This window comes from Aedes aegypti, chromosome 3 (genome assembly GCF_002204515.2).
Source record: "Aedes aegypti strain LVP_AGWG chromosome 3, AaegL5.0 Primary Assembly, whole genome shotgun sequence".
Lineage (NCBI taxonomy): Eukaryota > Metazoa > Arthropoda > Insecta > Diptera > Culicidae > Aedes > Aedes aegypti.
The window spans coordinates 160,778,858-160,923,036 of record NC_035109.1 but is presented as its reverse complement, the minus strand read 5'-3'; the positions used below and the strand labels follow the sequence as shown (position 1 = coordinate 160,923,036).

At 36.5% G+C, this 144,179-nt stretch overlaps 5 protein-coding genes across 12 annotated transcripts; 1 reads left to right on the top strand and 4 right to left on the bottom strand.

The window, feature by feature from the left end:
- Positions 1 to 4,971: 4,971 nt before the first annotated feature.
- Positions 4,972 to 22,221, bottom strand: LOC110679216 (flocculation protein FLO11-like). Its single transcript, XM_021853357.1, has 2 exons — positions 22,153 to 22,221; positions 4,972 to 6,916 (listed from the first exon to the last, which is right to left on the bottom strand). The coding sequence occupies exon 2, from the start codon at positions 6,913 to 6,915 to the stop codon at positions 5,032 to 5,034; it is 1,884 nt and encodes a 627-aa protein (XP_021709049.1). The 5' UTR covers position 6,916; positions 22,153 to 22,221; the 3' UTR covers positions 4,972 to 5,031.
- Positions 22,222 to 27,029: 4,808 nt separating this feature from the next.
- On the bottom strand, positions 27,030 to 31,203 carry LOC5578481 (glutathione peroxidase). The gene is made up of 4 exons (XM_001656954.3): positions 31,103 to 31,203; positions 27,992 to 28,194; positions 27,797 to 27,918; positions 27,030 to 27,540 (listed from the first exon to the last, which is right to left on the bottom strand). Exons 2-4 carry the CDS (start codon positions 28,182 to 28,184, stop codon positions 27,352 to 27,354), a joined length of 504 nt encoding a protein of 167 aa, XP_001657004.2. The 5' UTR covers positions 28,185 to 28,194; positions 31,103 to 31,203; the 3' UTR covers positions 27,030 to 27,351.
- A 6,544-nt stretch (positions 31,204 to 37,747) lies between these two features.
- Positions 37,748 to 77,792, top strand: LOC5578482. 3 transcript variants are annotated; one of them, XM_001656955.2, is made up of 4 exons: positions 37,748 to 38,085; positions 38,142 to 38,332; positions 41,789 to 41,936; positions 42,004 to 42,425. In XM_001656955.2, the coding sequence occupies exons 1-4, from the start codon at positions 38,030 to 38,032 to the stop codon at positions 42,284 to 42,286; spliced, it is 678 nt and encodes a 225-aa protein (XP_001657005.1). In that variant the 5' UTR covers positions 37,748 to 38,029; the 3' UTR covers positions 42,287 to 42,425. The 3 variants fall into 3 exon arrangements, with proteins under 3 accessions (XP_001657005.1, XP_021707124.1, XP_021707123.1); XM_021851432.1 differs by lacking the exon at positions 42,004 to 42,425 and adding an exon at positions 76,697 to 77,528 and having other exon boundaries at positions 37,767 to 38,085; XM_021851431.1 differs by lacking the exons at positions 37,748 to 38,085; positions 38,142 to 38,332; positions 41,789 to 41,936; positions 42,004 to 42,425 and adding exons at positions 44,117 to 44,470; positions 76,697 to 77,792.
- On the bottom strand, positions 54,169 to 93,920 carry LOC110678483. Of its 4 annotated transcripts, XM_021851434.1 has the most exons (9): positions 93,706 to 93,919; positions 93,461 to 93,651; positions 60,471 to 60,676; positions 60,243 to 60,310; positions 60,103 to 60,190; positions 59,743 to 59,826; positions 59,552 to 59,672; positions 55,248 to 55,745; positions 54,169 to 54,641 (listed from the first exon to the last, which is right to left on the bottom strand). In XM_021851434.1, exons 3-8 carry the CDS (start codon positions 60,661 to 60,663, stop codon positions 55,277 to 55,279), a joined length of 1,023 nt encoding a protein of 340 aa, XP_021707126.1. In that variant the 5' UTR covers positions 60,664 to 60,676; positions 93,461 to 93,651; positions 93,706 to 93,919; the 3' UTR covers positions 54,169 to 54,641; positions 55,248 to 55,276. The 4 variants fall into 4 exon arrangements, with proteins under 4 accessions (XP_021707126.1, XP_021707127.1, XP_021707125.1 ...); XM_021851435.1 differs by having other exon boundaries at positions 60,103 to 60,181; positions 93,461 to 93,920; XM_021851433.1 differs by having other exon boundaries at positions 93,461 to 93,919.
- Positions 93,921 to 104,350: 10,430 nt separating this feature from the next.
- LOC5575813 (probable phospholipid hydroperoxide glutathione peroxidase) lies at positions 104,351 to 122,046 on the bottom strand. 3 transcript variants are annotated; one of them, XM_001662189.3, is made up of 4 exons: positions 121,989 to 122,046; positions 119,589 to 119,820; positions 119,394 to 119,515; positions 104,351 to 104,879 (listed from the first exon to the last, which is right to left on the bottom strand). In XM_001662189.3, exons 2-4 carry the CDS (start codon positions 119,788 to 119,790, stop codon positions 104,688 to 104,690), a joined length of 516 nt encoding a protein of 171 aa, XP_001662239.2. In that variant the 5' UTR covers positions 119,791 to 119,820; positions 121,989 to 122,046; the 3' UTR covers positions 104,351 to 104,687. The 3 variants fall into 3 exon arrangements, with proteins under 3 accessions (XP_001662239.2, XP_021705458.1, XP_021705457.1); XM_021849766.1 differs by lacking the exon at positions 121,989 to 122,046 and adding an exon at positions 120,654 to 120,907; XM_021849765.1 differs by lacking the exon at positions 121,989 to 122,046 and adding an exon at positions 120,547 to 120,673.
- Positions 122,047 to 144,179: the final 22,133 nt, after the last annotated feature.

The window sequence follows — 144,179 nt, the reverse complement described above, 5'->3', positions numbered from 1 at the left end:
TTCTCTGTGAAACATTGTTGAATGGACTAGAAATGATGAATTTCATGGGAAATAATCTCCACAATAAAACAGTTTTACTCAAAACAACATCAAAATCTAAAATTTTCAAGGAATTGGGGCAAAACGGGCACCATAGCTTATCCCAGAGTGGCCCCACATTCATGAAACCATCACCAATCGAATCCTGAGAAAATTTCCTTTCGAATGAGCTATAAAACTTATTTTTTATCTTTCTATTGTGAAAGTTATCAATTTTTTCCATCTTTGGGTTCGGATTTCCCCAATGTGGCATTGTGACGGCCATCTTTTGATTCTGAGATGTTTCACCTTAAAGCACTGCATATTTAAATTTGTTTTACCATATGGACTTATCCACGGTCTTCTTTTATCCTCGACTTTCTTTTTCTTTTCTGCTCTAAATGCGGGCAATGTTTACATAAAATGACATCCGGACGACGAATGTTCACCAGATGAACATGAAGTGGATGAATGCACAACGAAATCGTTCATTTTTTGTAAACACGGCCCGCAGTAAAAGGTGTTCTTCCCGATGGAAGAAGCAGCGTGACGTCATTGTAAATTAGTTCATTAGGATGATAGTGTTGTCCAACACAGAACACCTAGATATAAGAAATTAATGTAATGTTTGGAATGATAGTAATAAAGAAATAAAAAACAAACAAAAAAAGCACTGCGTATTTAACATAGTAAAACATAGCAAGAACATTTAGTGAGAGCGAAAAGTAAAACAAAGGAATTATGGAAAAGTTTGATTTTTTTATCGATAAGTTTATAATATTGCTGGGGAACGTTAATCAAACGTTGAATATCTGAATTCACAAATTCTTTTCAAAAAGAGTGGGTTTTAAAACTGTCACTAAACGTGGCAAAAATGGAAGACAGGACTTTTTTCCGCAATGCGCGCTTTTTTCCATGATTAATGTTGATATTTGCATTGAAATGAGTTCGATTCTTTATACAAATTTTCTGGACATCAAATCGAAGCCCAGGCTCTTTGATTGAAGTGAGGAATCCAAGAGTTCAGTCTATCGTGGTCAGTTGTTCCGAGTTTGGAGGATTTAGGTATAAGATCTTGAACTCCATATGAGGAATCGAGGTTTCTTTCAACAAATTAGTTCAACAAATTAAGATGAAAGTGTTTCCGAACATAGAACCCCTAGGTGTAAGAAACAAATGTTATGTTTGAAATAATACTAATGAAGGAATGGAAAAACACGCTTGAGAGCTGTGAATTAAGATTTTGGAACTGAGATTCTTATTGTCCACCCTATTAGGCCATCTTCAGCGGAGTTATAAATAGTATTTTTAGTTGCATAGAGTATTTCAGTTCAGAAACGGCTCAATCAGTTTGCAGCAGTTGATTGAATTTGGAGAAAAATATCTATGGTCAGTATGGAAGTATTTGAATAGGAATTTTTCTAAATGACCCTGAAACTAAGTGCACGATGGTCGGGCTCCATATGAAAAAGCGACCAAAACTACCAAACAAAATATTGATATTTTAAGTTTTTATCACTTAAAATATATTTAATGTATTCTATTATTACAATCCAAAATGAAAATTGAACAAACATATAAATTTATTTGACTTTTATGCCGTCATATTAGCTGAAGTCAAAAAATTGAAAGATGTGATAAAAAAATTATGTACAAAATTCATATTTTAGGAACGCAATATTTCCCTAATGTTATTTATTACCGTCAACTTGCAACAAGGGTGAAACATGCAACACAACGACATGTAACTGAATTGACGTTTTTAAAGCATTCAGTAAAATTATTCTAATTTGTTACATCGGTTAATGACCTTAAGTATAAAACGATAGGTTTTGATGGGGATTTGGGTAGTATTTCTAATTGGAATAGGTTGCTGGAGGAGAAAATCATATCACACGTTTAACCGTATAAAACAAGACTGAAAATCGTTCCTAGTATCACACAAACGGGATATTAACGTTATTCTAGACATTTGTTACAGTTTTCAATAGTATACAAAAAAACTATGTAAAAGTTTTGTTAATTTCACGTTTAAACACTGAAAATAATTTAAAACGTTTTTGACTACCCTCATGGGGTAACTTGCAACAGCAATTTCAATCTCAATGGCAAGATGTTTTCTGCCGCTTGTCATCAAATACACATGAAAAAGCAAGAATGACCATTCATTTGTAGAATTACATTATAATTGTTGTACCTTAAACAACTTATTACACGTTTGGTATAAAATAATATAGAAGTTACATTAATTGCATTATTATTGGAATTTATTATTTCTTCTTTGTGAAAACTATGATTAAATGAAACAAAATTGTTTCAAATATAATTTGCAGTTCTGTCATTGTGAACTTTTTGCATGAAATATAAAGATAGCTATTTTCAATGACCAACTGAGGCTATTTTAAGACATGCTATTAATATATTATACGTTGCTTTGGTTAAAATATTAATTAAAAATAAGTTATGTGAATCAAAAGCTAAAAACCATTGCATTTGGATAAAAAAAAAAGTTGTACTGAAACTTTTGAACGGCTCTCCACCAGACGTCAAGAATTGTGATAAGCTAGAATTTTTACTTGTTGAAATATAAAATACAAAATCAATTGATTTATTTGTCAATACTCATAATTCAATCAATAATAATAATTTTTCAAAAAGTATGGTACCGTAAAATCGGGTGTAATTGATCAGAAGGGTGAAATTGATCATCGTATCACACGATGTTATTTAATCATAATGGAGCACAAATATCAATGTAAGCTGCAGTAAATGAACGTTGTTTGTCGTAACTATTGTCAAATTGTGCGTTGTGAAGTTTTTTGCGTTAACAAATGCTTATTACTATGAAAATAATGAAAAATTTCAAAATCATGCACGGTGCAGTATTGACAAACACCTATGAACTTCTATTTGTAAGCAAGGATTCGAACATGGTATAAACCTGAAAGTTTGTGAGGATGCTTGAGATATATCCCCAAACCAGATTTCATCACGAAAACTCGTACCAATTAGCTCATATGGCTGAAATAATTGAATTTCCGTTAGATATCATTGATTTCCTTAGGACATTGCATACATTTAGGCGTTTTCAGCGTAATTCTTGAAATTTAACTATTCGTTATTTATATAAATATTGCATTGTTATGAATTTGACAAGTATATTCGGATTCAGGGAGCTCAAATTTATCATGTACAGTTGTTTTGAAAACTAACAATAATGGCATTGACAAGTGATCAATTTCACCCCGAAATGAGATCCTCTGATTTTTTATTTTAGAGATATTTGTTAACACTAAAATGACATTTGTTAGAAAATTTCGGCACATAAGTGGATGAGGCTCACCTTCGTACTTGTTTTCCTGCATTTTGTTGTTTGGCATTGTTAACATTATAGAAAATAGACTAGAGAAACCGTGAAAAATGATCAATTTCACCCGAAATTACGGTACTTAGTTTTTGTTTATTGTCATGCTTTTACTGCAGTTAATTATTTAATGATAAAAACACGGTATTGATACATTTTTTGATAGTAAACTCTAGTCAGCATTGTGTGTTGCATGTTACCCCACATCAGGGGTAGCATGAAAAATACATATTTTGGGCCTCTCCTGATTCCAGGAAACCAAATTATATTAAAATAAATACCACATGGTATTCTTTACGTGGCGATTAGGATACCAGATTGTATTTAGTTGAGTCCTTAAAATTTTCATCCAAATAGATTTGAAGTTGAAAAGTGTTGCAACTTACCCCGTTTGCGGTACCTGAAAGTTTAAGATTCAACACTTCTATCGACCATGAGGATGGAAAAGAATATTTGGTTGATGTGTAAGGGAACACGGGAGACCGTGTTATTTTCCCTATCTTTCGTCTCACTCTAACAATAATCATCAAAACTTTGTGGAAGCAAATCTCGAGTTTTAGTGAACCGATGAAGCTGAAAATTTATCGGGTTGTGCACTACATATATAGAATCATAGTGATACATTTTCGCATCGATATATGGAGTGGTTCTTGGGATTTCTTCTTGAAATGGATACGGTGATTATGATGACGTCCCGTGCGGCCGTAAGTGCTATTCAAAATTACACTAATGTCATTTTAATGATTTTTAACATGAAAACCAACATCGCCACCAATTCGAATAGTGCATCCTTAGATCTTACAAAAAACGTTTTTTTTTTGCAGAAATTTGCTGATTTTGAAGTTAGAACTTTTTGAATAGTTCAATAGTTTACACATATTTTGAAGATATTTTTCATACTAAGTTCATTTTAAATATATTTATCCAATCTTCATACACATTCTGATCAAACTTGATCAAATACAAACAAAATATGTACAATGAACCAAATTGAATTGCAAATCTAATGAAAACGCTTTAAAAAAAAAGTTACGTCATCTGTGAGGAATCTCTTCTGAAACAATAAAAATACCAAATAACATATTCTGATTAGATAGTTCTTCGATTAGAGCGATTAAATAAGTGTTGACCGAACTTTATTTATTTCCGACTATTGTGGAGTAGTGAAAAATTAGTTATTTTAAGAAGCAATTTAAGAAGCCATATAAAATGCTATGATATTTGGGGTACAAAAGTTACGTTGAGCTCAGGATGTAATATCAATGACACATAAAGGGGCTCGAAGTAATCCTAGATCAACTTCATGAACAGGAAGTTACATCACAATAGCCGCATATTAGTCATCAAGTGTATCTAAACATACAACTATTGAAACCGAAAGGTCTAGGACGGGGATTTATTTGGCGTTGGTGCACATCACCATCAAAAATTAATTTATGCGTGGACTTCCAGCGCGCGTGACTTTACGATAAAACGACAAATTGAATTGAATTGATCGCAACACTTGAACATTTCGGCAGGTCGTGCGTTCTGGCGCATTGAAATTTGAATTTCTAAATGGATTCGGTAAAAGTGAAACTGTAGATGGGTGTCGGTAACAATGGACGTTTATTTCTGTTTATGGCGAGTAAATGCAGTTTAGAAATGTCTTATTTGGCATCATCGTTGGCAAATGCTGGTGGTTTGATCGTCGTGTAGACGGGAACCTGATCACTGCTGGATGTGACTTGATGTGTGGTGGAATGCGCAGGATATGTGTGCTCTCTTACTTCGACCTCTTGTTCAGTTTCGATCGGTCGGGATACAATTATTCTTCGGATATTGACGGTTCTGCTAGATCCTTTTGCGTCATGTGGGGCAGGTGTTGCCGATAAAACGCGACTCCGGACATAGGTGTTGATTAAACTGCTTGAGGTGTCAGTATTTGGTCCATAAGCTACTTCCGAGATAGAATCTCTTTCTGACAGTAGTCGAATGAATTGATCTTGGTTGGAACGTGCTTGGTCTGCAGAGAGGCTATTAGCAATAATGACTCTTGGGGAAGTTGCCGTGATTTCATTAATCTTTCCACTGCGAGTTTGAGATTGCTGTCTCTCCCTTACTGTCGATTGTGATTGATTTTGTTCTTCGACATCGATGCGAGAGCTAACCTGAACGTTTTTATATGTTGCTGATACGGATAAGTTTGGATTTGCTGTTGATTCCGATTCAGTTGAACGATTCGCATCGGAAAGGCTCTGATGCGTTGCCTCAGTGGAGGCATATGTGATTGCAATATCACCCCGTTTTGGCTGATCGTCAGACGAAACTTCGTCGCAAATTCTGTATTTTGCGGTAGCATCTAAGGTCGAGTGATCCAATGGTGCCTCGGTGGTGGACACCACATGATACGTCGAACCGCTTCCACGTGGTTCAACTACCACGGAGTCATCGTAGTCGAAGCTTGTGGATGAAGAAGAATCTGTAGTTGGCGCAGGTGTCGTTACAATTGGTGTAGTTACATGATGAACTGGTTTGAATGTTGTGACAGTAGTACTAACTGGAATTGGTGTTACTGGAACATAAACTGGTTGGACATGATTAACATATACAGGTACAGGCGGCTGCACATGATGGAAGGCAGGTTGAGGAACAACATGGCCTGCATTGCTGGCATGAATAATCACAGGATGTGGAGCAACTACTGGAGTGTGTTGGACTGGAGTCTGCTGATAAACAGTATGTATTATTTGCGGCTTTTGAGTCACGGTTGTCGTTCCAGTAATAATTGCTCGTCCTGGTCCGCTGTTACCTCTATTTGTTTGTGTCTGAATAGTGTGTGAAGTGACTTTTGTTTCTGTTCTAGATGCTGGTTGTTCCAGTTCGACAAGAGCACTTCCAACAGGCCGAATGATAACCCTTTCTTCGATGTCATAGAACTGGTTCTGGATTGCTGGCCTTCTGACTTTGTATCTGCGTGATTTTATTACCGGAAGAGGATTCTCTGTGCTAGAAGAAAATGTTTCTTCTTCTCTAGTAACAGTTTTGGTAACGGTGGTTGTAACGGGTGTAACTGAGGCTACTTTCGTTACTGTGGTAACTGGCTTTACAGGTGCTATAGGCACGTGAACAGGAACGACGGGTGCCGCCGGAATATGAACTGGATGAACCGCAGGAACCTGATGAGGAGTTACGACTGGGTAGACAGGTTGTGGAGCATAAGCTACAACGGACGGTCGTTGAACACCGCCGTACACTACTGGTCCAGCATGACCGTAGGTTTGAAACGGATGCGGTGCATATGATACCGCAGGAGATGGTAGATTGTACGGATAGTAAGAAGGGTACGTTTGGTACGATGGGTTTCCAATCAGTTGGACAGCTTGCACTTGATTCGGATATCTTGCTGCGTTTGTCAAATAACCGGAATGGTATTGAGTGTGACCACCGACGTAGTTCACTCCAGCTGTATGCGCATATTGCGGTTGAACGGAAACGTAGGCTGAATTACTGGACCTAAAGCATAGGTACAGAACTAGAATTTGCGGGAGCATGCTGAAATAAAAAAAGATAAAAATGTTTTAGGTATGTTTATAACATGGGGCCATCCATTAACCATGTCGTATTTTTTTCATGGATTCCAGACCCTCCTCCCCCCGCTTGGTCATCTGTGCATATAGATTTTTTTAAACTTGTATACTGCTCCTATTCACTTAAGGCGGCATCCACAAATTACATAACGCTCTAGAAGGAGTGTGGGAATAAGGTTCAAGCGTTACGGCTCATACAAAAATTTGAAATGTTTTACACAAAAAGCGTTACGGAGGGGTGGGGGGAGGGGATCGAAAATTTCCAAATTTAGCGTTACGTAATAAATGGACGCATGCAAATATGGGCAGTATAGACCGTGTTCATTTGCCAGGCTCCTTCTCCCCCATAAAATTTATGGAAGAGAAGGAGTCTGGCAAATGAACACGGTCTATGACCATGTGGTTTATGTACGACCCTAGTGTCCACAGCACATGTAATCGACCATTAACGATTTCAACCAAATTTGTAAAATGCCAAATTTTTATGCTAATCAGACCACCCCTCCTTCTTTGATAGAAACTTCGACAAAAGCTCATGATTTTGCTTATATTCTTTAATTTATTGTAAATTCAATCAATGATAGAAAATGCAATTCACCGAAGCTGTTTTTTTTTTGCGAAATCCGGAAGTAGGGCGCATTTGAGCGCATCCAGATGCGAATCGAATGCATTACTTTCGAAGATAGGTATGTCGCATAGATTCGGAGAAAAATCCAACTTCGGCGAGGAACCATTTCTAACTTAAATTAATTAACTCATTACGCGTGGTAAAGATGGACAAATTATGGGTGAAATTATGAAAAAAATCCACGTGCTCGGCTGGGATTTGAACCCAGGACTCTTGTATGCTAGACGAGAGCTATACCAACTAAACTACCGAGCCACTTGGTGACACAATACCTGAGTTGGTTACAAGTTTAGAATTCAAATCCCTACAGACCACGCGGACCCCTTTCATAACCCATATCCATCCATCTCATGTTACTACACACGCGGAAAGAGCGAGTGCGATGTATTTAGTGTTGAAACTGAAAGAGGTCCGCGTGGTCTGTAGGGATTTGAATTCTAAACTTGTAACCAACTTGTAACGAGTCCTGGGTTCGAATCCCAGCCGAGCACGTGGACTTTTTTCAAAATTTCACCCATAATTTGTCCATCTTTACCACGCGTAATGAGTTAATTAATTTAATAACCATGCGGATTGGATTACCGAACAGCTCAATATAAGCGTCAATTCATTTCTAACTTTTCACCGTGTCGACAATATAACGTTAAAGCTATTAGATATGCCTATAATTTATGTATAAAAACAAACCTTCAGGATTTTAGATCGAAAACGTTTAAGGAGTTTAGAAAAAACACTACTGTTGGATACAGTAGTGTTGCTAAACTTACTACTTTTCAATTTTGAAAATTTATATAGATTTTTTTTGTAATTATTTTTCTTCATTCAAAGAGTTTTCCAATGAGCACCCCACTCCCGAAGGGGAGTTGTTCAGTTGTCAATACCTTATATTGGTATTGTAATGGTAATTGAAAAAAATGTTTAAAACAATTAAAAATACTTCATTTTGGTATTCAATAGCTATTGAACTATTATTGAAAAAATTTACTTTTTTATGTAAATCCATCAAGTATTATTTAGGCATTACAATACCTGATCCAGTTATTTGTCCAGCTTGGTATTTGTAGAATATGCAGAAGGTATTATTTGATGTATTTTACCTCTTATGCGGGGCTCATTCATACCTCATTCAGGTTGTAAGTATTGTAAATTATCTGGTATGGAATACCTCAATTTGGTATTCAGTAGTTATTTTCTTCTGCTCGGGTAGACAACAGACTAGTATGCAACATCTAGTCGAACAGTCAAAAAACATTCCTCACGAAAAGTTTTCCGGCCTGAAGCGGGAATCGAACCCACACTTCTTAGCACGATGCGGCTAAATACCTTGTGACACTAACCGCAAGGCTGCGAAACCCACTAAACTAAATTTGAATATGTAATTCAACTATTGGACAAAAATATAAAACGCTTGTTGACTAGAATTTTAATTTTGGTTAAGTAGATGTAGAAATGCGCACATTCATCAACCATCATCATCACGAAAATTGATGACGATAATTGAAAAGGTAAACTTTATTCCCATTAGGCCTCCTGTCATTTGAACAGCTTCGTAAAATGGCTTTTAGGCATGATAAAGTGGGCCATACTGATAATTACCATATACATATACGATTGCCATAACAATGATTTGCCAAATTGAACGATAATCATAATGTACGAATGTCATAACAGACGTTAGCTATGTTAACATTTTTATTAGGTATTACAATAAAGGAGTATATATAAAGATCATTTTGATTCTAGTGTTTAAATAGGTTGTGCTAATTTTCCCCCCAGACAGTTCCCCGGCATACTCCGTTTCCCGAATAGCCCATTTCCCCGAAAAAGTTTTTGGTAGGGGAACCTGGTCCAATTCGGACCCTGTTCTGATTCGTACCATCAAGCATTTCTCAATACTAGCGCTACTGTAAAGATCGTGTATACCGTTTTTCTACTCACTTTAAGGCTTGGATCTTACACGAGAGCAAATTTTGTTGTATAATTTACCGAATTCATGGTAGAATTAAGAACTGCACCAACGATCTTCAACCGACTACAAAAATCTGTTAAGTTTACAATAATCTGGGAAAAATTAATGAGCAGTGCAGTAATTGTGACCATATCCATAGTAGCATCCACCACAAAGCATTGTATTTCAATCCGTGACATCCACCGGACAACATAGTGTGGTCAAAAGTATAATGCCAATCTTGTTAAATCAAGAATGTTTCTAGTCATAAATACTGCAACTATGGTTAAATTAACTAAATATATTTTGTTGTGTAGTGATGTTCACTATGTTTTGGTAGAGTTAACAGATTGATGTAGTCGGTAGAAAATCGTTGGTGCAGTTCTTAATTTTACCATGTAGTACAATAAAATTTATTTCAGTGTACACATCAAATTTTCCTTTCAGATATTTCGTTTGAATTTTATATTAGTTTGTTGTTTTGAAGTGCTCTAGTGTACTGTAAGACTGTATTTTCAAGCTTCTGTAAGTGGATACTTCTTCAACTTGATGTTCCGAGTCTCGAGCTGTCTGTTTCAGTTTCGCATAAAATCCGATGTTTTCATGCAAAGCTTCAATGTATTGATATTTTACTATACTTATATAAGTTAAATGACTTTTTGGAATGTATTCGTGGGCTTCGTGGCGGTGCGGTTAGTGTCGTCAGGCATTTAATCGCATCGTGTCATGGGGTGCGGGTTCGATTCCCGCTTCAGCCATTGAAACTTTTCGTCGGGAATGTTCCATGGCTGTGCCACTGGAGCATGCTTGTCCGTTGTCTAGTGTTAAATTGCAGTCTTTGCAGCTAAATGGCTGAAGACGGTGTCCGTGTCTATTTATTTTGTCAAAATAACAAAAAGTTCATTCAAAGAGTTTTCCAATGAGCACCCCACTCCCGAAGGGGAGTTGTTCAGTTGTCAATACCTTATATTGGTATTGTAATGGTAATTGAAAAAAATGTTTAAAACAATTAAAAATACTTCATTTTGGTATTCAATAGCTATTGAACTATTATTGAAAAAATTTACTTTTTTATGTAAATCCATCAAGTATTATTTAGGCATTACAATACCTGATCCAGTTATTTGTCCAGCTTGGTATTTGTAGAATATGCAGAAGGTATTATTTGATGTATTTTACCTCTTATGCGGGGCTCATTCATACCTCATTCAGGTTGTAAGTATTGTAAATTATCTGGTATGGAATACCTCAATTTGGTATTCAGTAGTTATTTTCTTCTGCTCGGGTAGACAACAGACTAGTATGCAACATCTAGTCGAACAGTCAAAAAACATTCCTCACGAAAAGTTTTCCGGCCTGAAGCGGGAATCGAACCCACACTTCTTAGCACGATGCGGCTAAATACCTTGTGACACTAACCGCAAGGCTGCGAAACCCACTAAACTAAATTTGAATATGTAATTCAACTATTGGACAAAAATATAAAACGCTTGTTGACTAGAATTTTAATTTTGGTTAAGTAGATGTAGAAATGCGCACATTCATCAACCATCATCATCACGAAAATTGATGACGATAATTGAAAAGGTAAACTTTATTCCCATTAGGCCTCCTGTCATTTGAACAGCTTCGTAAAATGGCTTTTAGGCATGATAAAGTGGGCCATACTGATAATTACCATATACATATACGATTGCCATAACAATGATTTGCCAAATTGAACGATAATCATAATGTACGAATGTCATAACAGACGTTAGCTATGTTAACATTTTTATTAGGTATTACAATAAAGGAGTATATATAAAGATCATTTTGATTCTAGTGTTTAAATAGGTTGTGCTAATTTTCCCCCCAGACAGTTCCCCGGCATACTCCGTTTCCCGAATAGCCCATTTCCCCGAAAAAGTTTTTGGTAGGGGAACCTGGTCCAATTCGGACCCTGTTCTGATTCGTACCATCAAGCATTTCTCAATACTAGCGCTACTGTAAAGATCGTGTATACCGTTTTTCTACTCACTTTAAGGCTTGGATCTTACACGAGAGCAAATTTTGTTGTATAATTTACCGAATTCATGGTAGAATTAAGAACTGCACCAACGATCTTCAACCGACTACAAAAATCTGTTAAGTTTACAATAATCTGGGAAAAATTAATGAGCAGTGCAGTAATTGTGACCATATCCATAGTAGCATCCACCACAAAGCATTGTATTTCAATCCGTGACATCCACCGGACAACATAGTGTGGTCAAAAGTATAATGCCAATCTTGTTAAATCAAGAATGTTTCTAGTCATAAATACTGCAACTATGGTTAAATTAACTAAATATATTTTGTTGTGTAGTGATGTTCACTATGTTTTGGTAGAGTTAACAGATTGATGTAGTCGGTAGAAAATCGTTGGTGCAGTTCTTAATTTTACCATGTAGTACAATAAAATTTATTTCAGTGTACACATCAAATTTTCCTTTCAGATATTTCGTTTGAATTTTATATTAGTTTGTTGTTTTGAAGTGCTCTAGTGTACTGTAAGACTGTATTTTCAAGCTTCTGTAAGTGGATACTTCTTCAACTTGATGTTCCGAGTCTCGAGCTGTCTGTTTCAGTTTCGCATAAAATCCGATGTTTTCATGCAAAGCTTCAATGTATTGATATTTTACTATACTTATATAAGTTAAATGACTTTTTGGAATGTATTCGTGGGCTTCGTGGCGGTGCGGTTAGTGTCGTCAGGCATTTAATCGCATCGTGTCATGGGGTGCGGGTTCGATTCCCGCTTCAGCCATTGAAACTTTTCGTCGGGAATGTTCCATGGCTGTGCCACTGGAGCATGCTTGTCCGTTGTCTAGTGTTAAATTGCAGTCTTTGCAGCTAAATGGCTGAAGACGGTGTCCGTGTCTATTTATTTTGTCAAAATAACAAAAAGTTCATTCAAAGAGTTTTCCAATGAGCACCCCACTCCCGAAGGGGAGTTGTTCAGTTGTCAATACCTTATATTGGTATTGTAATGGTAATTGAAAAAAATGTTTAAAACAATTAAAAATACTTCATTTTGGTATTCAATAGCTATTGAACTATTATTGAAAAAATTTACTTTTTTATGTAAATCCATCAAGTATTATTTAGGCATTACAATACCTGATCCAGTTATTTGTCCAGCTTGGTATTTGTAGAATATGCAGAAGGTATTATTTGATGTATTTTACCTCTTATGCGGGGCTCATTCATACCTCATTCAGGTTGTAAGTATTGTAAATTATCTGGTATGGAATACCTCAATTTGGTATTCAGTAGTTATTTTCTTCTGCTCGGGTAGACAACAGACTAGTATGCAACATCTAGTCGAACAGTCAAAAAACATTCCTCACGAAAAGTTTTCCGGCCTGAAGCGGGAATCGAACCCACACTTCTTAGCACGATGCGGCTAAATACCTTGTGACACTAACCGCAAGGCTGCGAAACCCACTAAACTAAATTTGAATATGTAATTCAACTATTGGACAAAAATATAAAACGCTTGTTGACTAGAATTTTAATTTTGGTTAAGTAGATGTAGAAATGCGCACATTCATCAACCATCATCATCACGAAAATTGATGACGATAATTGAAAAGGTAAACTTTATTCCCATTAGGCCTCCTGTCATTTGAACAGCTTCGTAAAATGGCTTTTAGGCATGATAAAGTGGGCCATACTGATAATTACCATATACATATACGATTGCCATAACAATGATTTGCCAAATTGAACGATAATCATAATGTACGAATGTCATAACAGACGTTAGCTATGTTAACATTTTTATTAGGTATTACAATAAAGGAGTATATATAAAGATCATTTTGATTCTAGTGTTTAAATAGGTTGTGCTAATTTTCCCCCCAGACAGTTCCCCGGCATACTCCGTTTCCCGAATAGCCCATTTCCCCGAAAAAGTTTTTGGTAGGGGAACCTGGTCCAATTCGGACCCTGTTCTGATTCGTACCATCAAGCATTTCTCAATACTAGCGCTACTGTAAAGATCGTGTATACCGTTTTTCTACTCACTTTAAGGCTTGGATCTTACACGAGAGCAAATTTTGTTGTATAATTTACCGAATTCATGGTAGAATTAAGAACTGCACCAACGATCTTCAACCGACTACAAAAATCTGTTAAGTTTACAATAATCTGGGAAAAATTAATGAGCAGTGCAGTAATTGTGACCATATCCATAGTAGCATCCACCACAAAGCATTGTATTTCAATCCGTGACATCCACCGGACAACATAGTGTGGTCAAAAGTATAATGCCAATCTTGTTAAATCAAGAATGTTTCTAGTCATAAATACTGCAACTATGGTTAAATTAACTAAATATATTTTGTTGTGTAGTGATGTTCACTATGTTTTGGTAGAGTTAACAGATTGATGTAGTCGGTAGAAAATCGTTGGTGCAGTTCTTAATTTTACCATGTAGTACAATAAAATTTATTTCAGTGTACACATCAAATTTTCCTTTCAGATATTTCGTTTGAATTTTATATTAGTTTGTTGTTTTGAAGTGCTCTAGTGTACTGTAAGACTGTATTTTCAAGCTTCTGTAAGTGGATACTTCTTCAACTTGATGTTCCGAGTCTCGAGCTGTCTGTTTCAGTTTCGCATAAAATCCGATGTTTTCATGCAAAGCTTCAATGTATTGATATTTTACTATACTTATATAAGTTAAATGACTTTTTGGAATGTATTCGTGGGCTTCGTGGCGGTGCGGTTAGTGTCGTCAGGCATTTAATCGCATCGTGTCATGGGGTGCGGGTTCGATTCCCGCTTCAGCCATTGAAACTTTTCGTCGGGAATGTTCCATGGCTGTGCCACTGGAGCATGCTTGTCCGTTGTCTAGTGTTAAATTGCAGTCTTTGCAGCTAAATGGCTGAAGACGGTGTCCGTGTCTATTTATTTTGTCAAAATAACAAAAAGTTCATTCAAAGAGTTTTCCAATGAGCACCCCACTCCCGAAGGGGAGTTGTTCAGTTGTCAATACCTTATATTGGTATTGTAATGGTAATTGAAAAAAATGTTTAAAACAATTAAAAATACTTCATTTTGGTATTCAATAGCTATTGAACTATTATTGAAAAAATTTACTTTTTTATGTAAATCCATCAAGTATTATTTAGGCATTACAATACCTGATCCAGTTATTTGTCCAGCTTGGTATTTGTAGAATATGCAGAAGGTATTATTTGATGTATTTTACCTCTTATGCGGGGCTCATTCATACCTCATTCAGGTTGTAAGTATTGTAAATTATCTGGTATGGAATACCTCAATTTGGTATTCAGTAGTTATTTTCTTCTGCTCGGGTAGACAACAGACTAGTATGCAACATCTAGTCGAACAGTCAAAAAACATTCCTCACGAAAAGTTTTCCGGCCTGAAGCGGGAATCGAACCCACACTTCTTAGCACGATGCGGCTAAATACCTTGTGACACTAACCGCAAGGCTGCGAAACCCACTAAACTAAATTTGAATATGTAATTCAACTATTGGACAAAAATATAAAACGCTTGTTGACTAGAATTTTAATTTTGGTTAAGTAGATGTAGAAATGCGCACATTCATCAACCATCATCATCACGAAAATTGATGACGATAATTGAAAAGGTAAACTTTATTCCCATTAGGCCTCCTGTCATTTGAACAGCTTCGTAAAATGGCTTTTAGGCATGATAAAGTGGGCCATACTGATAATTACCATATACATATACGATTGCCATAACAATGATTTGCCAAATTGAACGATAATCATAATGTACGAATGTCATAACAGACGTTAGCTATGTTAACATTTTTATTAGGTATTACAATAAAGGAGTATATATAAAGATCATTTTGATTCTAGTGTTTAAATAGGTTGTGCTAATTTTCCCCCCAGACAGTTCCCCGGCATACTCCGTTTCCCGAATAGCCCATTTCCCCGAAAAAGTTTTTGGTAGGGGAACCTGGTCCAATTCGGACCCTGTTCTGATTCGTACCATCAAGCATTTCTCAATACTAGCGCTACTGTAAAGATCGTGTATACCGTTTTTCTACTCACTTTAAGGCTTGGATCTTACACGAGAGCAAATTTTGTTGTATAATTTACCGAATTCATGGTAGAATTAAGAACTGCACCAACGATCTTCAACCGACTACAAAAATCTGTTAAGTTTACAATAATCTGGGAAAAATTAATGAGCAGTGCAGTAATTGTGACCATATCCATAGTAGCATCCACCACAAAGCATTGTATTTCAATCCGTGACATCCACCGGACAACATAGTGTGGTCAAAAGTATAATGCCAATCTTGTTAAATCAAGAATGTTTCTAGTCATAAATACTGCAACTATGGTTAAATTAACTAAATATATTTTGTTGTGTAGTGATGTTCACTATGTTTTGGTAGAGTTAACAGATTGATGTAGTCGGTAGAAAATCGTTGGTGCAGTTCTTAATTTTACCATGTAGTACAATAAAATTTATTTCAGTGTACACATCAAATTTTCCTTTCAGATATTTCGTTTGAATTTTATATTAGTTTGTTGTTTTGAAGTGCTCTAGTGTACTGTAAGACTGTATTTTCAAGCTTCTGTAAGTGGATACTTCTTCAACTTGATGTTCCGAGTCTCGAGCTGTCTGTTTCAGTTTCGCATAAAATCCGATGTTTTCATGCAAAGCTTCAATGTATTGATATTTTACTATACTTATATAAGTTAAATGACTTTTTGGAATGTATTCGTGGGCTTCGTGGCGGTGCGGTTAGTGTCGTCAGGCATTTAATCGCATCGTGTCATGGGGTGCGGGTTCGATTCCCGCTTCAGCCATTGAAACTTTTCGTCGGGAATGTTCCATGGCTGTGCCACTGGAGCATGCTTGTCCGTTGTCTAGTGTTAAATTGCAGTCTTTGCAGCTAAATGGCTGAAGACGGTGTCCGTGTCTATTTATTTTGTCAAAATAACAAAAAGTTCCAAAATTGAAAAAACATGTGCTCTTCATCTTATTACTTCCCATACACGATGGCCTCTTCAAAATCAAGTGGGGGAGAGTTGGATGTGCCCAATTTCGAAGCTATTTCGGATTTTACTCAAATTTTTAAATGAATTCACATTTTACTTGAACTAGTTCTGACTTAAATTAAACTGAAGTTTGACACGCAATGAGTTTTATGCTTGCGTTCAAATTTCAAAAAGGTTGATACCGCAATCCGGGGTAACATTGATCATTTGAGTAACATTGATCGGAATAACTATCTCGTATAAAGTTTAAATTAACATTTATTGATGAAAAATGTTCAAATCATGAATGGTGCTTATCTTTCTCTTATTCATGAGCTAGAAAAAAAATTAAGGTTTTTTCGAAAATTGCGTTTAGTTCATGCGTAACTTCGTCAACTTTTTTGAAGCAATGACTTCTATCATTATTACTGACACTACTGAAAATTCATGTCTCACATGAGTTTTGCAAACAATAAGATCAAGGAAAGTGCGGTTGTTACTATTTATGGCATCGCCGAAAACGATTCCATTGTCAAATATTAGTTATTTTCAATTAAGCACCATTAACTAATTACTATTAAGAATATAGAATTTCTTTAGGAACTTGTCTTCCTTTAGGCATATACTACGATTTATGGTGTTTTTAATTTTAAAAGTAATTGACTTGTAAGATTTTGGTCTATATATTTGGCTTCAGGGGCCATGATTTAAGTATTTAACCACATTTTCTATATTACCGAACGTTGTTTACATGGATGATCAATGTTTCCCCATATCAGCTGAATCAAAAAATTGCCTAAAACATTCAACTGAACACGCTTAATCTTTTGAAAATCAAAATTAAGTATATAGTCACGAGAGGTTGATACCAGTACCTACTTATTTTAAAAATATAAAACTTGTATCATGTGTGAAATATCCAAAAAATGATCTTTGTTACAGCGGATTACGGTACCAAACAAATCGTTATCGTTATAATCGTTTATTTTATCTCCACTATAAGCCATTTTACGAAGCTGGTCATATGACAAGAGACCTGGGATTGAAGCTTACCTTTTCAATCATTGTCATCAGTTTTTGCGAAGATGATGGTTGATGACTGTGCGCATTTCTAGCGCATTTCAGGCGAAAACTCAAATGGGAAATATTTATTAAAATATTTCTGATTACAAAATTGCCTTTTAATGTGAAATATGGGTAACAAAGAGGCAGCTGATACAATAATTAGGTGTAATGTTGCAGTAACGAACATTTTTGAATCTCTTTTTTGTTATTTTCACCATGTCCCTGTTTGGTAATCAGATTACCAATGACAGATATCGACATAGATTCTTAAACTAGAAGAGTTTTTTGAGAACTTTTGAAAAAATGGTGCAAAAATATCGATAAATAAAAAAGTTTTCAAGGTTTGAATATTTTTATTGCTGTAAAAAATGAAGCTGTCGGTAGTGGGGCTTAAATCATCATATCATAGCTATTTAGCAAGACCAAGCTGAGGGTCGTGAGTGCGAATCCCAACGGTCGAGGATCTTTTCGGGTTGGAAATTTTCTCGACTTCCCAGGGCATAGAGTATCTTCGTACCTGCCACACGATATACGCATGCAAAAATGGTCATCGGCATAGTAAGCTCTCAGTTAATAACTGTGGAAGTGCTCATAAGAGCACTAAACTGAGAAGCAGGCTCTGTCCCAGTAAGGACGTAACGCCAGAAAGAAGAAGAATTTTAACGTTTCAAGGTGATCATTGTATATCAAAATAAGAAGGGTAATTTGAATGGCGATTCTAGGTTCACCCTCCTCAAAAAATTTCACAATATTTGTCAGTCATATTTTGTCGAGAAATATGTCCCTCTTTCGTTTGCTTATCGTTTTTTTCTAGTTGGTCACCTTGTCACATAATGCTATTATCACACCATTTTCAAATGCACTCGGGGAAATCGGTTATTTGGGAAAATCGCATTTGGGGTATGGCATTAGGGAGAATGCCATTCGGCAAAAAGTAGCACGATTGTTCAAAAACCTTTCTGCAAATGAATCCCGGTTTTTACGCGTTACAAATTGTTTCTTGAAATGAGTAAATACAGTATTCGAATTCTTCCAGAAACAACATGTGGGATTACACGCTTAGTATAAATTAGACACAAAAACACTAGCTGAATATCAGTTAATAATTTTTTCCCAAAATTCAAAAAGGATATGCGGACATTTTATTGAATATTGTTCAGCTATTTGTTGTGTGGGCAAGCACCATATTTCTGAATGCTCTCTGATGAAAAGTAACTATTACTTACTTAGGCAAATCGTCGGTAAAATATGATTCATATCGTATTCTACACGCAGTGCCGGATTTGGGCTTCGGTGGGCCCGGGTCTGAACTCTTGAGGGGGGCCCTTGGTACAAAATGAGTGGAAAATGCTAAGTAATATAGAAATGAAATATTCGAAAAAATTTAAAAAAAAATTGTAATACTAAACGAATTATACTATAACAACATCACTTCGTGAATGTTACGTAAAATAAATCATATGTATCAATTAATTGAAAAGTCTTACACAATAGATGTTAAGATTGAATTTCAACTGAATCATTCTCAATCAAATTAAAAATATTCCTTTCCCAATCAAGACAATATGATTATCGAGATTTGGATAACAATAATAAAAATGAACTAATATTTTTCCAATTTAATTTAATGAACTTGAATGTAATTTGTTATTGAAGAAATAAGCGAAACGGTTAGCTTTGGTATTATATCGTGAGGTAATTTCTGATTCCCTACCTTTATTGTTAGAAAAAAAAGATCATATCGTGACTCGATTAAACTATAATCTTTGAAATACTCAATTTGTTTTGCGTAACGCTAAAACAACAAACAATTATCAAGCTTTGTTTCAATCAGAAATTAAACTAGTCTTTGAGTACAAGGAGCAATTGCTTTCAGGAAAACTCATGAGCATCACTCACGGTGTAATAACAACTTCCAGAACTAGCTACACAAGCTCCTTACTTTATAATTACTGTCAGAGATATTAGAGATATATTTATTCCTTACTTTATAATTACTGTTAGAGATATTGACAACAGTTTGGAAAAACTATGCTCGCTTAGACAACCTGCAGATGGTGCTATAGTTTCTGCAAATAGCTCTCGAGCAGAAATTTTGCAAAGACCATAGTAAAATAACCTTGATATTTTATCCACTGGGGCTAGTAATTTAGGGATCGTTTCAAATATACTTGTATTTAAATTCTGTAGATTTCAGTCAAAACATAGGTCAATTTTAAACTGTATGTAAAAATTGCAATATTTAAACAAAACCATGAAAATAATAACGCAAAATTAAAAAAAAAACAGACACAATTGGAAAAGAGTGACAGTAAAATATGGAAACATCAAATTTCTGGTAGAATTTCGATGTGTTTGATAAGTTGGTAGTTTCAGTACTCTGACAGTAAAATCAAGAAAATGTGTGAATTACCGAGTATCTTCGATTTTACAGGATCATTCCAGAACATAGAGCACTGTAATTTAATCCAAAAGGCTGTTACTTGCTTTATATTAATCCGAAAAGATTTTCAAAGTTTTTGAAAGTTTTCATTGGATCAAGATTTTTTTCCCAGCCTTGTTTCTGAAAGCAGTCTCGATGAGATTATCAAACAAAACATTAATGTTGCTAGTATTCAATGTACGAAGTATACCGTATCTACGCTAACGCTAACCTGGATGGTATTTATTGCCGAATAGAAAGATTTTCATTACAACTGAAAAATACAGATGAAAATCGTATGAAATTTAATGCTAACCATAAAACGATATCTCCGATGCATTTTAAATTAAAGATCATTAATGTAAAGAATAATTCATCTTTCACTTTTTTTCAATTCTCGGGGGCCCCCTCAATCGGGGGGCCCGGGGCATTTGCCCCCTCGGCACCCCCCCCCCCCCCCCCCAAATCCGGGCCTGTGTACACGTGTTGATTGGAACCTAAGAGCATTTAATAATGAACTGTCGTCTATAGAGCTTCAAAATTGAAAAAAAAGATGCAAGGGCTAAAAAATTTTTCTTTGATTCTAGACATTCCGATATGTAAGTGAAACTAGTAATTTGAACAGGTTCACTCGGAAATATCAGTGCAAATATGGTGAATATGATATATATGTAGAATATTACGTTGTTTTTTTTCAAAAGTTAAAAGCTACCAATACAAAATTAGATCTCCAGGACAAGTACACTGTTTACACTATTACGGGTCACCTAGTCAAGATTATTAGTCCCTCTGTTTCTCCTCAATTTCAAAACGAAATGATCCAATATAGTTCGACCACTGTAGTTTTTTTGAAATCGATGAAATCATCTGTGAAACAACCTTTTAAATTGCCCATTTTATCACAGAACATTACTCTTAGAATGATTAATACTGTTTTAAAATCTTCATATAATAATATTCATCATATTAATTGTTATTGGTAAGAAGTATCAAACTTCAATAGATGACGATTCTTCTGCGTTATTCATAATGCGGATCAATTCCAGTGTTTTTGTCCCAAACATCACCCTCTCGGTAGGGTGATAATGGATCATTTATAAATTAATGAAGAATTACCAAATTTCAAATATTTTTTCAACATTTAGAGATGCAATACTCAGTTCTGCAGAGCATGATTTTTTTTAAAAAGTTGTACCTATGAAATTATGAGATTTTCTTTATTTCACAATACCTCGTATTTTAAGGATATCATATTTAATATACACGGAAAAAATCTATTCATGGAATCATGAATATCCATATTCATGGTCCTATTTTATTTAGAAGAGAGTGCCATGAATATTGGTATTCATTATTTTATGAATATTTTCCGTAGTTTCAGGAACACATTTTCACCCGTGTCGAATCACTCATAAAACAAAGTCAAGTCTCGTACACGACCTTACAGTTTAGGTCAAAATACGCGTATCTGTCAAAGGATACAAACTCTAGTGGAATTAAGGTGAAGATGTATCGAAGCCAAATCTCAAATTTTCAAAAGCACAAATCTGGAGAACCAAACATCCGTTTAAGCTGAAAACTTAATCGATTGGTCCCTAGGTGGTGGTGACCAATCGATTAAGTTTTCAGCTTAAACGGATGTTTGGTTCTCTAGATTTGTGCTCTTGAAAATTTGAGATTTAGGTTCGATTCATCTGCACCTTAAATGGTAAATTGGTTTTATTTTCATCTTCTTATAGGTATTCCACTAAACAGCTCGAAGATTTATTATCAAATTCAAGCTTTTATATCAAAATTATTCCATATAAAACTAAATTTCAAATCGTTGTTGTTGAATGCAACACCACAATCTGGCCGTTAAAAATGTTCTTTGTTTTTTTTTTCAACTAACACTCTCGCGGTTTACACCATCGAACTTGAACTTTATCAGCGTTTAAAGGTCCAGCTACGTTAAGCTCTTGATTTGCACTGATTTGTTCCGGCATTCCTATTTAAACGCTGTTGACATAATCGCTCAATCCGATTTTGGGTAGCAGCTATGCGAACAATTTCACTGTCAACCACTTCGATGCTTAGTCTCGCAGGCACGATCTAACGATATAGTTGTCGCAGAACTTACTTGATGCCAGCGGATGGGCACAACGCCTCGATTGACCCAAAGGTAGGGTGCGTTTTTAACTCGAACAGAGAAACCGAACTGATTATTGGAGGATAATTTGCGCCACATTTTATAGACTTTCCGCAGACTGCGCATTAAAGATCGCGTGAAGCTTTATGATGGGTGGGATGGATACGCATCATTCAGAGGATAACGAATGAGCTCAGATGAAATAATTTTAAAAGTTCCAATAGATCGTCCTTAATAAAATATATTGTTGGAACATGGGCCCATTGTACACTCTCGAGGAAAAGGTTGAGCTCACCTCCTAAAACCATACACAGTGGCAAATGGATATTCAAAATAGCGGGGTGTAGCACGCCACCCCAGTTCTAAACGGATTTTTGTGGTAAAACCTAAATTTCATTTTTTTGTATACAGCAGATAGGTACTATGCAGTTCCATGTCTCGTTTGAGTCTGGTATGCGGCATAATTTTAATTACACCGAATTTTAAACATTTTAATTACATCCATCCTGATATCTCTCCCTATGTCGATGATTTAATTTAATTCCTTCATCCTGCATACATTTTTACTCTTCATATCTCAATGTGATTATTATTCCCGCCGTTTTAGTCTCGATTTCTAGGATTCAAAATAATTTGTGAAAACGAAATGACGTCTGTTAGTTTATAATTTTCCTGGTAAAAGAATGATTTTCAATCTAGTAATCATTAACAATTTGTTCTATTTATCTTCGGTAAGTAGGCCTTGACCGGGTTACAAGTTTTTTTTTCTGCGCTTGTATTTTTTTTTCTTTTTCATGTGAATTTTTATTCCGAAGTAGGGTAGATGTACCAATAGTGGAGGTACTAAGCACGATTGAACTTCATTTAAATGCCCAAATTCAAGATGCGCTATTAATGTACATGTTAATGTTGTAACGGGAAGTAACGACCATTGACTTAATGAGAAGAATGATTTCATCGCAGTAATCCACGGCATATCAGTGAAAAATAATACCTCCACTATTGGTACACTGTTCCTTTAGTTGCGGTATATTTTTAATTTGTGTTCCTATAGTTGCGGTATCCGTGGTTTTCTTATGGGATCCTCCACTATTGGAACACTTTATCGCAACTATTGGTACAAGCAAGTAAAGTTTTAGCAATTTTAGTTATATTTCATCAGTTTTAAAGCAATATGAACGCTCTTTTCAGCTATTCCGTGTATCAACAAGCCAATACGTCGATTGGCAGTGTCGGTTCTGTGGCTAAAGCAATAAAATCAGTGAAAACGGCACTACCGCAACTATAGGAACACCCACAACTAAGGGAACACCTACCCTATTGTAATTTGAAGGCGATTGCTACTACGATTTTGTGATTTGAAGAAAAGGAGAAACAAGTGGGTTGCGACGTCGAAGATTCAAATTCCAAGACTCTTCACAAGTGTTCCCAGCCTTTGACGTTTTTGTGATTGCTGGTGTCGCTGAGTTTGTACGGTGTTTGTTAAGTAATAATTTTATTTTTAATAGTTTATTATTGATTTTACTATTTCCTGGTGTTGATTTGGTTTTTGTTCATCCTGTCTTTTTTTTATTATGGTAAGTGACGGGGATGTAGTTTTTGTAGTAGATAGGGATTTGAAAGAGTTTTCATCTACAATCAAACCCATTCGAATAAAAACATATTCTTCTACATTTATGGGACCTTTTGTAGTTTTTTTTCAGAAAAAAAAGAAAAACCTATCAATGTCCTTTAAATATCATCAGAAATTTACAAAATTTACAAATCTTTTAAGGAAATCAAAAAGATTTCCTTAGACAAATTGCGAGTCAGTTTTGGATCTCGAGTAGACGGTAATGCGCTATTGAAGTCCAAATTATTTTTGAATTCATATCGAGTTTACGCTTAATGCGACTCGTGTGCAATCAATGGTGTCATCTATGATGAATCATTGGAATGCGATGAGATTTTTTTTGGATTTAAGGAAGTTTTTAAGAAAAGTTTAGATTATTTCAGGCGTGACCTAATTTTGCCAGTAAGGAACTTGTGTTCCGAAGGGTGCAGTCAAGTTATTGGCAACAAGCTTTGAATAATGGGCCATTTGGTCACTTTAATAGTGGAGTAGTGATTAGAGGAGAAGATTGGTGATCTTGTGCTCGGAAGTTCGATGCTGGTTCATATTTTTGTTTTCATTTCTTTTATTTCAAGTATTTTGCAACAAATAAGCAATTTCGATATAACTTAAATATGTTGCAAAGTGAAATTGTAAGTCATATTTTAAAACAATTGACAACTCTGATAAATTTCAAGAGATAATTTTATTCATGAATTGAAACAAACTTTGCTGCTTGGGCAAGGTCGATATTGATATTCCATTTATCCGAAAGTTAAAGTATTTTCCTGGTTCTGACATCTTCCTGTTGGATGTAATATTATTTGCTCTTTTTCCAGATTGATGTCTATTCGTTATATTTGTAGCAGTCATTTGTACTGCATGAATATCACAGATTCAAATATTTGTGAATGTAATAAATCGTATGAAGACATAGATCATTTTATTTTTGAATGTTGTCGTTTTGATGCACCTAGAGAAAAATTACCGGAAAGTTTAATTACTTTGGGTCTTGATATTCCTGTGTCGGTTCGAGATATTTTGGGATATCATTCATTTGCTATCGTGAAAATTGTATACATATTTTTAAATGAAATTTCTTATCGTGTACGACACTGCTCGTTTGTTTTTTTTCTCTTTGATTTTACTTTCAGAGACAAAAAGTTTGGCACTCATCCTATCTATTCGATTGGCTCTTTGGATACGTGCTTGTGAACATTCATACTGAATGAACATGGAAGATTTTGGCTCCTCTATGGATCGATTCCGGGAGAGCCTTTATTTAATAAATATTATATTTTAACGATATTCGAAAAGATAAAGATGTTTTGTGCCTTTTTGAGAAAGATTTCATTAGAATATCACTCAAAGAGACTTTTCCCTCTGTTAAAATTCATAAATTAAAAATAAATAAATAAATTTGTTCTATGGCTCGATCTCTCCCTATCTCGATGGTTACTTCAATATCGAGATGTAGTTTGTCGATTGTAGTTAATATATGTGAAAAATGAGAGGGCACAGTTTTTATTTTAGGACAATGTTGTCGGTTTTACACCTAGCACATTGAGAAGTGAACCTTTGAACAGCTGGTCTGGCGTGAATAGCAAGTCAGTTCCATCTGTAAAAAGTAAGCATTGAGAAAATGGGTTTTAAAGTTCACAAACTCGTTTTCCATACAAAAAAAACATAAAAATCCAGGAGATTTGAACATGTTCCAATCTCAATGAAACTTTCAGAAATTGTTTTTTACTCTGATATCTTCCTGTTAAAAATATGAAGATGAACTGAACTTGGCTCATTTTTGTGTTACACGGTGTGCAAATCTGTAGAGGGACTGATATCCCGAGCAGGAACAAAGAACTCCCTCATAGCTTATGCATACCATATTTTGGTATCATATCAAAATTAGGTATTGTTCAGTTATCAATACCTCATTTTGGTATTACAATGGTATTTGAAAAGAATGTTTAAAACAATAAAAAATACTTCATTTTGGTATTCGACAGGTATTGAGGACTGCTGGAGGTATTGAACTAGTATTGAAAAAGTTCATTTTTATATGAAAATCCATGAAGTATTATTTAGGTATTACAATACCTGATCTAGTTATCAGCTTGGTATTTGTAGAATATGCAGAAGGTATTATTTGAGGTATTTTACCTCTTATGCAGGGCTCATTCATACCTCATTCAGGTTGTAAGTATTGGAAATTATCTGGTATGGAATACCTCAATTTGGTATTCAGTAGTTATTTTCTTCTGCTCGGGATGCGGTTACTTTTCGTTATGGGACAAATCGACTTGGTGTTTTTTTTCTATTTTTTCTGTACAAATAATGTTGTCTCATTAACCCTTTCACACAGCTTCATTTTTTACCGCGAAAAAAAAATTCGAATCGATATAACTTTTTTGTTTCTCGATATTTTTGCACCATTTTTTTTCACAAATTCTCAAAAACCTCTCCTAGTTTTAGAATCTGTTTTCAAATTGATCATTGGTCATCTGGATCCGGAGGTATTCCAAAACTCCTTGGGGGACCGACGCATAGCCATAACCTATTTAAATGTCTCAGGCTACAGAGTTTTTATCGTACTCGGATGTTTATCGTATTTCGGAATAATACATTAATGATAGTATGTTATGAAAAAATGAAGCAATTTGGTACAGCCATCTTTGAGTAATGATCATTTTGGTGTCTGGTACCACGCTGGTCAAATTAAGATCTTGAAAATTTCAAAAAACATCATATCGTATTTTTTGATATATCCAAGAATACTCAACCGAAAAAAATACTTAACCGATATGATTTTTTCAGAGAGACTCCTTATTACCAGTCGTTGTATAGTCTACATTTTAGTTTATTTTTGATAAATTGATCAAAAACAAAATGGTCGTTAAAGATATGTTGTATGAAGGATGTCGGTCCCCCAAGGAACATAGGAACATAAATTCAAAACCAGATCACCAATGATTAATATCGACAAGAATTCTTAAACTAGAAGAGTTTTTTGAGAACTTGTGAAAAAATGGTGCAAAAATATTGAAAAGCAAAAAACTTTTCGCGATTTGAATATTTTTTTGGTGGTAAAAAATGAAGCTGCCGGTAGAGGGGTTAATGCAGTTGAAAGATCATTGGAAGATATGTTGATAACTGAACTCAACTGAATGTTGACGAAAATGCAGATGGAACTGACTTGCGATTCACGGCAGTGGTGGAGTAGTAAGGAGCTGCTCACGTGACTTTCGGAAACAAATATGAGCGACTGCTAAAAACAAAATAGTCATTACAACGGTTTTTATTATCTAGAATCTGTTTTAGTGTGTCTTTGTCACATATTTCACTTTGTAAAACTTAATAACAATCATGTGGTTTTGACCAATGAAAAGCTCCATTGACTTAATCTAACCGACAGGTAATAAACTTAATGAGACAATTTTAAAATGTACAGTTAAAAGCTTTGCAGTAAATGTAGTTTTATGCTGGCTAAATTCTTATCAAAGAACATTTACTATTGTTGCTTCTATCTACACAAGACACGCTCAATCTCGCAAACTTTTATCTTCATTCTCTGAGAACTTTCAATGATAAATCAAACAAAACTACCCAGAATGTTGTTCAATCAGCTCCTCTAATAAATATGGATGTACATTCGATGCAAAGCGTTCCACAGGAACACCATTCCTATCAGTCAGGAACATCGTAAAGTTTCCATTGATGAATCCTCCACAATTTCCCGGTTTTTTCATCTTCATAAATTTGTACAACTCAACGCTCTTCGAACCATTGACCTGCAAACGAGACAAGCATAGTTGATTATCAATAATAACTAATAAGGAGTTTACTAGATCAAGATGACATCAGCGAACATTGATTTGTGTTATGGGAAATGCGCTGCAGTTAATGTTTGAAGCCGTGAAAAATTTCATGCGGTACGTTTCCCGCCTTGCCAAATCGAGTACGCTTTTCAATAACGCAACATCCTTTTTAGTCGATCTACACACACATTGCGCGATGCTGAGCTTGATAATCACTCTTTTTACTTACATCAATCTCAGCAAATACATCTCCAACCGGGCGGTCGTATTTGTGCTCGAAATAGTCGAGAATATCGTTCGTCGATTCCTTGGAACCGAACTGTGAGCACGGAAATAGAAGAATGTTCAAATCTGTTGGGGTGGAAATCATATCGTGTGATTATCGGAATTGAGCAATTAGGGCGCAATGAAAATAAAGCCATACCTTTTCTGGTGCTGTTTTGAAACTTGCTGTAAAGCGAGCTCAGCATCGAGAAAACTTTCTCACACGCGGAGTCCTTGATGGAAAAATTAGTAACGATGCACACGGTTCCCTTGTACTTGCTCAGGTCAACGTCATTACCGTTGATGTCCGTGGCGGTGAAGTCGAAAATGGACTTTGCTGATTTGGCATCCATGGTTCCGAACCTGAATGTTTAGAAAGAGATGTTATACTTATTGATAATATGGCAAAAGACAATATTGAGGACGGTAAGTGCTTTGTAACTGCATCGTGAGATTTCAATAAAATACTCGAGATCCCGGGAATTTTCCAAAAACCAATTTTCCTGAAGCAATTTTGACGCAATTGGTTTGAGAATATAGCTCCGAATTCTATTTAAGTTATGGTTTGTTCCAATGAATTTGTATAGTTCTTTGTTTTTTGTTTTGTAAGTTTAGTAGCTATCTATTATCATTTTTGTTTCCCTCGTAAATTAGCTTCATTTTTGAAACTGAGACTGCCAAATACTGACTTGCTTAAGATAGATGATATGATTTTTCATTATTTCTATAAATTGAAATTTATCCATGAGCTATGTGCAAACAGAGTTTAAAAGCCACATCAATCATAATTTATAAAATAAGCAAAAATCCTTATAGAGCAATTCTCGCTGAAACCAGGCCGCCATCGGCACCCATCGTTAGAATTCCAATTTTATGTCACTGATCGCTAGTTTTCGATGAAACTTAAGGGTGGTCTTTCCGGTTTTCTAAAATTGGTGAACCCCTCGTACGCCAGCTGGTTAAACAGTTTGCGAAAAAGCCCAATTTTTGATAAATCTTGGGTAATTCTTCACGTGATATGTCCCATATATCCCTTGGAACACATAGCAGACTCAGTGGCATCGTACAGAGGAAGGATATGGCTTTCATTTGAAGTTAAAAAAATGTTGGCGACCATTTTGAATTTGGCCGCCATCTTGAATTTTGTTAGAAAAATCGATTTTTCAATAATAGTGTTTTTTTTTTCTAAATTTCAGCCGGATACAATTAATATTAATTGAATTATTAATATTAAATAATTGAAATTAATATGCAGCTGAAAATATTCCCGTGTTGTGAATATTTTTCAAAATTTCTTCATAGTAATTTCCATATAAACCTAAAATATCTTTAGGCTACCTTTAAATGACCACCAAAAAGGCTGAACATCTCACAGAGCTCTATTTTGATGATAAGAATGGTAAGAAAGATATGGAAGATTGGATTTCCAAACATTTTTATATTTTAAATCGCGTTAATGCTTACTAGCGCCACTAGGCGGCAAATTTTCGAATCAATTGGCTTGATTAATGAAACCCCTAAGCCTTATGAACAATTTGCCCGAATACTCCTTCTTTATAAGTAGTCACACAGTGTTCGCTAAATTGTTTTAAGATGATACGGAAACATTCTTGGAAATCGCAAAACTTGCTCAGAAAATAATAGAATGCTTTCGTTTAATGTATTGAAAGTAACCCAAGGTCTTTTGATTTATGTATAAACAATTTTTTTCCTCAGGGTGGCCAAAACTGGTACACCTCCCCTATCTGCGAAAAAAATAATTTTCATGCTCACAAGTGCCGCCTGGTGGCACAATGCACAGTGGTCCAGGAATCAGTTTTACGCGGAAAGATGCATTTTGAGCTTTAGGATGAAACATTACACGAAAACGGTCTTCTACAAAGTTGTTTGTATTAGTTAAGCCCTTTGTTTGATGTTATTGAAAATTAGGGTGGAACACATTTTCATAGAAATTGTGTAACTAACTTTCTTATTTGTGGAAATTATATTATACATGCTTCATCAAAGTTGTAGACCATTCAATTTTAAGTAACTTTGCTAAGAAAGGTTTTTTGTATCTCTTAAATTGAGCGATTTAGATCTTTTTCTCCTACGGTGACATAGAGTCGTCCGAACAAAACTTATTTTCTGGCTCTAGCGATTTTTAGAACTTAAGAAAACGCAAAATTACATGCAAAAAGATTGTTGATACCTATTTTAGTTTAAAAGTTATTAAAGTTCTTGTGATAAAAATCATTGTTTTTCACGGCATTTCATAAGAGTTACAAGAAATAACACATCTTTAATATTTTGATATTATATACAAGTTAATTTTGTCTTTTGAATTCCGTCAAAAGATATTTTGTATGTTGGCCCCAATCAGGGATATTCACAATCAAAATATGCATGTGTTTGTGATAAAAACAGCAATAATTCCCAAACGGTGGAGATAGCGAATTTTTCAAAGCTCTAAAAGTGTTTCATAGACTACTTTGATGAGATATTTGAATTAAAAACGTTAGAGCCAGAAAACCAAAATGCTCTAAATCGGTCAATTTAAGAGAAACAAAAAAAACTTTTTTGGCAAAGTTGCTTGAAATTGAATGGTCTACAGCTTTGCTGAAGCATGTATAATATAATTTCTACAAATAAGAAAGTTAGTTACACAATTTCTATGAAAATGTGGAAGGGTTAGGGTGGATTAAAAATTAGGGTGGACTAATTTTTAATAACACCAAATAAAGGGCTCAAATAATACAAACAACTTTGTAGAAGACCGTTTTCGTGTAATGTTTCATTCTAAAGCTCAAAATGCATCTTTCCGCGTAAAACTGCTTTCTGGACCATAGTGCAATGTCGAATCAATTTGTTTGAATTTCAGTTTGCAGGTTCATGGTAGCAAAGCCATGTTTATAAGAAGTCTGGTTATGATCACGTTCTTAGGGTAAGCTTTCGCACTTCATAACACACATATAATAATACATGAAAGTTGCTTCGTAAGTTATGAACCGATCGGCATTTCAACAAAGTCAACTTGAATTCGGTACTTTTCCATGACTACACTGCACAATCACACCTTTAATGAAATAAGAACGATGCTGTTCAATACAATAATACTGATATGCCAGTAACGATACACGTTGATCAAACGCTATTTCCAACAGGTCATTTCTAACATTCAACATAAACACTCATTATATCGCCAAATCACTTAGTGAAGCAATAATCATGTTCTGCTCAAGACAACCATTTGTATCACTTTCCGTTGGCCAACGTCTTCCCGAAAACTTACTGGCAATGTTCTAGCTTTATAACACTATTCCCTGTGGTCTACGCCTAAATACTAAACATGTGGTTCTACCGGAAAGGTATAAATACAAAGCGAAACCAGAGACAAGAGCACTCCCCTTTTGCATATTCATAGATCTGCCGATGGCATACAACAAAACGAAACCAATTCGATGCTCGGGTCATTCGTTACTGAAGTGGTTTGGCTCGTGTCAGCAGAAACAACCGAAATGCAGCAGTGTAAAAATTAAGCAATTATTTGCTCACAATTTTGAAATAGATGCAATTTCGGTGGGTCTATTATACACTCAAAATACTCACCAAATCAAAGGATGATGTCTTCTCTTTAGATAACGCAAAATAGTCTGTAACTTTTAAAATTGATTAATAAAGTATCGTTTTAATTGCAGCAGTAGTTCAGAGCTTTTACATACAAATTCAGCAAATATGATTTGTCTGTAAAAATAAAATTGAAATGAAAGACAAATCATGTCCTTAAACTATAGATATACAGGGGATACACAGTTAAAAAAAATCACCGACGTCGAAAGATCGTTTACCGAAATCTCAACAGCTGAACGGTCGGTAATCCGTTCGGTAAACGGAAAAATTACCGAAAGGACTGTAATTTGAACCGGATGGATTAGCTGTCAAAACTACCGATAGATCGGTATTGGTTACCGAAGTTCTGCTTCTACTCTGTAATGGTATTTACCGAATCGTCGGTTATTTTAGATTGAGGAAGCGAAATTGCAGATATTTTGGCAATGTAATAAATCAAAAATTTATTTTCATTTATTTATTTTCATATACAAACATTTATTTTCATGGCACACACAATCTCCTATATGGCACGAAATGCTGCTGACTCCAGGCACATCATTGAAGGGTTCATATTCTTCGTGATCCTTTACATCCTATAACAACAAGTTTATATGCACATATCCCTTACAGATCATGCTCAGATGCGAGCAATAAATAAATAACTAACCTGTAACGTCACCTCCCAATCACTTCATCCAAGTAGAGGTTAGAGAATATTTCTCAACAACAAACGGAATGGAACGGGTCCACATATTAGATCGCAGTTTATGTAAGATCCAATTGTAAATACCACAATGGTGGATTTGACGTTTCTCGTTCCAAGTTACCGAATACGGTATTCAGTACCGACAGTTTAGCAGAATATTTCAACGAAGTCAGTACTTGAGCTTGTTTAACGATTTAACGGTAAATATTTTCACCGATATCCTTGATCTTGAATCAATTCACCGGAATTCTGTAATTTTTTTTCGTAGATTCCAGATTCGGAATATACCGAAACGTCTGTAATTTTATTGATCACCGATCTTTTTCGGTAATTCAATTTACCGAACTCAGAGAGTCTGTTTAAGTGTGTAGGCAAAATGATTGAGATAGGCAAAATTTTGCCTAAATTCAAATGCTTGTAACCTTATGAGCAATGGATGACATTGTATGCATCTTTAAGCAATTGGGCTGTTATAATCTTGATTTCTGATACCCATATTGATGTAATTCTAGACATGTTTTGAATTGGCCACATCCCCGGGGAACCTAGAACCTATTATAGAGTGGCCATGGTGATGGTGCTGAAAATGCTTCTAGAAGCAAAAAATATTGAAATTTGACGCATATAATTTATTTATTTAGTTGGTGTTACATCAATTAATTTGATAAAACCACGTTAACGTTACGCCAATTTACTCGGTCCATGGCTGGGTCTCTCCAACTTCGATTTTGGCCCACGTTCTCCAGATCTTGTTGCACCTGATCAAGCCACCTCACTCGCTGTGCTCCCCGCCTTCTTGCGCCAACCGGATTCGACGTGAACACCATTTTTGCAGGATTGTTGTCCGGTAGTCTTGCAACATGCCCTGCCCAGCGCACCCTTCCGGCTTTCGCAACCTTCTGGATACTGGGTTCGCCGTAAAGCCTAGCGAGCTCGTGGTTCATTCTCCGCCGCCACACATCGTTCTCCTGCACTCTGCCAAAGATCGTCCTAAGCACCCTTCGTTCGAAAACTCCAAGTGCTTGCAGCATGGTCCATGCTTCATGTCCATAGAGGACCACCGGCCTTATTAGCGTTTTGTACATGGTACATTTGGTGCGGGGGTGAATCTTTCTCGACCGCAGCTTCTTCTGGAGCCCATAGTAGGCGCGACTTCACTGATGATGCGTCTCTGTATTTCACGACTAACGTTGTTATCAGCCGTTAACAAGGATCCGAGGTAGACGAACTCGTCAACCACCTCAAAAATATCCCCGTCTATCGTAACACTGCTTCCCAGGCGGGCTCTGTCGCGCTCGGTTCCGCCTATCAGCATGTACTTTGTTTTTGACGCATTCACCATCAGGCCGACTTTTGTCGCTTCACGTTTCAGGCGGGTGTACAGGTCTGCCACCGTTCCAAAAGTTCGGCCGACAATATCCATATCATCCACGAAGCAAACAAATTGGCTGGATCTTGTGAAAATCGTAACTCGGTTATTGAACCCGGCTCTCCGCATAACACCTTCTAGCGCGATGCTGAACAGCAGGCAAAGCCCAAATCCGGCACTGCATTAACATCAGGCAAGTTGTTCATATTGACCCGGGCTATTCTAACCCACTCCCGTATGCCGATCAAAGTTTTGGATCTTAATTTTTAAGGTGACAAAAAGACAATTTTATTTATTTATTTACACCGTCTTCGAAATATCGTACAGACTGAATTTAGTATATAAAAAAAAATTAAAATCAGTTTCTTATTCTATTTAAAAATATGTTCTTCGTCACGTCAAAATCAAATTTGTCTCCAACATCGTTGAATGCTCGCAAGCAAGAACTCAAGGAGCTATTATAACCATAGTTAGTCCGATGATTTGGTATACACAGAAGAACAGCGTTCCGAAATCTTCTAGAAGGAGCATTGAACCTCAGCAGCTCCAGCAGTGCAGGGCAATCTATTCCCCCTTTGATCAGGTCGAATATGAACAGACGTTGCTGATTGGTACGTCTGGCTGACAAAGATTCCAATCTTATCAGCTGGCATCGTTCAAAGTAGCTCGGCAAATTCCTTGCATCGTTCCACGGTAGCCTACTCAACGCAAACCTCAGGAATTGTTTTTGCACTCGTTCTATTGAAAGTATCTGCGTAACCTGAGATGGACACCAGACAGGAGAGGCATATTCTAAGATGCTCCGCACCAAAGAACAGTACAGCGTTTTTAAGGCGCTTTCAGCTGGTATAAACTTAACAAACCATTTTACACCTATCAAAGTGGAGACTATCTAAGCACATCGCACGACTTTGCTACACTTTAACAAACAGAAATACAATGCCACAAAAATTTGATGAAAATAAAAAAAAAAATTTCCCCTGGTCTCGAACACATGACCTTTGGATTAAGAAGTCAACACCTTATCACTAGGGTAAAAGCACCGGTTTTGGCCAGCCTAAGAGAAAATGTCAATAAAAATTAAATGGGAAGCCGTATTTATGCTACATATATGTCAAATGCAAGCTTTCAATCCATATTATGTTTGTAAAATATCAAAACTGAGCTAAAACCATTTTTTCGCTTTAAAAATCCCGTTGGTCAATATAGGCCAACGGAACCAGTTTCGGCCAGAGCTTTAACTTCGGTTCCTAAATTGGCCAATCGCATTGATTTCTCATAAGAGTGACCAAATTAGGAGTACCCTGGCTAAATTAGGTGTGTGGGAGTTAAAATTATAAGGAAAATGAATTGTTTTTCTTATGTTTTGAAACAATTTGGACGAGTAAATGAATGTAGCTCTATCATGTGAATGTGATCTACTGAACACAAAAGGTTTCATGCTGAGTGGCTATGTAAAACGGTGGATAATCCACTATGGCTACAACTGGAGTATGGCCAAAACCGGTGCTTCTACCCTACACCATCAAGTAATGCATAGTGATGCCGAGATTGTTCACCAATATAAAAGCAAGCATTTTATACAGTAGCACATGCTCTGCTATTCTTTGAAGTCCAGCGTCATCACAGCGATTGCTTTCGATGCTATCCGAGATTGACATAGGGTAAATGATGGCTTCGGCACCCTGAGGGTATTTTCGGCAACACTAACTTATCGTCCTTGTTTAAATTTATCTACGGAACAAGGGTTACCTTCAATGTACTCAACATGTTCCTTGAACTATAATCTTCCATATAAATCACATTCTTGACGAAAATATTATATAACATGGATTTCATTATTAAATGAAATAAATGCTTACGAAATCATCGTCATTCGTGAGCTGCCGAACAGAACAACACAAGAACAGCTTAGGAAAAACTCACCACTTCGAAAGGTCCAATTCTCCGCTCCAATGCCAATTTTTTCACAAAATCTACGCACCGATCACTTATGCACAATTAAACTTTTGATTGGTCTATAAAGCACTCGAAAATACTTAATTTTTATGCTTCAAATCACAAGTAAAAATTAATGAACTTTGTTTTCCTCGGCAATCACTTTTTATTACTGCACCAGGTTGCCAGAAAACGATATTCAATTGCGGTGTAATTATTATTCACGATTTAAATTCACAGAAAAGATAGAACACAACTAATTAATTTATTGGAATTATGCAACAAAGCATGCATGGGTAATAATTGAGTCTTTCAATGCCTTTCTTATTTGAAGATTGTAGCGCATAAACTTCAAAATACTGAGAAACATATAAAATATACGTCTTTTAATAGGTTAACTATTTTGGCAACACTCCTGTTGTTCTACAGGCAATCAGTGGATGATGTAATTGTGTCAAATCAAAAGTGAGTAGATTTGAAAAGGGTCTATTCTGATTTTCTCATACACTGAGAAGAATATGAACCTTAAAAATTACTGGCAAGGATTGGATTTTGATCCGAATTAGCTGATCGAACCATATTCGGAGAGTGATATTCAAAAACAAAACAAAAATTAAATTCTGGGACTTTGCAATCGGATTTTTTTTAATACACCCCAACCTCTTTTTACGACCGTTATCGGGGGGTCGTAAAAAAAATCTGGGTAATAATTATGTTTTTGAAAAATGCAACGTCTATATGCGGAAATACTGAATCGGGATATTCGGCAAAGTTGAAGCATGGGTTGAGAACTTTCCAAAATGGCCGTTCAAGTTTTCATATTTTGGTAATAGATGGCAACACTGCTCGATTGTTATCAAAAGAGCCAATTTTATGGGGGTGTGATATGCAAATACCAAAAAATTTCAAAGATGACGGTACCGAATGTTGACCAAAGTTGAAGGAAGTGTTGCGTGCTATACAGTCGGCCGAATCACAAATGTTCATGTGGCTGGCAGCACTGTTCAAGAAGAATAAAGTAAAGATCAAAACCATAAAACTTGAGTGGAACAGAAAAATAGAATGCTTAGCAACATAGCAATACTCTTCAACTGTAATCCAGTTTTTCATGAAGGGTTCAAAATTTGGTCGTAGCTGGCAACACTGCTTAAGTGAAATTGCGTCACCGGCAGTACAAGTGTGCATGCAACTTTTGTTTTGCGGATATCTCAGGATCCTGACCACTTAGAAAGATGGCGTCTTTGGCAAAGTTGTTCATTAACTCAAGCGCTATCATTATTAAAGCTATCCCGGATAAACTGAAACCATACAGCCACTGTTTCCAAAACTATCCACAACAACTTACGACAATATCTTAACAGTTCCCTATAACATCCAAAGTAACAATAAACCAACACTATCACAAACGGTTCTGACAGTTCGGGAAATGGTAATTGAACAAATAACAATGTGGGGAATAGGCGGTTAAGTTATGTAACCATTTTGAAACGCTGATTTTCTCGAACAAAATTTTTCGTTTATGGTTTGTCAAATAGTAGACATACTATCCATTTCACGGTAAGGCAAACAGTAGAGGAATTGTTCAACTATAAAAATTGTATGGAAATGGAGAACGTATGCGGTATAATTGATTTATTGTTTTTTATGATTGATTATTCCTTTTTATCTCATATACATGTTGGAAGCAAAAGAAAAACAATGGACAAAATACACTCTTTTGTAAGCGGTTTTATTCGAGATCCTTCTAGAAAAAAAATCTTGTGCTAAACTGATATGCGACTACGATTCCTTCTTGTCTTGTATATAAACCTAGAAGTTTTAAAGCTCAATCACTTAGATATTACTATACAATATTTAGCGCTTACCAAACATTTCGGGTATACGATCGTCCACTCGCCCATCACCGCCTCTTTAATCCAATGGCCTATAGTTGTTCAGATGCATCTGAAAGCACCAAACGTTAATCCAACAATCTTACGAATCCAGCAACCGGCGGCATCCGCTATCGACCGTTCCGAAACTGGATGTCCTGGTGGAATTTATTTCTGGAAAAAAACGCGCCACTATGTAACGTCTATATCTGCATCTGCAAAATTAACACTAACAGCACAATAATCTCAGCATATTTCAATGGATTATTGGCTTCGGCAAAAAATGCAACAGATGGCGTTAGTGAGCAGAAGTTTTGAGCATTTTAAATGTATGGAGAAATTTATTAAAATTAGATTTTATGCTCAACAAACGAATTATCATGGAAAATATTTGGTACAGGTTGTAGATAATAATGTTGGCTAACTCCGGGACCAAATATTTTTCGCGGAAACTACGACATTTTTGATATATTTGAAAATATATTGAAATCTCCATACATTTTCAATGACCGAAAACTCCTGGTTTGACTTTTCATGCTCTTGCATTTCTATATACATGGGATCCATTTCCTGATGAATATACATGGATTTTTGTTAGCTTAAGTGTCAGAACACGCGTTTGTTTGTTTTTATTTTTCGACTGGCTTAGGAACGTTGGTTTTTTTTTATTCTGAACACTAAGCTCCTCCGCAAAGCAGGTTTTTTTTTCGACGTGCCTGAAAAATGCAAGCAACCGGATTGACCGGCAGTGAAGGCCCGCAGGACGGCGATTGGGAAAGGTTTGTATAATATATTATTCAGGGAGTGCGTTTTGTTAACAAAAAATGTATTACAGATGCCATCCGGAAGCCTCTTCGCCGCTGCAAGTAGAGGCGGTGTACGTGTCGGAATCAGATTGGTACCTGCCGGACCCGCCGGAGCCAGAGTGCGGAACTAGCAGAGGAAAAACTCCCATGGTTTTGGTGCAGAGGCTGCCATCCTCTGTAGTCCGGAGGTACATCAATGAGAGCAACGCGCATATATTCGGTAAGTTTTTCCGTTCTAATGAGGAATATGTACCTGAAAAGAAAAGTAATCGCCTACCGGTTTTTCGCAGCCCTGTAGGTGGTGTAGTGGCAAGCGTGATTGCCTCCCACCCCAGTCGGTCGGTTATTTATTCCCCCCCGACGCCGTAGGGATTTTCTGGGAAAAAATCTATGATCATGTCTGCCTTCGGAAGGGAAGTGATGCCGTTGGTCCTGGCCCATGTTTTGATGGGTTCAATATGTAGAGTTCCATGTGCCCCAGATTTGTGGTATGTGTGGAGGTCTCTGGGCATACATATTTACTCTCAAACCCACAATGTCTCACTTTTCATTAAAAATCATAACTTGGCCAATTATTAACCGATTTTGGATCTTTTGATCTCGAACAGATTTATTATGTTCCAGAAAAAAGGGGATTGCCAATTGGTTCCGGAGTTATTACGAATTCAAATGGGGTATATTCGTTCCGGAAGTGATGGTTCACGTAGATTTTTCAAGATAAGCGGTAAGAAAATTATTCATTGTGTACTTTCTATAAGTAAATAGCTGTAAGAAGGTCGAATGATATTGGTTCTCATTAATTCTGGCCATTTCGGATACCCGGTCACCTGTACCCTGAGAGGACATTTTATGAAACTTACAGAATAGTACCGTGCGACGGCTTAAAATTCGTGATTTTAAAAAAAAATCGTTGTTTGAGAAGGACTTAAACCCGAGGGGCTTAAAATTCGTGGTTTTTTTTATCCTGAACACTATAGATATAATGCCAAGGTTCAATATGTGGTTCTGGCAACTTCCGGATACCCCGGAATTGGTTCCGGCAGGGCCTCAGTGAGACGCTTTTGTAATCCTACTAACTTATATCGTGCGACGCCTCAAAATTCGTGATTCTTTATCCTGAACATCATATATATATAAGGGACCCAGATAGCCGTAGCGGTAAACGCGCAGCTATTCAGCAAGACCGAGCTGAGGGTCGTGGGTTCGAATCCCACCGGTCGAGGATCTTTGCGTAATGGAAATTTTCTCGACTTCCCAGGGCATAGAGTATCTTCGTACCTGCCACACGATATACGCATGCAAAAATGGTCATTGGCATAGTAAGCTCTCAGTTAACTGTGGAAGTGCTCATAAGAACACTAAGCTGAGAAGCAGGCTCTGTCCCAGTGGGGACGTAACGCCAGAAAGAAGAAGATCACTTTTGTACATCCTAATAACTCCTGAACATTATAGTACAGTGCGACGGCTTAAAATTCGTGATTTTTTATCCTGAACACCATAGATATAATGCCAAGGACCAATATGAGGTTCTGGCCACTTCCGGATACCCCGGAACCGGTTCCGGCAGGGACACTTATAATCCTACTAACTTATATCGTGCGACGGCTCAAAGTTCGTGATTTTTTATAGATATAATGCCATGGACCAATATGAGGTTCTGGCCACTTTCGGATGCCGGAATCGGTTCCGGCAGGGAGCCAGTGGGACACTTTTGTAATCCTACTAACTTATATCGTGCGACGTCATTATACGTTTTGAATATGTCAGAAAAAATTTGAATAAAGGATTTTAGGATAAAAAATCACGAATTTTGAGCCGTCGCACGATATAAGTTAGTAGGATTACAAAAGTGTCCCACTGAGTCCCAGCCGGAACCTATTCCGGGGTTTTCGGATGTAACCAAAACCTCATATTGGTCCATGGCATTATAGTTATGGTTCTTCTTCTTTCTGGCGTTACGTCCCAACTGGGACAGAGCCTGCTTCTCAGATTAGTGTTCTTATGAGCACTTCCACAGTTATAAACTGAGAGCTTTCTTTGCCGATTGACCATTTTTGCATGTGTATATCGTGTGGCAGATACGAAGATATTCTATGCCCTGGGAATCGAGAAAATTTCCTTTACGAAAAGATCCTCGACCAGCGGGATTCGAACCCACGACCCTCAGAATGGTCTTGCTGAATAGCTGCGCGTTTACCACTACGGCTATCTGGGCCCCACTATAGTTATGGTGTCCAGGATAGAAAAAAATCATGGATTACAAAAGTGTCCCAAAGTGGCCCTGCCAGAACCGACTACGGGGAATCCGAAAGTGGCCAGAACCTCCAATGGACCAAGGCATTATAGCTATGATGTTCAGGATAAAAAATCACGAATTTTGAGCCGTCGCACGATAGAAGTTAGAAGGATAACAAAAGTGTGAGATATGCATCGTCAAAGTTGGACTTTGATCTTTTTCTGGACCCTGTTCTAGTAAGCGTAAGTTGTCTCCCCCTTTATAGTAAGAGTTGAATAAAAGCATATGAGTGTGAATATGGGGGTTTTTAGAGCCAGTTCGCGAACGCCGCAACCCCTTCTTGTATCGATGTTCTTCGATCAGGCTGAAATTTTCAGGGATTGTTCTTCTATATAAAAGAAGATGTTTTGCAATGTTTTAGATTTTAATATTAGGGGGAAGTGGGACAAAATGACCCCCAATGATTTCATGTCACTTAACATGCGAAATCACAAAAACTGATATAACTATAGTAAAAGTGCACGGATTATGTTAAAATTTGGCATGATTACTCTACGTTATATAAACTTTAAGATTGGCATGGTATATGGATTTTGAAAGTACTTCAAATCGAGAAAAATGAGTTTTTCATAAAAAAAATTAGTGATTTTCAAATCGATTTTTTTTTGCCAACCGAACTAGGTCAAAAATCTAAATATGACGTTTTGTAGGGCAACTCATGGGCTTTCATTTGAGATGTAATCCAGATATGCCATTTCAAAAATACATAATTTTCGTGAGAAAATGCAACTTCCAACAATCTTTCTCTCTCTCTTTCACTTTTTAGTGAAAATTGCAAGCATCAAGGCCAGGAAAAATCAAAATTCTATTCAAGATATAAACTTACTATAGTTATATCAGTTTTTGTGATTTTGCATGTTAAGTGACATGAAACCTTTGGGGGTCATTTTGTCCCACTTCCCCCTAATATAAAAATCTAAAACTTTGCAAAACATCTTCTTTTATATAGAAGAACAATCCCTGAAAATTTCAGCCTGATCGGACAATATCAATACAACTTCCCTTGGAAAGGGGGTTGCGGTTCTCGCGAACTGGCTCTTAATGAAACTATTAAAAAAAATTGATCACATTGGTAAAATGTGTAGAAATAGGAATTTCCAGAGAAAAATGAAAAAGGATAGGAATAAACATTAAAAAGATCAAATTTATAAATTCGCGATTTAAAATAAATTATTGCCCAAAACGTGCACAGACCAATTTTAAATAGCAAAAACTGATATTTAGAGCGAAAATAAAAAAAATTAAGTATTAGAGATAAAGTAAATATTGCTTTTTGCGCGATCGTTTAACCGCTAAAAATGCGTTTTTTCTTCTGGATAGTAAAATAGAAGGTAACTTCAAACTATTTTAATGAATTTCGTCTTTTTTATCTTATTTTAGCATCTACAGCTTTTGGTTCAGCTCCTGCGTCATATGATGAACAAACGATACAAACAGCAAACGGAAAGAAGACGTTGAAGCGATTACAAGAGGAGGCGACACAGCTGAAGTTACCTACAAAAGGAACAAAGGCCCAACTAGAAAAACGGTGAGCTATTCACTCAATTAAACAAAATGACCAATGTACAATAACTCGTTCTTTTTGTCTGTTGTAGATTAAAAATATACAGAGAAAATGATCTGAACCGAAGCCTTGTCGAAACTGCTATGACTGTCTTGCCTCTGGATGCTACAGAGTTTCGCGATGTGCCACCTTACTGGGCCTTGCGTGACATTTCGGTTGCTAATATCACCTGGCTGTCTGCAGTTGCCGTTTTCAACTACTTTCAAGATAGAAATGCTATGAATAGTTACAAAAACGGAAGAACGCTATTAAAGGATTGCTTCCTAAAACATGTATCGTATGGACGGGTAATGATTTTAATGAAGCTTTACTAAGCTATATTTATTTGTAATTAGTAGAATTGATATTTACAGTAAATGTTATTTAGTAGTAATATGGTATATGTAGATTTGGTGTTGTTAAGTTTGTAAACTGGTCGACAGACGCACTCTCGTCGACCACTATTTTAATCATTGATTCAAACATGTGATAGGTAGCCAATCGGTCATACAGAGCGCTCGCTTTATATTTGTCCGGGTTTGATAACTATACACTGCTGCCACTTGGTTTTGTATTGGCCAAACACAGTGATTTTAGCATTAGACGTACATGCTCTCGCAACGTTGATTTTTATTGGGATTTGTTCTAACTGTTACGTGAGACAAGTGGAATAGAGTAAAAAGTAGGTAACGCGAAAAATATTTGTATGGCGAAATGCATCTAACGAATGACTTCTCAAAATTGGAAACCATTTTCGAAAAAAAAAAAACTTGGCATCGGTTGAGCATGGTAATGCTGGTTATCACTTCTACCGTAAGGACGCCATTTACCGCTCATTTAACTGCTTTTCAACATGTTAAATTCAGTCAAAAATCGGCTGTTCGATATTTTTCACAACTTTTTGCAATAGACGCAAGATAAACCATTTGTTTTTGTAAAAAAAAGATGAATTGTGAAAAATGTATGGTAGACATGTATGCAAATGATACAGATTTAGGGCGCCATTCATCGCTCATCCTGAGTATGAGGCCCTATATACAGCACTAGTGCAAATTAATTTACTTTCATTAGCTGATTGTATTATTTGTACTATACTGCCGTGAATCGCAATTCAGTCCCATCTGCATTTTCGTCAAAATTGAGTTGAGTTCAATTTTCAACATATCTTCCAATGCTCTTTCAGCTGCAGTAATAAGGTTATATGATTTGTTCGGAAAAATTAAGAGCAAACAGCAGGTCTAATTGTCCCATAATGAAAAGTAACCGCATATTAGTCCCACTACAGATTTCCTCACTGTGTAAAATAAAAATGAGTCGTGTTTTGATCATCTTTATATTTTTCTCGTACGATATCTAGTGAAAAGCAAATTATGAAAATTGTGTTTCCTTAAGATTTGAACATGTTCCAATCCTCTGGAATTGTTTGAATATTCGTATGGAAAACGAGTTTGGCAACTTTACAGCCCATTTTTACAGATGGGACTGACTTGCGATTCACGGCAGTATAGTACAACAACATATTAAATCGTGACAGCTAAGATTTTTCGATCTGCTATAATAAAATCATTGTTAAACTCATGTTTATCGCATAAAACAGCCTAAAATTATTTTTTATAAATAAATATAAAATTAATTAATATAAATTAATATAAAATCTCACGAATTTTATTCTGATACTTTCCACGTAGAAAATTCCATCATCGCCAGGGGCTTTCATATTTTTGAATTCGGTCATAATAGTTCACATTTCTTCCAAATCAGTCTATCATGAATTTTCGAAAAAACGTTTTCTTGATTGAGAATGTTTTCGAAATCGTGAGTAACTTAATTTTGTATTGGACTAGTATGTCCTAAATTGAAGTTGTGTGCGCTTTCAGGTGAATTTTATTGTCGCGTTTTTATATATAAACAAATAAAAGTGATAATCATGATATTTTAGCCTATTGTATCAAAATAAGAAAACAATAAATTTGTAAAACATCCACAGAACACGTCTAAGTTTTCAAGGTGAGTTTTGAAGTATGTCCAAAAGTGATTTTATATTATTAATGCTAATCTGGATTTCAAGTCAAATTTGGTAGGGTGATCATGGTAACTTGCTGAAAATAATGTTGTTTGAAACTAATATTCGTATTGTGTTGCATATTAACAAACTTAACAAATCATTTTGTTTCTTTGCATGATATTTTATTAGATGTTTGTAATAATGGTGTAAATTGTTTTTGCTCTATGTTATTGCGTATTATTTGTTATGTGTTATATTACATTAGTTTGCTGTGTTAATTTAACGTTGGTTATGTTTTAACAATTATAGGTTTCTGAAAACGTTCTACAATTCAGAGGATATTGTGGAGCTACAATGAAGAAACAGGTGTTGTACAAGGTCCAATTTGAAATCTGCTGCCAAAATCAGAGAATTACAAAATCACGTTGTGAATGCGTAGCAGGTGCCGGTAACTCATCCGCCTGTAAGCATTGTGCTGCTCTGATGTGTTGCGTTGAAGATTTCGTGACAACTGGTAAGTATTATTTTTAGTTTGTTTATTTTCCATAAATTATGCCCAAAAACAATAGTTTTCAATAACTATTTCCTTGGATTACCTGGGATCTCTGGAAATATTGATTGCTTATTTTTATGTTTTAATAATTCCCTTTTGTTGAAATTCCTTAAAATGGATGCCCAACGAAATTCCATAGAAATAAAAGCATACCCAGATAAATTACTTGATAGCACAATGCAATCTTAGAACAATATTTTAATTTGAAATTACTGGAGACGTTCGCCTCCTTGAGGTCAATAGGGTAAGGATGAGTAAGATGTGTCACCTAATGAAACGATCTCCATAACTTTCCAGGGCTGGTCTGCCCATGTTCGCAAGCATCACTGAAGTTTTCGTTATATGAACGACAAACAACACATATTTTAATAAAATAACAATCAACAAATGATTTGAAGTACCGTAATCCGGGGTATCATTGATCAGCGGGGTAACATTGATCGGAATGACTCATCTCATAAAAAGTTCGTATCATCATTTATTGATGGAACATTTCCAAATAATGAATGGTGCTTCTCTTTCTCATATTCATAAGCTAATGAAAGTGAAGATTTTTGCGAAAATTGCGTTTACCTAATGCGTAAATTTGTCCACTTTTCGAAACAATGATTTCAATGGGTAAGGATGACACTACCGAAGATTCATGTCTCACATAAGTTCTGTAAACGATATGAGCAAGGAAAATGCGGTTCTTACTAAAAATGGCATCGCTGAAAACGATACCGTTGTCAAAACTTTCATAAGCATGCTCAATTAGGTAACATAAACGAATTATTGTGAAGAACATAGAATTCCCTTAGGAAATTGCCTACCTTTAGGCGTATTCCGTGGTTCGAGGTGTTTTTAATTTTAAAATAACTCAAAAAGTAAATGACTTGTAAGCGTTTGGCCTTCATATTCGGCTTCAGGGGTCATGATTTAAGTAAGTAACGACATTTTCAATATAACCGAACGTTGTTTACATAGGTGATCAATGTTACCCCATATCAGCTAAATGAAAAAATCGCTTAAAACATTTATTTAAACATGCTTAAATTTTTCAAAAAAGAAAATGCAGTTTATAGTCACGAGCTATGGGTGGCAGTACTTGTTTTAAAAATATAAAAAGTAGAACATTTGCATTTTCAAACGAAATATTTAAGAAATATTCAAAAAAATGATCAATGTTACCCCGGATTACGGTACCGTGAAGGCCCCATACTCTGCTCACTTTCAAACAGCTGTAATTGAATGAAAACAAAACACAATACTCTGAAATATTGGGATCAAATACTTATTGATCTTATGTATGAGGAAAAAATATAAAAGCTTCACTAAGTGATGACTTTTATTGCAAATTTTTATTTTTTTTTTTTTTAGGGTTTCCGTGTTCCTAACTCTGCGCACTCTTTTTTGCAATGCTCCTTATTCTGTGCATTTAGGTTCCTAGCTCTACGCACTTGATAAATTCTTTATAACAGTTTAGGTATTTTACTAAAAGCATTACTAGCATTTAAACTCTGAATTAATCTTCATTTGCTTGCTTTATACGGTTTTACGTCCCCAGTGGAGCGTGAAATGTCTCTAACATAGAACAGGGTGTCTACTCGTTGAGCGAAATGAAATTCCCTGATATTTCCAGGTTTTATAAAACTAATTCCAGGTTCAAGAAATACACTAATTTTATACGTCTAAAACAAATTAATGACAAATTTTAAAGTGTTTTCGATTTGATAGCTATTTATACACTTCTAAACATTATGTAAAGCATGCTGAAACTGTTCCAATATCCAATATTACAATATGAAGATTATAACAATACCAAAGCTAAGTTTTATTCAAAGGAATCGTATTTTCCAATGATGATGTTTTTTATTTCGTTTGTAAGAGCTCTGTGAACTGAACGGAACTTTCAAGTGCATCAGTACTTTTGTTTGATAATAGAATCACGGATTATCAAGCCCCTTGGTAATCGCGTTCGACCGTATAACATTCAACTGTGGTAATATGAATAAATTATAAATGTTTGCGTTTTGTTCGAAAAAGTTCTAAATTAATCAAGACTGTTATGAAATTTCGAATTTAAAGTTGTTCAAATTCCAGTTTACTTTTCGAAAAAAAATTTCTCTGAAATTAAATATTTTCCATAATTTTGAAAATTGTGCATGAAGTCTTTCACAATCGAATGAATTTCTTGAAAATATTAAATTTAGAAACCTTTTCAGGAAAAAAAGATTAAAAAATAATTGAGAAGAGACCGAAAAGAGACAAAACAGTAATCAAAATACGAAGCCTAACAGGAACCAGGACAAAATAGTTTAATCAGACCAGACATTTCTCTAAAAATATTTTTAAAACTTTTTTTTCTCAATTTTTTTTTTCGCGACATTACGACGACATACCAGCGCATCTGGTATATGCCAGTAAAGGACAAACATTCATTGATGTATTACGACGACATTACGAGAGGGATGAATTGATATCTATATTTGAGATATTCACTCTCCAAAATTTTTCCTAAGGAATTCCTCCAAAAAATGGGTTTTGGATATCTCAAAATAGAACCAGGATTTTTCAAACAATATCACAAAAAATACCTCAAGGCTTTCATCAGAAATTCCTTTACATATTATTTCAGATAATTTAAAAAAAGCCCTTTCTAGAACATCCTCCAAGACTCCCGTTTAATACATTTTTACATACCGGTATTAAGGTACAGTACGATCTAAGTTTAAAATACGTTAAACTATTAAGGGATGTTTTTAAGTAAAATGAAAGACATCTGATTTGGTCAACAGCTAGACGTTGAAAGAGAACGAGTAGCTGCTCGCATCGTTTATTATCATTTCAAATACAATATACATTATTCACGCTGTCGTGGTGTATCGGTGTATGTTTAAGGGCGACATACATGTTGTAATATTCAACCAGAAACTTCTTCAGATGCCTCCAAGGATTTCTTATGTTTTTCTACAAAATTGTTCTTTAGATTTTTTATAAGATTTTGAGTACAAGTTTCTCTGAGGATACCTTCAGCAATTACTCCAGAGATTGCTCCTAGGATTTCTTCGGAAATTCCTCTATTAATTCTAAGAGATTTCTCAAGGAAGTTTTCAAAACTTTTTTCTCAAGCATTTTTTAGGAGTTTTCACCAAGTAAATTTGAATGTAATTTCCCAGAAAGCTGAGAAATTGTTGAGAAAATTCGTGACGTATTCCTGAAGCAAATTTACGGGTATCTTCTGTTACAGTTACTTATGTAATCTCTTAGGTCACCCTCCAGTCCAAGAGCATTTTCAGGAAGACTTACTCTTTAAGAACTTTTAGAAGATTTCCAAGATTATTGCTACAATAAAAAAAATCATAATATCTCGCATGATATTGCGCAGGATCTCCTGGAACACAGGACGAAATTACTAGAAAATTGTGTAGGAATAATCATTCCTACAATCGAAGGATTTCATAGAAAAAATTTGCTGTGGTGTTAAATTGTGTGGAACCTTAAAAGAACTTGTCAATATTCCATGGGGATTTTTTTAGAAATTCATTGAAAAATGTTTGGATGAACGTCAGTAATCCATGGATGAAATGCTGGAGAAATTCCTAGAATTTTTTTTTTTAAAGGAACTTAATAACGAAACACAGGTCGAATTGAGGGAATTATTTGAAATGTTCTTATATATTCACTCGAATAACCCCTCGAGGAGCTTTTGGATCTATTCTTTGGAATAACTGTAGATGAAATGGCGTTGAAATTCTTGTCCAGTTTTGTTGGGAGAAATTCTGTGGAAAACTTTGGATATCTCTTAGATTAACGACTGTAGAATTGGATAGTTAGTGAAAAAATATCTGGAGGAAGTACTTTATGGGACACCCTATAGAAGTGGTAACGTTGAAATGTTCAAGGATTTCCTGAAGCAAATTATGGAGGAACTCCTGTACTGCCCATAACTGCATAAACAGTCACATTCGACATTTTTGACAAATTAGAGTTAATGCCATGGAGAGTCATCAAATGATAAATACTTTCGATCAACTCACTGAAATCTGTGAGTTTGTTCTAGAAAGTTAAAAAAATAGCAAGTTGTTTTGTCACATTGGTGATTATAACCGCATAACAGCCACATTGAGATTATAGGTGAGCCTCGAAATGTAATAGCAATGAAATTTCTATTAGAATTATTTTCTGGCTATTCACCTAGTATGTGATATGAGTTGTACAAAATATCAGCCTCAAATAAGCACTTTTGAGTTCCTGGTAATTTTTAGAAATTTTGGTTTCCTCCCATGCTGCCATAAAATGCACACTTGGTATTCCATTTACTCAATGCCTACTTTTGTCGAATGTTACAAATTAGCAGTTATGGGCAGTGTAAGCATCCTATGCAAAAATTCTGAAGGAATTTCTTGAAAAATTCCTGATCAAATCTCTGGAGAAACCTCAAGGATATTTCCTTAGACTGTTTTCCTGATAAAATCTCTGGAGAAACCTCAAGGATATTTCCTGAGACTGTTCTCGAAAAATTTTGCAGAAATTGTGAAAGAAAGAAGAAATTTTGCATCTCAGTTATCAGCAAGCAAGATAAGGAAAAAAAGAGACTTTAGAGACTATTTTGGTTAAAATAGAGAGTTCAGACACCTTTTATCAAAAATAGAGATTTTTTAGAGACTTGCATAAAAATGGTATCTAAAAAGAAACCTGCTACCAGCCCTAGATATGTTAATCCTTTACCGAAGAAATTGAGATACATTAAAAACATCAATCATGTTTTGATAAGCTAATAGAATTTCATACTCGAATGGATCCTCACTGAACAGCTCATATAGTGTTTGGAGAGCGGCGCAGCCGAATTTTTTTCAAATGGAGATAGTTTTCTGGCAATTAATGATAGCTCTTGGACATAAAGCAAAAATCCTCGGTCGTGAACATATTCTATCATGAATTACTGCCTCAAAATAATTTCCCTGATTGTGATCAAAATTCCCTGATTATTCCAGGTTTTTCCAGGTAGTAGACACCCTGTAGAAGTTTACTACGTTTTATCTATAATTCAATCCATGATATTACTGTTACTGAATGCCATTAAGTGCAACTCTCAAAATTATCGAAATCATCATATTGATGGGATTGAAGGGACGGAGTGTAGAAATTTTTGAAATATGATGGACGTCATTTTTAAATCTTCTTTTACTAATATGGTCCCCTCAAACAATTTTCCAAAGCATTTCTATTCCATATCTCGATGGTGTCGACAAGTCGTTGGTTCTCTTCAATATCGACCTCTGGAGGGTTGATTGTATGTTGAAAAAAACGTTTTATAACAGCTGCGCATAGTAAGAAACATAGTTTAAAAATGGTTCCTTACTATGCGCACTTAAGAAGAATAAGAAAATAAAGAGAAAATAAGTTGCACTTTACCAGTGATGATTGCTCAATAAATAAACTAGTGCCTACGTACTAAAAATCTGAATATATTCTCTTTGATATGCTTCAAATGACTTAAGTGATGAGGTACTCCCTTAGCATTTTTGCTGGCGGGCAGTTTTTTTAATATTTTCAAAGCTATTTTATTTTTTATTAAATTAATAAACGTAAATTTGTCAAGAAAATTCTTTGCGTACTTTTTTATTACTATTGTAGCAATATATGAAAAAAAATTAAACAAAGATTTAGGTATTTTACCAGATATTGATGGATTTTGTAGATAGTGCGCAGAGTTAGGAGCTGCGCAGAGGTAATTATTGACAAAATTCCTTAAATAATCGAAACAAAACAACTCATAGAGTAATCCAATGTAGAACTCCTAGGGACATGTAAAGCTATTACCGTAATCCGGGGGCAAATTGATCACTATTTCACAACTTTTTAACATGTTTTCCTTTGGAATTCAAAAATTGTCAAATTTATTTCGGTAAAATCAGTACTTCATTGATCTCTATCAGTTTATGTAATCGATTTTCTATGAAATAAAATTTAACATTTTATAAAATTAGTTTTTATATCGAAAGTCGAAAATGACACATTGGGGCGAAATTGATCACTATACAACAAAGCTTATTTTTGAATGCAAAATTTCCCTATCTACTAAATTTGGGTCTCCTGAATCTGAAAATGATTACCGAAAAGCTAAACATTACATATAATTTGCAATTGGATTAGATTATATGTAATGTTTAGCTTTTCGGTAGTTGTTAAACTTCCACTCGGCTGGTTGGCCGTAAACCACGATTCATAATTAAAACAAGTACTGAAAATGATGTCAAAATTCTTACAACTCGTGTATATCATCATTTTATTGCAAAATAAAACTTTGTAAATCTTCACAATACGCCTAAATGTATGCAATTTCCCTTGAAATAAGCGCGTTATTCAACAATAAACGGTTTTGTGGAAAAAAACTATTCTTGTAATGTTTTACGATTTCAAAAATGAGTTCAGCAATTCAAACTGAAGCTTACACAACTTTTTGAACACTGTAGTTTACATTCAGGCTTAGTACCAGCGGATTGTTTAGTACCGACATTTCCAGCAGAATTGCTAACACCTTCAAAACTGTGAATATTTCTATGCAAAACTGTCTTTAATAAACATGAAATGGTTTAAAATCATCATTAGACATCTATAAACTAGAAAACATGGAATGACTGTGAGGCAACGAAGTTTTAAGCATCCTTGAAAGGAAATGCTATTTGGTACCGACGTGATCAAATTCACCCCAGTGATCAATATGTAATATGTAATCAATACGCAAGAGGTTAATAAATATGTCGGGAGAGTAGCGTCTATCAAATTAAATAACAAAATTGTACTAACCGCATATAGATTGTTGGTAAAATGGCTGATACTTTTTTTTAATTATCCAATCACTCGGTGTTTAAGCGACAAAATCCTAATTTCGGCGATAATCGGACTTAACGTAAAACTTCAAATTGTACATACTATTAAGATTGGACCACATATACTTTCCACGAAATGCCGGTTCAACAAAATGTTGCAGTTAAACCTTTTCGACCAAATATCCATTCGACGAAATGTCCATTCGGCCAAATGTACTTTCGACCAAACGTCATTCGACCAAATGTCATATATTCGGGTGTTTCGACTATGCAAGTATCTTACGATTCGCCTGAAGTTCATCACTGGATTTGGTGCATTCCTAATAAGAGATTTCTCAAGGTTAGTGATTGATGTCAGGATACCGAGGACCTCAAAATATCAATTTAGATATCAAAAGAATTCCTGCAACAATCTCGTCTGGAATTTACCGATGATTTTGAAAGAAATCTGCTTAGTGCAGGGCTTCCTAACGTGCGGCTCGCTATGTTGTTTTGTGCAGCCCTCGAAGAGTGTCAAGATTCTTCTCATATCTAGCCCGTTGAATATTCTATTTATTTTAAGATAGAATATACTAAGGATCATAACTAAACTATCGATTTTCAAGCTACTGAAATTCTAAATTTACTTGATTTCATAAATGAAAGTAAAAGAGATTAGAAAAATGAAACTTGCAGCTCTTGAAAATTTTGGAAACTGGAAAATTCATAGCATTTTTTTTAAGTGAAAAGGCGACAAAATTATTCCACACATATGTCTAGCTTGCAAACAATAATTTGACTTTCATTATGAGAATCCATAAATTTTACCAATAACATAGAATCATTCTAATTATACATATTAAGATCACTTGGGCAAAATTCTCACAAGACGTTTAGCAGCATATCTCAGAATTCTTAAAATTAAATTATCCAGATATTCTGAGCCAGGTTTCCAAATAATTCTAAGTGGTTTTTTGACGGAATTCTGAACAGGATTCAACAGGGCAATTAATGATAGCTCTTGGACATAAAGCAAAAATCCTCGGTCGTGAACATATTCTATCATGAATTACTGCCTCAAAATAATTTCCCTGATTGTGATCAAAATTCCCTGATTATTCCAGGTTTTTCCAGGTAGTAGACACCCTGTAGAAGTTTACTACGTTTTATCTATAATTCAATCCATGATATTACTGTTACTGAATGCCATTAAGTGCAACTCTCAAAATTATCGAAATCATCATATTGATGGGATTGAAGGGACGGATAGGGATAAATTTTACCAATAACATAGAATCATTCTAATTATACATATTAAGATCACTTGGGCAAAATTCTCACAAGACGTTTAGCAGCATATCTCAGAATTCTTAAAATTAAATTATCCAGATATTCTGAGCCAGGTTTCCAAATAATTCTAAGTGGTTTTTTGACGGAATTCTGAACAGGATTCATATGCAATTTTGGAAAGATATTTAACAGATTTTAGAATGACGATTCCGAGGATATCCTAGAAACATTTCTTGCAGAAACCTGCGTTGGATTTTCGTCAAATGTCAACCAGTATTCTCAGGACAATTCTAACCAGAATTTCCAAATAATGGAGGAAGAGACTGAGATAAAATTCTGAGTAGTATTCATATTAAATCTTTGACATGATTTTAAAATAAAATAAAATTTAGAGCAGAATTTTAAATTATTCTCCAACTAAATTCTGACGCAATATTGGACACAACTCTTTCGACAGATCAATAGAGAATACTGAGAGGGATTCTTACTGATCCTTACTGAATTTTTACACAATAAATGTTGGATTTTCTTTTTCGTTTCAACAAAAAAAAGTTGAAAATGCTCCGACCCGCCGCGCAATATTATTTCTGAGAATTGGCCCGCGGTTTAAGAAGGTTGGGCAGGTCTGGCTTAGCGTCTGATCAAGATCTCGATAGAAAATTATTATTAATATCAGAAAACTACTTCATAGGATCTAAAAAACTTATTCAAAATCCACTAAAAAAATTTTCACAGATTTATTGAAGATGCGCTATGATTCCTCAAATCATGGTTTTACAAACAATCTGCTAAAAATCTTATTAAAAATTTCACAAAGAAGCTTCCGTTATGTTTCCATTCAGATGTTGTTAGAATCCGCTAAGGATCTCGCCAAAATATGACTAAGGTTCCTTCTAATAATCAAAGTTTTTGACAGAGATCTTATTATTCTGAGAAGCATTCGTTTATAATCTTTCCAAATTCTCATGCTTTTGTAAGTTATTATGTGGAGTACGAGATGTTAGGCGGTCGTGAATCCCCTGTAAGTAGTAGTAGTGATAGTAAGTAGTTACGGTCATGGTTTCTATTAATATTATCTCAACTGAAATGTGCTTTTTGAAAGCATCTTCAATTCGATACTATTTTGAGTTCCAAAAAGATGACATTCACATGAGGGAATGCCTTCTTGCAATTCATAAAACATTAAGCGGCGGAGTGAAACATTCTTATGTTCCCATGATTGCTACCATTTGTAAAAAAAAAATGATCAGAGTTTCGAAGATTCTGACAGCGATAGAATGATAGCTGTTCTTAATTAGATTTATCTGTCAAATTTCAAGGTGTTCGGCAAGCAGAAAAAAGCACTTGAAAACTTGAAAGATGGAAAATAAATCAGGACACCTCAATCAAAATTCAAAATCAGGACATGTCCTGCTAAATCAAGACGGGTAGTAACCCTAGATATTCCCGGCATTTTTGGAGGATTCTGGTCCGTCACCCGCCTAATAACTTCCCACGAACTCATTTGCTCATTTGCTGTCAAAACTATCAGTTTGTTGTGATGTAATCGAAGAACATTATCAAAAATCAAATTAATAATTGTTATTTGCTTTATTTATTTTTTGTTCTATTTCATGAAAAACACTACTTACATCAACAATCGACTTTCACAGGTTTACATATTGAGGCCTTGATGTTTACTAATGCAAAAATAACATAAAAAATTGTATCCATATGCTTAAACATGCTATGGTCAACTTTTTGCGATAATATGCGACTATTTTTAGCATGACCAATTATTCTTTCGACGTTAATGCGTCGAGATGCTACTAACCGTGTAGTTGCGACCTCAGTTTCACTCATTTGTAAACCTTTTTTCTTCGGAGGTTTGTTTAAAATAATCCCTTTTTCCGACAGCGCATCCGTTGCTTCAAATCCTCTGTCAGCTAGTATAAAATCTCCAGCAGAAAGTAGCTCTAGTATTCCAGAATTTTTAACAATAGTGTTATCGGTAGCTGCTCCTCCAAATAGTTTGGACACAAAAATAACGGTTCCTGCTTCGTCAATTCCTAAATAAATAAAAAAAATATATTGGTGACCATGTGTTTTTTTAGTTTACATTTCTTATATAATTAAATGAGAACTGAAGCAGTCATTTTCTTTAAGGTTCATCCTAAAAATCCAAAGTAGTGACGTGTATCGTAAAATGCCGTAGTTCAGAATATATCTATACACAAGTATATTTGTTTTGTAGAAAAGCAAACTAAGGTACCGTGGGGCAAGTGGGTAAATGGGGTAAGTGAAAATAATTGGTATATTTTACTGAATATGTGAATTAACATTTTAAACTCATGCGTAAAACTTTGAGGCCGTTCAGAACATTACGATACGTAAGAGATTTCTGAGATTTTCAGCAATTTTTGCATAATAGATCAAAATATTGTTAACTTGCCACATACAACTTTATTTTTCTCCCATACTGAGCTGGGCCAGTCTAATCCATTACCCACTTGTCCCACGGTACCTTATAATAATTATATACAAAAATCCGCAAAGATAAATAATTTTTACTTATTTATTTTCTTAATTTGAATTAAATGCGCGGAATTTGGTAATGCGATTGGTTAGGGCCCTTTGCGATACACAGGAAATTACTTTATGAAACATAAACTTACCTATCAATCCTTTGAACGTATTGCAGTTCTTATACGATGGTCCTCGTTATTTGCTGTTCTTCGGCAGAAATGGGTTTCTCGATTGGGATCTCAGTACAGTCTAGAATAACTGTGTACAAGCTTTCCGATTTGGCACGCAAGCTCCAAAAGTCTATAATACTTAGTTTATCGTACATCAAGTTAGTCCAATAAGAAAATATTTTGGAAACTGTTCTGCAACCAATTTTGAACATTATACTCAGCAGCAAATAGTCTAAATTAAGCCTGTATTTTATTAATGTTAGCAGTAGTTGTTCCGATAGCCTCAATTTTTCCGTTGGCCATTTTGAATCAGGCTGATTTGCTGTCATGTACTGCAGAATGAAATTGAATTCAACTTTGCTATGGCCAGTTAGATACTTCATTTGTTCATCATATAATGTTTCCACCGATAGAATTCCAGCTGATGTGGTCACCGCTTTAATTTGGCTTTGATTTATGTTTTCGTTGCAGCTTGAACTAGAAAGAACTTTTGATTATTGAACAGCATGGAATAATATAAAACAATAAAAACTAAAACTATCTTATTTCTCCATTGTAATAAACTATACATCTAACATTTTTTACAGTATACTGTATTTTTTTGCCGAATTAACTGCTGTTGAAATTACAGCAACCGAAGTTCAACAGTTCGATGTAACTATAAGGCCTAATTTGACGTCTACTAGCAGGATAAAATTTTTAAAACAGAAATATAATTAAGATCGCTATAACTTTTCTGTTTTTTTTTTACATTTTTTTTCACCAAAAAAAAACAAAAGTTGACTAAACAAAATGGCGCCCAAAGATATTTTATATGGAGAATGTCAGCCCCCCAAAGAACATCGGATTATCTTTAAAACCAGATGACCAATGATCAAAATCGAAGCAGATTCTGAAAATAGAAGAGTTTCTGAAAACTTCGTGCTAAAATATTTGTTTATTTTATTTGTAAACAAATAAACAAATATTAAAAAACATAAAAGTTATAGTGATTTAAATGTTTTTTTTTTATGGTAAAAATTTGAAGCTGCTGATAGAGAGGCTAAAAGCGATGTTGTTCTTTTAGATTTTTCAATGAACCATTTATATATGTTTGTCCATATGGTCGGCGTTCAGACAAACTGGATTAAGTGTTTTTAAGGTGAAAATGAGTCGAAGCCATCGGTTCTCCAGATTTGTGCTCTTGAAAATTTCAGTTATGGCTTCGATTCATATTCACCTTAATGGGTTCAGGAAAACCTACCCCAAGCATCCAGAATATCGAAAATACTTTTATGTTGAAATACATAATAGAGAATAAATGTTTGATGGTACATCGGTACATCTGTATCAAAATAGCATCGGAAAATCAGAATTAATGGAGTCCTTAATGTATCTTTAAAACGCCAAAATATCTTCTAGTCCGGTCTGTCTGAACACCGACCATATCTCTTTCAAATTCAAACCCACAGTTTACAATTTCATCTATTTTTTTATTAAGTCTTTAAATTTGATTATTTTATATTATCGAAGAAGTTGCAAATGTTTTCATCAAATCGATTGTTTCTGTATTACTTTATTACTCGAAAAATAACATAATTATTGACAAAAATGATTTACGTGCGGCTCAGGTGAACCCAAACTTTTGACGATATATACTAAGGAGTGATTCCAAACTTTTGCACGATGACTGAATGACTGTTTCATTAATTTTGAATAGTTTTCAGATTTTTCCGCCACATTTTTGCAAGTGCTTTTTAAAGAATACAAGATTACGGTTGTAATGATGCATCAATTTTCCATTTTGGTCGATCCAATGCTGAATATATTAGCCATAAATTTCCAGTGTGTTTTAAAAAAAAAACTTCAAGTAAAAATTTAGTAAACAAATTTCAAAAAATGTTTTTGAGAAAAAACCTACGATACCTGATAATTTCCTATGCTAACAACCTGAATGAGGTACGAATGAGCCCTGCATAAGAGGTAACCCAGACAACCAGAAATCGCATCAAAGTTCACGTAATTACTCGTTTATTCATACAAATTACATCAAACCCGCAAAACACGTCAAATCGTCAGATAGATAAATTTCCTCGCATAAAACGCCTTTTATCTGAGTTCATTTGTAAATTTTAGTTCGTCTCGTACACTCGTACAAAGTAAGTCGGATCAATCCGTAGCAGCTGTCAAATCAACATTTGTTATCATAAATTAAGTCGCATAATATTACAGGTTAGTTCGGTGGAAAATTATACACTCGCATTGTATGGTACTTTTCATTACATGATATATGTGTTGAATGTTACTTTCCGTGTATGTTCAATCGACACCTCTCGCGCTCGAGACAACTTATATGTTTTATGGACACACCATGATTATGTTGTGTGTTGTCGAGTTGTTATTGTTTATATTATGATGTGAATAAATATTCGTTCGAGTGTCGTTAAAGAGAACACAAGTGTTTTGCTCTTTCTCCGGTCCGTAAAGTTCCTTTCTCGTCCCGCTGTTGTGTTTCCACTGTGGTGAAGTTTTCAACAATATGCACGTATATTGCCTCCACTTTTGTACGTAGAAGGCTTTTTCGCGACATCTTATAAGTGAAATGTTGCACGTGCAAAGCCTCCAGATGATTTAGTTATACGTACATTTTGGTTGTCTGGGAAAATACCTCAAATAATATCTCATGCATGCTCTACTAACACCAAACTGATAACTAGATCAGGTATTGTAATACCTAAATAATACGTGATGGATTTTCTTATAAAATTTAAATTTTTGAATAATAGTTCTCAGTCCTCAATAGCTGTCGAATGCCTCGATGAAGTATTTTTGATTTTTTTTAACAGTTTTTGCAATACCATTATAATACCAAATTGAGGTATTAATAACTGAACAATTCCTAATTACGGTATGATACCAAAATAAGGTATTCATATGTTATTGCGAGTTATTTCTTCCTCATCGAGCTGTGTCTTCCAGGAATCGATCGAAGATTTCCCAAGAATGACATCAAGAACTATACAAAACTAAACGACGTTGCTATTTATTCACCAATAAAATTTATCGCCATGGGATCTCAAATAAAATACGATAGAATGGTTGTATGTATCACAATGATGGTTTTCTATAAGATTTCAGTTGAATCTGAACGATATTCTCAGCCAGAATTTCACCAAATGTGAGAAAAATCTGCCAAACATGTTTTCTGGAAAACAAAATACAGTTGTCAAAGGTGTCGTAAATCCTCTGGCAAAGTTTGCTTGTTTCGCTTATAGTATTTTTTCCTGGTGTTTTCTACAATTTCCTGTATTTTTCCCATACATTCCCGCTTTTCCCGGTTAATGAGCAACCTGCAAACAATAGAAAATTTTCATCAAATCTTGAAAGTTCGTAAAAATGTCAAGTGTGTAAAAAATTGAGACAAAAGTAAACTACAGAATAAGAATTTCAACAGCTGAGTTTATTTTTATCTTGATTAATGATTAATTTAGTTATTATTTTGTGATCAATATCTAAACAATAACTATATTTAATTCTTTTTGTTTAATGTTTTGATATTATAAATAAGATATTCTTGAGTTTTCATGCCATTCCAACTGAGTTATTATTTTTGTCATTTTAACTTTTATTAAAAAAAAAAAAAAAAAAACAAATTTTGGCATTTAAACATTGTGTTTCAATGGACCAATTTGATACACCATTGCCATTCTTCTCTGCAAGGAAGATACGTGAAATACACACAGCTTGATTATGTACTGATTTATGCTGATTTTGTTCTGATTTGTACTGATAAATTTAACGACTCATCAACGAGATGCTTATTATTGCGAAGCATCTTCATGTGTCATACTCTGTACGAAAAAGCAGAAGAAACCAACAAAGGAGCAGTATTTCAGAATAATGTTGAAATTAGAATCATGATGTGTTAGTCCAGAATTGCTTGCTTTTGTGCTAATCGTACTCAATTCTATGTAATATCGTTTGAGATTGCATGATATTTAGAGATTTATTTGGAGATTCTGTTAGCTCCAGGGCGCCATTGTTTTTCGACGAACTTCAGACAAACCGAATCAGGTTAATAGTTTATAATAGTTTCTAGAATATGATTCCGTACTCATATAATCTATCCAGCAGACAACTAATTGTTTCAATAGTAAAATTGCTTATAAACCACCAATTTACTATTGAAAAACAAATAAAATGTTTCGAACTGATTTCGTAAAATTTAGCCCAAAGTCGTTGGAAAAAGAGAGTTAAGTCACAAAAAATGCCAATCCCATTATATTTAACTGAATTTGTCATACCTATCGCTACCATCGACTGCATTAGATACACCCTCAAAACTTAATTCTTTTTCCTCTGCAGTTTCCAGTTCTACATATGAAGCTACATCACTTCCAAAATTATCGGAGCAAGAGGGAACATCTATAAAGAACACAAATATATTAAACTAAGTAAAAAAAAACCTGATGAGACAATCATAAAATATACGTACATTCTAAAACTTGTTCAGATGATTGTACTATCCTTTTGCGTGAACTGGGTAGATACGTTCTAAATGGTTGATCGAAACGGTTACCTGTAGTGAAAAGCAAACTTTTTTTGTATTGACTTGCACAAACAATATTAAATTAAATTTTTGCAATAACGGTTATTTGAGGGTTTAAAATACGTAGCATTTTAAGGGGGAGCGGTAGTCACTAATTTTGAGACTTACAATAGTTACAGATATGATATGATATGATAGTCTGAATTAATAAATCAATAAATAACTAATTTATTATAAGGCACTTCTGGAAATGTTGCCTGACATTAAAAAAACACGTACATAAACTATGCTAAATTTTTAATTTACCTTTCTTCGTAGGTGAATGATTATCCATGTCAATGTTTACCACAGAGTCGGAAATGCACTCCATCACTTCGAGCGGCACCTGAGCTACCTAAAAAAAATTAAACACTTATGTTGAAGCAACACGTATCTATTTTTTTTACCTCCGATTTTTGCGAAAATTCATATATATTCTGATCTGGAACTGCACGAGGTCGAAGTATGTAAGAAACTGTTGAATAAATAATCGAAATTATAGTAAATTTTGAAATGCATCGTAAGGTTAGAATGTACATTGGATTGATCGTTACGGATTGAAGAACGTGATTTAAAAAAATAGTATCCAAGACACCCACGAAATGGAAGCTTCGACAAAAAATTCTTATACTCACCAGAATTAAGGAATTGATTGCGGGAGAAATGAAGCGAGCATATTTTTGCTGTTCGGTGATTTAGAGTTCCTCCAATTTTTAGTATTTGCAACCACTTCTTCAATCTATGCTTTCCGGTAGGCAATCTATAAAATTTTATATGATTTTTGCGTAAAATGCTTTTACACCCAAATGCGAAACACTTCGTTGGCATGATGATGATTTCCCTGCAAAAGATTATGATTCAAGTGCTTTTTATTGCAAAGTTTCAGACAATTTGGCCGATAAAATACCCCGATGTAAACATTTGTTAAAGAAGTAAATTAAGTGATTATAGAATAAAGAACTACTTGGTTTCCTTCAAGATTTACTTAAAAAACCCTGGCGAAATAAATCAAAAGGATCCCTACATTTCTCGCATAACCTGTGATCTCGCCCTAAAAGCCATTGCACATAACTAGGAAGACAAAAATCATTGTGTCTCAACCGTCAATTTTAGATATATGGTGTCTTCGGCAAAGTTTCTCCATACTTTTCAGACAGTTTTTTCGGTGATGTGAAATTAGGGTGACCCACATGGTTTACGAGATCAGAATATAAACTTTTTTCCTGGCGCATTTACTGCCCATAAACGCATAATTGTCCCATGTTAATAGGAAATCCAGCAAACATGGGACTGATATGCATTTATGGGCAGTAGACCTGTTCATAAGACCGGTTTAGTTATCCTTCGCCAAACCACCCTTCGGGGAATTACATACATTTAGGCGTATTCTCCAAATCAACTTCAACAAACATTAATAACAAATAAATCATTTTGGAATTTAGGGTAAACATACCAATTTAGGGTAATAAGCCCTTTATTTGGACAATATCGAATAATATTCAATTTCATGGGCACAGTACTCTGTTTCCGAATACAATGAAGAGAACGGTTGTACATATATATGTATAATCCTGCAAATGACTTCAAATAATTTTGAAAACATATTTACAAAGATGAAAAGGTCCAGCTAACATTAAACACTTTTATTATATATAACTTAAGAAGACCACTCTTGTGGAGTGAATTTAGCGAAAAAATGATTTATTCTAGAAAATCAACTTTTCGTCCACATAAACCCAAAGGGTGATGCGGTCAGGATATGTAGGATCCTGTGGATGTCCATGGGCGACTTCTAAGGATATATTTGATCAATCCTGAGCATCGGACATGGAACAATTTTATTTTTACAAATCTTGTGGAACGAATTTAGCGAAAAAATGATTTATTTTAGAAAATCAATTTTTCCTCCACATAAATCCAAAGGGTGATGGGGTCAGGATATGTAGGATCCTGTGGATGTCCTTAGGCGACTTCTAAGGATATATTTGATCAATCCTGAGCATCGGACATGGAACAATTTTATTTTTACAAATCTTGTGGAGCGAATTTAGCGAAAACATGATTTATTCTAGAAAATCAACTTTTCGTCCACATAAATCCAAAGGGTGATGGGGTCAGGATATGTAGGATCCTGTGGATGTCCTTGGGCGACTTCTAAGGATATATTTAACCAATCCTGAGCATCGGACATGGAACAATTTTATTTTTACAAATCTTGTGGAGCGAATTTAGCGAAAAAATGATTTATTCTAGAAAATCAACTTTTCGTCCACATAAACCCAAAGGGTGATGCGGTCAGGATATGTAGGATCCTGTGGATGTCCATGGGCGACTTCTAAGGATATATTTAACGAATCCTGAGCATCGGACATGGATCCATTTTATTTTTACAACTCTTTTGGAGCGAATTTAGCGAAAAAATGATTTATTCTAGGAAATCAACTTTTCGTCCACATAAATCCAAAGGGTGATGGGGTCAGGATATGTAGGATCCTGTGGATGTCCTTAGGCGACTTCTAAGGATATATTTGATCAATCCTGAGCATCGGACATGGAACAATTTTATTTTTACAAATCTTGTGGAGCGAATTTAGCGAAAAAATGATTTATTTTAGAAAATCAATTTTTCCTCCACATAAATCCAAAGGGTGATGGGGTCAGGATATGTAGGATCCTGTGGATGTCCTTAGGCGACTTCTAAGGATATATTTGATCAATCCTGAGCATCGGACATGGAACAATTTTATTTTTACAAATCTTGTGGAGCGAATTTAGCGAAAACATGATTTATTCTAGAAAATCAACTTTTCGTCCACATAAATCCAAAGGGTGATGGGGTCAGGATATGTAGGATCCTGTGGATGTCCTTGGGCGACTTCTAAGGATATATTTAACCAATCCTGAGCATCGGACATGGAACAATTTTATTTTTACAAATCTTGTGGAGCGAATTTAGCGAAAAAATGATTTATTCTAGAAAATCAACTTTTCGTCCACATAAACCCAAAGGGTGATGCGGTCAGGATATGTAGGATCCTGTGGATGTCCATGGGCGACTTCTAAGGATATATTTAACGAATCCTGAGCATCGGACATGGATCCATTTTATTTTTACAACTCTTTTGGAGCGAATTTAGCGAAAAAATGATTTATTCTAGGAAATCAACTTTTCGTCCACATAAATCCAAAGGGTGATGGGGTCAGGATATGTAGGATCCTGTGGATGTCCTTGGGCGACTTCTAAGGATATATTTAACAAATCCTGAGCATCGGACACGGACCCATTTTATTTTTACAACTCTGGTGGAGCGAATTTAGCGAAAAAATGATTTATTCTAGAAAATCAACTTTTCGTCCACATAAACCCAAAGGGTGATGGGGTCAGGATATGTAGGATCCTGTGGATGTCCTTAGGCGACTTCTAAGGATATATTTGATCAATCCTGAGCATCGGACATGGAACAATTTTATTTTTACAAATCTTGTGGAGCGAATTTAGCGAAAAAATGATTTATTTTAGAAAATCAATTTTTCCTCCACATAAATCCAAAGGGTGATGGGGTCAGGATATGTAGGATCCTGTGGATGTCCTTAGGCGACTTCTAAGGATATATTTGATCAATCCTGAGCATCGGACATGGATCCATTTTATTTTTACAACTCTTTTGGAGCGAATTTAGCGAAAAAATGATTTATTCTAGGAAATCAACTTTTCGTCCACATAAATCCAAAGGGTGATGGGGTCAGGATATGTAGGATCCTGTGGATGTCCTTAGGCGACTTCTAAGGATATATTTGATCAATCCTGAGCATCGGACATGGAACAATTTTATTTTTACAAATCTTGTGGAGCGAATTTAGCGAAAAAATGATTTATTTTAGAAAATCAATTTTTCCTCCACATAAATCCAAAGGGTGATGGGGTCAGGATATGTAGGATCCTGTGGATGTCCTTAGGCGACTTCTAAGGATATATTTGATCAATCCTGAGCATCGGACATGGAACAATTTTATTTTTACAAATCTTGTGGAGCGAATTTAGCGAAAACATGATTTATTCTAGAAAATCAACTTTTCGTCCACATAAATCCAAAGGGTGATGGGGTCAGGATATGTAGGATCCTGTGGATGTCCTTGGGCGACTTCTAAGGATATATTTAACCAATCCTGAGCATCGGACATGGAACAATTTTATTTTTACAAATCTTGTGGAGCGAATTTAGCGAAAAAATGATTTATTCTAGAAAATCAACTTTTCGTCCACATAAACCCAAAGGGTGATGCGGTCAGGATATGTAGGATCCTGTGGATGTCCATGGGCGACTTCTAAGGATATATTTAACGAATCCTGAGCATCGGACATGGATCCATTTTATTTTTACAACTCTTTTGGAGCGAATTTAGCGAAAAAATGATTTATTCTAGGAAATCAACTTTTCGTCCACATAAATCCAAAGGGTGATGGGGTCAGGATATGTAGGATCCTGTGGATGTCCTTAGGCGACTTCTAAGGATATATTTGATCAATCCTGAGCATCGGACATGGAACAATTTTATTTTTACAAATCTTGTGGAGCGAATTTAGCGAAAAAATGATTTATTTTAGAAAATCAATTTTTCCTCCACATAAATCCAAAGGGTGATGGGGTCAGGATATGTAGGATCCTGTGGATGTCCTTAGGCGACTTCTAAGGATATATTTGATCAATCCTGAGCATCGGACATGGAACAATTTTATTTTTACAAATCTTGTGGAGCGAATTTAGCGAAAAAATGATTTATTTTAGAAAATCAATTTTTCCTCCACATAAATCCAAAGGGTGATGGGGTCAGGATATGTAGGATCCTGTGGATGTCCTTAGGCGACTTCTAAGGATATATTTGATCAATCCTGAGCATCGGACATGGAACAATTTTATTTTTACAAATCTTGTGGAGCGAATTTAGCGAAAAAATGATTTATTCTAGGAAATCAACTTTTCGTCCACATAAATCCAAAGGGTGATGGGGTCAGGATATGTAGGATCCTGTGGATGTCCTTAGGCGACTTCTAAGGATATATTTGATCAATCCTGAGCATCGGACATGGAACAATTTTATTTTTACAAATCTTGTGGAGCGAATTTAGCGAAAAAATGATTTATTTTAGAAAATCAATTTTTCCTCCACATAAATCCAAAGGGTGATGGGGTCAGGATATGTAGGATCCTGTGGATGTCCTTAGGCGACTTCTAAGGATATATTTGATCAATCCTGAGCATCGGACATGGAACAATTTTATTTTTACAAATCTTGTGGAGCGAATTTAGCGAAAACATGATTTATTCTAGAAAATCAACTTTTCGTCCACATAAATCCAAAGGGTGATGGGGTCAGGATATGTAGGATCCTGTGGATGTCCTTGGGCGACTTCTAAGGATATATTTAACCAATCCTGAGCATCGGACATGGAACAATTTTATTTTTACAAATCTTGTGGAGCGAATTTAGCGAAAAAATGATTTATTCTAGAAAATCAACTTTTCGTCCACATAAACCCAAAGGGTGATGCGGTCAGGATATGTAGGATCCTGTGGATGTCCATGGGCGACTTCTAAGGATATATTTAACGAATCCTGAGCATCGGACATGGATCCATTTTATTTTTACAACTCTTTTGGAGCGAATTTAGCGAAAAAATGATTTATTCTAGGAAATCAACTTTTCGTCCACATAAATCCAAAGGGTGATGGGGTCAGGATATGTAGGATCCTGTGGATGTCCTTGGGCGACTTCTAAGGATATATTTAACCAATCCTGAGCATCGGACATGGAACAATTTTATTTTTACAAATCTTGTGGAGCGAATTTAGCGAAAAAATGATTTATTCTAGAAAATCAACTTTTCGTCCACATAAACCCAAAGGGTGATGCGGTCAGGATATGTAGGATCCTGTGGATGTCCATGGGCGACTTCTAAGGATATATTTAACGAATCCTGAGCATCGGACATGGATCCATTTTATTTTTACAACTCTTTTGGAGCGAATTTAGCGAAAAAATGATTTATTCTAGGAAATCAACTTTTCGTCCACATAAATCCAAAGGGTGATGGGGTCAGGATATGTAGGATCCTGTGGATGTCCTTGGGCGACTTCTAAGGATATATTTAACAAATCCTGAGCATCGGACACGGACCCATTTTATTTTTACAACTCTGGTGGAGCGAATTTAGCGAAAAAATGATTTATTCTAGAAAATCAACTTTTCGTCCACATAAACCCAAAGGGTGATGGGGTCAGGATATGTAGGATCCTGTGGATGTCCTTAGGCGACTTCTAAGGATATATTTAACCAATCCTGAGCATCGGACACGGACCCATTTTATTTTTACAACTCTGGTGAAGCGAATTTAGCGAAAAAATGATTTATTCTAGAAAATCAACTTTTCGTCCACATAAATCCAAAGGGTGATGGGGTCAGGATATGTAGGATCCTGTGGATGTCCTTAGGCGACTTCTAAGGATATATTTAACCAATCCTGAGCATCGGACACGGACTCATTTTATTTTTACAACTCTGGTGGAGCGAATTTAGCGAAAAAATGATTTATTCTAGAAAATCAACTTTTCGTCCACATAAACCCAAAGGGTGATGGGGTCAGGATATGTAGGATCCTGTGGATGTCCTTGGACGACTTCTAAGGATATATTTGAGGAATTCTGAGCATCGGACATGAGCCCATTTCATATTTACAATTTTCTTATTGGGGTGAAATTGACGAAAAAATGATTTTTTCTAGAAAATCAACTTTTTGTCCACTTAAACCCAAAGGGTGATGGGGTCAGGATATGTAGGATCCTGTGGATGTCCTTGGACGACTTCTAAGGATATATTTGAGGAATTCTGAGCATCGGACATGAGCCCATTTCATATTTACAATTTTTTTAATGGGGTGAAATTGGCGAAAAAATGATTTTTTCTAGAAAATCCACTTTTTGTCCACTTAAACCCAAAGGGTGATGGGGTCAGGATATGTAGGATCCTGTGGATGTCCTTGGGCGACTTCTAAGGATATATTTAACAAATCCTGAGCATCGGACACGGACCCATTTTATTTTTACAATTTTTTTAATGGGGTGAAATTGGCGAAAAAATGATTTTTTCTAGAAAATCAACTTTTTGTCCACATAAACCCAAAGGGTGATGGGGTCAGGATATGTAGGATCCTGTAGATGTCCTTGAACGACTTCTAAGGATATATTTGATCAATCCTGAGCATCGGACATGAGCCCATTTCATTTTTACAATTTTCTTATTGGGGTGAAATTGACGAAAAAATGATTTTTTCTAGAAAATCAACTTTTTGTCCACTTAATCCCAAAGGGTGATGGGGTCAGGATATGTAGGATCCTGTGGATGTCCTTGGACGACTTCTAAGGATATATTTGAGGAATTCTGAGCATCGGACATGAGCCCATTTCATATTTACAATTTTTTTAATGGGGTGAAATTGGCGACAAAATGATTTTTTCTAGAAAATCCACTTTTTGTCCATTTAAACCCAAAGGGTGATGGGGTCAGGATATGTAGGATCCTGTGGATGTCCTTGGACGACTTCTAAGGATATATTTGACGAATCCTGAGCATCGGACATGAGCCCATTTCATTTTTACAATTTTTTTAATGGGGTGAAATTGGCGAAAAAATTATTTTTTCTAGAAAATCAACTTTTTGTCCATTTAAACCCAAAGGGTGATGGGGTCAGGATATGTAGGATCCTGTGGATGTCCTTGGACGACTTCTAAGGATATATTTGACGAATCCTGAGCATCGGACATGAGCCCATTTCATTTTTACAATTTTTTTAATGGGGTGAAATTGGCGAAAAAATTATTTTTTCTAGAAAATCAACTTTTTGTCCATTTAAACCCAAAGGGTGATGGGGTCAGGATATGTAGGATCCTGTGGATGTCCTTGGACGACTTCTAAGGATATATTTGACGAATCCTGAGCATCGGACATGAGCCCATTTCATTTTTACAATTTTTTATTGGGGTGAAATTTGCGAAACAATGATTTTTTTCTAGAAAATCAACATTTTGTCCACTTAAACCCAAAGGGTGATGGGGTCAGGATATGTAGGATCCTGTAGATGTCCTTGGACGACTTCTAAGGATATATTTGATGAATCCTGAGCATCGGACATGAGCCCATTTCATTTTTACAATTTTTTTAATGGGGTGAAATTGGCGAAAAAATGATTTTTTCTAGAAAATCCACTTTTTGTCCATTTAAACCCAAAGGGTGATGGGGTCAGGATATGTAGGATCCTGTGGATGTCCTTGGACGACTTCTAAGGATATATTTGACGAATCCTGAGCATCGGACATGAGCCCATTTCATTTTTACAATTTTTTTAATGGGGTGAAATTGGCGAAAAAATTATTTTTTCTAGAAAATCAACTTTTTGTCCATTTAAACCCAAAGGGTGATGGGGTCAGGATATGTAGGATCCTGTGGATGTCCTTGGACGACTTCTAAGGATATATTTGACGAATCCTGAGCATCGGACATGAGCCCATTTCATTTTTACAATTTTTTTAATGGGGTGAAATTGGCGAAAAAATTATTTTTTCTAGAAAATCAACTTTTTGTCCATTTAAACCCAAAGGGTGATGGGGTCAGGATATGTAGGATCCTGTGGATGTCCTTGGACGACTTCTAAGGATATATTTGACGAATCCTGAGCATCGGACATGAGCCCATTTCATTTTTACAATTTTTTATTGGGGTGAAATTGGCGAAAAAATGATTTTTTTCTAGAAAATCAACATTTTGTCCACTTAAACTCAAAGGGTGATGGGGTCAGGATATGTAGGATCCTGTGGATGTCCTTGGACGACTTCTAAGGATATATTTGATGAATCCTGAGCATCGGACATGAGTCCATTTCATTTTTACAATTTTTAATGGGGTGAAATTGGCGAAAAAATTATTTTTTCTAGAAAATCAACTTTTTGTCCATTTAAACCCAAAGGGTGATGGGGTCAGGATATGTAGGATCCTGTGGATGTCCTTGGACGACTTCTAAGGATATATTTGACGAATCCTGAGCATCGGACATGAGCCCATTTCATTTTTACAATTTTTTTAATGGGGTGAAATTGGCGAAAAAATTATTTTTTCTAGAAAATCAACTTTTTGTCCATTTAAACCCAAAGGGTGATGGGGTCAGGATATGTAGGATCCTGTGGATGTCCTTGGACAACTTCTAAGGATATATTTGATGAATCCTGAGCATCGGACATGAGCCCATTTCATTTTTACAATTTTCTTATTGGGGTGAAATTGACGAAAAAATGATTTTTTCTAGAAAATCAACTTTTTGTCCACTTAAACCCAAAGGGTGATGGGGTCAGGATATGTAGGATCCTGTGGATGTCCTTGGACGACTTCTAAGGATATATTTGACGAATCCTGAGCATCGGACATGAGCCCATTTCATTTTTACAATTTTTATTGGGGTGAAATTGGCGAAACAATGATTTTTTTCTAGAAAATCAACATTTTGTCCACTTAAACCCAAAGGGTGATGGGGTCAGGATATGTAGGATCCTGTAGATGTCCTTGGACGACTTCTAAGGATATATTTGATGAATCCTGAGCATCGGACATGAGCCCATTTCATTTTTTCCTTAGAAGTCGTCCAAGGACATCCACAGGATCCTACATATCCTGACCCCATCACCCTTTGGGTTTAAATGGACAAAAGTTGATTTTCTAGAAAAAATCATTTTTTCGCCAATTTCACCCCATTAAAAAAATTGTAAAAATGAAATGGGCTCATGTCCGATGCTCAGGATTCATCAAATATATCCTTAGAAGTCGTCCAAGGACATCTACAGGATCCTACATATCCTGACCCCATCACCCTTTGGGTTTAAGTGGACAAAAAGTTGATTTTCTAGAAAAAAATCATTGTTTCGCAAATTTCACCCCAATAAAAAATTGTAAAAATGAAATGGGCTCATGTCCGATGCTCAGGATTCGTCAAATATATCCTTAGAAGTCGTCCAAGGACATCTACAGGATCCTACATATCCTGACCCCATCACCCTTTGGGTTTAAGTGGACAAAATGTTGATTTTCTAGAAAAAAATCATTGTTTCGCAAATTTCACCCCAATAAAAAATTGTAAAAATGAAATGGGCTCATGTCCGATGCTCAGGATTCGTCAAATATATCCTTAGAAGTCGTCCAAGGACATCCACAGGATCCTACATATCCTGACCCCATCACCCTTTGGGTTTAAATGGACAAAAAGTTGATTTTCTAGAAAAAATAATTTTTTCGCCAATTTCACCCCATTAAAAAAATTGTAAAAATGAAATGGGCTCATGTCCGATGCTCAGGATTCGTCAAATATATCCTTAGAAGTCGTCCAAGGACATCCACAGGATCCTACATATCCTGACCCCATCACCCTTTGGGTTTAAGTGGACAAAAAGTTGATTTTCTAGAAAAAATAATTTTTTCGTCAATTTCACCCCATTAAAAAAATTGTAAAAATGAAATGGGCTCATGTCCGATGCTCAGGATCCATCAAATATATCCTTAGAAGTCGTCCAAGAACATCCACAGGATCCTACATATCCTGACCCCATCACCCTTTGGGTTTAAGTGGACAAAAAGTTGGTTTTCTAGAAAAAATCATTGTTTCGCCAATTTCACCACATTAAAAAAATTGTAAAAATGAAATGGGCTCATGTCCGATGCTCAGGATCTATCAAATATATCCTTAGAAGTCGTCCAAGAACATCCACAGGATCCTACATATCCTGACCCCATCACCCTTTGGGTTTAAGTGGACAAAAAGTTGATTTTCTAGAAAAAATCATTTTTTCGCTAATTTCACCCCAATAAAAAATTTTAAAAATGAAATGGGCTCATGTCCGATGCTCAGGATTCATCAAATATATCCTTAGAAGTCGTCCAAGGACATACACAGGATCCTACATATCCTGACCCCATCACCCTTTGGGTTTAAGTGGACAAAATGTTGATTTTCTAGAAAAAAATCATTTTTTCGCCAATTTCACCCCAATAAAAAATTGTAAAAATGAAATGGGCTCATGTCCGATGCTAAGGATTCATCAAATATATCCTTAGAAGTCGTCCAAGGACATCCACAGGATCCTACATATCCTGACCCCATCACCCTTTGGGTTTAAGTGGACAAAAAGTTGATTTTCTAGAAAAAATCATTTTTTCGCCAATTTCACCCCAATAAAAAATTTTAAAAATGAAATGGGCTCATGTCCGATGCTCAGGATCTATCAAATATATCCTTAGAAGTCGTCCAAGAACATCCACAGGATCCTACATATCCTGACCCCATCACCCTTTGGGTTTAAGTGGACAAAAAGTTGATTTTCTAGAAAAAATCATTTTTTCGCCAATTTCACCCCAATAAAAAATTTTAAAAATGAAATGGGCTCATGTCCGATGCTCAGGATTCGTCAAATATATCCTTAGAAGTCGTCCAAGGACATCCACAGGATCCTACATATCCTGACCCCATCACCCTTTGGGTTTAAGTGGACAAAAAGTTGATTTTCTAGAAAAATCATTTTTTCGCCAATTTCACCCCAATAAAAAGATTGTAAAAATGAAATGGGCTCATGTCCGATGCTCAGGATTCGTCAAATATATCTTTAGTCGTCCAAGGACATCCACAGGATCCTACATATCCTGACCCCATCACCCTTTGGGTTTAAGTGGACAAAAAGTTGATTTTCTAGAAAAAAATAATTTTTTCGCCAATTTCACCCCATTAAAAAAATTGTAAATATGAAATGGGTTCATGCCCGATGCTCAGGATTCATCAAATATATCCTTAGAAGTCGTCCAAGGACATCCACAGGTTCCTACATATCCTGACCCCATCACCCTTTGGGTTTAAGTGGACAAAAAGTTGATTTTCTAGAAAAAATCATTTTTTCGCCAATTTCACCACATTAAACAAATTGTAAAAATGAAATGGGCTCATGTCCGATGCTCAGGATTCGTCAAACATATCCTTAGAAGTCGTCCAAGAACATCCACAGGATCCTACATATCCTGACCCCATCACCCTTTGGGTTTAAGTGGACAAAAAGTTGATTTTCTAGAAAAAAAAAATATTTTCGCCAATTTCACCCCATTAAAAAATTGTAGAAATAAAACGGGTCCATGTCCGATATTCAGGATTGGTCAGATATATCCTTAGAAGTCGCCTAAGGACATCCACAGGATCCTACATTTCCTGACCCCATCACCCTTTGGGTTTATGTGGACGAAAAGTTGATTTTCTAGAATGAATCATTTTTTCGCTCCATTTCACTTCACAACAGTGGTCTTCTTAAGTTATATATAATTAAAGTGTTTCATGTTAGCTGGTCCTTTTGATCTTTGCAGATATGTTTTCAAAATCATTTGAATTTATTTGCAGGACTATACATATTTATGTACAACCGTTCTATCCATTGTATTCGGAAACAGAGTACTGTGCCCATGAAATTGGATATTATTCGATATTGTCCAAATATAGGGCTAATTACCCTAAATTTGCATGTTTACCCTAAATTCCAAAATAATTTATTTGTTATTAATGTTTGTTAAAGTTGTTCCAACCCAGATATCGATTTCAAGCTGATTTGGAGAATACGCCTAAATGTATGTAATTCCCCGAAGGGTGGTTTGGCGAAGGATAACTAAACCGGTCTCTGTTCATATTTGAAAAAATGTCTGGAAATCTACCGGTCAAGCGGTATCCTGAATTCTTGTACTAAGAACAATGTATGGTCAAATTTTCAGCTAATTTGATAAAGATTTTAGTATGCTTCAAGTTAAAAATGTGTTTTAGGGCTAATTTCAAGGTTTGAAAAATCATAACTAGCATGTGGAAAATCAAAACCACTTGCTATTACCACTATTTGAAAGCTAATTCTATTCTGTTCAAGTTTGTCGAACACGCAAATAAGATTAAAATGAGTTTAAACATTGTTTGATCATGATTTGTTCTCCATAGTACCCAAAAATCACAGTTTTCTGAATATATATGGTAGAAAAAACACACATTGACATTAGTTTTTCAGAACATAGTCAACAGGAATCGAACGAAATAAATCTATGAATTCATTAACCATTAACAGCTTACATATTGCTTAAGGCAATAAATTACAAAAAATGCCCAAAGATCGAAAACCGCATCGCAACCTGATGATAGTTAATTCACGCATGACACATGTACCAACCAATGAATGAATTGAACAAGTTAGCATTGCTTTTTCTTTCATCTGACTTACCTGAGTTACCTCAGGGATGTCAAAAATCTTTGTTTGCGGATGACACAGGCCTCTCCGCCAAAGGACGAAGCCTGCGTGTCATCTGTAGTCGATTGCAAAAAAGTTTGGATATTTTTTCTTCATACTTGCAAAAATGGAAGATTTCTCCTAATGCTTCCAAAACTCAACTAATAATATTCCCACATAAACCAAAAGCTCTTTATTTGAAACCTTCAAGTAGACATGTTGTCACGATGAGAGGGGTTCCAATTAGCGTTGGGCAAATTTGTCCACAACATCGATGTTACTGAATCGATTCACATTTTAACTGCCGAATCGATTCACCGATTAAATCGAATCCTTTACATCGATGTTTTTGAATCGATTCGAATCGGATGTAAATTGAAATTTATGAAATTTAAAATGAGACCAAATGTATTTACATTCGATTTCCACATCTTTCAATGAAATCAGTTTTGAAAATCAATTAAACAGATTTACTACTACAAGGCTAGTTCAAAATTTGTTTTCTTCTCTTTGTTTTCATCTCACTAATAAATATTTATCGATTTCAACAAAATGAATCGAATCGAAAAATCGAATGATGATAATCGATTCACCCGATTTTGGGTGTTTCAAACATCGATTTAAAAAATCGATTAATCGGAATGAAAACATCGATTTTCGGAACATCGATTCAAAATCGCCCAATGCTAGTTCCAATAAATTGGTCAGATGAAGTTAAGTATCTAGGACTCATGCTAGATAAGAATTTAACTTTCAAAAATCACATTGAGGGCATTCAAGCCAAATGTAACAAATATGTAAAATGTCTCTATCCCCTTATTAATAGAAAATCAAAACTTTGTCTTAAGAACAAGCTTTTGATATTCAAACAAATTTTCAGGCCAGCCATGTTGTATGCTGTACCAATATGGACTAGCTGTTGTAATACCAGGAAGAAAGCTCTGCAGAGAATTCAAAATAAAATTTTGAAAATGATTCTGAGGCTTCCTCCCTGGTATAGTACCAATGAGTTACATAGGATATCCAATGTTGAAACATTGGAACAAATGTCAAATAAAATAATCAATAATTTCAGGCAAAAATCGTTACAATCTTCTATTGCCACGATTAATGCGTTATATGTTTAGGTTAAGTTAGGTTAAGTATATTAAAAACTTTTTTTTTTCTCTTATAAGCAGGTGAAATCAACTCACCTGTAAAAAATCTAAACTGCTACGGCAAATGAAATGTAATATGTTGTTAACAAAATGTTAATAAAATCTTAGATTTGTTTTACCAAATTAGGATGATAGTGTTGTCTAATAACACAGAACACCTAGATATAAGAAATAATGAATGTAATGTTTGGAATGATACTAATAAAGAAATCAAAAAAAAAAAAAAAAAAAAAAAAAAAAAAAAAAAAAAAAAAAAAAAAAAAAAAAAAAAAAAAAAAAAAAAAAATTGCTTTTTCTTTCCAAGTGATGATTGTTTGGATTGCATTTAATTGACGATTCAGAACGATTTGAAAACAATCATTTTTTACACCCGCCAAAGCTCATCCACAGCGGGTTTATAAAAGTCCTTCCTAATTTTCTATTTTTTATAATTTATTTCCGAAAGATAAATTGTAACTTAAATCGGGATTGAGTTTTAGATATGTGTAGTCATCATGTTATGTAAATTAAAAATCCGAAAGTTTCATACAGGTGTGCTTTTCAGAGAGAACACTCCCTAAAAATAGTGATTTTCAAGAACCTTGAAGCACAAACCTCAACCAAACTATGTTAAAACTTGCTCCAATCATAAAAGTGTGTTCGACAAATGTTCGTAGAATTGAATCCACTACTATGTAGAGGTATTTTCGATCATTTTTGGTGTTCCGTTCGATAGTTATGAATTTTTAAAGCTTGAAATCAGCTCAGAAACATATAATTGATTTGAAGCACACCTAAATTATCTCCAAAATGACTGAAATTTTGACAAGAAGTTCATTTTGACATAAAAAAGTATTGGTTGACTGGGAAATTTCCAGACAAATGAATAGGTCTAATGGGCAGTTTAGGTCTATACAATTTTCTAAAAAGTTTTGGAACAACCGACTTGGAGCAGCTTTACCGAAGAACCCAAATTTCTATCTCTTATAGTTCGCGAGTAATGTTTTTTTAATAAACAAGTTAGGGTGGTACTAAAAAATCAGTCGGCTAATACCAAATGTGACAGATTAGTATGGTAGAAACCATGGGGAAGTGAACCTGACGCAGTTTCTGTCAGGACATGACTGCTATAGACAGTAACTGCATAGGTTCGGGCACTTAGAATCTCCTGTGTGCCCCAATTGTGCTGGTGTGGAGGAAACAACGGAGCATGTCGTGTTCGATTGCCCTCGTTTCATTGTTGTGAGAGGTCGCATGCTCGCTACATGCGGAGGGGACACGTCCCCCGGCAATATAATAGAGAGAATGTGTGCGGATGCCGAGAGCTGGAATGCAGTAATCACGGCTGTCACTCGCATTATGTTAGAATTGCAGCGCCTATGGCGCGCCGACCAAGAGTTGGCTGCAGAGGATTAGCCCTGCCGAGGCTGGTTCCTTGTAACATTGTTTAAGTCGGCTAGGAGAAGCAGTTTGCCTAGGCTACTTCTGCTACACGTGTTGTGCTATATGTACTGACCCCTCCCCGAAGAAATACCGTAAGATGGTTCCGGGGAGATAGATGTCTGAGGCCAAGGGTAATGTCGATGCACTGTACACCACTTGAGCAATTCTAAAATAATTGCTCAAGTACAGTGCATAGGCTGGTTTTAGCGGGTCCTCGTTGGTGCGTCATCCCCGCATTCCCTGAGTTATAATTATAAGGTATACCTTCTCAGGGGATCTGTTTGCAGATTTCCCCCTTGTGAAAAACAAAAAAACTATGGTCTTAACTTAGATACCATTTGTATTGAGTTTTTATTTAGTGCTCAGTATCTCCTGTAATTTTGCCAACTCGATTGAAAATTCAAACTAATCAAACACTTACTGTGCCTTCTGATTACAAGATTCCCAGTAGGGCATTTCCTCTGTAGGAATACATTCTTCAACATATCCAATTGAAAAAGAAAAAAGATTTATATAGTTGAAAAAATGAAGACCTAGTCTTAAGTTAACTTAAAATTCAGTTCTGATAATCCATGAAGGTTTGTTGAAATATCTTTAGTGTTGGTCTATTAGATATTTCAATTTAAAGTTTATATGTCAAAAAAAAAAATCGTTGAATTTCGAATTGAATTGAATGTTTTGAACACACGGTCACGACATTTGGAAGATGTAATCGAAATTTATTCGTAGCTATCTTAGATCAAGTCTTTCAAATTGAACCATTTTGCATGAAAGAAGTAAAAAGTTGTAGCCAAACTGAAATCGTTTATTTTTGAAAGTTTTTGCATCCGGGAAAAATCCGGGAATCCAAAAACTGATTTTGAATGGACACCCTGCAATCTGAACAATGAATGATAAGAAAACTAATCAAACCTAATCTCTTGAACAATTTTATGTTTCAATTTTTAGGTACCGTTACGCAGGATCTAGGGTGCACAAACACATTGCAAGCCTGGCATCGACCCCCAAAACATGCACCGAAACGTTCCATTAATGAACCCATTTCGTTAATGTTGAGGAAGCGACAAAAGACAAAAGAGACACACTACAATCGAACAAAATCAACATCAGCCACGACCGATTTTGTGAATCGTTCATTAAACAGTGGACTCAACTTGAGCATTCACACAAGTAGAAAAGCCAATATTCATGGCTTGGCGAATGACCACTTCTATTTGCGAAAATCGCTTTTCGAAACTACGGTCGAAGACATCAACTATGTTGACGAGAATAAAGCCAGTCAGCTAGAACAGAATACAATGGGACAAAATGGCAACAAAAGTTGGTTCGAAGCACGCAGGAGTAGAATTACCGCTTCCAACATCAAAGGAATTTGCACAGCGATAAGAACAAGCTGTACGCAAAATAAGGCATGCAGCGTCACACCCGCACGATACAACTTTGAAGCAAAAGATCTGTCCAAGATTCCGGCTATCGCATGGGGAAAGTCTCGCGAAAAAGAGGCATTTCAGCTGTTTCAAGCCCAAAATCTAAGTTCGAAGACATTCCGAGAGTGCGGCCTTTTCATTGACTTGTCTCGACACTATTTGGCGGCATCACCGGACGGAATTTGTTGTTGTCGAGCTGAAATCATTGAAATAAAATGTCCTTACAAAATAAGGTTTCAGGAGCCAACTAAGGCTGATTATTTGAACGATTCAGGACACCTTATCCGTTCGCACCAATACTATTACCAAGTGCAATTTCAATTGCACGTAACACGAGCAAAAAAATGCCATTTTGTAGTATATACCACAAAAGGCATCCACGTTACTACCATACCGTATGATATGAACTTCATTAACTCCATATTACCATCTCTAGATAAGTTTTATAAGGAAGTATTCTGTGAAGAATATTGTAAAAAATTTGGTTTTAATTGATGTAAAAAAATGTTGAATTTTGTTGACAATAAAACAATGGAAAATAAGAAAGAAAGATAATGGTTTTGAAATTTGAGCAGTGCAACACTACACCCCAGACAAACAGACATAACAGTTAGAACAATTATATATTTAAAATATGGTACCGCGAACATTAACGCCCAATGCTAAAAATACTGATTTTCGCCTTACGGAAGCTAGGTGGCGGTAGTGTACAAACTCCAAACTCGAAAGATGAAATAAATGCGAGTTTATGTATGTTTGTCTGTGACTGTGCATCGATTATCAAAAGGCACCGTCAACATTTGCATTTGCATTTTTATCTACTTGGAGCGGGAATCGAACTCACATTCCTTGGCACAATGTACCTAAATACCTGAAGATCCTCTGGGGCCATACGAAGACAACAAAATAAGGTAAGTTTGAATAGGAAGCTCAATACTAAAAAAAAGTTTTGTACAATATTGAGACATTTTTTTTCTAATTCAACCTCAAAGATATGATATGATTCAAATGAAGGGGTTGGAACCTAATGGGTGTAAGTAACAAAAATATAGTTTCGTAAAAAGCAACTTTGAAATATATACCTCACAAATGAAATATGATCTAAGCGTCTGTTATTATTTAATATTCCACTTATAATTTTACCTGACGTTTAAAATTTATGATTATGGGCTTGTTTTCAAGTTAATAATGATCCAACTTGCGGCGTATCTGTTACGGTGCACAGTTTATGAAGTACTGAGTTAGTGATGTTCGACAGCAGGGCAGTCCAAACTTTTTAAATGGCGGGCCAAATCTCAGGTACAGCATTGTGCGGCGAACCATTTTTTTAGTGTAGCAGTTTCGAAAATTTCCTTTGAAGCGATTGAACATAAATACATGCTACATGGGGCCTTCCTTAGCCGAGTGGTTAGAGTTCGCGGCTACAAAGCAAAGCCATGCTGAAGGTGTCTGGGTTCGATTCCCGGTCGATCCAGGATCTTTTCGTAATGGAAATTGCTTTGACTTCCCTAGACATAGAGTATCATCGTACCTGCCACACGATATACAAATGCGAAAATGACAACTTTGGAAAAGAAAGCTCTCAGTTAACAACTATGGAAGTGCTCATTGAACTGCTGAGAAGCAGGCTCTGTCCAGTGGGGACGTTATGCCAAGAAGAAGACATGTTTTATGATAATCTTGCCGAATATTCTGTGAGAACTGCGTTTATGATTTCGTCAGAATAATGCCCAGGATTATTTAAAAATTCTGGCCTGGAGCCTTGCCTAAGCTTTTATAAAAAAGTATTCTAAGGATTCTGTCACAAATATTCATTGGATTTCGTCAGAATCTCATCAAGCATCATTAGAAAATCCGGCTTAGGATTTTCTTATAATAAAATTCGGGATTTTGCGAGAATACGGGGATTCTGTGAAAACTGTTTTCAGGATTCCTTCGGAAAATCAGCTCAAAATTCTGTAAGAAAATCCTGTGAAAATCTTGTGGGAATTCTGTCCAAGTTTTCCTTGAAATTTATTTGAGAATCCTGCCTAAAACTGTATAAACTATCAATCAGCGTCCAGATCTGCCTTATGTATTTTGTAATCTCCTTCAGAAATCAAATTAATTGTGATAATAAACTCTGTTTAACGTTAAGTCATTGATTAGATTTCTTGTATTCAAACCCCACAAAATTTAACTATTTTTTGAATAAAAAATGTTTTGACTATTGATAAACAAATCAATCAAATTTATAAGGATCAAAAAATAATGTAAAGAATCTTCAAAATAAAACAACCTTAATTGACACTGTTGTACACAATTAGGAATATTCCACGAGTTTCATCAAAGGTATGAAAATTTCCTACAGTTCTGAACTTGTGGTTAATCGCTCAGTTGATCGCACTAACAACTAAATAGAAAAAAAATTCCAACCAAAGTAATTTTGATGTTTTCAAGCCACGAATTTTTAAATAGTTAAAAAAAATAGACTGAAAAACATAAATTCAATTTTAAAACTAAAATCGAAATCAATGAAAGAATGTCCAACACAAATTTCACTTCATGATTTTCGTAGGAAGCTTGTAAAAAATCAAAATTTCAAACGGATTGATGATGAAGAACATGTGCTTCGCGCAACATTTTTGTTTCAAAAAGTGCTCCGCAAGCCAGAAAGGCTAAAACCCCTGCCATAGTGCATCGAATAATATGAAACATTAAGGAGTAACCCAGGTAGAAGAGAATTGCAAATGCATAACAACATTTACCATTAAAATATAATGTTTGAATGTAATAAATTGTTTAAAAAGTAAAGTTAAAATGTTACAGTTCGTTATCCGAGGAAACATTGATCATATTTAGATTCTTAAAAAATATTTTGTTTTTAAAGGTAACATTCCAGGATATCAAAAATATCCTGTTTATCAATGATAACATGAATCATCCCGAAAAAAAATTCAAATCCCGAAGCAGATTCAGTGCAAGTTGAGCGAAAATTGCTGCCAACTGATATTTTATTGTCTGATCAGAAATATTATGGATTTGTCTACTTACTAGGATGGGTAGCGCATAAGTTAAAAATAACGCATCCGGAGCTTGGTTCACCGACATGCAAATGTAATCCACAGCATCTGCCACTATACCTAGCGAACTATCCTATGGTGGATTAACTTCGCCCACTAACGAGTTCATCGAAATGGGATACCCACTGGAGTAGGTTTTCATTTCCACAAACGGAAGAGCCGGATTTGAAAGCAAAACCAATATAGTACAGAAAACTGTCGATGAAGCTTCACGGCTATTTCCCGGTTGTGATCCTACGATTGCTCAACGATACTTTAAGAGCCGGACTATTATAAGAGTACGACATATAAACCTTATACATGGAGGGCAAACTGGAAGCCAACGTGCACATTTACAATAAGACGCTTTATGAAAGACATATGCCAACAAAACGCAGCTATAAATCAACAGTGACAAATAGAGTAAAAATGCAGAAAAAAATTAGCTCTCGATGATTCATTATCAAACGATAAAGATTTCTAAATAAAATTGCAAAACAATTAGTTTATTCATCTTATATTTTCCACAGAAAAACAATGCTTAACCCTTCTTTGCAGTAGTAGGATCCCTTTTTTACCATTAAAATTTATTTTTTAATTTTTTTCGCACAATTATTTACAAGTTTTCAAAAAACACCTGCAGAATATGTGTCGATACTGATCTTTCTTTATCTGGATACAGCGATAATCCACAAAATCTTGGGGGACCGCCATAAATAATGTGAATGAACATTAATGTTTCTGGTACCACTCCGTTGAAAAAGATCTTAAAAACATAAAAAAATTATATTCTAATTTTTAGATTTCTTGGAGAAAACGCAACCGATTTCTATGATTTTTTTCAGAGAAGCTCCTGATTTTATTACATTGTGTAGCTCACATTTTATTATTATTATTATTTTTTGATAAATTGACTAAAAATAAAATGGCGGTCAAAGAAATTTTATATGGGATATGTCGGTTCCCCAAGGGATATCGAAATATCTACAAAACCAGATGACCGATGGTCAATATCGACACAAATTCTAAAAATATAAGTTTCTTGAGAAATAAGGGGCTGTCTATTAACCACGTATTTTCAAGGCATTTTTGAATAAGAGTTCAATTATAAATTAGCCGTTATTTGAGCAGGGAAGTTTGCCAAAGTAATTGAAACAACATAATCTACCGTATTATCAAATAAAAACAAGATTTAATAAAAAAATGTAGGACTCTATTGTACGACACTATTAAGGTGAAACATCTCGGAATCCAAAAATAGCCGACTTGTGCCCCTACTCACGTTTTCGAAGGCACTAAACTTGAGAAATAGTTGGCAAACGTTTCTGATCTTCTTATTTCAAGCTTTCTGCTACGGCCCAGATAGCCGTAGCGGTAAACGCGCAGCTATTCAGCATGACCATGCTGAGAGTCGTGGGTTCGAATCCCGCTGGTCGAGGATCTTTTCGTAAAGGAAATTTTCTCGATTCCCAGGGCATAGAGTATCTTCGTACCTGCCACACAATATACACATGCAAAAATGGTCAATCGGCAAAGAAAGCTCTCAGTTAATAACTGTGGAAGTGCTCATAAGAACACTAATCTGAGAAGCAGGCTCTGTCCCAGTTGGGACGTAATGCCAGAAAGAAGAAGAAGCTAGTGCACGAGGCCAAAATAAAAAGTGCCCTGTTGTTGGATGCTTTCTTCGCGAGATTTGTGCCTTTGAAGTTTTAGTGCAATTATAGTAGTTGATTCCAACGTGTTTCACCTTAGGTTAAAGGTGAAACATCTCGGAATACAAAGATGGCCGTGACAATGGCCGACTTGTGCCCCTACTCACGTTTTCAAAGGCACAAAACTGGAGAAATAGTTGGCAAATGTTTCTGATCTTCTTATTTTAAGCTTTCGGCTAGTGCACAAAGCCAAAATAAAAAGTTCACTGTTGTTGGATGCTTTCTTCGCGAGATTTGTGCCTTTGAAGTTTCAGTGCAATCTTAGAAGTTGATTCCAAACTGTTTCACCTTAAATGATAATTTGAATCAAATGGAATGGAATGAAACCAATACTAATGCAAATGCACGTACATTTCAACAGAGTTAGAAGAGTTCAATAGTTGACATGCCTTAAGGTTGTGCTTACCGTTAATTGATTGTCTGTTTAAGTTCCAACAACAAAAAACTAAATCAAAAATTTTTAAAACGGTCTTCCTAGAATACATCTTAAATGAAAGAATTTGATTTACCTTACAATACATCGTATTTAGTTTTTCGATCTAGTTCGGGTTGGTAAGTCGATTTAAAAATCATAATTTGGTTTATGAAAAACAGTTTTTTTTTTCTCGATGTGCAGCATTTGTTTTAACCAAAATACTGTGCTCGTTTAGAAGTTTACATAATAGAGAGTGATCATGCCAAATTTCAACTAAACCCGTGCATTATAGTAATATTGTTATAGCATTTTTGGTAGTTTAACATGTTTTGTGACATGCCATCATTAGGGATTATTTTGCCATTAACAATCACGGTGCTCTACGATTTGTTTGGTCGTATTTGACAGTGTCCTGCTTCTTTTATAACAATAAAAAGGTATCCTGAAGGGTTCTTTTCAGTATGTGTCATCTTTTCAGGCTTTAAGCCGCTGACGAATAAACGTTATCAAAATAAATATCAATTGTTTCTATCTTGTAATGGTTTATTTTTTAATCACCTTTTAAAATTTACATATAAAAAATGTCATAAATGTTATGTGATAAATAGGTTTATTTTTTTCCAACAAAGATGCCATTACCATTTCCATGAAACTCTTGAAATAGATGTAAAATTGTATTTTATCATTATTTTATTTCTGTTTGAACGGTGCCCGAGAAACCAGGGTGTCGCTAATTTTATTCAGTAATCATCACTGTACACCACTTGAGCAATTCTAAAATAATTGCTCAAGTACAGTGCATAGGCTGGTTTTAGCGGGTCCTCGTTGGTGCGTCATCCCCGCATTCCCTGAGTTATAATTATAAGGTATACCTTCTCAGGGGATCTGTTTGCAGATTTCCCCCTTGTGAAAAACAAAAAAACTATGGTCTTAACTTAGATACCATTTGTATTGAGTTTATATTTAGTGCTCAGTATCTCCTGTAATTTTGCCAACTCGATTGAAAATTCAAACTAATCAAACACTTACTGTGCCTTCTGATTACAAGATTCCCAGTAGGGTATTTCCTCTGTAGGAATACATTCTTCAACATATCCAATTGAAAAAGAAAAAAGATTTATATAGTTGAAAAAATGAAGACCTAGTCTTAAGTTAACTTAAAATTCAGTTCTGATAATCCATGAAGGTTTGTTGAAATATCTTTAGTGTTGGTCTATAAGATATTTCAATTTAAAGTTTATATGTCAAAAAAAAAATCGAAATTCAAACTGTTTTGAACACACGGTCACGACATTTGGAAGATGTAATCGAAATTTATTCGTAGCTATCTTAGATCAAGTCTTTCAAATTGAACCATTTTGCATGAAAGAAGTAAAAAGTTGTAGCCAAACTGAAATCGTTTATTTTTGAAAGTTTTTGCATCCGGGAAAAATCCGGGAATCCAAAAACTGATTTTGAATGGACACCCTGCAATCTGAACAATGAATGATAAGAAAACTAATCAAACCTAATCTCTTGAACAATTTTATGTTTCAATTTTTAGGTACCGTTACGCAGGATCTAGGGTGCACAAACACATTGCAAGCCTGGCATCGACCCCCAAAACATGCACCGAAACGTTCCATTAATGAACCCATTTCGTTAATGTTGAGGAAGCGACAAAAGACAAAAGAGACACACTACAATCGAACAAAATCAACATCAGCCACGACCGATTTTGTGAATCGTTCATTAAACAGTGGACTCAACTTGAGCATTCACACAAGTAGAAAAGCCAATATTCATGGCTTGGCGAATGACCACTTCTATTTGCGAAAATCGCTTTTCGAAACTACGGTCGAAGACATCAACTATGTTGACGAGAATAAAGCCAGTCAGCTAGAACAGAATACAATGGGACAAAATGGCAACAAAAGTTGGTTCGAAGCACGCAGGAGTAGAATTACCGCTTCCAACATCAAAGGAATTTGCACAGCGATAAGAACAAGCTGTACGCAAAATAAGGCATGCAGCGTCACACCCGCACGATACAACTTTGAAGCAAAAGATCTGTCCAAGATTCCGGCTATCGCATGGGGAAAGTCTCGCGAAAAAGAGGCATTTCAGCTGTTTCAAGCCCAAAATCTAAGTTCGAAGACATTCCGAGAGTGCGGCCTTTTCATTGACTTGTCTCGACACTATTTGGCGGCATCACCGGACGGAATTTGTTGTTGTCGAGCTGAAATCATTGAAATAAAATGTCCTTACAAAATAAGGTTTCAGGAGCCAACTAAGGCTGATTATTTGAACGATTCAGGACACCTTATCCGTTCGCACCAATACTATTACCAAGTGCAATTTCAATTGCACGTAACACGAGCAAAAAAATGCCATTTTGTAGTATATACCACAAAAGGCATCCACGTTACTACCATACCGTATGATATGAACTTCATTAACTCCATATTACCATCTCTAGATAAGTTTTATAAGGAAGTATTCTGCGAAGAATATTGTAAAAAATTTGGTTTTAATTGATGTAAAAAAATGTTGAATTTTGTTGACAATAAAACAATGGAAAATAAGAAAGAAAGATAATGGTTTTGAAATTTGAGCAGTGCAACACTACACCCCAGACAAACAGACATAACAGTTAGAACAATTATATATTTAAAATATGGTACCGCGAACATTAACGTCCAATGCTAAAAATACTGATTTTCGCCTTACGGAAGCTAGGTGGCGGTAGTGTACAAACTCCAAACTCGAAAGATGAAATAAATGCGAGTTTATGTATGTTTGTCTGTGACTGTGCATCGATTATCAAAAGGCACCGTCAACATTTGCATTTGCATTTTTATCTACTTGGAGCGGGAATCGAACTCACATTCCTTGGCACAATGTACCTAAATACCTGAAGATCCTCTGGGGCCATACGAAGACAACAAAATAAGGTAAGTTTGAATAGGAAGCTCAATACTAAAAAAAAAGTTTTGTACAATATTGAGACATTTTTTTCTAATTCAACCTCAAAGATATGATATGATTCAAATGAAGGGGTTGGAACCTAATGGGTGTAAGTAACAAAAATATAGTTTCGTAAAAAGCAACTTTGAAATATATACCTCACAAATGAAATATGATCTAAGCGTCTGTTATTATTTAATATTCCACTTATAATTTTACCTGACGTTTAAAATTTATGATTATGGGCTTGTTTTCAAGTTAATAATGATCCAACTTGCGGCGTATCTGTTACGGTGCACAGTTTATGAAGTACTGAGTTAGTGATGTTCGACAGCAGGGCAGTCCAAACTTTTTAAATGGCGGGCCAAATCTCAGGTACAGCATTGTGCGGCGAACCATTTTTTTAGTGTAGCAGTTTCGAAAATTTCCTTTGAAGCGATTGAACATAAATACATGCTACATGGGGCCTTCCTTAGCCGAGTGGTTAGAGTTCGCGGCTACAAAGCAAAGCCATGCTGAAGGTGTCTGGGTTCGATTCCCGGTCGATCCAGGATCTTTTCGTGATGGAAATTGCTTTGACTTCCCTAGACATAGAGTATCATCGTACCTGCCACACGATATACAAATGCGAAAATGACAACTTTGGAAAAGAAAGCTCTCAGTTAACAACTATGGAAGTGCTCATTGAACTGCTGAGAAGCAGGCTCTGTCCAGTGGGGACGTTATGCCAAGAAGAAGACATGTTTTATGATAATCTTGCCGAATATTCTGTGAGAACTGCGTTTATGATTTCGTCAGAATAATGCCCAGGATTATTTAAAAATTCTGGCCTGGAGCCTTGCCTAAGCTTTTATAAAAAAGTATTCTAAGGATTCTGTCACAAATATTCATTGGATTTCGTCAGAATCTCATCAAGCATCATTAGAAAATCCGGCTTAGGATTTTCTTATAATAAAATTCGGGATTTTGCGAGAATACGGGGATTCTGTGAAAACTGTTTTCAGGATTCCTTCGGAAAATCAGCTCAAAATTCTGTAAGAAAATCCTGTGAAAATCTTGTGGGAATTCTGTCCAAGTTTTCCTTGAAATTTATTTGAGAATCCTGCCTAAAACTGTATAAACTATCAATCAGCGTCCAGATCTGCCTTATGTATTTTGTAATCTCCTTCAGAAATCAAATTAATTGTGATAATAAACTCTGTTTAACGTTAAGTCATTGATTAGATTTCTTGTATTCAAACCCCACAAAATTTAACTATTTTTTGAATAAAAAATGTTTTGACTATTGAAAAACAAATCAATCAAATTTATAAGGATCAAAAAATAATGTAAAGAATCTTCAAAATAAAACAACCTTAATTGACACTGTTGTACACAATTAGGAATATTCCACGAGTTTCATCAAAGGTATGAAAATTTCCTACAGTTCTGAACTTGTGGTTAATCGCTCAGTTGATCGCACTAACAACTAAATAGAAAAAAAATTCCAACCAAAGTAATTTTGATGTTTTCAAGCCACGAATTTTTAAATAGTTAAAAAAAATAGACTGAAAAACATAAATTCAATTTTAAAACTAAAATCGAAATCAATGAAAGAATGTCCAACACAAATTTCACTTCATGATTTTCGTAGGAAGCTTGTAAAAAATCAAAATTTCAAACGGATTGATGATGAAGAACATGTGCTTCGCGCAACATTTTTGTTTCAAAAAGTGCTCCGCAAGCCAGAAAGGCTAAAACCCCTGCCATAGTGCATCGAATAATATGAAACATTAAGGAGTAACCCAGGTAGAAGAGAATTGCAAATGCATAACAACATTTACCATTAAAATATAATGTTTGAATGTAATAAATTGTTTAAAAAGTAAAGTTAAAATGTTACAGTTCGTTATCCGAGGAAACATTGATCATATTTAGATTCTTAAAAAATATTTTGTTTTTAAAGGTAACATTCCAGGATATCAAAAATATCCTGTTTATCAATGATAACATGAATCATCCCGAAAAAAAAATTCAAATCCCGAAGCAGATTCAGTGCAAGTTGAGCGAAAATTGCTGCCAACTGATATTTTATTGTCTGATCAGAAATATTATGGATTTGTCTACTTACTAGGATGGGTAGCGCATAAGTTAAAAATAACGCATCCGGAGCTTGGTTCACCGACATGCAAATGTAATCCACAGCATCTGCCACTATACCTAGCGAACTATCCTATGGTGGATTAACTTCGCCCACTAACGAGTTCATCGAAATGGGATACCCACTGGAGTAGGTTTTCATTTCCACAAACGGAAGAGCCGGATTTGAAAGCAAAACCAATATAGTACAGAAAACTGTCGATGAAGCTTCACGGCTATTTCCCGGTTGTGATCCTACGATTGCTCAACGATACTTTAAGAGCCGGACTATTATAAGAGTACGACATATAAACCTTATACATGGAGGGCAAACTGGAAGCCAACGTGCACATTTACAATAAGACGCTTTATGAAAGACATATGCCAACAAAACGCAGCTATAAATCAACAGTGACAAATAGAGTAAAAATGCAGAAAAAAATTAGCTCTCGATGATTCATTATCAAACGATAAAGATTTCTAAATAAAATTGCAAAACAATTAGTTTATTCATCTTATATTTTCCACAGAAAAACAATGCTTAACCCTTCTTTGCAGTAGTAGGATCCCTTTTTTACCATTAAAATTTATTTTTTAATTTTTTTCGCACAATTATTTACAAGTTTTCAAAAAACACCTGCAGAATATGTGTCGATACTGATCTTTCTTTATCTGGATACAGCGATAATCCACAAAATCTTGGGGGACCGCCATAAATAATGTGAATGAACATTAATGTTTCTGGTACCACTCCGTTGAAAAAGATCTTAAAAACATAAAAAAAATATATTCTAATTTTTAGATTTCTTGGAGAAAACGCAACCGATTTCTATGATTTTTTTCAGAGAAGCTCCTGATTTTATTACATTGTGTAGCTCACATTTTATTATTATTATTATTTTTTGATAAATTGACTAAAAATAAAATGGCGGTCAAAGAAATTTTATATGGGATATGTCGGTTCCCCAAGGGATATCGAAATATCTACAAAACCAGATGACCGATGGTCAATATCGACACAAATTCTAAAAATATAAGTTTCTTGAGAAATAAGGGGCTGTCTATTAACCACGTATTTTCAAGGCATTTTTGAATAAGAGTTCAATTATAAATTAGCCGTTATTTGAGCAGGGAAGTTTGCCAAAGTAATTGAAACAACATAATCTACCGTATTATCAAATAAAAACAAGATTTAATAAAAAAATGTAGGACTCTATTGTACGACACTATTAAGGTGAAACATCTCGGAATCCAAAAATAGCCGACTTGTGCCCCTACTCACGTTTTCGAAGGCACTAAACTTGAGAAATAGTTGGCAAACGTTTCTGATCTTCTTATTTCAAGCTTTCTGCTACGGCCCAGATAGCCGTAGCGGTAAACGCGCAGCTATTCAGCATGACCATGCTGAGAGTCGTGGGTTCGAATCCCGCTGGTCGAGGATCTTTTCGTAAAGGAAATTTTCTCGATTCCCAGGGCATAGAGTATCTTCGTACCTGCCACACAATATACACATGCAAAAATGGTCAATCGGCAAAGAAAGCTCTCAGTTAATAACTGTGGAAGTGCTCATAAGAACACTAATCTGAGAAGCAGGCTCTGTCCCAGTTGGGACGTAATGCCAGAAAGAAGAAGAAGCTAGTGCACGAGGCCAAAATAAAAAGTGCCCTGTTGTTGGATGCTTTCTTCGCGAGATTTGTGCCTTTGAAGTTTTAGTGCAATTATAGTAGTTGATTCCAACGTGTTTCACCTTAGGTTAAAGGTGAAACATCTCGGAATACAAAGATGGCCGTGACAATGGCCGACTTGTGCCCCTACTCACGTTTTCAAAGGCACAAAACTGGAGAAATAGTTGGCAAATGTTTCTGATCTTCTTATTTTAAGCTTTCGGCTAGTGCACAAAGCCAAAATAAAAAGTTCACTGTTGTTGGATGCTTTCTTCGCGAGATTTGTGCCTTTGAAGTTTCAGTGCAATCTTAGAAGTTGATTCCAAACTGTTTCACCTTAAATGATAATTTGAATCAAATGGAATGGAATGAAACCAATACTAATGCAAATGCACGTACATTTCAACAGAGTTAGAAGAGTTCAATAGTTGACATGCCTTAAGGTTGTGCTTACCGTTAATTGATTGTCTGTTTAAGTTCCAACAACAAAAAACTAAATCAAAAATTTTTAAAACGGTCTTCCTAGAATACATCTTAAATGAAAGAATTTGATTTACCTTACAATACATCGTATTTAGTTTTTCGATCTAGTTCGGGTTGGTAAGTCGATTTAAAAATCATAATTTGGTTTATGAAAAACAGTTTTTTTTTCTCGATGTGCAGCATTTGTTTTAACCAAAATACTGTGCTCGTTTAGAAGTTTACATAATAGAGAGTGATCATGCCAAATTTCAACTAAACCCGTGCATTATAGTAATATTGTTATAGCATTTTTGGTAGTTTAACATGTTTTGTGACATGCCATCATTAGGGATTATTTTGCCATTAACAATCACGGTGCTCTACGATTTGTTTGGTCGTATTTGACAGTGTCCTGCTTCTTTTATAACAATAAAAAGGTATCCTGAAGGGTTCTTTTCAGTATGTGTCATCTTTTCAGGCTTTAAGCCGCTGACGAATAAACGTTATCAAAATAAATATTAATTGTTTCTATCTTGTAATGGTTTATTTTTTAATCACCTTTCAAAATTTACATATAAAAAATGTCATAAATGTTATGTGATAAATAGGTTTATTTTTTTCCAACAAAGATGCCATTACCATTTCCATGAAACTCTTGAAATAGATGTAAAATTGTATTTTATCATTATTTTATTTCTGTTTGAACGGTGCCCGAGAAACCAGGGTGTCGCTAATTTTATTCAGTAATCATAATCTTAATAACAAGTTCAATCATTGAACAAAAATCAACACATTCTACAACATTGCCTATTTATGCATTAATGAAGGTTAAATAAGCACACAATAAACTTTTGATGAGCTTTTCCGCAAATTTTTCCAAAGGTTCATTATGAATTTTGTCAAACTTGAAAGCTGCTTAACTTCTTAAGGTGATTATATAACGAAGAGAGAACTAACCAGCGCTACGCGTTGAAAATTTATCCCATTGGTCACCACCAGCAAGCAAGTAATTTGATTGATTTTCAACGCGAACTGTTGTCCGATTCTCCAGTCTTGTGCACTTGAAAATTCAAAGTTTGGCTTCGTTTTATAATCACCTTAACAGCCTTTTCTTTCATTTGCCATTTCGTCTCCACGTGGTACGTGGTAATTTTGACAACTGTTCTCTGTTTGCACCAGAGCGTTAACGTTCAACGATCCATCATCGTAATAATCGTCATGATCGAAACTTCAACTGCAGTTTTTCTGCTGAATAATTCAATCGAAATTTCTGTTCTGATAATTTAATCGAAATCGATGAAACGATTGTGAAGTTACATAATTTTGGAACTTTGATGTCGGCACTTAGTACTGTAAAGGTTAATTATAATCATTAAGGTGATTATAAAACAAAACCAAACTTTGAATTTTCAAGTGCACAACAGTTTGCGTTGAAAATCAATCAAATTGCTTGCTTGCTGGTGATCAATGGCATAAATTTTCAACGCAGAGCGCTGTTTGGTTCTCAAGTCTTGTGCTCTTGAAAATGTGAGGTGTGGCTTCGTTCTACAATCACCTTAACAGTAGACAGTAATTGTTGAAAATATGTTAAAAAAAATAAAAGAAAAAAAGGAATAAAAAAATAAAATAAGAAAAAAAAAAGCTCTTAAAGGAACCAAGGAAAAAGATATCTTTAGTTATTTGGTGCATACATTTTTGTTCTAAGTGTGTTAACCACTTAAAGTCTCGAAAACTTATTCAAATAGTCTCAAGTCAAAAAAGTGAACAAACTTACTTTATCGGTCCTACGTGTATCGCAGACGAAATTCCACACGTTCCGCTCTTACCCAACTAGGTTTTTCACTTTTAGAACGTTAAATTGCGGAATTACAAAACGGCGTAAGTAAGAATTTAAACTTTCGCAACCCAACCGCTACTTTCACCGCTCCGTTGTATGGAGAGACAAAGTGACTTAACCACGAATAAAAAAAAAACACTACTTGAGCCGATTTTACACTGGTACAAAAACGTCGAAAGTAACTGAATGAAACGGCTTATAATTTTGTTATATTTTTTTGTGGGAAATAATAGAAACTACCAAGTTTTAGAACGCGAGCTGATTGTATGCAAAATTTAAGCGATGTACACGGCGAAAAAATGTTAAAAAGTTGAATCATTTTAAAACAGTTTTCGAAGACAGGTTGTGATTCTTCTTAATTAATTTTCTCAAAACCGTGTGAAAGTTACTTACGTCGATTTGAAAAAGTAATCGAGAAGTAATGGGAACAATTTTGGGAGCTTTTTATTTAATTTCTTAAAATATAACAAGTTTGCTTTATATAGATATTAAAGCGAAAAACATCTGCAAAGTATGAACTATAGAATGACTTCAGGAATTCCACTAACTTTTCCAATCATATTACTAACACTTCTTGCTGAGAAGCATTGGTGTGAACTAATTACTACAAATTTCGTAAAATTTGGCTGCATTATTAATATTTCTGTTCATCAACGTACTTGTACAGAACATTTTTTTTATTGATCTAAAATCCTTAATTTTTTTCTGGAATTCTTAGTAAATCTTCTACCTTCTAGTGTGAATACGAACTTAACGAAAAAATCAACGGCGAAAGCAGAAAGTTTCTCCGGGCGTTTTTTTTTCTCGGATTTCCTAAAGGTATCTATAAAATATACGCTGTTTTTTTGTTTCAATTTTTGCCCGATTCTTACAAGAAACATAGTTATGGGGAAAATATTGGAATGATTGGAAAACTCATAAATAAATTAGTACTAAATTTATTTGATTGAAAAGAGTTCGTGCCACAAAATGAACATATTCTACCCTTACTGGTTCATAACAATTTCCATGTTTGTGGCAGAAATTCCCTAAGAATTCTAGTTTTTTTCAGGTGGGATGAAATTCCCAAATAATTACAGGTGTTCCAGGTAGCGGACACCCTGGAATCGTTGAATTTGTAATCTGCTCAATATCATAGGTTGTATTGTATTTTCAAAAGTTATTATAGGCATCTTACTGCAGGGGTTCATACAAATTGACCGAAGCAAAAAGAGTTGAGGGCATTCCAAAATTTGGGGCCCAGATAACCGTAAACTCACAGCTATTCGGTTAGACCAAGCTTGGGGTCATTGGTTTGAATTTCATCGGTCAAGGATCTTTTCGGTTTTGAAATTTACTCGATTTTCGAGGGCATGGAGTATCATTTTAAATGGTCAATCGGCAAAGTAAGCTCTCAGTTAATAGCTGTGGAGAAGCTCATAAGAACACTAAGCTGAGAAGCATACTTTGCCGCAGTTGGTATGTAACGCCCAAGCATGGGAAACATTCATTCGAATATTGCGTTACTCTCGCTCACATCCACAAGCGGTCAAGAGCGAGATTGCCGTTTCTCCAACTAAGCTGAGTGTTTCAATTTCCAATGCGCTTTCTTCTTGTTCGCCGAGCGACAAGTTAGACAAAAACGGCAACAGAATGATTCACTACCGACTCCTTGTGCCGAAGGCATCCGATTGATGTAGCGAATGATTCTTTACATTTCGATTCCGCACGAGTGGCATTCGTGTTTGAGAGCTGAAGAGCGTTCACTGACTGGTAATACACAAGGCGAAATGTTTCAGTGAACGCAAAATCTGTACATTTCGCAGGAAGCTTTCAGTGATTGAATGGCGAACGCGTTCTTTCGTCTCTCCCATTTAAGAGTGGATAGGTGCTCTCTCCGCTCCGTATATGTTTTCTTTTTCGGTTTATATCAATCGTTTGCGATTCGTCGGGACTGCGCTCACCCTAGTAGCGTTCGGCAGTCATTGAACATTCGGTGGCAGCAGATACTTTGCAGATATTTTATCGGCAGCGTTCGGGTGAGTGAGTGAATTTTCCCATGCTTGGTAACGCCATTTCTTATTGGAAGCAGAAGCCAAACTCATGCCTACCTGTAGGAAGTAGCAGCTGATTTCTCTTGGATGAGCGTTCCTTTGAGCTTACGTGCTAAAGTATTGTTTTTCGTCGGTCCTGATTTGGTTTTCCGGCTTAAACATCTATTAGGTGATCATCAGTTTGCTATTTCCTGCTCGACGCCGGCTGGAAGGTCCTGTTGCATTAAGAATCCTTGATGGTGTCCGCACTATGTATCGGAAATTCGTTATATAAATTCTAGCTGCGGTCGTCGTGCAATTACCAACAAACTAGATCGGCTGCTGAATGGTATCACCGAATTAATTAAACACTGCTTCACAATCTGTCTGTTCTTAGCTGTTTGCTCGATATTTGCAAAAAACTGAAGGTATTTCCAACTAAATACAACAAGCTGGATATGATTCGCGAAAGGAACACAATAATAACACAACAAATTGACAGCTGAGCCAACACGACGACGACGTTGCAGATGTTTCCTTCGGTTTCGTTTGAGCAAAACAAGGAGAGAAATATTTTTTTGGCTTTTTTCACACACACGGTGACAGTTTCTTACGAGGTTTTCTGTTAGTTAGAGTACATTGTGAAATCTCTTTTATCTTGTCGCACTGTTGTCATTATGCGAAATTACCGTCCCGTTCCATTCTCAGGAACAAACTTATTTTTTTTATTGTTTTTAACATAAAATTTTGACACTATTAATCAAAACCAAGAATCAAGCCGATATATTTCATGAATGGTCCATTTAAAATAATTTGAACATTTGTGAACTGTACGCTGAATACCTTATTTTAATATAATAATTCTTAATATATCATTGGCCCTTATTTGGTACATGCACTGTAGGATTGTTTACTCTACTGAGTCACCATCTATCGGAGTTCAATGGAACGTTCAGTACTTTCCATCAGTTTCCGTTAGAGGTGAGAAAAGTCAAAAGCGCCTCTCTCGGCGAAACGTGTCAAATGCCGATGTATTTAATCCATTGAAATCCATAAATATTAACGAAAAAACTTACCGCAAATTGATGTTTTTAATCGCCCGGACAGTTACTGAAAATGCACTCTAAAAAAACATCTACCCAGACACTGGAGAAAATTTTATGCAGATGTTGCAAAATGTTTTAGATTAAATTTTTTAAAATAATTTTGAAGATTAAAAACTTATTTTTATTTTATTATTTTTTTTTTAATTTTAGTTTTTATGTTGTTTTACTTAATATGAAAATTCTAACCGAATCGAAGTAAAAACGCATTATGAGTTCTCAGTTAGATTGATTTTGCCTGAGTATAAATGTATTAGAGTGCAGTGTTTTGAATCTGGTGAGTTGTGGCCACTATTTCCCAAATAGGTAATTTATTATTCTTAACGGTTTTGATTTTTAACTCTCATATTGTTCAACAATGTATGCACAGTATACTAAACAGTAACATTTTAGTAAACATTGCTTAAGCCGTCTTATATTGTTTCAAACTAAAAATCTTATATAGTACTACATAAGAATAACAGTTTGTGGTACATTGACATTAACAGATAGAGGAAATTTATTGTTTGGAATAAATACCGAACTGTATTTTTCTATGCGGGATGAGATTCAAAATTTTGCCACCAGGCGGCGCTAGTGAGCGTAGAATTTTTGTTTTGCGGATATCTCAGGATCCTGACCACGTAGAAAGATGGCGTCTTCGGCAAAGTTGTTCAAGAGCTCAAGGACTATCATTATTCTGGCCAAGAGATTCGAGATTTGGCCACCAGGCGGCGCTAGTGAGCGTAGAATTTTTGTTTTGCATATATTTCAGGATCCTGACCACTTAGAAAGATGGCGTCTTCGGCAAAGTTATTCAGTAGCTCAAGGACTATCATTATTCTGTCCAAGAGATTCGAGATCCTGACCACTTAGAAAGATGGCGTCTTCGGCAAAGTTATTCAGTAGCTCAAGGACTATCATTATTCTGGCCAAGAGATTCGAGATTTGGCCATCAGGCGGCGCTAGTGAGCGTAGAATTTTTGTTTTGCGGATATCTCAGGATCCTGACCACTTAGAAAGATGGCGTCTTCGGAAAAGTTATTCAGTAGCTCAAGGACTATCATTATTCTGGCCAAGAGGTTCGAGATTTGGCCACCAGGCGGCGCTAGTTAGCGTAGAATTTTTGTTTTGCGGATATATCAGGATCCTGACCACTTAGAAAGATGGCGTCTTCGGAAAAGTTATTCAGTAGCTCAAGGACTATCATTATTCTGGCCAAGAGATTCGAGATTTGGCCACCAGGCGGCGCTAGTGAGCGTAGAATTTTTGTTTTGCGGATATCTCAGGATCCTGACCACTTAGAAAGATGGCGTCTTCGGAAAAGTTATTCAGTAGCTAAAAGACTATCATTATTCTGGCCAAGAGATTCGAGATTTGGCCACCAGGCGGCGCTAGTGAGCGTAGAATTTTTGTTTTACGGATATCTCAGGATCCTGACCACTTAGAAAGATGGCGTCTTCGGAAAAGTTATTCAGTAGCTCAAGGACTATCATTATTCTGGCCAAGAGATTCGAGATTTGGCCACCAGGCGGCGCTAGTGAGCGTAGAATTTTTGTTTTGCGGATATCTCAGGATCCTGACCACTTAGAAAAATAACGCCTTCGGCGAAGTTGTTCAGAAGCTCAAGCGCTATCATTATAAGCTATGCGATTCAAAATTTTGCCAAAGGCTATCATTATTTTTGTCAAAAGATATAAGGTTTTTCCCACCAGGCAGCGCTAGTAAGCACGATATTTTTTGTTTTGCGGATGTCTCACGATCCTGGCCACTTAGAAAGATGGCGCCTTCGGCAAAGTTATTCAGAAGCTCAAGCGCTATCATTATAGAAGCTATGCGATTCAAAATTTTGCCTCCTGGCGGCGCTAGTGAGCATGAAACTTTTGTTTTGAGGGATCCTGACTACATAGACATGGCGTCTTGGGCAAAGTTGAGCTTCTCAGCAAGTTTATCGAAGACGCCATCTTTCTAGGTAGTCAGGATCCTGATATATCCGCAAAACAAAAGTTTCATGCTCACTTGTGCCGCCTGGTGGCAAAATTTTGAATCTCATTGCTTTTATAATGATAGTCCTTGAGCTAATGAACAACTTTGCCGAAGGCGCCATCTTTCTGAGTGGCCAGGATCCTGATATATCCGCAAAACAAAAGTTTGATGCTCACTAGCACCGCCTGGTGGCAAAATTTTGAATCTCATAGCTTTTATAATGATAGTCCTTGAGCTACTGAACAACTTTGCAGAAGGCGCCATATTTCTAAGTGGCCAGGATCCTAAAATAACCGCAAAACAAATGTTTCATACTCACTAGCATCACCTAGTGGTAGAATTCCGCAATTCAGTGATGGTGGTGCTAGCCCTTGAACTACTGTCGTTAAAAAGTGGTCGTAAAACGAACCGTCGGTAAAAAAAACGGTCGTAAAAAGAGGTTGGACTGTAATACCATTCAATAACTTGGTGATAGAGCGTTCAAGAGCAGCAACCTTTACAGACCAAAACCATATCGAGCCATTCAGCTTGTCAGTGAATAGTTCAATTCACGGTGAAATTCTTGACATTAAAAAAAATGAAAACAACTATGCAAGTACCATCGTTGGGGGTGAGATTTGGCCAAAAATGTGTACGTTCTCATTAATTTTTAAATAACTTTCTTAATTTGACTTGATATGTTCGGTTAAATATGAGAATACGTTGCAAATGCTGAACAAATAATTGAAATCTGATTATTTTCCTTTAAATAGGAATCATTTGAAAATTGGCCCAAACTCACTCCTTCGAGAAGGTGACATTGGGCCAAACAAACTACACTCTGGAAAACGAACTATCGATAAAAATAGGAACCCCATGTGAAAATTCGCCATAAGAAATTGGATTGAAATTCATAAACTTACGTCATGGAACCGAAATTTGAAAACAAAAATAGTTTTCGCGGCAACCTGGAATTGAACCAAGGACCTTGCTTAGTTTTGTAACAAAAACTACCCAAAAACATGATTTTTTTAAAGAAAAAATCGAATTTCTTTGGATTATTTAAGATTTTCTTGACGAATATTATATGTTTCATATAAAATTAAGGTTTCTAAAGCATTTTGTTTGAATTACAAGTTGAATAGTGTAATTTTTTAACATGTGCAAATACATCATTGTTTCAAAATTATTTAAAAAATTTTGCAAAGTCCTTTTCAAAGGTTTAACAAATAAGGAAAACCAGTTTCATCGAGTTCTTTAAGAATATTGTTTAACTGATAACTGATGTTTAACTGATAAAAATTAATATGTTGAATAACTTGGTCTTACTTAGTAAAATGCGGTGTATGCAAAGTTTGAACACAATTAAATAAGCTTCAAAACCATGCAAAAAGATTTGGAATCGGTTGAGTATTCATGAAGTTATGGTCAAACAAAGATATTTTTTCAGTAAAATAAAAATAAAATGGAGTAAACTACTTTTTATTGAAACTAGTTTTGATTTTACACAAATTTTCACGCACAAAAAGAACACTGTTATTGCACTAGTAGATAGGGCTATTAAACTTAGTGACTCACTATACAGACCTGACTCCCTTGATACGGTTAGACAAATTTTAAATAACAATAACTACCCAAAAGCATTAGTTGAAAGGACAATTAAAGAGAGAACTCATAATATGTACAACTCATTGCAGAAAGTAGACGTAACTCTAGAATACAAATTCATATCAACACCTTATGTACCAGGACTAGGAGAAAAAATAGCTAAATATTTAAGACAATTTAACATTACACTTGCTTTTAAACCTATAGATAAAATTAAAGACCATGTATTTACCAAACTAAAAGACAAAATTGATAAACAAAAACGAACAAATGTAGTATATGAAATCCCTTGTGGAGTGTGTGAATACAAATCATACATTGGTCAAACAAGTCAATTTTTAAGTAAACGATTAGAACAACACAAAAATGATGTTAAAACTAAAAAAATAGGAAGCACTGGATTAGTTCAACATACAATTAACGAAGAACATTGCTTCAATTTTGATAGGACCAAAATACTAAACGAAATACCGAGAACAGACACACGATTAATAGCGGAAACATTCTACATTAAAATTAAAGGAGAAGGGAATACTGTTAATTTACAAAGAGACTCCATCAAGTTCAGGTCCGCATACAATGGTCTGATAGATAAGTTGAAAGTAGGAAAACAAAATGTACAAAACACCAGCATACTCACAACACAAAACGAATGATTGATAAAAACAGAAGTAAACAGGTAGATGGTGGTGTAGGATTTGCTCTATAGCATGTAAGTTTTTTAAAACGATTATTTTATAATTTGCTAAAGAAATAAATATTTAAGGAACCGCTGAGGATGACCGAATCCATAAGTAGGTCGAAACGTTCGGTAAATGCTAAATTTTAACCTTAATTTCACCGAAAAAAGCCGATGAAAACATCTACAAAAAAACAAATTTGATGTTCTACAAAGTTTTCAAAAAAAATAATTTTTAAGTAATGGTGCTGAAATTACCGAAGTTATGGTGACTTCACTGAAGGCCATTTTTTATAACTTGAAAATTCACCTCCAAGACGCTTGCACCTCTAAATTTTAATATTTTTGGCTCAAACTTCGAGGTTTCTCTACTAATATGATTCGAATTCAGAAGAGTACACGAATTTTTGGTTTTGAGAACTTTTGAAAAATAAGCCGCACCCTAAATAGACTGTAGCGCATGTGCGAGTAGCAAATAGGAGCATGCATGTAACTCATTCAAACGCAACTATGAAATTCAAGTAATCCGATAATCGCGTTCCGTGGATTTTTCTTGCAGAGCACAATATTATGAATCAATTAACCATGACGTCACGCTGCAACTTCTAGGTTGGATTCGCACCTGCTGCAAGTTTATTACCATGACATGGCAATTTTTAAAGCCGAAATGCTGCCATAGTGAGATTGAATACAAAATTTATTCGATAAAATAAATGAAAATGAAATTAGGCAGTGTCCATTTATGACATAACGTTAAAATGTACAATTTTCGACCATTCCCCTCCGCAACGGTCTATGCAGGAAAAAAAAATTGTGTTTAAGCCGCAACGTTTGAGCCTTCTCCCCCTCCCCCTAGAGCGTTACGTAATATGTGGACGGCGCCTTAGTCTGCATAAATTTAGTGGCGTTGTGTATTCAATTTGAATCTCCGCTATTTTATTTCTAACTGCAATTATTCTTTTCTCAGTGTAGTCTGTATTTTTCTGCATTGGCCCTTTCAACGAGTAGAACATAATGAGTGACGTTTAATTTCAGGAATTGTCAACAAATACGAAATGTTACCAATACATAAACTAATTTTTGCGCAGTTTTGGATTGCCGAAGTGAACATTTTTGTTGCCGACAATAGTAATTGCATTGCCGATAAAAGAACAAGTGCCTCGTGACTTCGGTGAGGAAAAATAGAAGATTAAGAGAACAAAATATTGTTTTATGTATAACAATCAATAAACGAAGAGTGCTCAACTGTAGTTCAGGTGTCTCCTGCTAATTGTTGTGCTCCATTGTTGTATAGAATTGCCTTCTTAAAAGTTCAGCTGCTTAGGCTGCCGACAATACGTAAGTTCCCCTATGATGTGTTACAACAGTATTAGAATCCATTTGAAAAACATCTTGTGGTGAAATACAGTCATTGTAAGGGTTTGTTCAAATATTACGTAACGCAACAGGGGGAGGAAGGGGGTCTTACGTAGTGTTACGGTCCATACAAAAATTAAAAATTTTCCATACAAAACCTGTTACGTGGGGGAGGGAGGGGGTCTAAAATTTGCAAATTTTGCGTTACGTAATATGTGAATGAACCCTAAGGTTTGATGATTACAAGTTGCCTCACAACCTTCAATTATAAAAGCCTATGTTTCTGATGCGTATTGAATACGTTGATTTTACAAGTATATGACTTCATTACCTTTCTTGAAAATGAGATGCTAAGTAAAACGTCAGTAGCGCATTATTAACACCTGTTTGAGCCAACTTGATGGTTTGAGATTTATGCATGTTATTGTTATGTCTTGAATACGTTGTTCAAACAAACTATACAAGCGCTTCAGTTGCCACGTGGCACGTGCGAATGCAAAGTAAAAATTTGCCGGGGGCAACATTGACGGTCCAAAAAATGTCCACAGCACAGTATATAAAGTCGTTTGATTTATGCTGTCCGAATGTTAATTTGAGAAATGAGCGCAATAAACACATTGTGATTATCCACAACTAATGTGTTATTCAGGGTAGTTCGATGGATATTAATGTAAATATTACTTAGTAAGCAAATTTTCATAGAAAGTTTAAAATATTTAACCAATAAACATTCGAAAATTTTTTGACGGCACTGCAGGCTTCGTGAAGAAGACGCCATATTGTGTTTCTGACATTGGGAATTTATCCGCTGAAAAATTCTATGAAAGCACACATATTTTTAGGATATTTTGTTTTGTTTTTCCATTTCATGTGAGGCGCATGAATTTACAATTAACAAAATTGTGCATATCACAATAAATCTGGAGCCGCAGACAGTTTGAGTACACTATTTGGGATCAACAGAAGAAAAGTAATTAAAATATTTTGACCATGAGCAATTCGTGAAGAGAAAAAAAACATTTGCTTTCATTATTTTGATTTTGTTTTGAACTGATGCTATCAAAACAAAAATAGATGTAATTTGTAAAACAATACATCTTCTTAGCTTCAATGTAACAAGTAAGTATTAGTGATGCTGTGTAATACATCTTTAACACATAATTTTATGTTCTAATGATATATTGGGAAACATCTTCTATTACATGAAAGATGTTTTATAAGCCGCCATTTTTTGCGCTGTTTCGGTGATATAAGTGTACAAAATAAAGTTATCCATATTCAGCACAAAACATACCAATTTGTATGAATCAAGTGTTGTATACATTTATAAAACAAGTTGTGTTACTTGGGATATCACCCATCACTATAAAAGCTGTTCCCAGCTCACGTGTGTTGCCGCAGCTCTGGTGGATGGTATGGTTACCTCTAAACGTTCGCACCATCGAACCTGTCCAGCACACCTCCTGCAGCGCTACGATCTCGAAACCGCGGATCTTCAGTACATCAGAGAGTATGCGTGTGCTTCCAATGAAGTTGAGAGATTTGCAGTTCCACGTACCGATTTTCCAATCGCTAGTCCATTTACGTCGCTGTGGTCTTTGCCAATTGTTCCGGTCCGTATTCTCTCGTTGACGTTCCTGTGCTGGTGTGTTTTTACGGCTGGCTTGCAGGGCCTGACACCAACCCCCTAGATTTCCGGAGGACCATTCCTCCTAAATGTTCGGAGGGCCATAGTGCGCAGTTTAGCTTAGAGTCCTTCTCTGGCACTCGAACGATGATCAGCCGCCTCTGACATGGGGAACAGACGCTGTTGTGAGCCGCTCCTAACATGGAGTATAGACGCTCAAGGTTTGCAGAAGCAAGAGCAAAAGCAAACCCCGTCTTCCCTGCCAGCATACGATCAAAGTTTCCACCGGGGGTTGGATACCCGATCTTCCCTAAGGTTACTCGTACCCCGGCCTGTACCACTAGGAGGTAGGGATAGGAGTTGTTGGGCAAAAGGCTAAGGGGGTCTATTTTATTCCTGTAGGAACGCGAGGTACCAATGGTACGTCATGCCCAGCCATTTACCGTGCCCATATTGATATAATTCCAGATATGTTCCTAATTGTCCACTTTCCCCAGGGCACCTGGAACCTACTATAGAGTAGTCAGTGCATCTAATGGTTCTGAATATGTTGCTGGAAGCATCATTTTGAAAATTGATGCCACTTGGATATAGCTCCGAATAATATTTACATGATTGGTAATACATGACTGACCATATTTTCCTGAACCAGTTTTACGGAAACGGTCATATTTTTGTAGATTTTCATCGAATCTTAATGCGTCTGCAAGCATTCAACTTCCTATTAATTCTAGCTTCTAGGAAAATTGTAAACATCTATACAACTTCACACCGCACAAAATTACAAGCGACGGAAAAAATGTCATTTGGACATGACCTCGGAAAATCCGAAATATCTCCAGTGTCCGGTGGCCAATATGCATGGCTAAACAAGTTTCTAAGACAAGACCAAATTTGCCGTCGACTGCTTAAAGATTTACAAGCATTTGAATTTAGGCAAAATTTTACCTATCCCCTGTACAAGACACACTGCCGTGCAAAAGTTTGGGTTTACTCCCTAAAAATTTTCAAAAAGTGGTTTGTCTATATATTTGTGATTACACGTCTAATTATAGCTCTCTATGGGTCATTCGAAAAGCAATGAGTTAATCTTATTTCGTAGGTATTTTGACAAAAACATTTATTGAATTTTGTTAACTATATTTTTACTTGAATTGGCGACATCTATAAAAAATATACTAAAAAACTAATTTTCTAAACGTTCGCTTGACCACAATTTTGAATCAATGCGGCATTAGAATCGTATTTTTCTGAAGGGCAATAGAAAATTTTTGCAAGAAAAATAAAAAAAAACTAATTAAAATCAATAAAACAGACATTGAATCAAACACTACTCCAGGTCAGGTACTCGGAAGGATTTGAAATAAAAAATCCCACTAACAATTTGTCAAAGAAATGCCCATGAGTTAGAGCCTCCCTTAGCCGAGTGGTTAGAATCCGCGGCTACAAAGCAAAGCCATGTGTCTGTGTTTGATTCCCGATCGGTCCAGAATCTTTTCATAATGGAAATTTCCTTGACTTCCCTGGGCATAGAGTATCATCGTACCTGCCATTCGATATACGAATGCGAAAATGGCAATTTTGGCAAAGAAAGCTCTCAGATAATAAATGTGGAAGTGCTCATAAGAAAACTAAGCTGAGAAGCAGTCCCAGTGAGGACGTAATGTCAAGTAGAAGAAGGTGCCCATGAGTTCATTGGAGATTTCCAAGAAACTTGTGAATTGTTTTCTTATGAACTAAATAAGAGGAGTTTGTAAAAAAAACGACAAAAGCTTTTTTTTAAAAAAAAAAAGCGACGTGTGACCGATATCAGGAATCTTTGCATTTTTTTTTGGAATATTACTACTGGAGTTATCAGCGCAGAAATCTCACCAATAGAAAGGCACATAAGGTTTACATAGAACATGGGACAAGTAGGCGTAGAACGTCAATATGGACCTATGCACGAGATCACTATTTGACGTTTTAGCGGTGCCGTGTTATTTACGTGACCATGGAAACCATGCACCGCTCAAACGTCAAATTAGTGAACCCGTGCATAGGTCCATAAACCAATGCACGAGTTCATTAGTTTGACGTTTGAGCGGTGCCATATTCACTAGTTGCCATGGTCACATAAAGAACACGGCACCACTCAAAAATCAAATAATGAACTCGTACATTGGTCCATGGACCAATGCACGAGTTCACGAGTTTGACATTTGAGCGGTGCCAAATTCACTCGTTTCTATGGTTACATAAATAACACGGCACCGCTCAAACGTCAACGAATGAACGCGTGCATATGCCAGGGGAAGTGGTTCACCTAGAGTGAATTTCTGTCAGAGAAAAAGTAGATTTTGTATGAGATTTGCCAGAAAAATGAATGACAAGTTCATCCACTTCTCCTGGCCTATGGACCAATGCACGAGTTCACTAATTTGACGTTTGAGCGGTGCCGAATTCACTCGTTGCTATGGTCACGTAAATAACACGGCACCGCTCAAACGTCAAACAGTGAACTCGTGCATCGGTCCATTGGCCATAGAGACAGCAAATACTTGAAAATCCTGCTTGTTTGGAGAACTGTTACATGAATGGGATACAAATTATAAGCCTCAAGTATCCAAATAAATATTAGGATTGAATCGGTAGAAAGGATGAAAGAAAAGTGACAGGCAAAAGAACATTTTATTTTTGAGTGATAAAGTGATTAAAGCTACAGCTTATATATTATAGATAGAATAATGCTGAAATTCAAAGAAAGGGAAACATTTTGACAGCGAACCAATTCTATAAGTTACAGCGCTGACTTTCATATAAATAGTCTGGATTTAGTACAAGATTATTTTTTCTGCGCTCCTTGTTACGCAGAAAAAAGACAATTTATATGCGGTTGACTATTAGCCCTACACATTGGTCCACAGCCAAAAACATTATCCTCCCTGATATAATGCATTTAATGAAACTAATCCGCTAACTCAGCCCACCACCTACGGCCCTGTGCATCTACAGCAGCTTGTCGATGTCCTTCACGATATCCAGTGGATTTGTAGTCGGCGAATAACGCGCAACCGGAACGCCATTCTTGTCGACTAGGAACTTGGTGAAGTTCCATTTGATGAAGTTGCCCAAACTGCCTCCCTGCTTGTGCTTCAGATACTTATACAATGGAGCGGCATCATCACCGTTGACATTGACCTGAAAGTGAACACAAAACGGTAATTAGATACTTGTATGTTTTGATTATTTTTGGGTGGCTTTCTCCACTTGAATGCGGAATTGATTGACTTGTAAAACAGGGAGCAGCACCAAACTAGATCGTTACCCTCAATAGAAAGGGTCAGTGTGAATTTAAAATGATCGAACTCAGAGTTAATTTTGGTTTACGAATAAAGGATGAGTCACTATTGCATTTTATACATAATTTATGTGTTTGAGGTGTATGATTTCCAATTACACCAAATTGTCTAGTTTTGACTTTTTTGTGCTCTAAGCTATACTGCCCATAACTGCATAACAGTCACATTCGACATTTTTGACAAATTGGAGTTAATACCGGGGAGAGTCATCAAATGATAAATACTTTCGATCAACTTACTAAAGTCTGTGAGTTTGTTCTAGAAAATTCGAAAAAAATACCAAGTTGTTTTGTCACACTGGAAAATGTAACCGCATAACAGTCACATTGAGATTATACATGAGCCTTATAATGTAGTAGCAACGAAATTTCTATCAGAATTATTTCCTGTCTATTCAACCAATATGCGGTATGAGTTGTACAAAATTTCAGCCTCAAATAAGCGCTTCTGAATTCTTAATGATTTTTTGAAATTTTAGTTTCCTCCCATACTGCAGTAAAATACAAACTTGGTATCCCATTTACTCAATGCCTACTTTTGTCAAATGTTACATATATGCAGTTATGGGCAGTATACAGTGTCGCTTTGTTTTTGTCAGTTAACAGGCACTACACTTTACTTTTCCCGCACGAATCGTGACAAAATATCACTGAATCAGTCACTTAGGGGTCATGCACAAATTACGTCATGCTTCAAGGGGGGGGGGGGGGGGGGGGGGTGGAGATGGTCGAGCCATGCGTGACAAGCCATACATTTTTTTCGACTTATACAAAAAGTGTGACAAAGGGGAGGGGGGGAGGTGGTAGAAAAAGTTGAAATTTAGCGTAACATAATTTGTGTACCGTCCCCTAAAGTGCTGTTTAAAAACGAAGACTTCGGAAAAAATAAAAATTAATTGTAGTTTTCATTTCAAAAGAAAAAGAAACATATTTAGTTTTCATTTCTTGTGAAAACCTAAACAAAAATAAGTAATCAGCTTTCCTTTAAGTCAAAGCTACAGCTGTCCTTATTCGTATCCTCTGGCCAATTAGGAACGAAATATCCGTCTCCAGCGACATGGGCGGGAAAGCTTTTTGGGCCAACATGAGCATACGCACATAACCACTGGTATCTTCGACTGGTCAAACTGTGTTTAAGCGATATCTATTGCTGAAAAATAAGAAGGCAGCATTGTGGACCTTAGAAATTGAAAGAGGAAAACAAATTATTACTAACTTATTACGAAAAAGTTTAATAACTTGCCATGCAGTTTGTAAGCGCGCACAATTACAATTTAGGACTTACTAGCCCAATTGAAAATCAAGTTACTCAGGACTTCGAAAATATTCTCAATCAAGAGAATGTTTTCGAAAATTCCTGGGAGACTGATTTGGAAGAAGTGAGAACTAGGGTCAGTGTTCCCTTAGTGGACAGTCCCCTATAGTCGCACTAGTGGCTTTTTACGGCCGTTTTGCTATGAATCTTTTCAAAATATTTTTTGACATGAAGGTCAGGAGCTGTTTATCTAAGTACGATTGATACACAACTTGATTTTGTTCAAAAAATGATCGAAATAATTAGTTTTGCTTAAAATTTGAGCTCCCTTGCGCCTATAGTTAACCTATTGTTCCTATAGTAGCACTACTGAGAGAAACTATTTTTTATTATACGAAATAATTAATGAATTAAGTACTTTTTTTACATCAAACGAAAGCTTTTGATCCACACTTTCAAGGAAAAATATAAAAGCTTTGTAAAAATACGGTTTTGGTTAGTATTTTGCCAACGCCGTGATGCTAGTGCTACTATAGGAACAGAAATTAGAAATAGTGCTACTATAGGCACATGTATTCCTATAGTGGCACAAGCGATAATAAATGCAAACATATGAGTTTTCGCAGTTTTCATATTATTCCCACAAAACCAAGATAAAAAGCTTTCAGATGATGTAAAAATAATGACGCTAGCGTTATTTTTCGATTTTATACGAATATTTTTTCTTAGCTATGCGGCTAACATACACATAGGGTACATCGACCCTATTATAAAAAAAAAATCAAAAATATGAATACTCCTGGCGATGATGGAATTTACTACATCCTTATCAAGAAACTTCTAGAAAGTAGCTTATCATTCTTAGTTGATATATTTAACAAATGTTTTCAATTAGCATATTTTCCTGACAAATGGAAAAATTCTAAGGTTGTACCAATTTTAAAACCCGACAAAAATCCTGCAGAAGCTTCTAGCAATCATCCAATCAGTTTGCTTTCCTCCATCAGTAAACGTTTCATGCAAAAATAAGGTTTTGGCGGGAAAAAATGTATGGAAACTTTTTTCATATTGTTTCTGATCCAATATGTCTGACAATGCAACAATGATGATTATGATTTATGTAAATCTCAGACGACATTCAATGGATCATTGAAGGTAGTTTTTATCAGTGCTCACCGGAGCAAAACAAAAGCGCCACTGTATATGGGATTAACCATTGTGACAGCATTGCTGTTCTGTCAAACACACAAGACTACGGTGGCGCTATCTATGCTTTCTATGGACCGATGCACGAGTTCACTATCTGACGTTTGAGCGGTGCCGTGTTATTTACGTGACTATGGCAACGAGTGAATTCGGCACCGCTCAAATGTCAAAATCGTGAACTCGTGCATTGATCCATAGCGGCCGTTTTGGTTATTTTAATGATCCATTGACAGTTTTTTTACTGTTTCTCGATGTTCATTTTGCCGCTCGTGTTTTGTGTGAGTTAGAGGTAACGGTAGCGGATGAATGCAAAAATAATTGAATGACTGCTGGTCATCATGGCCAACGTATTTTGACAGCTACTAAAGGTACGCTGCATTTTTTGTTTATCTATCACGAAAATACTCACAAAAATCAAATAGTTATGAAAGATTTGTACTGAAATCGGAATATAAATTCAATTTACTCAATTGGCTTGTTCAGGGGTATCCAGTTTTTTACATTTCCTGATTCTACGTCAGAAGCCAGAATCCAAAATTTCATAATTTCCGTGCCTTGGAACTATTTTTAAAACACATTTGAAGTTACTATGGAAATCGCTTTTGAATCATTGCTCGGCAAATGTTACTACGGGACGAGCTGTCATGATGTAAATTGAAATGTTCTTGTGTCAACACTCAGATATAAATCATTTATATTGTCAATATTAAGATATTGAAGCGCTATCATATTGTATTTAACTTAGAAAAATGTACTCTTTCGATCAAGCTACGAAAACTTGTAACTTTTACAGTGCCAGTTTTAACCGGTTTGTAACTAGAAAAGTCAGGCCCATGGCACGGGACGACTTTTAGCGTAGTCAACATGTCCATGTGTTTACTCATTTTCGGGTGATTTGAATCGAGAGTGTAATCAGAATGCGAAGTTTTGTTTAATGTTTATGATCCATAATCGAGCAAGTTTCGCAATCAAATCACTGATTGCTTGCTTGGAGGCTTGCAGGATGCCTTTTAACGTTTGCTCTCCTTTCAAAACCATCGAAATGTTGAACTTTTTGGCACATTATTAGCTGATTTAACAATATCAAAAATTGATTATCAAACCATAGCAAACAATTAAACAAAACAATGGTCTTTATTTTCACAGTTCTTACAACTGACAGTGGGCGATATTCACTTCTTGCCCGGGATATCCTGGCTACGAAGAACACTGTGTATCGATATATGGTTGTCATGGGCCTGAGGAAAGTGCTTCAACTTCATCATCAAAATGTCGAATTGTCATGTTCCGACATGCAGGAGCAAATTATATTCGAAGAAACCCTAAAACAGAACCATTTGAACCGGTTACGTTCCATAAATTTCCAACGATCAATTTGCAGAGAAACCGATGGCTAACATTTTTGGGCTAACAAATAGGGTAAATGATGGCTTCGGCACCCTGAGGGTATTTTCGGCAGCACTAATTTATCGTCCTTGTTTAAATTTATCTACGGAACAAGAGTTAACTTCAATATACTCAACATATTCCTTGAACAATAATCTTCCATTTAAATCACATATTACACAAAAATATTATATAACATGGATTTTATCATTAAATGAAATAAATGCTTACGAAATTATCGTCATTCGTGAGCTGCCGAATAAAACAACACAAGAACAGCTTATAAAAAATCACCACTTTAAAAGGTCCAATTCTCCGCTCCAATGCCATTTTTTTCACAAAAGCTACGCACCGATCACTTATGCACTTTTGAACTTTTGATTTGTATATAAAGCACTCGAAAATACTTTATTTTTAATTAAAATTAATGCACTTTGATTTCCTCGGCAAACTCTTTTTATTACGGGACCAGGTTGCCAGAAAACCATATTCAATTGCGTTGTATTTATTATTCACGATTTATTTCGCATAATAAAACGAATATGCTTAATTAATTGATTGGAAATAGGCAACAAAGCATACATTGGTAACAATTGAGCCTTTTAATACTTTCTTATTTGAAGATTGTAGTTCATAATCTTCAATATACTGAGAAACATATAAAATATACGTCTTTTAATAGTTGAACTATTTTGGCAACACTCCTGTTGTTCTACAGGCAATCAGAGGATGGTGTTTTTGTGTCAAGTCATAAGTGAATTGATTTGCAAAGGGCCTATTCTGATTGTCTCATACACTGAGAAGAATAGGAACGCAAACAAATTTTACTGGCAAAGTTTGGATTTTGGTCCAAATGAGCCGATCGAACAATATTCATAAACCAAAAAAATCGTGGAACATCGCAATCGGATTTTTTTTTATTGTTACCACAGATAACAGATGTTTATGCTAGAACAAAAATGTTCTGAAAACTTGTGTAAATATTCAAACTAAAACACGTTGAAAACACTAGCGCCACCACACAACGTATTGCTGCAATCAGTGGTGAATATAAGTATCTTGAAATGTTTCATATTCACCACAGACATTACCATGGGAACTTAGCGATAACAGCGCTACCACGATATTGCTACTTGTGTTGCCACTTAAAATCACCATTAATTGTCTTACACAGTTTTACAATCGGACATAAACATCTGTTATCTGTGTTGTTACCATTCACTATCTGGGTAATAACTTGATGATAGAGCTTTCAAGAGCAGCAACCTTTGCAGACCTCAACCATATCGAGCCGTTCAGCGTGTCAGCGAAAAGTTCAATTCACGGTAAAATTATTTACCTTTCGAATTTAAAGAAATTTGAAAACAGATGTGCAAGTACCGTCGTTGGTGGTGAGATTTGGCCAAAAATGCGTAAGTCCTCATTTATTTTTGAACAAATTTCGCAATTTGACTTGATGTGTTCGGCTTAATATGAGAATACATTACAAATTCTGAACAAATAAATGAAATTTGATTATTTTCCTTTAAATTGGAGATGTAAAATTGGCCCAAATTCATCCCTTCGAGGGGTGACATTGGGCCAAACAAACTAAACTCAGGAAATTGGACTATCGATAAACATAGGAAACCCTTATGAAAATTCGCCACAAGACAACGGATTGAAATTTATAAATCTATGTTATAAACCCAAATTTGAAAACAAAAATATATTTCACGGCAACCTGGACATTGAAGCCTTTATCCCTCTCATTTACCATTATCACGTCTATCTTTTGATACTATCAAATGATATGTACTATCACTATGGGTATACCACTATAGTGATAGGGATACTATCACTTCTTAAAAAAAATGATGGATAGAAGATAGACTATATTATCTCTATCAATAGAAAGACGGAAGGAGATACTATCAGCATTTTTTCATCACTGATGGATCAAGCATATCTTTATCATCTATCTTTGGGGAAAAATATACTATCTGTAAAATTCTATAGCTATTCCTATCTATCCTATTATTGATATAAAAACCGCAACCAAAATCTTGCGCATTATGGGAAAAAAGCTAATAGAAATAACTCAAGGTATGTTCTCATGGATATTTTCGGAATGGGCACGACGAGGGAATGACGGAAATCGACGTCCGACGCCATCTTGAAATCCAAGATGGCGGCCTCCGGTTAAGGAAAATCGTTGAAAACCTATGCAATATGGGTATTTTCGAAACGGGCGCGATGAGGGGATGACGAAAATCGATGTACGACGCCATTTTGAAATCTAAGATGGTGAAATCATTGAAAACCCATGCAATATGGGTATTTTCGAAACAGGCACAATGAGGGCATGACGGAAATCATAAATCATGCTTTTGATAAAACTTGAAAAAATAAATGTGACCCGAACAAAGTTACGTTATATCGAGGTAGGAATTACGTTATATCGATTTACGTTATAAAGAGGTTACGTTATATCTAGGTATGACTGGAGGTATTACTATCCCTAGCTGATGCTAGGACATGGCCAGAACAAGTTTCGACTATAGAAAGATGTATCGATCTTGTCTAGCAGCCCTAGTTAAGCTTGAACATTCTGGGACTGTTTGAATAGCAATCGAGAAGAAGGCACCCCTCATTGAATGGTACAGGTCGGACTCGATTATCCGGAATTAATTTTTTTGATATTCTTATTTTTCAGTTTTTATGCATAAATTTCCAAAAATTGAATGTTTTCATTGATTTTACCAAACCGGAGGTCGCCATCTTGGATTTCAAAATGGCTTCGGATATCGATTTTCGTCATATTCTCATCGTACCGTTTCGAAAATACCCATATTGCACCGTGGATTTCTAAATATGGAATTAAGTTAAATTTTTATACTAAATGATGCTAAAACGATACATAAAGCTTTCGTAGTGCAATAATTGTTCCATCTTTCTTAAGTCAAAATATATGAATTTCTATAGTCCAGATTGCCACGTGTAGAATTGATACGCAATAAGAACAAATCAAGAGAATCGTGTTCGACCATTCCCCTCTCCGCAACGGTCTTTGTATGAAAAAAATAAATTTTGTGTTTGAGCCGCAACGTTTAAGCCTACTCCCCCTTCCCTTAGAGCGTTACATTATTTGTGGACGGCGCCTTAGTCTGCACAAATTTAGTGGCGTTATGTATTCAATATGCCTCTCAGCTATTCTATTTATAACTGCAATGCTGTTCTCAGTGTAGTCTGTATTTATCTGCATTGGCCCTTTCAACGAGTAGAACATAATTAGTGACGTTTAAATTCAAGTATTGTCAACAAATACGAAAAGTTACCAATATATAACCCAGTTTTTGTACAATTTTGGATTGCTGAGGAGAAAAATTTAGCTGCTGATAATAGTATTTGCATTGCCGATAAAAAACAAATGCTTCGTGACTTTGGTGAGGAAAAATAGATGATTTCTCGCATAACATATGATCTCGCCCTAAAAGCCATTGGTAACCATGTGTGTATCTCGTTGTTCCTGAGCATTTGAGTGGATTTACACGTTATTTAACAACGCTAGGGTGATAAAAGGATCATTTTCTACCTGCCAGTGATGTTGGTTTGGATGACTTACTTACTTACTTACTTATTTGGCTTTACATCAATTATCTTGATAAAGCCTCGCCAACAATATTTCGTCAATTCCTTCGGTTCATGGCCGCTTCTCTCCATCCTCGACTGTGACCCACGCTCTCCAGGTCCTGGTGTACCTGGTCAATCCACCTAGCTCACTGCGCCCCACGCCTTCTTGTTCCGACCGGATTCGTGGCGAACACCATCTTTACAGGGTTGTTGTCCGGCGTTCTTGCAACATGCCCTGCCCAGCGTATCCTTCCAGCTTTAGCTACCTTCACGATACTGGGTTCGCCGTAGAGTTGAGCGAGCTCGTGGTTCATCCTTCGCCACCACACGCCGTTCTCCTGCACGCCGCCGAAGATCGTCCTTAGCCCTCGGCGTTCGAAAACCCCAAGAGCTTGCAAGTCCTCCTCGAGCATAGTCCACGCCTCATGCCCATAGAGGACTACCGGTCTTATGAGCGTTTTGTACATCGTGCATTTGGTGCGGGGGTGAATCTTTCTTGACCGCAGTTTCTTCTGGAGCCCATAGTAGGCACGACTCCCGCTGATGATGCGCCTTCGTATTTCCCGACTAACATTGTTGTCAGCCGTCAACAAGGATCCGAGGTAGACGAACTCGTCCACCACCTCGAAGGTATCCCCGTCTATCGTAACACTGCTTCCTAGGCGGGTCCTGTCGCGCTCAGTTCCGCCAACCAGCATGTACTTTGTTTTCGACGCATTCACCATTAGCCCGACTCTTGTTGCTTCGCGTTTCAGGCGGGTGAACAAATCTGCCACCGTTTCAAATTTTCTCCCAATAATATCCATGTCGTCCGCGAAGCAAACAAATTGTCCGGATCTCGTGAAAATCGTGCCTCGACTGTTAAGTCCGGCTCTCCGCATGACACCTTCAAGCGCAATATTGAATAACAGGCACGAAAGTCCGTCGCCCTGTCGTAGTCCCCGCCGAGACTTGAACGAACTGGAGTGTTCGCCCGAGATCTTCACGCAGTTTTGCACACCGTCCATCGTTGCTCTGATCAATCTTGTGAGCTTCCCGGGAAAGCTGTTCTCGTCCATGATTTTCCATAGCTCTATGCGGTCGATACTATCGTATGCCGCCTTGAAATCGATGAACAAATGGTGCGTAGGGACCTGGTACTCACGGCATTTCTGGAGGATTTGCCGCACGGAAAAGATCTGGTCCGTTGTCGAGCGGCCGTCGATGAAACCTGCTTGATAACTTCCCACGAACTCGTTTGCTATAGGTGATAGACGACGGAAGAGAATCTGGGATAGCACTTTATAGGCGGCGTTTAGGATGGTGATTGCACGATAATTTTCACACTCCAGTTTGTCGCCCTTTTTGTAGATAGGGCATATAACGCCTTGCTTCCACTCCTCCGGTAGCTGTTCCGTTTCCCAGATTCTGACTATCAGCCGATGCAGACAAGCGGCCAACCTGTCCGGGCCCATCTTGATGAGTTCGGCTCCGATACCATCCTTGCCAGCGGCTTTGTTGTTCTTGAGCTGTTGAATGGCATCCTTAACTTCCCCCATCGTGGGAGCTGGTTGATTTCCGCTGTCCGCTGTGCTGGCGTAGCCATCGCCTTCGCTGTCCTGACCTTCTGTGCCTGTGTTCTCTGCGCCATTCAGGTGTTCATCGTAGTGCTGCTTCCACCTTTCGATCACCTCGCGTCCGTCCGTCAAGATGCTCCCATCCTTATCCCGGCACATCTCAGCTCGCGGCACGAAGCCTTTGCGGGATGTGTTGAGCTTCTGATAGAACTTCCGCGTTTCTTGAGAACGGTACAGCAACTCCATCTCTTGGCATTCCACCTCTTCCAGGCGGCGCTTTTTGTCCCGGAATAGGCGGGTTTGCTGTTTCCGCTTCAGTCTGTATGATTCCACATTTTGCCGCGTACCATGCTGCAGCATTGCAGCCCGCGCTGCATTCTTCTCCTCTAGAACCTCCTGGCACTCCTCGTCGAAGCAATCGTTTCTTGAGCTCCGTTCCACATATCCGACAACGCTTTCGGCAGCGTCGTTAATGGCTGCTTTGACTGTCCTCCAGCAGTCCTCAAGAGGGGCCCTATCGAGCTCGCCCTCATCCGGCAACGCTGCCTCAAGATGCTGCGCGTACGCATTGGCGACATCCGGTTGTTTCAGCCGCTCGAGATTGTACCGGGGCGGGCGTCGGTACCGTACATTGTTGATGACAGATAGTTTTGGGCGCAGTTTCACCATCACCAGGTAGTGGTCGGAGTCAATGTTGGCGCCACGATAGGTTCTGACGTCGGTTATGTCGGAGAAGTGCCGTCCATCGATCAAAACGTGGTCGATTTGCGATTCTGTCTGCTGGGGTGATCTCCAGGTGTACCGATACGGGAGGCTGTGCTGGAAATAGGTGCTACGAATGGCCATGTTCTTGGAGGCGGCAAAATCTATCAGTCGTAGGCCGTTCTCGTTCGTCAGCCGGTGGGCGCTGAACTTTCCAATCGTCGGTCTGAACTCCTCCTCCTGGCCAACCTGAGCGTTCAAATCTCCTATGATGATCTTGACGTCGTGGCTTGGGCAGCGGTCGTACTCGCGTTCAAGCTGCGCGTAAAATGCGTCCTTGTCATCATCAGTGCTTCCGGAGTGTGGGCTATGCACGTTGATTATGCTGAAGTTAAAGAATCGGCCTTTGATTCTTAACTTGCACATTCGTTCATTGATCGGCCACCACCCGATCACGCGCCTTTGCATATCACCCATCACTATGAAAGCTGTTCCCAGCTCGCGTGTGTTGCCGCAGCTCTGGTAGATGGTATGATTACCTCTAAACGTTCGCACCAATGCTCCTGTCCAGCACACCTCCTGCAGCGCTACGATGTCGAAACCGCGGGTCTTCAGTACATCGGAGAGTATGCGAGTACTTCCAATGAAGTTGAGAGATTTGCAGTTCCACGTACCGAGCTTCCAATCGCTAGTCCATTTTCGTCGCTGTGGTCTTTGCCGATTGTTCCGGTCCGTATTCTCTCGTTGACGTTCCTGTGCTGATGTGTTTTTACGGCTGGCTTGCAGGGCCTGACACCAACCCCCTAGATTTCCGGAGGACCATTCCCCCTAAATGTTCGGAGGGCCATAATGCGCAGTTTAGCTTAGAGTCCTTCTCTGGCACTCGGACGATGATCAGCCGCCCCTGACATGGGGAACAGACGCTGTTGTGAGCCGCTCCTAACGTGGAGTACAGACGCTCCAGGTTTGCAAAAGCAAACCCCCCCTTCCCTGTCAGCATACGACCAAAGTTCCCACCGGGGGTTGGTTACCCGATCTTCCCCAAGGTTACTCGTACCCCGGCCAGTACCACGAGGAGGTAAGGATAGGAGTTGCTGGGCAAAAGGCTAAGGACCGCACAAAGGGGTCTATTTTATTCCTGCAGGTACGCGAGGTACCAATGGTACGCCATGCCCAGCCATTTACCGCGCCATTTGGTTTGGATGACTATTCATTCATTTGCTCAGAAACAACGAGCTACACACGTGGTTACCAATGGCTTTTAGGGCGTTATCTCAGAGTACGCAAGATTTAGAGAATAAAATAGTGTTTTGTGCATAATAATTGATAAATGAAGAGTGCTCAAGTGTAGTACAGGTGTCTCCTGCTAATTGGTGTGCTTCATTGTTCTGTATAATTGCCTTCTTCAAAGTTCAGCTGCTTAGGCTGCCGACAATACACTATGGGCGGTTTCCATACAGACTGGCGGCCAAAATTTTTTTTTACATCTCATGTCGTAATAATGAGTTTTGTGATACAACTTTAAAGTTTCATTTTCAGAAACAAGTTTTCGAGACTATTTTTTGAATATGGCCTATAGTGAAATAATAAGCTTTGTTACTAATGATGAATATAAGCCATTTATGTGACTAACGTTGTGAATACCATGATAAATGTTAGAACTAACATAGAAATGATAATATGAATGATTTAGCGATACTCAGTTATTCTCTTAATTATTTTTTAACTGTTTTTAATAGAAAATAGTTAAAAATATTGGAAAAATTCAAAAAGCCCTAAGTTAAAAAAGTTCAAACTTGTGCAGCTAAATTCTTCACGATCCTTTAGTTTACATCACAAAGTACCGTTTTGATTCATATTACGGACACTTAAGGCCTCTTTGAAGTGTGAGTCACCTAAAAGCATATAAATTAAATCAATGTTTATGATTCCTCAGCGTTATCATGCTATCAGGACACTTACCATTCGAATGGTAGGTGAAGATTTGAATTCCACAACTTCAATAAATTTAAATAAATAGAAATGTGTGCCCTCTTCGCGATTCTTATTCCGGACACCACCTCACTTTTGCTTCATATTTCGGACGCTTTGATTCAAATTCCGGGCAGCTCGTGAAAAATAAAGTTGAAAAAGTTGAATCGTTGTATAAACACTACTAGCTATTAGAAAAACGTCAAAACTAGTTAAGCATTGTAAATTTTCATGGATTGCTATGAAAAAATCATATTAAAACGAGTCTCAAAACTGGGAACTTTCGAACGGCAAATTTTGAAACATTTCAATTGAAACCTTTCCCATACAAAGTTGAGTGTCCGGAATTTGAAGCTGTCCGGAATTTGAATCAGAACGGTACCCTTGGAAATAAATTTTAGCCTGGGACAACTTGGGACAAAAAAGTATGGGATGTGTAAAGTTTCGATATATAATCAAATATATTTTTTCAGTGCAGTCTCCGCATTTTTCCGACCTCAAGTACGATTTTTTATTTCATTTTTGTTTTCTAGTAAAGCTTTTTGAATAAGCGTTCGGACAATGTATAAAGATCTGTATAAAATATTACGATTATGCAGTATATTGTATTCAATATTTACCTTGTGTTTGCATTGAATTCTTCATTTTACATAAAAACTCTAACTTTGACATATTGCATCATTTAAAATATAAAAGATCTTGCCCTGATATTCCAGTAATATCTTAATAGAAGTGTTTACAATTGAATGATGGACAAGAAAAACCTATCAGAACAAGTCATTTTTTCGATTATTGGCCACCTGATCGTCCATAGTGCAATACGTAAGTTCCCCTACCACGAATCTTTTCGTTTATTCCAAGCACTTCCGAGAATTTCATCGCAGGAGCATAGCAGAAGAAAACAAAAGAAAATCTCGATGTAAGTTTTGAACAACTATAGAAAGTTAAATTATACTGAACAATAAACAACAAGCAAGCGCCTTGTATTCTTTATTTTATTATACGATATTATAGGTACAATTTATACCTATCTAAAATATCGAAAGGGTCTATCGAAAATCTTCCAAAAACACTTTTGTAAAACTTAAAACTTTTAAGTATACTTAACTCAAAACCGACCTAAATGTCCTTTGTATGTTGGTCCCTCATGTGACCTAGGCATTCAGTCAAATTTCCCAAATAATATCAGATTCATTTTTGGATCTCCGTACAACAAGGCCTTTCTTTGTACATATTATAGTAAATTTATTCTTGTATATAAAATAAAAAACAACTTGCACGGCTAGTTACTTCTGAGGGAGGTAATGGGTTGTGGAGAAACATGGAAAATGTTCCTCACAAATAGAACAAATGCATTAAATGACCTCCCTGTCGGAAACGTAACAAATTATTCTGCTAAGCTATCATTATTTTGTTATCCTAAATACCTAAATTTACTTAAATTGCATTAAAATATAACAAATGCCCATACAAATCCGCAAAAAGTTCATAACTATCTACTAATACTAATGCACAGTCGTGAATAGCATATCTTCTATAGCTGTCAATATACTTAGTATCGAGGCAACGAAATTAACGTCGCGCAAAGTGTCGAAAGTTTACAGCACTGGTTGTAATAACTAGGAAGTCTTCAGTGTCGTGTACTAGACTCGAGTACACGACACTGAAGACGGCCTTACAGTTGAAGTCGAAATACGCGTATCTGTCAAAGGATACAAACTCTAGTGGAATTAAATGGTATAGTACTAAATTCGTTTTTTTCATCTACTTAAGAAATGAGTGTTGAAAATAATACTTCTAGGAGAATAGAGTCCTAAAACCCTGTCCCAATTTTATTGCTGAACGCTTAAGTTTAGGTCAAAAATATATGTTTACTCAATTTTCTAATGTTTTCCGATAGCTGAAGACCAAAAAACACTTTTTTAAGTTTATTTTTAAATTTTGTCACATCCCTTGGTTTAAACTCAAATTTTGGGTGTATTTTGTTTTCCGTGTCCCTTCCGAAATGTCAGAAAGGAACAACCCCGGTGTTAAAAAGTTGAACCCCTGTGGTATTTTTGTCGACTGAGCGAACGTCAAACATGATCTCAAGTGTCAAAGTTCATTTATGGATCTTAATAAATTCTTGTTTTTATTTAATAATTCGAAAGAGCATGTTACTGCAACTACTTTAGTGTTTTTTCCCGCTCAAATAACGGATATATCATATTAAAACTTTAATTTAAAAATTGGATCCATAAATGAACTTTGACACTTGAGATCATGTTTGACGTTCGCTTAGTCGACAAAAATACCACAGGGCTTATAGTTTTAACACTGGGGTTGTTTCTATCTGACATTTCGGAAGGGACACGGAAAACAAAATATATCCAAAATTTGAGTTTAAACCAAGGGGCGTGACAAACTCTCAAAAATCATAGAAAAATGTTTTTTTGTACTTAAATCAATGAAAATCATTTGAAAATTGAGCAAACATGTGTTTTTGCCCTTAACTTAAGCGTTTGATACTTAAATTGGGACAGGGCTTTAGGACCCTATTGAAAAAGAATGTAATGTCCAGAAGCATATGATGGAGACAATCTTTTGAAGCCAGTAAAAAAGCTATTTTTGCTTGGCATAGTTAGAGAGCATCAGCCGACCGAAATTATTCTTCAAATTCAACTTACCCGAGCAAAAACATCCCCGACATCTGCCTTCGCATCTCTAAGGTGACACACCATTTCTTCTCCGTCTTTTTCGGGCATTTGAGACCCGAACTGGTTGCACGGAAAAGACAAGATTTTGAAATCTAAAAGATAAGATAAGTATCAATATTTGTCCAAACGTAATCGAACTGAAAAACGATTCGTCATTCACAATACCTTTGTCGGCATACTTTTGCGACAGCTCCGTAAGTTCTGCATAATTTCCTTTGGTTAACCCGCACTTTGATGCGATGTTGACGACCAGCAGCACCTTTCCACGGTACTTTTCCAAGCTGATATCCTCCCCTTGGCCATCCTTAACGGTGAAGTCATACACCGATGAGGCACTCTTATAATCCGATGTTGATTCCGTGGCCATCTCCGCAAAATGGTACCGGTATGCACAGTACTGAACGAGACAAGGGGATTGGAAAATCGATTGGAATAGTTAATATTTGCTGTGAGAAATAGCATGTGTTTTCATTGCGATACGTATTGTTCCGTGTGTGGTATCGTTATCGACATCATGCAGTAGATTATTCTAAATCGACCTTGGAAATAAATGATAGTTATGTTCCAATACAAACTCTAAAGCTTCATAATAATTATTGATCGATATTGTGGAATGTATGTATGATATTTGAAACACTATACGCATGGAAATAAGGTGTTTGCATTTTCCACGAAAAATATTTTAGAAAAAATAATGAAAATCTAAATGCGTAACGTTCAATTGATCTACATTAGCATGAGACATATTATCCTATACTACTTCAATAGTCAACTGATACAGTAGGTAATCTTTCTTGGCAATTAATTTGATTATGCTATTGAACATGTTCATTTGAGGTGATATTTGAACTTTGATACGATAAGCAACGTTGTCGACATTATTGACTCATAGCATATGTGACTTGCACATTTTATAAAAAAATCGGTTTGAAAATGAATCGTTACTATGCAAAGACGATATATACGCACTTTGGAATTATAAAGATGAGTATAAATGAACCCAACTAACTCAACTCAATATTTTTGTTATTATCTAGAAATGATCTTGAATTTTTCATGCCTCTGAATCATCGACAAAATCTGATGAAATGAACACTAGAGTAAGATAAAAATAGATTCGTACGGATAATACAGCAACTGCACTACAGACAATCGCACTTTTTCGTCCAATCATGGGTAATTTTACACTTTTACACTGATTACACCTGATTAACAAACGTCCATACTTACACTGGATTTCACAATGTTTTGAAGATTGCGTGCCGTAATCGTTCTCATCCGCCTTGACGTTGTAGACTTTGTGACAGAGAAAAATAACGCAGCAACCGGCTGCTATGTGAGAAGGATGATTTTGGTTGATGGAGGTGAATAGAGAGGAAAATAACAGAAAGCGCTGTGGTGAATATGGTACGCTTTTGCCACCACCATGCGCTTGCGCATATAGGACATCTAAGACACAAACTTCTATCGTCGGCGAACGTCTGAACAAATTCACCGTTTACATTCAAAAATTGAAAGTATTTATTGCAGCAAGAACATTTTTTGTTTATGCTTATGTTCGCATAATTGACGTAATAACCAGCACAATCACTGCTGGGAAAATGCGTTTTTGTGTTCCCGGCTGCATTATTTCTATCTGTTAACAATTTTAGTCAAATAATCGGTGCAATTGCTAAAGGATGGGAGTCAAAAGCTATCTGGGGAAGATATTTTGATTAATTACGGAATTTTGTCATCTGTAAACGAATACATAACTTTATGTGACCAATCAGTAAGGTTGATAAACGACTATATGGTTGAATTGACTAACGTGGACGACGTGGACCAAGCATTATAACATTGCACGTATTCTACTTCATATCAACAATACTGATGCGACATTGCTTTTATTCGACAAATCACAAGAGCTGTCAAGCAAAAGAGCATTAACGCTACATTACAAATGTATCAATGCACTAATATTACTCTATGAGTTACATGGTTGCTTTATAAACATTCTTGCATTAGGGTAAGTGTTCCCTTAGTTGTGGGTGTTCCTATAGTTGCGGTAGTGCCGTTTTCACTGATTTTATTACATTAACCACAGAACCGACACTGCCAATCGACGTATTGGCTTGTTGATACACGGAACAGTTAAAAACAGCGTTCAAATTGATTAAAACTGATGAAATATCACTAATATTGCTAAAACTTATTTTACCTGTACCAATAGTTGCGGTAAAGTGTTCCTATAGTGGAGGATTCCATAAGAAAACAACGGATACCGCAACTATAGGAACACAAATTAAAAATATACCGCAACTAAAGGAACCGTGTACCAATAGTGGAGGTATTATTTTTCAACTGGCATGCCTTGGATTACTGCGATGAAATCATTTTTCTCAATAAGTCAATGGTCGTTACTTTCCGTTACAACATTAACATTTGCGTTGATTACGCTTCTTGAATTTAGGCGGTTAAATTAAGTTCGATCTTGCTTAGCACCTCCACTATTGGTACATCTACCCTAGTTCGACTATATCAGGACCTTTTTCCACTATTAAACTACTTTAATGGTAGGCTTACGGCAATGCAGCTGCTCTATATAAGCAATGATATAATGCTCCATGGTTACTTGGGATGCAGGCTTGGAGAAGACGCCATGGCAATCCGTCTGAAGAAGTTGTACGACGGGACACTGTCAGCGACGATTCAGCTACCAGTTGACACGGCGAACAAACTGGTGGAGAAAGGTAATAAGGTAGGTAGGTAAAAAGGTAAAAGGTGATGAGAATTGGCTGGTCGATATGGCCACTGAAACTCGTCACACGAGCAGATAGCCCACCGATGCGAAGCTTCAAGTACATGGCACACACACGGCGACGAGCTGTAAAGCTCCAGACAGAACCAAACTGTGCATTAAATGTGGAGATAGAGATCACTTTGGAAAAGACTGCAAGAATCGACCAAGGTGCTTGCTCTGCTCACTGGAGGAACACTCATTCGATGGGAAGCTTCAATTGCCGTGCGTATCAAAAGGCGACCGTAGCCCAGCAGTAACGATGGTAACGTAGATCAAACTGAATAACTGCGACACCGCACAGCAACTGTTGTGGCAGTTGACAACAGAAACTAAGTGCGACGTTGCGATAATAGCTGAACCAAAATTTTGTGGCACATAAGGTAAAAGATCAAAATCTAGAATGCCGTGTAAACCGGATGAATACCGGATATGTTCGGGAAGGAGATGCAGAAATGCCTGAACTAAGGTCTCTTCCCAGATATATGGAAGATACAGAAGCTGGTACTGCTACCGAAGGCAGAAAACCCACCCGGTGATCCATTATCATACAGGCCTATATGCTTGCTGGATACACTGGACAAACTCTTTTAACGGGTCATCCTAATCAGGGTGCCTAAATGTACGGAGAGCGAGAACGGAGTATCAGAAAGGCAATTTGAATTCTGGAAGGGAAATGCGACAGTAGATGCAATTCGGACGGTCCTGGAGAGGGCCGAGAAGGCAACGAGCAAAAACGAAGAGGAAATAGTTACTGCGCCGTAGTTACGATATACGTTATGAACGCGTTCAATAGCGTCAGTTGGGAGCCCATCACCACAGCGCTGCATAGAACCTATATGTGACGGAATCTGCAGAGCTACTTCGAGAATCGAGTGTTGGTGTATGTAATCGACGCCGGTCGAAAGGAGTTAAGAGTAACGGTGAGAATTCCGCAAGTATAGACCCTGGGTTCGACGCTGTAGAATGAGATGTACAGCGGGGTCTTATCATAAGAATTAGGGATGGTACACACATTATGTCACGGTAAATTTCAACTTTTATGACTCCCTCCCTCCCTTTGTCACGTTTTTTGTATGAGTCCTCCGAAAATTTTGTAAGGCTTGTCACGCTTGGCTTGAATACCTCCCCCCCCCCTTGGAGCGTGATGTAATTTGTGCATTACCCCTTACCCATGGGCGTAGAGATCGTCGGGTTTGCTGATGACGTCGTCCTAACAACCTAATAGGCGAAACGCTGGAGGAAGTGGAAGTGCTAGCCACGGAGGCAATGGGCACGGTCGAGAACTGGATGAATGGAGTCAAGCTGGAGATGGCCCACCACAAAACGGAGATGCTACTAGTCAGCAATCTCAAAGCAGTTCAACATGCTCAGATTATCATCGGAGACATGTCATAGCAGCACAGCGGTCGCTCAGATACCTGGGATAAACTTCAACAGCCACTTCGACTATGCAAGAAGGCGGCAAATGCGACCAACGCACCAAGGATCATGTCGAACGCTTATGATCTGAGAAGCAGTGGGAGGCGTCTTATGGACATGAGATAGCAATCGCATACAGAATAATATCGTCGGAGGCAGTATATGTAATCACCGGGATGATTCCGATTTGGATCACCCTGGGAGACGCCATCGAGTGTTATCAGCGGAAAGGCATTAAGGCGATCGTCTAATGGGTTTGAGCGATTTGAAATTTGTATGGGAGAGAAGGCGTTATGCTGACTTTAGACCATTGGGTTGCTTAAACCTGGCCGAATTGGGTCATATAAAACCTTTCACGCTACGAGGGATCATGTTTCCTTGAAATCGTGGAAAAAACTTTTCCAGAATTTTCCCTCGTTTTTCCAGCTTACTTCGGCGAAACAAGCAAAGTCGGGAAATTTTTTCCACCAATTAGGTATTTACGTGATTTTCAGGAAATTTAAAGCGGTGACATATACTTTTTTTTACTCAGAAAGGTTTAAATGACCTCAAACATTGTCACTGAGGTATTTTCCGGAAAATCAGTTCTCGATTTTCCCGGAAAATTTGATACTTTAGTACCGTGGAAATGTGCCTAAATATGGAACGACTGGGCTGGATATAAATTTACAAAATATTTTCAATTACTAAATATAGGGTAACTAACTGGATTCAGGTGATAAATTGAAAATATGAACGTTTTTCCCAAGGGTTTTCCCCAATTTTCCACGAACTGGTTCAAAAAATTGATCGCGTAACGCGTGCGTATACGGATCAGTGTATTGAAATGAATGATTTTTTCACCCTCTCATTCAAAGCTCATAAACCAAAATTATACCCATATTTTTGTATATCCTGCACCCTCATATTCCCCTGCAGGTCATAGGCATAGTTGGGGGCCCTAATTTGAGCGTTTTTGCACCAAATTTTTGAAAAATTTGGCGTGACCCCACTTAGCAGCGACATATTTTTCCAGCCAGCTGCCATGCGGATAGAGAAACGTCATTTGAGAAGTAACGCTGCCACACACGCCTGAAATAGGCAGGGCCGAATCATGTAGAATGCAGGATGCTATCGTCAGATCGTCACCAAACCAGATGACGCACAACCAAATCGCGACGCGGCTCGACTCGTAGCAATATAGAATCATGTTTGAAACATTACGCATCTATCAGATAATCTTTGAATACGCAGCGCGCTGTTATTAGTAGATAAGTCGCAGTACAAGGGACTGGAAACAATATATTTTCATTTGAAATGCCTTTTAGGATCTGATGATCGCTCATTTTATGAATGAAAATTCGATAAGAAGCAGTCGCGTATCGCAAGAAAGTAACAGCAATATCAGCAATGTTGAAGTTTTGCCAAATGGATTATCAATCATTGATTTAGATGCTGGATTTAAACTTTGTTCAATACAATAATGTCTTCTTTGCTTGTATGATGTTGAGTAAACATAAAAAATCACAGTTATTCCAAGAAGAATATGCAACTACGTGTCGATAAATATCAGAGAACCACGTTTATTTATCGTTTTATTCAAATATTGTCTGCGAAAACAGCAACAAATTATTCCCTATATCTTTCATCAGATTTTTTTTTGACAAAAATATATGTTATAAAAATTTGTATTCCTAAATGACGAATATTTATAAGAAAGATTTAAGGAATTAATTATTCATAAGAAAGATATTTGAGAAGAATGATCTGAGAAACAAGTACAACATATTCCGATATTCGTTCGCTAGATTTATTTTTTGACCACGAGAAATTATTAAAAAAAATTCGGGTCGAATAAGGAGGTCATGGGCTAAGAAAATAGAAACGTATTTTTCTGATATTCGATCTTAGGCGTCTGAGCCTGTTTCAATATTGAAAAATTAAATAATATTTTAGAATTACATATTTGCAAAATTTATATTTTCAAACCCTCAATATTTTAAAGCAAAAATTCTTCCCAGGGCTTATGAGATTTCATCAATTTGAGGTGTAGCGCAGTATTATCTTCAACGAAGTTTCAGCACTCAGTACGATTTACATTGAGGGGATGAGGATCATCATTGAGGCGCTTTTTCCTATTTGCCCTATATGAACCAGGTGGCGCTAGTGAGCACTGAATTTTTGTTTTGCGGATAGCTCAGTGGCCTGACCACTTAGAAAGATTGCGTCTTCGGCAAAGTTGTTCAGTAGTACAAGGGCTAACATTACTTGAGTCAAGAGATTCGATATTTTCTCACCAGGTGGCGCTAGTGAACATTGAATTTTTGTTTTGCGGATAGCTCAGTGGCCTGACCATTTAGAAATATGGATTCTTCGGTAAAGTTGTTCAGTAGCACAAGGGCTATCATTATTTGAGTCAAGAGATTCGATATTTTCTCACCAGGTGGCAATAGTGAGCACTGAATTTTTGTTTTGCGGATAGCTCAATGGCCTGACCACTTAGAAAGATGGCGTCTTCGGCAAAGTTGTTCAGTAGTACAAGGGCTATCATTATTTGAGCCAAGATATTCAATATTCGCTCACCTGGTGGCGCTAGTGAACATTGAATTTTTGTTTTGCGGTTAGCTGAGTGGCCTGACCACTTAGAAAGATGGCGTCTTCGGCAAAGTTGTTCAGTAGTACAAGGGCTATCATTATTTGAGCCAAGAGATTCAATATTCGCTCACCTGGTGGCGCTTGTGAACATTGAATTTTTGTTTTGCGGATAGCTCAGTGGCCTGACCACTTAGAAAGATGGCGTCTTCGGCAAAGTTGTTCAGTAGTACAAGGGCTAACATTACTTGAGTCAAGAGATTCGATATTTTCTCACCAGGTGGCGCTAGTGAACATTGAATTTTTGTTTTGCGGATAGCTCAGTGGCCTGACCATTTAGAAATATGGATTCTTCGGCAAAGTTGTTCAGTAGCACAAAGGATATCATTATTTGAGCCAAGAGATTCAATATTTTCTCACCAAGTGCCGCTCGTGAACATTCAATTTTTGTTTTGCAGATAGCCCAGTAGCCTGACCTCTTAGAAAGATGGCGTCTTCGTCAAAGTTGTTCAGTAGCACAAGGGCTTTCATTATTTGAGTCAAGAGATTCGATATTTTTTCACCAGGTGGCAAAAGTGAGCACTGAATTTTTGTTTTGCGGATAGCTCAATGGCCTGACCACTTAGAAAGATGGCGTCTTCATCAAAGTTGTTCAGTAGTACAAGGGCTATCATTATTTGTGTCAAAAGATTCGATATTTTCTCACCAGGTGGCACTAGTGGGCATTGAATTTTTGTTTTGCGGTTAGCTCAGTGGCCTGACCACTTAGAAAGATGGCGTCTTCGGCAAAGTTGTTCAGTAGCACAAGGGCTATCATTATTTGAGTCAAGAGATTCGACATTTTCTCACCAGGTAGCGCTAGTGGGCATTGAATTTTTGTTCTGCGGTTAGCCCAGATTTAGATAGATGGCGCTTTCAACAAAGTTGTTCAGTAGCACAAAGGCTATCATTATTTGAGCCAAAAGTTTCGAAATTTTGCCAAGAGATTTGATGTTTTGTCACCACGTGGTGCTAGTGAGCATGATTTTTTTTTTTGCGGATATCTCAGTAGTCAGGCTTCTTCGGCAAAGTTGTTTAGTAGTACAAGGGCTATCAAGTTTTGAGTCAAGAGATTCGATTTTTCTCACCAGGTGGCGCTACCCAGTGAACCACGTATCGTATAAGAATGTGCGCCCAAAATCACATGTTCCTACGTCAAAAATCAGAATCGCACAATATTCCAAATTAAAATGAATAATTATTAGCACAAATTGTATATCATTCTCCTCTACGTACTGCATTCGAGACAAGAAGAATTTTTTTTTAATTTTTGTCCAAATTTTGTACCATCTTATTCCTGGTCGCAGAAAATATAAAAAATAGTGCGAAGTTGGTATTTGGAATCTACTTTGGTATGTATATAGCCTCTTCATGCATGTTATACAAGTAGATTGATTCTCATAAAATGATGTATTGCAAAAATTATACCAACCAAAATGTTGGCTGGGTAGCGAGCATTGAATTTTTGTTTTGCGGATAACACAGTAGCCTGCCCACTTAGAAATATGGTGTATTCGGCAAAGTTGTTCAGTAGTACAAGGGCTAACATTATTTTAGCCAAAATTTTCAAGATTTTGCCACATGCGCTAGTGAGCATGTCATTTATATAGTGGTACAAATATTGAGATGTTCGGTAGTCTTATCCGAATGGTTATTAAATTAATTAACTCATCACGCGTTGCAAAGAAGAATAAAGTATGGGTGAAATTATGAGAAAATTCCACGTTCTTTGCTGGGATTTGAACAGAGAGTCCTGGGTTTTTTAGACAAGCGCTCTACCACCTAAGCTACCAAGCCATTTTGTGACCCAATAACTTAAAAGGTTACATGTTTCGAATTCAAATCCCCACAGATCACGCAGACCCTTTTCATAACCCATATTCATCCATCTCATGTATTCTACACACGCGCGCAGAGCAAGAGCAATTTATTTGGTGTTGAAACTGTTTGCCTATCATACCTACATCGCTTTCACAACAACTGTACGTGTTGTTCGCATTCAAGTGACGACATGACTACACTCTAGAAGTCGTCAGATTTAAATCATTATCAAAAATATATTGCTTTTTTCCATATTGCTTTACACTAAACATTCATATTAATATCATAAAGAGCGCTCAATATTTGTATCCGATAACTTATATCCGAATTATATATGGAAATGAGAATCAATTTAAATCGCATTCATATACCAATTCAGATACTTTTTTATTTTATGCGCATATTGAACGTATTGGATTCTCTTACAATATTCATATCATAGTTATATAGTATGATGTTATTCACAATATTTTTTTTTATGGCTTCATTCAAATGCAATAGACACACAGTTATAATATTGCTCGAATCTGTTTTAATCGCCTTATATTATCTGGGTACATTTATGCACATTATCAACTGTCGCTTCGGCCATGAAGTATATGTCCTCTGGGCGTTTAGCATTTACTTCGACGAACAGATCACTTCTTTGTAAAGTGTTCTGCTACAATCTAAAATGAGAACATAAAGTTTACATCACTATTATGTTTTGAAATGAACGAGAAATTACCCCACATTCCGGATAAGTGCAATACAGGCGTCACGAAATGAGATGATTGTTGTTCAGACGATGATATATGATATGCACTTCATTGACTTGATTATCATCGATATTTTATATAGCGTCTATCTGATTTTGTAATGCCTGATGAAAACACAGTCAGATGAAAATTGATAACTGATGCATACAATGTTTGTTTGAATTTTATTTACGATGCATTAGGAAATCGTATAGCCATTATTGGATGTTTATAAAGTTAATCATATTTCAATCGTGGAATGTCAATGTGATTTTCCAGATAAATTGAATCGGATCAATTGGTTCAGTCTGCTACAGAGTTGTAGTACATATATATTGACGCAAACAGTCGACGACTCGATATTCTATATATGGATATACTCTAAAAATTGATGGATTTTCTAATCCCATAAAATTTTCAAACATTGCTTATTATAGGTCGATATCTCTACTAGTCGATATCACGTGAGAGTTAAATTTCTTTCCATTACTCGATATTTATTCTAAAATTCTTCGTATTCGGGGAAACTTGGACCAATTCTTATTTGGAGGGACTAAATACTTGCATGTTGTTTTAAAAGTTGAAAAACATTAAAAACAAAAACAAAAATTGTTGGTAGAACCAACCCGGGAGCATCATGACAGCTTCAGTACAACGTCAATGTACCGAAAAATTTTGGTCCGTGGTACTGTCAAACTCAATGAAATCATGGAGTGTGCTCAAAACAGGGCGTAAACTAGAATTATGCTTGATGGACATAAAAAAAAGTTTAAAATTTTATGTTTGGCATTTGTAACATCATTATAAACGAGTGATCACCAAAGAGCGATTCTCTAAAAGGATTTGTACGGTCATCGGGAAGATTTTGTATGGCCCACGAGCGAGTTTTGAATAGTGGTGTGATGTGGTCCGCATGCTGTAAGTTGCTTATAGTAACCGTTCCTTTGTTTACGAAATTAGTTTTTGACCACTTGGCAATTCAAAGCAAGACAAATTTGTTAGGGATCGTTCAAATATTACGTAACACAACAAGGGGAGGTAAGGGATATTTTGTAGTGTTTCGGTCCATACAATAAATTGAAATTTTCCATATAAAACCTGTTACTTCAGGGAGGGAGGGGGTTTGAATTAGCAAATTTCTTCGTAACGTAATATTTGAATCATCCCTTAGATATTTTAGCTTAGCTTAGACTGACTACACATATCAATGGTTGCTATTCCGTGATTGACCGAAGTCAGTGAAAATGCACAAAGAATCAACTAGAAGTTCGGCTGGGATTGGCCATAATCTTCTTCAATATGCATAATTCAGTGCCTCTATTTATACATGGTCAATAACGGCGCCGGCCACGTCCTTGCAGTCAGGTGGGATTGGGGGAGGGAATGTTAGTGTGTAACCTTTGCTATTTGGAGACCGTGTTTGCCTCTGCATCTCCACAAAGGTTACTGGGAGGGATGTTTGTTAATGGGAAGGATCGTTGGGTCACAGGATTCACTTTGATAAACGATTAGACCATGATAAATAATGATTTGTGAGATATATACATGCTTATTTGTAAATATAATATTTTCAATTGATATGAACAATTTCTATGTAGTGGAAAATTATGCCGACACTTGATGTGACGAACCATTCAAAGTTTGTTGAACAAATATCTAAATGTAACATTCCTACAGCTGTCAGGACGAAAGCATGTGTTATTATATTTTACTTATTTGAAAAGAAACAAAAAACTCGATTGGTTGGAACATCATAGAACACTCTTATTCTTATGCCGACACTTACAATGGCGAACCATCCAAAGTTTGTTGAATAAAGTGAACCTTTCGCAAGTCTACACTTGTAGTGTCGAACCATTCAAAGTTTTTTTTTTAATTACAAAAATAAAGGTAAAAAGGGGTGTTCTGTTCTGAAACGAGCTCACCAATTGATCCTTTATCCTTCACTGTGCAGCCTCTCGTTTGCTCGGCTATATAAATGCACTCAGAAAAAAATAGGCGCGCGACCCGAAAAGGAAAAAAAAAAACTTGGCTTTCTTGACGCACTGCCCAGCAGCAAGCGTCAAGGTCAAAGGATCAAAAAGCACTCTTTTTGAATCATCCCTTAGATATTTACGATAATCATTAATTTATGGGAAATTGACTGTAGTTATAAGCTTGAAATCAATCTGAGATCATATCAACTAGCAGTACATTTAATTTTGCGGATTTGAACACTTTTTTTCTCATACTCACCGCCAGATATCTAAGTTTCAATCAGATAAGCTTATTGGATGAAGTATCCCGCTTTTACGAACGCTAATATCACCAAAAATTAGCCCACTTTTACAAAAATGGATCTAGTGATCTAACGTTTGACTTGGGTCGCTTGATATGGATTTATCCACCGGTGCACTGAATTTACTCAGTCCAAGAATTTTGACACTTGACCGAAACACGAGGGAAGCATCTACGTGACCCGCTACAGTGTCAAAATTCTTTCCCCGAGTGAATTTATCACACCGGTGGACAATTCAATTGACCGGACCAAAGCCAAACGTCAATATGTTGGATCCCCACCAGAAAGAAAGCTAACTTTTGGCGGCCATTACCGCATTTAAAAAGCTGGATAGTTCATCCAATGGACTCTTCCACGGTCTTCTTTTCTTGTTGATTTTTTCCGATCTAAATATGTTTATATAAAAAGACATCCACGCCAACACGAATGTTCACCAGATGAACAATGCGTGGATAAATGTGCAACGAAATCGTTTATTTTTCTGTATACATCGCCCGCAGTAAAGGTTTTCTTCACGCTGACAGTTGCAGCGTGACGTCATCGTATATTAGTTCATAGGCTTATTTGATTGAAACTTGGACCTCTGGTGGTGAGTATGAGAAACAGTGTTCCAACCCGCATAGAAAAAAACTGCAAATAAAAAAATCGACTTGATTCGATCTCAAATAAAAAGGTAAGGACACCGTCTTCAGCCATTTAGCTGCACGGAATGTAACTTAACACTAGACAATGGATAAGGATGCTCCAGTGGCACAGTTGAGAAACATTCCTGACGGAAAGTTTCAATGGCTGAAGCGGGAATCGAACCCACACCCAATGACAAGATGCGCTTAAATGTCTAACGGCACTAGCCGCACGGCCACGAGGCCCACAATATTTTATTTTATTTTATGTTACGGCCAGCGCTTTCTTTTGAGGGCATAAAAGCGATCCACAAATCAGTTAGGCTGTATTGTAAGTAATATCTTATAGATTACTTTTTCGCAAAACAAAGCACTAACACGTCATTTACGTGCCTTTTCTGCGCTGCAATCTTTTCACCGAACGAATTGGTACTCTTTTAAATTCATTTGGTGCTTAAACTTGGTGATTTTATTAAATTTATTTCCATTGGCAGACGAAAATATCAGACTCGCCCTTATTTCATTTCATTCCATTCGTTGTTTTGCACCCGTCAACAACGAAACGAAATTCCGATCTGCCATAGTGAAAAATTGTGCCGGCAGCGGTGGATAGCCCCATTGTTTACGTTGAAAGTAGGTACGTGAAAATTGCGTTATCTGTCACTTCGCGGGGGGGTTGGGTAGAACTAACGTTATTCGTCAAGCATTACGCAAAAGTTTTCATATATATTTTTTTAAATACTATCAACAAAATAATATTACTTTCTTACAGAGGTGATCATATATGTATTGGAAGTACAGAATTTGTTTGTTCCTTCGATTTTGGAATTTTTGGTGTCGGTATATTCTATAACTCCATTATTCTATAAGTCGATTATCCCTTGAAAATCGGGCTATGCAGAGTCGACTGTATATTGAGATGTTCGGTAATCCGGGGACTTGAATTCGTAACTTGCAATTATCTGAGTTATTGAGTCACCATGTGGCTAGGTAGCATAGTTGGTATAGCACTCGTCTAGCATACAAGAGTCCTGGGTTCGAATTCCAGACGAGGACGTGATTTTTCTCATGATTTCACCTATAATTTATTCATCTTTACCACGCGTAATGAGTTTAGTGCTGTGGCAGAATCTCGAATCTCTTGGCTCAAATAATATTAGCCCGTGTGCCATTTAACAACATTGCCGAAGACGCCATTTTTCGAGGCTGTCGAGCTACTGAGTTATCTGCAAAATAAAAATTTCACGCTAACTAACACCAAAATTTTGAATCTTTTGGCTCAAATCTCGCATAATCTGAGATAACGCCCTCAAAGCCATTGGTAACCACGTGTGTAGCTCATTTTTTCTGAGCAAATGAACGAACCAACATTCAAACCAACACAACTGGCAGATAGAGAATGATTCTTTCTTCACCATAGCGTTGTTAAATAACGTGTAACTCCATTCAAATGCTTAGAAACAACGAACTACACACATGGTTACCGATGGCTTTTAGGGCGAGATCATAAATTATGCGAGAAATAATTTTAGCCCTTGTGCTACCGAATAACTTTGACGACGACGCCATCTTTCCAAGTGGTCAGGCCACTGAGCTATTCGCAAAACAAAAATTCAATGCCCACTAGTGCCACCTGGTGAGAAAATATTGAATTTCATATCTCAAATGATGTTAGCCCTTATACTACTGAACAACTTTGCCGAAGACGCCAGCTTTCTAAGTGATCAGGTCATTGAGCTATTCGCAAAACAAAAATTCAGTGCTCACTAGCGCCACCTGGTGAGCAAATGTCGAATCTCTTGACTCAAATAATGATAGCCCTTGTGCTACTGCACAACTTTGCCGAAGACGCCAGCTTTCTAAGTGATCAGGCCATTGAGCTATTCGCAAAACAAAAATTCAATGCTCACTAGCGCCACCTGGTGAGAAAATATCGAAACTCTTGGCTCAAATGATGTTAGCCCTTGTAGTACTGAACAACTTTGCCGAATAAACCATATTTCTAAGTGGTCAGGCCACTGAGCTTTCCGCAAAACAAAAATTAAATGTTCACTGGCGCCACCTGGTGAGAAAATATCGAATCTCTTGGCTCAAATAATGTTAACCCTTGTACTACTGAATCACCTTGCCGAAGACGCAATCTTTCTAAGAGGTCAGGCTACTGGGCTATCCGCAAAACAAAAATCCAATACTTGTTTTTAATCATGAATCGTGGTTTACGGCTAACCAGCCGAGTGGAAGTTTATTAACTACCGAAAAGCTAAACATTACATATAATTTGCAATTGGACTAGATGGACAAATTGATGTGAAGATTTGCGAAAAAGTTACACGTCTTCTCAGTGAGAATCGAACTCACGACTCCCCAATCTCTAGTTGGGGCGCGTTACCACTACGTCATGAGAAGACTCATGAACGCAGAAGTTAACCTGAATACGATTTCAGCTCAATAATCACGTGGTCCTTTTTCGCAAAGTGCACCTCTTTTGGAAGAATTAGATGCCCATCCAAACACAACGCTTTCTATATATATCCAATGCCCAGCTCGAGAGTGCATTGTTTTTTAGGTATAGGAATAGCACACTACACTAACCAGCATCTGCGCTGGCTGAGGTTTCTATTGTGTGGGCTTCCAATGGGTCGCGACGTTCTCAAACGACCGGTTACGGAACATGAGTCCGTTGCTCGATAAATGTTCCGTAACCGGTCGTTTGAGAACTTCGCGGCCCATTGGAAGCCCACACAATAGAAACTTCAGCCAGCGCAGTTACTGGCTAGTGTAGTGTGCTATTCCTATACCTAAAAAACAATGCGCTCTCGGGCTAGGCATTGGATATATATAGAAAGCGTTGTGTTTGGATGGGCATCTAATTCTTCCAAAAGAGGTGCACTTTGCGAAAAAGGACCACGTGATTATTGAGTTGAAATCGAATTCCGGTTAACTTCTGCGTTCATGAGTCTTCTCATGACGTAGTGGTAACGCGCCCCAACTAGAGATTGGGGAGTCGTGAGTTCGATTCTCACTGAGAAGACGTGTAACTTTTTCGCAAATCTTCACATCAATTTGTCCATCTAATCCAATTGCAAATTATATGTAATGTTTAGCTTTTCGGTAGTTGTTAAAAATTCAATGTTCACTAGCGCCACCTGGTGAGCAAATGTCGAATCTCTTGACTCAAATAATGATAGCCCTTGTGCTACTGAACAACTTTGCCGAAGACGCCAGCTTTCTAAGTGGTCAGGCCATTGAGCTATCTGCAAAACAAAAATTCAGTGCTCACTAGCGCTACCTGGTGAGAAAATGTCGAATCTCTTGACTCAAATACTGATAGTCCTTGTGCTACTGAACAACTTTGTTGAAGACGCTATTTTTCTAAGTGATCAGGCCATTGATCTATTCGCAAAACAAAAATTCAATGCTCACTGGCGCCACCTGGTGAGAAAATATCGAATCTCTTGGCTCAAATAATGTTAGTGCTTGTACTACTGAACCACCTTGCCGAAGACGCAATCTTTCTAAGAGGTCAGGCTACTGGGCTATCCGCAAAACAAAAATTAAATGTTCACTAGCGCCACCTGGTGAGAAAATATCGAATCTCTTGGCTCAAATAATGATAGCCTTTGTGCTACTGAACAACTTTGCCGAAGACGCCATCTTGCTAAGTGGTCAGGCCACTGAGCTATCCGCAAAACAAAAATTCAATGTTCACTAGCGCTACCTTGTGAGAATATATCGAATCTCTTGACTCAAATAATGATAGCCCTTGTTCTACTGAACAACTATTTTGAAGACGCCAGCTTTCTAAGTGGTCAGGCCACTGAGCTATTCGCAAAACAAAAATTCAATGCCCACTAGTGCCACCTGGTGAGAAAATATCAAATCTCTTGGCTCAAATAATGTTAGCCCTTATACTACTGAACAACTTTGCCGAAGACGCCAGCTTTCTAAGTGGTCATGCCATTGAGCTATTCACAAAACAAAAATTAAGTGCTCACTATTGCCACCTGGTGAGCAAATGTCGAATCTCTTGGCTCAAATAATGATAGCCCTTGTGCTACTGAACAACTTTGCCGAAGACGCCATCTATCTTAGTGGTTAGGCTATTGAGCTTTCCGCAAAACAAAAGTTTAATGCTCACTAGTGCCACCCGGTGAGCAAATCTTGATGCTTTTGGCTCGAATAATGTTAGCACTGAATAACTTTGTCGAAGACGCTATCTTATACTTATGACACACTTGTGGTATACGTACCATGGTACAATTATCTTGAAATGGATTCCATACTGATAATTGTCTTCATTCAAGATAGCCTTGGAATAATTTTCTTGACAACTTGTACCATGGTATAGGTATCAGATGTCTGTCCAAGGTATTATTTAGTGGTCAGGCTACTGGGCTATCCCATAAAACAAAAATTAAATGCTCACTAGCGCCGCCTGGTGGCGTAATTCCGTATCAGAATGACCACCACCTGTCAGCCAGAACAACTGAACAACTCTTCCGAAGACACCAACCTTCCAAAACATCAGGATCTTGAGATATCATAGGTTACAAAGTTTGCATTCTTATTCCTCAAGGTTCATATAGGGCAAGTCAGAAAAAGCGCCCCTACTGGACAAGTTAGTTCTCAAATAAAAGGATGATCCTCAACTCCTACATGTAAATCGTACTGAATGCTGAAACTTCGCGGGAGATAATACTGTGCTGCACTCCAAATTGATGGAATCTCATATGCCCTGGGAAGAATTTTTGCTTTAAAATATTAAGGGTTTGAAAATATGAATTTTGCAAATAATTCTAAAATAATATTCGATTTTCAAATATCGAAATAGGCTATGATGCCTAAGATCGAATATCGGAATAATATGTTTCTATTTTCTTATCTCACGACCTTCTAAGCCACTTTGGTGCTTCTCCTAAAATTTGAATGATGTCGGATTTTTTCAAATATTTTTCTTGGTCACAAAATATATCTAGCGAACGAATTTTGGGATAATGTGTACTAACTTCTCAGATCATTCTTCTTAAATATTTAAGAATCTTTTTTCTAAAATATTTAAGGTTTTGAAATCCGAATTTTTATAACATTTTCTTGTCAAAAAAAAAACATCTGACGAAATAATTGAATGAAATAACGAAATAATGAACAAAACTATAAATAAACGTGGTTCTCTGATATTTATCGACACGTAGCTGCATATTCCTCTTGGAATGACTGTGATTTTTTATGTTTATTCAACATCATACAAGCAAAGAAAACATTATTGTATTGAACAAAGTTTAAATCCAGCATCTAAATCAATGATTGATAATCCATTTGGCAAAACTTCAACATTGCTGATATTGCTGTTACTTTCTTGCGATACGCGACTGCTTCTTATCGAATTTTCATTCATAAAATGAGCGATCATCAGATCCTAAAAGGCATTTCAAATGAAAATATATTGTTTCCAGTCCCTTGTACTGCGACTTATCTACTAATAACAGCGCGCTGCGTATTCAAAGATTATCTGATAGATGCGTAATGTTTCAAACATGATTCTATATTGCTACGAGTCGAGCCGCGTCGCGATTTGGTTGTGCGTCATCTGGTTTGGTGACGATCTGACGATAGCATCCTGCATTCTACATGATTCGGCCCTGCCTATTTCAGGCGTGTGTGGCAGCGTTACTTCTCAAATGACGTTTCTCTATCCGCACGGCAGCTGGCTGGAAAAATATGTCGCTGCTAAGTGGGGTCACGCCAAATTTTTCAAAAATTTGGTGCAAAAATGCTCAAATTAGGGCCCCCAACTATGCCTATGACCTGCAGGGGAATATGAGGGTGCAGGATATACAAAAATATGGGTATAATTTTGGTTTATGAGCTTTGAATGAGAGGGTGAAAAAATCATTCATTTCAATACACTGATCCGTATACGCACGCGTTACGCGATCAATTTTTTGAACCAGTTCGTGGAAAATTGGGGAAAACCCTTGGGAAAAACGTTCATATTTTCAATTTATCACCTGAATCCAGTTAGTTACCCTATATTTAGTAATTGAAAATATTTTGTAAATTTATATCCAGCCCAGTCGTTCCATATTTAGGCACATTTCCACGGTACTAAAGTATCAAATTTTCCGGGAAAATCGAGAACTGATTTTCCGGAAAATACCTCAGTGACAATGTTTGAGGTCATTTAAACCTTTCTGAGTAAAAAAAGTATATGTCACCGCTTTAAATTTCCTGAAAATCACGTAAATACCTAATTGGTGGAAAAAATTTCCCGACTTTGCTTGTTTCGCCGAAGTAAGCTGGAAAAACGAGGGAAAATTCTGGAAAAGTTTTTTCCACGATTTCAAGGAAACATGATCCCTCGTAGCGTGAAAGGTTTTATATGACCCAATTCGGCCAGGTTTAAGCAACCCAATGGTCTAAAGTCAGCATAACGCCTTCTCTCCCATACAAATTTCAATTCGCTCAAACCCATTAGACGATCGCCTTAAGGCCCAAACGCAATGATAGCGGAACAGCAACGGAAAGCGAAACCGGTTCGCCAGCATGAACTACAACAAGCTTGTCGACTCAGTGTTAGTTCAATTTCATTCGTTGTCAGCTCAACCGAGATGGTGTGATTAATCCTGGCGAACCGGTACCGCATTCCGTTGCCATTCCGCTATCATTGCGTTCGGGCCTTTAGACAGATGAGGAAATTAGCGAGGGTCGAGTGGCAGCAAGAATGAGATGCCTCTGAGAAGGTTTATGGACAAAAGGACAAAAGGTCGAAATGATTTGCTTGGTGGGAAATTTTTCCTTCTTTGACAAAAGATTTTCGACCTTTTGTCCCTTCATTTTGGTTCTTAGACCTTTTGTCCTTTCGACCTTTTGTCTTTCGACCTTTTTTCATAGATTCAAACTTCCACCTGACACAGTTCCTGTCAGGTCACAGTTGCTTCAAACAGTATTTTCATCTGTTCGGCCACGCGAAGTCACCGTTCTGCCTTGTGTGCAGTGAGAGAGAGGAAACGCCAGAACATGTTGTCTTCGATTGCCTGAGGTTCAACATGGAACGAAGTGCTGCGATGGCTGCTTTTGGGCAGCACTTCAATGCAGACAGAATGGTAAGCAAAATAGTAACCGAATTCCTGGAAGAGGTCAAAGAGAAAACCACGATTTATTCAGGAAAATTCATTGAGAATTTTTCAACGGAATCCCTATGAATTCCCCATGGATATGATTAATCTTAAAGAAATCCTCACATGGATTGTGACGAAAGGAAAGGATTTTTGGATAGAATGTCTGAAGTAATTGAAGAAGAAATAGATGAAAAACTCTGGATAAAAATATGCTGAAATCCCTATAGTTGTTGTCGTTGTGTTGAGTTGACGTACCGCTGAACTTCTTCTCTTCGTTGATTTTCGTTGTTTTCTCGAGGAATTTTCGCAAAAATATTGCTGAAATAGTCTACTGTTTGCAAACGAACTAATATTTCATTGTATCGTTGTGGAAAAATTACGTTATTATCAACCATCTGCCTGCAATATGACCGAAATCGCATCAAAAAGTTGCCAAGATATGGTGAAATGCAAAAAGTGTGCAATTTGCATATACACAGAACTAAGGTTGTATGTCATGTGTGCTGGACCATGTAAAAACTCTTTTCACATGGCATGCGCTGGTGTTAGGAGAGAAAAACTACGATCATTATCACGAGGCCCAGATAGCCGTAGCGGTAAACGCGCAGCTATTCAGCATGACCATGCTGAGGGTCGTGGGTTCAAATCCCGCTGGTCGAGGGACTTTTCGTAAAGGAAATTTTCTCGATTCCCAGGGCATAGAGTATCTTCGTACCTGCCACACGATATACACATGCAAAAATGGTCAATCGGCAAAGAAAGCTCTCAGGTAATAACTGTGGAAGTGCTAATAAGAACACTAAACTGAGAAGCAGGCTTTGTCCCAGTTGGGACGTAACGCCAGAAAGAAGAAGAAGATCACGGGGCCTGATGTGGATGTGTACTGAATGTTTGCCGAATTTCAACGAATGGTTAGAATCACAACAAAAGCCGAGAGCACTGGATGATACAAGCCTTATTCACGCCGAAATAGCTGATTTGAAATCACAAGTATCTCTTATTGTGTACACTCTTCAACGATTCGCTCCGAATGAAACACAGTCGACTGATATGTATTTCCGTCATTTTACTCCTGTGGTTTCTGCTGATAGAATATATGGAACAAACGTTGGACACGTGGATGCTACAATACCTGCAGACATCACCAAGCGATCGCTGTTTTTCGTTGCTATTAACAAACATCGACAATGCCACTTCGGAGAACGATATGAAAGGTTGGTGGATAAATGCTTGGGGATGCCTTCTGGATACTTCCTGAGGATAGTGCATTTGGTGTCAACTCGATTGGATTGTGCAGTCTTCTGGATTACATTTCATTCCAAGTCGTACTCAAGTTGAAATGGAAGGATAAGGCTCTGTGTGCAGCAACCTGGCCAGATGGTATTAGGTGTCGTGAATTTCGCCGGCGACTAAATAAATTATGGAAACCGTAAAGAAGTTTTGTAATCATTAAGGTGAAACAGTTTGGAATCAACTTCTAAGATTGCACTGAAACTTCAAAGGCACAAATCTTGCGAAGAAAGCATCCAACAACAGTGTACTTTTTATTTTGACTTTGTGCACTAGCAAAAAGCTTAAAATAAGAATATCAGAAACGATTACCTACTATTTCTCCAGTTTAGTGCCTTTGAAAACGTGAGTAGGGGCACAAGTCGGCCATTGTGCCGGCCATCTTTGGATTCCGAGATGTTTCACCTTAAGCTGTTGATTTTACTTGTGTTTGATTTTATGTAGTTCGAAGCGTTATTTTTTTTGTTCTTTTTTATCGATGCTGTGTTGTAATGTAAACTATTCTAATCTTCAATGTTTTGTGAAGAATTTAAGTGTCGCATATCAGTCTGTACAGCTTTAAAGTTGAAGACGTTGAATAAATAAATAGAATAAATAAATAGAGGGCTTGGAGGAATTCCTGGTTCAATCCTTTAAGATTTACCTATAGGAAGCCATAGAAAGATTTTTGTAGAAATACTTCAAACTATTTCATGGAAGAGTTTTTAAATAAAAATCAGGATACACTTCTGAAGGATTCCTTGAAAGTGAATATAAAGATATACTTGAAGTGATCTCTAAAGAAGTTCTTAAAGCACTACCTAAAGCAATTTTAGTAGAAATCCCTGATAACATTTATCAAGAAATCATAAAAGGATTAGAGTAATGTGGTACATATCGGTCAGAAACGGGTAGCTCCGGAATTTACGAGGTGGAATATTCCGAGAGATTTGTTCCAAAAATACAGAAATGTTAATATTTCCTTGTAAGATATTGAAAATGGAGGGATACCACATTTTGACACTTCGGCTTTTGAATATGTCCAGGTCAACCATCGGCATCGATCAGGATAGGGCAATAAGTTAGATGAATCATTCCACGAAGAGGGCGAACCGCATAAACGTTTAGGGCGTAAATATAGGTAAAGGCAGCTGCGTGGCGAATGAAACATACCCAGGTAACCAATAAGCACGTGAGTTTCGACAAAATAAGCATATTGTGCTAATATGAAGATATAGGGAGCCGGATCCTATTCTTGGCACTTTTGATTCACTTCGGCAGTGGGGTTTTTTGAAAGCTACTGAGTAGACCTATTCATACCCAGCTAACCAAAATGTACGCATAACGAAATCACATGGAGGCTTTGTATGCACAAAATTTCACATATAAGATGTCGTGGAAAGGCCTTCTACGTACAAAAGTGGAGGCGATATACGTGCATATATTATGTGATGAATAATAGCATACAATGCGAGAGTGAAATTTTTTTACCGAACTAACCTGTTATCTTATGCGACTTAACTTATGATAACAAATGTTGATTTGACAGCTGCTACGGATTGATTCGACTTACTTTGTACGCGTGTACGGGACGAAACAGAATGTACAAATGAACTCAGGAAAGAAGCGTTTTATGCGAGTATATTAATCAATCTGATGATTTCATCCATAGTGTTGTGCGGTTTCGATGTAGTTTGTATGAATAAACGAGTTATTACGTGAACTTTCATGCGACTTCTGGTTGTCTGGGTATTTTCAAAAATGTCTGGAAACTCCCCAGTCAACCAATACTTTGATTTTTCATTGCGAAATGAACTTCTGGCCAAAATTTCACTCAATTTAGAGTAAATTTAGTTGTGCTTCAAATCAATTATGTGTTTTTGGGCTATTTTCAAGCTTTAAAAAATCATAACTACCGAACGAAACATCAAAATTTATCGGAAACACTTCTACATAGTAGTTTATTCAATTCTACGAACTTTTGCCGAACACAATTTTATGATTGGAGCAAGTTTTAACATAGTTGGTTGAGGTTTGTATCTCGAAGTTCTTGAAAATCTCTTTTTTCGGGAATTGTTTTCACTGAACAGCATGTCTGCATGAAAATTTCGATTTTTAATTTCATGACATGATGACAATGCATATCTAAAAGTCAATCCCGTTCAAAGTAACCATTTATCTTACGAAAATAAATTGTAAAAAATAGGTAATTATGAAGCACATTTGTAAATCCACTGTGGGTGAGCCAAGAGCACCACCGTGAGCTTCAATGAATAGAAAAAATGAACACGTTAGCACTGCCTTTTCCCAGTCGATGATGATGATTGTTTTCAAATCGTTCTAAATGATCAGTGAAATGCGATCAAAACAATCATCACTCGGAACGAAAAACCAATGCTAACTTGTTCAATTCATTCGTTTCCGGTACATGTGTCTTGCATGGTTTAAGGGGACACGGGAGACTGTGTTATTTTTCCTATCTTTCGTCTCACTCTAACAATAATCATCAAAACTTTGTGGAAGCAAATCTCGAGTTTTAGTGAACCGATGAAGCTGAAAATTTATCGGGTTGTGCACTACATGTATAGAATCATACTGATACATTTTTGCATCGATATATGGAGTGGTTCTTGGGATTTGCTTTTTGAAATGGATAGGGTGATTATGATGACGTCCCGTGCGGCCTTAACTATCATCAGGTTGCAATGCGGTGCTCGATCTTTGGGCATTTATTGTAATTGCCTTTAGTAACATGTAATCTGTTGATGGTCAATGAATTCATAAAAGTATTATATTTGATTCCCGTTGACTAGGGCCTGAAAAAATAATACCAATGCATGTTTTATATACCATGTATATTGATAAAACTGTAATTTCTGGGTACAGCGGAGTACAAATTTGGATCAAACAATGTTAAAAATCAATATAATCTTGTTAGCGTGTTCGACAAACTTTAACAGAATAGAATTAGCTTTCAAATAGTAGTAATAGCAAGTGGTTTTGATTTTCCACATGCTAGTTATGATTTTTCAAACCTTGAAATAAGCCCAAAAACAAATTTTCAACTTGAAGCATACTGAAATCTTTATCAAATGAGCTGAAAATTTGACCAGACATTGTTCTTAGCATGAGAATTCCGAATACTGCTTGACCGGTAGATTTCCAGACATTTTTTTAAATATGAACAGGTCTAATGTAGGGCTATCAGGGTATTGAATTGACAAATATCCTGAAGAGCACTCATCAAATAAAATTCTGCCGTTGGAATTACTTTGAGAATTATTCCATGACCGATGTTTGGCATTAAAGTCACCAATGACAAAAAAAATTGACTTATTGCGAGTCAATTTTCGCAAGTCAGTTTGGAGCAGATTAACTTACTGTCCAGAGCATTGAAAAGGCAAATAGGCAGCTATGAAAGTATATTTACCAAACTGTGTTTCAACAGAAACACCTAAAGTTTCAAAAACTTTAGTTTCATATGACGAAAACAGTTGATGTTTTATACGCCTATGAATGATGATTGCAACTCCTCCACATGCCCCATCAAGTCGATTATTACGATGAACAAAAAAGTTAGGATCTCTTTTGAGTTTGGATCCAGGTTTTAAATACGTTTCGGTAATAACTGCTATATGCACGTTATTAACCGTAAGAAAATTAAACAGCTCGTCCTCTTTACCATTCAGAGAACGAGCATTCCAATTTAAAATATTTAAATTATTTTTTGGATCCATTAGAAAAACGTAATACAATAACAATTTGATTTGTAAATTTTACACCTACTTGGACTGCTTCAGTCATAGTTGTGGCTTTGAACATTGCATCAATCATTAGATTCAATTGTTCAGTTAGAAAATTAAAAACAGAGGCAGACATATCACTTGAAGTGGGTACATCTGATGATTTCCCATTAGAATTTTCGGTAGACGAAGAAGCGGAGTAGGAGTTACCTGTGGCGGTAGGGTTTTTTCCATTTGATTTGAAACAAGTAGAATGGGGGTTGTGAAATGGTGAGTCGACAACCAGGAAGGAGCGTCCAACATAGCTCTGGTCCTCGCAAGTCCCTACCTCACGCTTCCTCGGGTCTAACGATGAC

Bases quoted from the DNA above. Each gene is read 5' to 3' on its own strand.
- LOC110679216 (XM_021853357.1), bottom strand. From the start codon at position 6,915: ATGCTCCCGCAAATTCTAGTTCTGTACCTATGCTTTAGGTCCAGTAAT.
- LOC5578481 (XM_001656954.3), bottom strand. From the start codon at position 28,184: ATGGATGCCAAATCAGCAAAGTCCATTTTCGACTTCACCGCCACGGAC. The intron at 27,919-27,991 runs GTATGGCTTTAT...CCACCCCAACAG, and splicing joins TCAAAACAGCACCAGAAAAG to ATTTGAACATTCTTCTATTT. The intron at 27,541-27,796 runs GTAAGTAAAAAG...TCTCGTTTGCAG, and splicing joins ATGTATTTGCTGAGATTGAT to GTCAATGGTTCGAAGAGCGT.
- LOC5578482 (XM_021851431.1), top strand. From the start codon at position 44,311: ATGAAGAAACAGGTGTTGTACAAGGTCCAATTTGAAATCTGCTGCCAA. The intron at 44,471-76,696 runs GTAAGTATTATT...TTCAATTTTTAG, and splicing joins TGAAGATTTCGTGACAACTG to GTACCGTTACGCAGGATCTA.
- LOC110678483 (XM_021851433.1), bottom strand. From the start codon at position 60,663: ATGCCAACGAAGTGTTTCGCATTTGGGTGTAAAAGCATTTTACGCAAA. The intron at 60,191-60,242 runs GTAAAAAAAATA...AATTTTTTTTAG, and splicing joins AATTTTCGCAAAAATCGGAG to GTAGCTCAGGTGCCGCTCGA. The intron at 55,746-59,551 runs GTATGACAAATT...AGTTCTTTCTAG, and splicing joins GCAGTCGATGGTAGCGATAG to TTCAAGCTGCAACGAAAACA.
- LOC5575813 (XM_021849765.1), bottom strand. From the start codon at position 120,597: ATGATTGGACGAAAAAGTGCGATTGTCTGTAGTGCAGTTGCTGTATTA. The intron at 119,821-120,546 runs GTACGAATCTAT...TGTCTCGTTCAG, and splicing joins GTGCAGTTGCTGTATTATCC to TACTGTGCATACCGGTACCA. The intron at 104,880-119,393 runs GTAAGTTGAATT...GTTCACTTTCAG, and splicing joins TCGGGGATGTTTTTGCTCGG to GTCAATGTCAACGGTGATGA.